General features: G+C 41.2%; 3 protein-coding genes and 2 long non-coding RNA genes across 7 annotated transcripts; 1 reads left to right on the top strand and 4 right to left on the bottom strand.

The window, feature by feature from the left end:
• Positions 1-11,424: 11,424 nt before the first annotated feature.
• Positions 11,425-13,718, bottom strand: LOC143132368 (uncharacterized). Its single transcript, XR_012988280.1, has 3 exons — positions 13,631-13,718; positions 13,205-13,301; positions 11,425-12,502 (listed from the first exon to the last, which is right to left on the bottom strand). It is a non-coding gene; the product is annotated as an uncharacterized LOC143132368 (long non-coding RNA).
• Positions 13,719-37,776: 24,058 nt separating this feature from the next.
• Positions 37,777-55,574, top strand: LOC143132861 (solute carrier family 22 member 4-like). Its single transcript, XM_076292684.1, has 11 exons — positions 37,777-37,817; positions 44,903-45,266; positions 45,726-45,829; positions 49,755-49,909; positions 51,164-51,335; positions 53,330-53,459; positions 53,595-53,695; positions 54,034-54,248; positions 54,913-55,095; positions 55,223-55,358; positions 55,448-55,574. Exons 1-11 carry the CDS (start codon positions 37,777-37,779, stop codon positions 55,572-55,574), a joined length of 1,728 nt encoding a protein of 575 aa, XP_076148799.1.
• A 4,442-nt stretch (positions 55,575-60,016) lies between these two features.
• On the bottom strand, positions 60,017-88,419 carry LOC143132365 (uncharacterized). Its single transcript, XM_076291827.1, has 11 exons — positions 88,401-88,419; positions 88,066-88,098; positions 76,216-76,352; positions 74,699-74,846; positions 74,285-74,533; positions 69,272-69,571; positions 67,465-67,619; positions 64,825-64,875; positions 64,425-64,532; positions 63,920-63,988; positions 60,017-63,378 (listed from the first exon to the last, which is right to left on the bottom strand). The coding sequence occupies exons 3-11, from the start codon at positions 76,237-76,239 to the stop codon at positions 63,193-63,195; spliced, it is 1,290 nt and encodes a 429-aa protein (XP_076147942.1). The 5' UTR covers positions 76,240-76,352; positions 88,066-88,098; positions 88,401-88,419; the 3' UTR covers positions 60,017-63,192.
• LOC143132370 (uncharacterized) lies at positions 81,469-82,624 on the bottom strand. Its single transcript, XR_012988283.1, has 3 exons — positions 82,197-82,624; positions 81,647-81,734; positions 81,469-81,559 (listed from the first exon to the last, which is right to left on the bottom strand). It is a non-coding gene; the product is annotated as an uncharacterized LOC143132370 (long non-coding RNA).
• A 7,524-nt stretch (positions 88,420-95,943) lies between the features above and the next one.
• Positions 95,944-121,366, bottom strand: LOC143132362 (uncharacterized). Of its 3 annotated transcripts, none has more exons than XM_076291822.1 (12): positions 121,145-121,366; positions 112,065-112,100; positions 108,053-108,189; positions 106,280-106,427; positions 105,866-106,114; positions 103,779-104,078; positions 103,078-103,260; positions 101,714-101,868; positions 99,426-99,528; positions 99,026-99,133; positions 98,480-98,548; positions 95,944-97,998 (listed from the first exon to the last, which is right to left on the bottom strand). In XM_076291822.1, exons 1-11 carry the CDS (start codon positions 121,179-121,181, stop codon positions 98,538-98,540), a joined length of 1,467 nt encoding a protein of 488 aa, XP_076147937.1. In that variant the 5' UTR covers positions 121,182-121,366; the 3' UTR covers positions 95,944-97,998; positions 98,480-98,537. The 3 variants fall into 3 exon arrangements, with proteins under 3 accessions (XP_076147937.1, XP_076147939.1, XP_076147938.1); XM_076291823.1 differs by lacking the exon at positions 95,944-97,998 and adding an exon at positions 98,006-98,381; XM_076291824.1 differs by lacking the exon at positions 103,078-103,260.
• Positions 121,367-126,740: the final 5,374 nt, after the last annotated feature.

A 126,740-nucleotide genomic window follows, 5' to 3' on the forward strand; every position in this document is an offset into this window, starting at 1 on the left:
AAACACCGGGCTGGGACATTTCTGACATTTTATTGGTCTCAAAAAGCATCTGAGTCAACGTTCATTCCCAAACACCCATATAGGCTACTTCAATCCTCTATTTTCAAAGGTGATTCAAGTAAGGAAGAGCATGGCTCAAAGTAAAGTAACTGAAACTACATAAATTCGTCAAAGAGAATAATTTGTGTCAACTCGCCGCAATGTAGATTTATTAACGCACCCGTGATGATCTACATCTCCATTTAAACCAGATGTTTTAGAGCGCACGTTGAGATGTATTCAGGGCAGGGCTGTACCTACACATATTTGTTGCACGTGCTACAAAAATCATTCTTTGCGATGGATGATTTAGTACCAACGTTACACCGGTCAGATACAGTTTTGCTTATGGCTATACCGTGAGACGCTTTTTGTTTGTTCAAAGTGCGTGTTTAGGGTGTGAGAGGGGAGTCGATGTGCTTTGATTCCAGCTTGGTAGTTGTAGTCTATGCGATTAAAAAACACGTGTGTGTGAAGTATCCAAACAATGATAACGCTTTCATTATGGCTGCTTTAGCCACAGACCTTGAGCTACTGTACAGTGGGTTGGGTTCCATTTAGAAGTGTCCACTTCATTCGCCCTTTCGGTGATTCAGCTACTTGAAATGTATTACTACTGATATGCAAAACGATTAACTTTTCGCAAAGAGGTGGCAGCTTGATACTGTAAGGTGTAAGCCATTGGTTTCAAAGGAGATTTTATTTGGGTCGCCAGCATAGCATAGTGACAATTTGTGTTGTGTAATAGGCTAGGCCTAGCATAGGGCCTACCTTATATAGCTTATAGTTTGTTAACAGTCACGGTTTTGTCATAACTCCCTCTATGCATTTTTGCATTTACAATAGCTCTGAAACCGGGGGGCGAACACGTCGCAGGGGGGGCGCCAGTGCGTGGATATCTCAATCGCAAAATTAAACAATATTTCTATCGGGCGCCTACCATGGACTAGGCTGGGTGAAAATCAAAAGATTGCGTCAAAAGATTGAGCTTGGTCTGGCGAAAGCCAGACTAACCATGGACCTCATAGTTGCAAAATGCAAGGGAACATTAATCAGCATATTATTTGCACAAACAACAGTAGCTCTTCAACTTTGCCTGTTAAAATGTGTATGAACAGTCTCGCAACGCATTTCATGAAGGCCCTTTTGGACATGTCAGTTATTTGCACCACTGGGTAAAACGGCATTTTGTTTTAGACTACTGGTATTTAATTTGTGCATTGACAATAAAGCTGAATATCATATGAACTAGATGACTAAACTTATGCATATGTAGAAGAAGAAACATTCACAAAAATCCGTGACATGACCTCTCTTCTTGATAGCTGTTGAAAACTGCATGGAACTGACAGGGATTGTTTTGTTTAATAATAAATAAATAAATACATTATGCTGCTACCTTCTGCTTTTCCCAAATACAATGTAGCCTACAGGTGTACCTTTCATCAGTCTAGTTGCAATGGATGGACTGTGATGAACTGCCCTACTTGTGATTGTTTAGAAATTTTAAAGGTTTTATAACAATGCTGCAAATTTTTTGGCCCAGAAACAAATCTCTTCACCTTTGCAGCGCCAGTAGGCTACTTTGTGTGCGGAATGTGTGCACACACACATTCCAAACAAGTATACACAAAAGTTTCAAGAGTGGGGGATGGAGTAGAAGATGGAGACAAATTCATTAATATGATTTATTTTTGCGGAATGGATGTACAGGACTGAGCGGCGGTCATATTTTGTACCGCTATGCGGTACATCTAGTTTTATTAGCACTAAACAAATTAAAGTGTATTGCATAGCCTATTGTTATAGGTCACTTTTAAAATCACGTCATATTGTATAATTATATCCTGGCCATGGATGCATTAATCATTGCATCTGTAGGCTATTCAAAAATGTCGGGTAAAAAGCAATTAAGCATCTTCTCATTCACCCTGAGAGGAAAGCCCCCTAAAAGGTCCAGGTTAGCGGATGCCCAGAGGTGGTGAAAAGGCCCATTATTGAATTGTCAGTGCCATGTGTCAAATCATTTCTTTTGCAAATCTGAGCAATTATAAATTATACTTTGCCCCATTTTGACTTAGGAGGGCATTGCTCCTATATACTTTAGCCAATAATCAAACGTCTGCTCTTTTGGAAAGCTGAGACACTGTTGGAAAACAATTAGAATAACTGTGTGATGTACTGTCACAAAGTTACAAAGGCTAGATTATTCTTTTATTTTTCTACCGGATAACAAGCATCTTTGAACTGACCACATTTCAGCCCTCTAGGTCTTGACTTGATATGACTTGAGTCCTAGCATTAGGTCTTGTCATGCTGTGTGCAAAAGTAGATCAATATAGAATGACAACATGAGTACTTTAGACCATTATTTTCCAAGGTATGCTCATGCATTTGGTAAAATGCCCTATGAAAACTCCCCATAGGACTTTGGGTTATCCAAAATGCATACTGGCAATCAAATGCTTACTGCATACTGAAGTTTCATGCTTGCATTTGGATTGTAGGCTACTTCAGGTTCGGGTATGACTAGACTAAATATGGAATAATTACAAAAAATACAAATCTTTACAATTTCTATTTCAATTCAATTGGTGTGTATAAGACGGACTATATTTCTGCACAATTAATATTGGATCAACTGGTAACTGACCTGGGGCTGGTGTATGCTAGCTGGTGATGCTAGTTGCGCGTGTAAATCCTCACACCCCTAACCTTAAGAACGCTTCTAACCGCTGAGTTGGAAGCCTGGGCTTTTAGCTAAGTGGTTAGAGCGCTCGACTCCCATGCCAGTGTGTGTTGACGTGGCATGGGGTTGGGGGGGGGGGTGTGATTGTCGACGGGAATGTCACTCTTGCCTGTCCTCAAAACTTGAGAGCCCTGGAAGTGCACACACACCCACTCAAAAAACCTGACTCCGACCCCACATCACTAATAAACTACCGCCCTATTAGTCCATGAGCCACAGGGGGTCGTCACTACCACTTGGGGGGGCAAATTCTCACTATATTTTTCTGAAAGCTACATATCTCTGGAGTATAAAATGGTATGATAGCAAGTTGGATCTTGTAGCTTTGTGGCTGTACAGGCCTTCAAAGTTGACCTCTGATTTGAAAAAAAAAGGAAATTCCGCCTATTGGCTTTTTTTGTTAAAACACTCATAAGAGCCCAGAAAATAATCCAAATCTTATTATTACTGATGCATATGTGGTGTTTGATGTTGGCATACATATTTTGACTCATGATTTTGCTCTTCATTTTGGTTGATAAAATTCAAGGTTTATGTGCAAAAAAAGCTACTTTGAGTTTTCAGAGCAACATGTTATGGCAATACCTGAATGCAGACCTTATTGATCATTACTATTCTACCTTCCTTACTTTCAATTGTTAGTTTAAATTAATGTTAAATGATGACATACAGGTCTGCAGTACAAATTTAAAAAGTTTTTTAAATTGTAGCTGAAACGAGTACAAAGGATCTTTAATCTATTCATTGAATTCATCGTCAGAACAGGAGCACAGAGGATGCCAGGATGTCACCCTACTGAACTCTAGCTCTGCATCCCGGTGACATCCAACAAACTAAAGCCCCCATCACCCCCTGCCCCGCCCCCGCCTGATGCCTCCTTGCCTGTGCCTGTTGAGGTGTCCACGACCATGGCAACCTTGACAGGGACAACAAGGAGGCGGACATCCCCTAGCCCCCCCCACAACTGCACTACCCTATCCCACCCATCTATCCCATCCCTCTATTTATTTACAAATGTACATACTGTAATTACACTTATACTGTACATAGCCATATTCTACTGCTTTTCATCCTGCACATACACTTATTATTAATACTATTGTAATGTTACTGTTTCTGCACTACAATGGTACTGTTACCACACTGAACAGTGCTGTACATACTGTACATATCTGTTTATATGGTTTATACTAAATATGTAATATTTCTGTAATATATTCTGTTAATACACTGCATATATCTATATTGTTCTTACTACTACTATAATGGTACCGCCAATACATTGCACATACCTGTACTGTACATGTTGTTCATACATTGTTCATATTACAGTACATAGCCATATTTATTCTGCTCTTATAAGGTAACTGCTAATACACTGCACATATTTATATTTCATTTATGCTACTCTAAACCACCTTCTGCAAAACAACTGTATACTACTGTCTACACTGCACTATATTTCTTGTTCTGTCTACGCACCACCTGCCTATACTGTGTATATCACATTGCACTTTTCTGCTTTTTTGCACTTCTGGTTAGACGCAAACTGCATTTCGTTGTCTCTGTACTTGTTCTCTGCACAATGACAATCAAGTTAAATCTAATCTAATTTAATCTAAAAAATTATCTGCCTCTGCTTTGCCTCTTTACGGATCATGCTATGAATAGCAGCAGCAATGTCTGCATAAGTTGAGACATTGTTATTGACCTTCTGGACCAGAGACATTCCATCAATAATTGTTGCTGTATTATATTCATCTGGAAGATTATCTGATAGTGATGCAAGTTTCTGCAAATGCTTTGCAAGTGCTGCTTTAGAGGTTTTCCTTGGGGTCCCCTCAGGTGTCGCCAATGACCATGGTTAAGGTCCAAGAGGGTGAGAAAAAAACTTCTCTCATGTCCAGTCTTTAACATAATGGTCTTGCCATGTGCCTGTGTTTTCTTCTCATGCTCGTAAATGTCTTTAATTTTTGCTTTGTCAATGTATCATGGAATTTGTGCTTAGGTGTATCTGACTCCAGCCTCTATGTCATGATCTTTGCCTGTAGTATGAGCCTGAATCAGATCATCCCTAACCTCTCGTGTTGCTTTGACTGCTGTAGATATGCAAATGAACTCATGTTCCTCTGAAAATGGATTGATCCAATTTCAGTTTCTGTCTTATCAGATCTAACTGTGTAGAATTTTTAAAACTGTTGTAAATGTATGTACTTGTAGATCAAGTCTTGGAAAATAGTTATTATTTATTTTCAATGGAAATGATTTTAACATCAGATGAAAGACAATTTTAAGTATGATGATAATAATAATAATAATAATAATAATAATTGTACATAATGATAACAATGTGTAAAGTATGAATATTTTCACCAACCAGTTCATCTACATCTCATTCCCACATTCTTACTAGTCAAAAGTACAACTGAAATGTATAATGTAGATAATTTTAGCACCTGTGATGCATTTACCATAATTTCCCAACTATTAGCTGCAGCTTATACATTGATTTTGCAAAATTTCTTCAGCTATGAGGTTAATACACGGGGGCAGTTAATATGGTATATGGTTTTGTTTCTTTTAACTTGCATAAAACACTGTCCTGTGGCTTATACACAATACGGTTAATACACAGGAAATTACTGTATGTATTTCATGTGCCCTGGACATTATAACATTATAATATTTATGTTAAGCTGGGTACATGTGGTAATGTGAACAATTTTCATATGGTATTCCTTGAATGTAAAGGTAATATGTGATTGGTAATCATGATGTTTTGATCTCTTGGAATATCTCTTATGGGTAGTTTCAATAAAATACTAATTTACGGAATTTTGGGGTGTTTCCGAATAGTACATTTACAAATAGTAAATAGCATAGCAATGCAGACCTATGTAATCATTTGTATTTCAAGTCTCTGCTGGGAGGTAGGAAGGTATAAATACATTGATTAATGAGGTAGTGGGCATTTCAATTAGTGCTGTAACACGTGTCTCTGAAAACGTAGATTTGCTCATTATTACACATAAATCTTGAATTTTTTCAATCAAAATGCAGGGCAAAATCACATAATGATTCAAAATATGTATGCCAACATCAAACACCACATATGCATCAGTAATAATGAGGTTTGGACTATTTTCTGGGCTCTTATGAGTGGTTTAACAAAAAAAGCCAATAGGCGGAATTTCCTTTTTTCAAATCAGAGGTCAACTTTGAAGGCCTGTACAGCCACAAAGCTACAAGATCCAACTTGCTATCATACCATTTTATACTCCAGAGATATGTAGCTTTCAGAAAAATATAGTGAGAATTTGCCCCCCCAAGTGGTAGTGACACGCCCCTTTTTGGGCCTGTGGCTCATGGACTATATCTACAACCTCCCCTTCCTGGCCAAGTTACTGGAAAGAGTGGTGGCTTCACAACTACACACCTTTCTTAACCACCACGACCTGTATGAGCCCTTTCAATCTGGCTTCCGCTCATGTCACAGTACAGACACTGCCCTTCTACGCATAGTTAACGACCTCCTGTCTGCTGACTCTGGTTCACTTAACATTCTCATTCTCCTTGACCTTAGTGCTGCTTTCGATACCATCAACCACAATGTTCTAATCTCCCGTCTGTCTGCTATTGGTGTTTCTGGCACAGCCCTCAATTTGTGTCAGTCATACCTCACCAACAGAAAGCAGTTTGTAACACTTGGTCCACATCAGTCCCCCAAGTCCCCTGTCACTCGTGGTGTCCCCCAGGGTTCTGTACTTGAGCCCCTCCTCTTTCTCATATACATCCTCCCTCTTGGCCAGATTATTCGCAGCCACGGTCTCAACTTCCACTGCTATGCAGATGACATCCAACTCTATCTTACCACTCCCTCTCCCTCTGACCCCCCACCAGGCTCCCTCACTGAATGCCTCTCTGACTTAAAATTATGGATGCAAAACAATTTTCTCAAGCTCAACACAGACAAAACTGAAATTCTGCTGATTGTCCCTAAAAGCATCCTCACCAAATCTCCCCATCTCACTCTCAACATTGATGGCTCATCTGTCCACTCCACCCCTGTTGTTAAAAACCTTGGCATTCAGCTTGACTCCACCCTTAGCTTTTTTTCACCTCCGTAACATTGCACGCCTCCGACCCTTCCTCTCTGCTAGCGATGCACAGACTTTGGTTCACTCTTTCATTATGTCCGGTTTAGATTACTGCAACTCACTTTTCCTTGGTCTCCCCACTAAAACCCTTCAAAGACTACAATATATTCAAAACTCTGCAGCTAGGCTCCTCACCCATACCAGACGATCAGCACACATCACCCCCATTCTCCATCAACTCCATTGGCTACCAGTTCCGTCCCGGATCAAATACAAAGTACTACTACTCACCTTCAAAGCCCTCCACAACCTTGCTCCCCCCTACATCTGCGACCTCCTGACCCCTTACACTCCTTCTCGCTCACTCAGATCCTCTGACCAAAACCTCTTAGCTATCCCCCGCTCCAGACTCTCCACCCTGGGTGGCAGGTCCTTCAGTGCCTTGGCCACCAAACTCTGGAATTCCCTCCCCCAACCCCTTCGTGCCTGTCCTTCTCTTCCTTTCTTCAAAGCACATCTCAAGACCTTTCTGTTTAATGATCACTTCTCCTCCACACCCAACACATAGTTCCTACAGATAACTTGTCTTTGTTGTATTGTTTTGTTTCTTTGTTATTGTATTTCCCTGCCTTTGTCTCTGTTGTATTGTTTGTTTGTTTGTTTGTTATTGTGTTTCCATGCCTTCCTACTACGTAAAGTGACCTTGGGTTTGAGAAAGGCGCTATATAAAATAAACGTATTATTATTATTATTATTATTATTGAGGTTGAGGAGCTAGGCGAGGGAAAAAGGATCGTCACATTGACAGACAGAGGACGTCAAACTCACTTGATTGAAGCCGCGGCTGCGGTATTCATAAGAAAATTGCACAACAACCATAATCTGAACATAAGAAAATTTTTGCAATTGTTGGAGGCTTATGCAGAAACCCCCCCTGAGTCCCCGGTTAGGACAGTAGCACCCAAGCTTAGAGTTGTTGTAGAGGATCAGCCAGGGCCCCTAGGAAGAGACCCCTATCGTTTTTAAATCTCTGACAACTCGAGTGAGGGAGAGTCTGGCACACACCCCCTAAAAGAGTTTACTCCAAACAGTAGCGTGAGAGAGACAGAAGCAGGCATTAGAGGGTAACGTTAGTGCCCCACCGGAGGTAAATTACAGCGACTTAGGGACTGAGGAAGAGGGGCGACAGGAGTCAGGTCTGTGGGACTCAGCAGGAGCTCCAACTCCCTACCCAAATCGTACCTCATCCTACCTGCCATTCCTTGACCCATCACCACCCTCTACAAGCTATAGTCCAACAAGGCCCCAATATAGCCCAAGTTACAGCCCAACAAGGCCCCAGTCAGAGCAGGAGTCAGAACTAGAGGAAGAACAAAGGGGAAGTCACGGCCCGACTGAGCCCCAGCCAGTACAGGACATAAGTCAGGGACTAAGAGAGATAATTGGCCGAGACAGAGGTAGACTGGCCAGTTTTATGAGAGTCTTTGTCAGTGTCAGTGTTCTGGAACAAGAGAGGGAACAGTAGGGATAAATATTCAGTTCACATTGACCATTTGGACAAGTACGGAGGAACCCACTTGAGACTAGGCACCCGCAACACGAGGCCAGTAGTTGACCAGCTTTTCGCCCCACCTGAAGGCAGAAAGCGCAAGTTTGAGAGAGGTTGCAGCTACAAGAAGAAGGATAGATAGAGGAGCTGAGAGAGATTAGGGATAATATAATAACTGCTTAGCTAAATTAAAAGAATTGTAATCTGCTGACTTTGCTTAAATGAAAGCTTGTACTTGCTTCAATAAAATAAAAGAGAAATAAAGCCAATAAATGTACTTTGTTAAAACAAGTGAAGAGGTATTATTGAAAAGAAAAGTAGGAACTCAAAGTCCCCACTGATAAAATAACGTTGGCAAAATAAGGACAATTATAATAATGAAATAAAGTAAGAATCTAGGGGGAACAAACAAGACAACGCCCACCAGTAGTGAATGAACTTAGAAAATAGGTGACATACAATTTTCACTCGACAACAAGATAATAAGTGGTATATATTGGCAAGAAACCGAGAGGGCCTGGTAAGCGGAGCATATCAGTGCCACAGTTACGCAGAACTGTTAGAGAAAGTAGAATACCTGATAGGGAAAACTTACCCGTTAGAGTTAGGGACGCCCATGGACACAAGGAGTGACGATAGCGACACATCAGACTAGGCAAAAGGCTCAGGAACCCATTAGGTAGGTCCAGAAGAGACTTTGAGAGTATATGGAACACCAACAACAAAACGTGATCTGGACCATAGATATCCACAAATACGACGAATACGATTGGGAAATAAGCGTAAGGGACCGAGAAAATCAGGAGTACACAGGGAACTTGGGTAGATATAGGTTCCCCTATAGGTGCCAGAACCGAAGCGATATAGACTTCGCAGCAGTCCACTTGGTAGCCGAGTGGAATCCCCACGCCTTACAGGAAGAGGTGCAGGAGGAACCACAGCCCCAAGCTGCGGGCAGCGAGGAGGGGGCGACACCAAACGATCCGGAAATAAAAGAAACGTGGACAATAAAGGTCGCTGAACACGAAAATAGTGGGTGGAGAGTAAGTGCTGCAAACGACAAAGGGGAGGTATTTGAAGAAGGAAGAGGCGAACTCCCTGCCGTCATTGAAGATTGGGGATACGTGAGAGACGCAGTGTTATATACGGTAAGCGACCTTCGCCAGGACTGGGAAGAGAAGGACCAGAACAGGTGCCAAAGAGAAAGAGATAGGCGCTACGAGGAGGACTGTCTTATGTTCTGCACTGACCGGGAGGACATAGCGGAAGAAGAAGAGAGAGACTACAGGTTCATATACGGCGATAAAGATTTCTATTTCACCAAAGACGACGACCTCTAAAGAGAATGGCGACCAGAGTAATGACACCCCTGGAGGAAGTAATAAAGGAAAATGCCATCGCTGAAAAGGACAAAAAAGGCATCAAGAAAACAAAAAAGGCATCAAGAAGCGGGAAGCTGAAGAAAAGATCGAGGAATGGAATGACAAAAGAGGACTGTGGTGGAACGGAGTGTTCAGAAGCTAAGGACTGCCAGACAATTTGGGTCGGAACAAAGGACCATGGCGGAAGAAACCTCAAAAGAGCTGGTAGAAATGGGGACATGGATAAGCAAGGGAGGAGGCAAAGGTAGCACCTCAAAGCACGCCGAGTACAGGGAGGAGTGCAGAAGATTCGTCAGGAGGATGCAGGACGAAATGATAGAGATCCTGAAACACCACGAGATGAGGGTGGCCCAGGAAGAACTAAGAAGAAATTTGGAGGAAGATGCTAAGAGGGAAGGAAGGCTAAAGAAGCAATGGGAAAGCAGAAAGAGGGAAGAAGCCAGTGAAAGGCCCTTTACGGAAAAGGCCCGACAGGAGGCAGAGAAGATGAGCCCCCACGGTAAGACCAAGGATATGTTGGATGAGGAGTGCAGGAGAATCCTGCAGGAAACCCTCATCAGGATAGAACAAAGGGGGAAAGTCATGCCTGTTATCGTTTGGAGTAAGCCCCAGCGCAGGGACCACACAAGAAGAGGTGGCAATCACAGATGACGAAGAGAGCCAGGGCAACTCAGAAGAAGAGGAGGAACAGTTGGACGGCCTCAGAGACATGAGCCCTGAGCGGCCGGTAACAGAAAAACTGCTGCAGGAGATGCTGCGGAGCCTTGAAGATGAACTCCAGAGGGAGCAGCAGGCCGCGGGAGATACGGACCCCTCGGTGTGCCCCCACTGTAAAAAAACATACAACGGGAAGAGGGGTGTGACCATAGATATATATAGAACACTAGATGTCTCGTCCGCGTCGCTGGCCAACGGAGTCGAACGTCCGCACACGGCGGCCATCTTGCTACAGGCAGCTCACTCCCCATAACATTGTGTTGGTAGGGGTAAGTGTACTTTTTAAATAACCGTAACTTGCTCAATTTTCAACCATTTTTTAAACGGATTGGTTCGTTATAAATGTCAGAGATGTAGTTATGACACTGTATACTTATGAATAATCATGTTATGTCCTAAAAAAAATAGAATAATGTTCTAAAATATGTAGATTACAATATTCACAAAATAAGGCTGCATGTTGAAATCCCCACCCTGTACACCATGCATTTATAACACTGCATACTTATGAATAATTGAGGCCTTGAGACAAATAACCATACATGTCCATATTTCCAATTTTGAATGAATATATTTTTAGTGGAGGCTAAACATAAGTGAAGTTTTACCCACCTCTGAAATTTCAGAAATAGTTTACCCACCTCTCAATAAATCTAATGCACCTCGTAATATAGCATAATCACAAAATGCACTGTATGAAGTACCACTAGTATTGGTGTAAACATTAAACAGTAACCTTCAGCATCATCAACTCTGTTCTGAATGTCTTTTTTAAACAAGCGCATTACACAGTCAACCTACTGCGATCACAGAATTAATAGTTTACCCACCTCTTATTTTACCACTAGACCCCTATTTACATGAAATGGTAGTAAACCAGTCTGAAACACATTGTTTACAAATATTTACTTCATTAGATATTATAAAGGTACTTTTCAAATATTTTTGAAGATTTCCTAAAATCAGAATGTTTGAACAAAGGTGTTACAGAAGCATGATGATCCTTTAAAAAATATGGTCCTCATCCAGCTGGGCCCACAGCCACTTCAGCCTCAGCAGCCATCGGAGTTCAGGTGACGCATCATCTCCACAAGCTCAGTGGAAATTAAACAATTCTTCTTTTTATGCCAGAGTGAGTGTATGTTTGCGAGAGTGTTAGACACAGATAGAGACATAGGCGCACACAGAAGCACACCCTTCAAATGACAAGCTAATTTTCAACAAAAACTCTCAACCATACACATCAATTCACAAACATAGATTTCAATTTTAAAAACTGTCTCGAAGGTAAATGTAAAATTTTACTCAGAGGGCGCCAAAACATTACACATGTACAACGGAGTATTAGGGCCACACATGAAGAAAAAAAATATTTTTGCCATGGCGAGATTCTCAGGTCTGAGTCCAGTGTAGGAGATAAATTGTCCATAGGATTAGGAATTGTCAAGTAGAGCCAGGTTGTGGGTCGCTAGGCTGTGCGGGCCAGGAAGTCCGGGCAAGGGGACAGCAACAAGAGATGGTAGGGTAGTTGTAGGGATGGGATTTCAGGTGCGATGAGAGTCAGTGGGACATCAAATACAAGGATGGCTGAGGACTGGTAAAGGTTGACCTCACAAGTGAGGTAAGAGGGGAAGAAAGAGAAATAGAGTGGATTAGTATTACTATAAGTCATGATGGTTAGTATTAATAAGTACACTACACAAACACAAGACAGGACCTGTTTAGTTGAGAAGCTCGCTCACCACTTAAATTATTGTTGGTCAAATATACACATACCCTTTGAAGATGAGCAGGGAAGTTAAAAATAGTTGGCACAACACCATTTTTAAGTCAGACAGTCTGCCCCGTCCTGTCGAAGTCGTCAGTCCGAAAGTGGTCACTGCAGAGCAGTGTTCTGTCAGTAGCGACAAAACCATCCCTCCGTAGGGCAACTTCCCACTTCCTTTTCCTTTCTCCGTTTGTGGGAAACCTTAAAAAAGTGAGAAATGTACCCAGATCAGGGAGGGATTGAAATTAGCACTAGCCACCAGCCAAATGCTGGTTAAAAATAATAGTGACTGATAGATTAATAACACATAAGATAAAATTTCTTGTTTCCAGCAGCCAATGCGGCGTATATTATGTATATGGTTGTTCTAGGCTTTCATTACAGTAGTTACATACTTCCAATGTTTCCCGCCGCAGTACTTTGTTGCAACTTTCAGCCTCTTCCTCTATCATTCGATTACCTCAGGCAGGCAGCCAGATCAAGAAAATGACGTCTCCGAAGAGACGCCACTTAATGTTTAGTTTGGAGGAGACGGGCTTTACACTGAATCGCAACCCAGTTTTCCGACTCCGATGTCAGTGACACTAGTCTTATAGCCTTTATTCTACTGTCCGTAATAATATAGCGATCATATTCTCCATCGCTCGCATGCAGGAAAAATTCAGACAGTAATTAAACAGTGGGCGAGCTGCTAGATACGTTAGCTAAATCCGCCCAACTTCCAATATCTCCTCAGTCGAGCTCATTTGGGTCATCTTTTTGTGTGAAGTAAAACAACAATATATTAATACTATTGTCATAGCCCCGCTGTTCCTGTGTAACATAACCTGTATAGAACATACTTCCACTAAGTAACTAACGATTATCCTAAAAATAAATCATAATAATGTGCTAATATCTTACCAGTGAAAGGTAATCCCACGGGTTCTCACTTCCAGACAACGTCGATTAGCGCATCCATAGGCTGCACAAAAGTCTGGCGTCTTATGTCAGCAATTTCCTGTAGAAATCATGATGTAAGATGTTTTTAACAAACCAACCCGAAAATAAAAACCATGAGCAGCTTCAGTTATATTGAAAATAAAGACCAATTCTGCCTCTCCCATCAATGTAAAATGATTGTGTGCTAGCTAGTAGCCTAGCCACGATACACAACTAAGCTGCACGATTAAGTCGTTTTTAGAAGAGAAAAGCTGCGATTTTAACATGTTCAAGCATCCAGGATTATAACCACGCTAATAACGTTTTTAAGAAACCAAACTGTTTGTAAATCCATCAAAATGTCAGCGAGATAAGAGTATTTATGTTTGTGCAGATCATGGACCTTACCTCAGTTTGCCTCAGGTTCCACAGATTCTGACAGAAAGCTTGACTGTAGTAAGATGGCCGACCTCTGCGGACGTTCTGGACGCCGCCGTAAGACATCTAGTGTTCTATATATATCTATGGGTGTGACCACCCACCTGCAGAAGAATCGGGTGTGTGGAGAACGGGCAAAAATGTGCCTGATAATGATCCCACCCAGTGTGCTTGCTACAGGACCGTTTGGAATCAGCAGAATGAAGAAAGGGGTTGAGAAGGGTCTGGACGAGATCAGGAAAGGAGTACGAAAGGGACTCAATGAAATTGAAGGAGGAGTAAAAAAAAGCCCTGAAAGAGAACAAGAAGGAGCTGGAGAAACTGGAAAAGGAGGGAAAAAAGGAGAGAGAGAGCACGGAAGGAAAAGGAAAGAAAGGAAGCCATCCCAGAAGAATCGGATGAGGAAGAGACTGTTGTGATGGCACCGCTGATAACTAAGAATGGAGGGGCCCACTATCAACCATGGGCCCACTCAGATGTGAGTGGCCTCATTGCACGACTTCCTGTCCTACACGAGGGTGCGGGCCGGTGGATAAACAAGCTAGAGTCAGAAACTCAAGGCCGAGACCTGGCAGTGGAGACATGAAGTGTTTGCTCAGCCTGATACTAGGGAAAGCGGACACGGAGGCCGTGCTGGACAAGGAAGGGCTAGGGTACTTGATGACGGACGCCTGGTGCTTCGACAGAATACGACCCCGTGTGTGGAAGGCCCTACGGGCGGCATACCCCAACCAGTACAGCCCCTCGGCCGTCTGGATAGAAAAACTCAAAGACAGTGATAATCCCGCAGCCTTCGTGGAAAAGGCAGCACAGGAATGGACGATAAGGATGGAACAAAGGCCAGAGGACTCAGGTCCAGCCACCATGCACCAAAAGGAGGCTACAAGGAAACTAACCCATGTGCAGCTCCAGGAGGCAAAGGGGGCAAAGAAGGCAGCCACCCAAGCTCCAGTGATGCCCACTACAGCCCCTGCCCCACAGTCACAGCAACCGGTGATGCAACAACCTATGGTGCAACAGCCAGTAATGATGCAGCCACAACCTGTGCAGCCCATGATGCAGACATGGCAACAAGCGCCGTATGGACCCCCACAACAACATCAGCAGAGACAACAATGGCACCAGCCAAGAGGAAGAGGAGGATTCCGCCAAGGAAGAGGAGGACAAGGCAGAGGAGGCTATGGAAGAGGACAATACCAAGGCCAGCAGAATCAAGGAAACAACATTCAATGTTGGATGTGTGGAGGAACGGGACACATCTCCAGGGATTGCCCGACAAAGGCCAGAGGGCAGAACAACCAAACGCCAAGCAAAGAAAGAGAGGAGAAATGGAATAAGGAAATGAGTAAGTGGGGACGCATCCCACTTGACATACGCGCACTAGTAGTGGCCAAAGAAGGAGTGGCCGCTGAGGTGAAATTTGTGGAAGGATGGGATCTGGGTGTAATCTTCGACATGCCTGGAACAATGCCACACATCACCCTGAGAGTGGCCAGGGGTCACAGGGCAAGGGAAATGGGCCTAGTGATGCTCGAGGCCAAGTGCATCAAATGGAAAGACACAGGGAATGACCGACTCCAAACGGCCATAAGCTGTGAAGGAGAGCCAATGTTCAGGATAAAGTTGGACAACCCGGTCACCGTGTGGGGGAATCAATATGGGAATCAATTCTGTCTCTATCGTTTGTTCCCAGGAGCGGGGCGCCGCTGCTGGGACAAAACGAGACATGTGCCGTTCAGCAAAGAAGACGCGGAATGGAGCACATGCATGCGACATCTGTCATGGTGCCCCAAGAAGAGGGCGGCACAACCAGCAATACATCCCCCGGAAGGGCATCAGGGCGGACAAATGGCCTCGGAGGAGGTCCATGACATACCCTACATCAAGGGATGCCCCTATGGCAACCCATACTGCATGCATGGCCTGCTGGGAGGGATAGGATATCGATGCTGGGATAAGAAGAACCATGTGCCCCTCAACAAATCTGACCCGGATTGGGAAGAATACAAGAGGTACTACATAGACAGCGACACAGGCGAGAAGACAGGGAGGCCGGGACCGGCCCCCTGGAGAATGATGATGCTGCAGGAGGCGATGGAGACAGACGCGGAACATGCAGAGAAGGCTTTAGGACAAGTGCCATCTGTGGTATGGTCACAGGGAGATGGAGACATAGGACTGGTCAAGTCAGCGAGCCCTGTGGAGTTCAGACTGAAACCAGGGGCGACGCTGCCTTTCCAAGCACAGTACCCGATCTCAGCAGAAGCAGCTGAAGGGATAAGAGGGACAATTGAAGATCTCCTGGGAGCAGGAGTCTTAGAGGAGGTCCCAAGTGCGAGGTGCAACACACCCATATTTCCTGTGCTGAAGGCAGACGGAGTGCGATGGAGAATGGTCCAGGACCTCAGACCCGTTAATGAACGCATTGAGGACTATCCAGCGGATGTCCACACATGCTAACGTACTGATGACCAACATCCCGGCGAGCGCAACGACGTTCTCCGCCATTGATCTGGTTCAAGCATTTTTTACAATACGAGTGGCCCCTGCAAGTAGGGAGTTCTTTGCATTCAAATATCATGGATTCTTTTTTGTACAGACACTGCAGGAGCCATACATATTTTCTTTATATTTTGCTTTTCATTATGATAAACTTTATGGGTATTGGTTTACTTTGATTTGTGTTTTTTGTTTATTGGTTATTATGGGACATGGGTGTGGCGCTGGGCGTGTGTGGTGCGCAATTGGAAGTCTTAATTAGTCCTACCTGACACCTGTGCTTCAGTTCAGTTTGACGTGGGGTGAGCACGGGGGAAGGCTATTCTTTTGTGTACCGCACTTCGCGCTTCACACATCGCATGGACTCGTTGAAAAGCCTTATATCTGAACGTTTTGCTCTGCCTTGCATTCGAAAGACTATTGGAGTCTAAAAAGACTATTGGAGTCTGGATTGATATCGAGAGCAATAAACTGAAGAAACGGGAGCAAGTGTGTGGACTAGGGTTGGGTATCGTTTCGGTTTTATCTGATACCGGTGCTAAATCGATACTTTTAAAACGGTGCCGGTGCCGAAACGGTGCCTGAACCGGTACTTCGTTTTTAAAATGTTTTAAATTAAAATGGTCTAAAGCATGAATTGCTTTTTTTTTTATTCATAAGACAAATTTGAACATGAATTTAAACTGTTATATTCAATTTACTATCAATATCTCATTGTTCCTACGAATAATACATTTAAATGTTAAAACAGCTTGCCATGCATGCACACACAATGGTAAGCTCTGCTTTCAAGTTTACCCAGTGTAGGCGGTTTGCCATAAGGTATGTTAAAACCGCTTGCTATAAAACTGCCAGGTCATGGACAACGGCATTTGCAAGCAAGCTAATCTAACAGGGACTCTACTTTCCATTTAATTCAGTGTGTTCCCAAATGCTTCAAGAAATTTCATGTCTTAACCCATAACACGCAGTAGTTTTGAACATGTTAGGCTACATGTCGGTGTTTAAGTGTTTAGATTCCCAGCGCTAGCCTATAGGCATTTTAACAGCAACTATGGCTATGCGCTAACACCAGTCAGCTGAGTTTAATTAGCGATAACGTACGGAGATGGTTTCATAGCCTCTTTGACAGCTCAGTGACATCAGGTATGTAACCTACATATTTATGTTTTTGCCAGCAAACTTTTAACATGATCTTCATATTCATTGTGATGCTATATGGGCCTCGTGCACATGAAAGATTAATATCATGCCATAATACACCTTGAAAGTTACTACCGTTTGCGCTGGCACCGGTGCCATATTAGAACCGTGTTTCGGTGCCCAACCCTAGTGTGGACATTGGATTATTCAGTGCGTGTAAGACAATTTGATTTCCCCCTGCTTAGCCCACCGCGGCTTCTGAACAAGTTGGTTAGTTGGATCTGGTAGCCGCAATAGACACACTTTCATGTATAGTATGTCCCAGTGTAACCCAGTTATGGTCTTTACAGGGTAAGAATCTGCTGCTTTGTTCTTTGATCAGACTGATAAACTATAGTCAATTTAGAAGAAGAAAACTTGGTAATGTCTGTGCATCAGTTATCTGGCAGAAAGTCACCATAAAGTTGCAGAAAAGGTAAGTGACATGGAAAAAAGTAAACAGCAGTGGCTTTTTTTGCATTCTCTGAATTTCTGTAGAGTATCTGCATGAGTTGAAACATTTGACTGTTGCCATTCTAGGCATGCATTACACCAGTCTTTGCATTTAACCCTAGAAAGCTGTTGTGAAAACATTTCAGCTCGAACTAGCTCTGGTTCCAGTTCCCTGTTATCAATTAACTGGCTTGTTTAAATGATAATACAAGCTAAATAATGCCATGTAATCATTAAGTACAGAATATTAAAACACTGACATGTAATCAGTTAAAACATTAATACATGCTAGACAGTTGTTTTTTTTCGTTACTTAATATTTAATCTGCACATTGCTTTGGGGACACTCATATTCCGGTGATGAACTGGGCTACTTATCGAGTTGTGCCACCACACAACCGCAGTGGAAAAGAAAACACACAATCCACTTTAGAAGCAGAGCCGGACAGTAACGGAGTACATTTACTTGAGTACAGTACTTGAGTACAATTTTGAGGGATCTGTACTTTACTCAAGTATCATTTTTGGGGAGTACTCATGACTTTACTCAAGTACATTTGAGAGGCAAATATTGTACTCTTTACTCCACTACATTTCTATCCATAACCGTGAGTACCCGTTACTTCTAAAAAAAAAAGGAAAAAAGAAAAATCTCGGAAACCCTCAATTTGTTGTTTCCCTCTCAAACGTGATTGGATTGTGCAGGCACCACTGATTGGGACAGCCTATCAGCAATCACCTTCAGCTTGCCGCCAAAGTCAACTCCATGGTCAGATTTAGATAAGAGACGAAACCATAGACGAAACAATGGATGAAGACGCAGCAGGTCCATCCCGGGAATGTGCCCACCTCGCCAGACTATTTCAATTTTCTAAACAAGTTAATGATAGTTTTCGCTTCAAGTGTTTCAATTACAAAATAGTAATGACTTTTAATTCCTTTTACATTCTTCAAGGTATTACAGTTTTTTTCAGTCGCTAACAAGCATTTGTCCAACCAGTTGTCACATTTTCAAAACTCTAAATACAGTTAGCACAGCATCGGTCTTTTGTCGTTTCATGTCGTTTTCACACGATATGCAGTCAGTGAACACATTTCCACAATGCTTACATTTTCTTAACAGACAAGCTATACCTCCCAACAAAATTATGGATTGTTTTTGCAGTATTTACGAATGTTAACACACAACATCCCACAATAGCAAAAACAATATTCCAAACCTTAGATACAGTATAAAAACCTCTGCTTCTGCAATGATATCAGTTCAAAAACAATATCTCAGCTGATAATAAACAAACAATTGAATAATTGACACACAATTCATTTATGTTGGGTAAATTGGGCCAACCACAGCTGATTCCAGTCTGGCTTAGACTCAGTGGCAGGGGTTATTTTTTTCTATTACATTGACACGTATACAGTAAAAGGAGGACTTTGAGGAGTGATGTTTTTAGAAACAGAAACAGAAAAAGACAAACACTGTAATGTCTGGATGAGGAAGAGTAAGAACAAGGGGCCCAGGGAGAAGAGCAGGCCCAGTGAGAGATGCAGTGAGATAGATAGATAGATAGATAGATAGATAGATAGATACTTTATTGATCCCCAGGGGAAATTCAAGGTCTCAGTAGCATACAGACACACATTCAACACACACACATTCACTAACAGCAGAAAAAGTAATTAAAAGTATATAATATAAGAACACAACTAAGCAGTAAGGACAGTAGAAGATAAAGAATATACTAAATATACTAAAATACAAATTATACTAACTAACACTTAATCTAAATCAATTCTAAAAGCAGTATCCACATAGTGGTGATTAATCAATCAAGAGGCACTTGCAATGACTGAGGCAGGGACTGAGCCTGTGATTCTCTGTGCATAGTAAGGTAAGGTAAGGTGCTCTGTGTGAGTGAGTGAGTGAGTGAGTGTCACGGTGATAGTGCAATGGTGATAGTGTTCATGGTGATAGTGCAAATGAGTAAGTCCAACAGTGCAACAGTGCAAGAATAAGTCTATATATCTATATATATATAACTATTTTATAACTATTTTAAGAAAAGGCAGGAGCAGTGAGAGGAGCAGGGCCAGGGAAAAGAGCAGGCCCAAAGAGAGGGCAAGGTAGAGGTGTAAGAATGCGTAGTGGTGGCATTCCAAAGGTTGCAAGAATTGTTGTCAGTTATGAAATTCGTGCCACTATCATTGACCATGTAATCAATGCGATGTTGATGAAAACATGTGGCCTAACCCTGAACATCCTGAAGATCGCAGAGATTAGATACAGTAATTATGTGCTTTTTTTAGTCCCCCCCCCCCTTTTTATCTGGGCTTTTTGCTGTTGTTTTTTTGTTCAGAATGCTCTTGTGTGTTTCATGGATATTTTGTTGTTCACTGTAAGCAATACTGTAAAACTTTTTCTGTTCTATCATACTGTAAACAGTATTTCTACTGTACCTCCTGTAGTAAACAGTAAAGGAAAAAATAAACTGATTAGCTTTTTACTGGAATGCTTTTGAATGTGAACATAACATGTGGACATACAGTTCCCAACCAAGACATTCAGTGTAAAAATTGCATGCAAATACCCGTAAAACTGAAACATAAAAGTCTATGCAGTTTTTGTAATGTAAACAAGAGCCAGTATTTTTTTTGGTGTACTTTGATTGAATGCATGTACCTTGTGAAGTGAAAACAAGTGTCATTCTTTGACAGAATAATTTCATTTTGAGTCAGATTTCTAGTGTTTTGGTAAAGTTAGTGTGTGCAGAGAAATATGTGTTAGTAATATATGTGTTTTTGAGAAGAAAATTATCCATTTGGCCAATTGTGTTTTCTAGGTGTGAGTCTGTGTTAAGAGTTTAGAAAAAGTATGTGAAGTATGGGTAAGCGCTTTTTAGCGATTGAAAAAATCTATAACATTAACATTAAACTTTTTTATAACTCCATGTAGGACATTTCTGTACATAAATGTAAGCACTGTGGCAGTAGTAATGCAATATTTAGAAAATTTAGGCTACTCTTGTACTCTTGATACTCAAGTACTTTTAGAAACAAGTACTTCAGTACTTTTACTTAAGTAGACATCTGACTGTTGTACTTTTACTCGTACTTGAGTAAAATTTAGCAAAGGGTATCTGTACTTTTACTCAAGTAATGATGCAACACCCCCAGTTTTGAAGAGACGGCAATCGCCCCCCTCACTTTTGATAAGGAAAAATAGCCTTACACACTACATAATTGCCTTCACACTAGGCTAAATAAAACTTCCACTAGGCCATCTAGACCACACAATCTCACGTTCACTCCACTGGTAACAGTTGGATATCTGAAATGTTTGATCAGTTTGTCTAATAACAACCATCATGAACTAAACCAGGCTACTTGCTTCTGTAGACTGTCTCCTATAACCAACTCAACTATAGCGTCTAATCAACTTGTTTTCAGATGAGCAACTCTTACACCACATTTAAGTTCTAAAACATTTATTTCAGATTTCCTTTCTAATAAGCCTATTTCATGCAGCCATTTTGAACATCAACTATGTGTAAACGCACTTCCGGTTACTTCTGGTTAACAATGGCTACCACCAGAGCTGTGTTAATATTTTCCAAAAGTTTGAGCAATCTGCCAAAATTCAGGCTGTCACAGGTGGTGGAAATTGTTGACCTGGACAGCAGAACAAACCGATCAAAATTGGATCGTGGATATAAATTGTTTCATGAACCGTTAATTATGAAGGTAATGTTGATGTAAGATAGCATGATGGCTAACACTGTCTGGATGGCTGGCTGTAGCCTACAGCAAAGAGAGAAACGTGTCCACCATTGTAACTGAGGTAAAGTAGATATGATTATCAATGACTTTTTAGTGGTGATCTGTGCAAGAAAGGCCAAACAGTAGCAGCTCGTTGGCTGAAAATCTTGTAGGGCAGATAGTCTAATGATAGAGTTTAACTGAATTCAAGTTTTACATTGTGCACGCACAGCGAGATGCCACTGGACCACTGAGGGTACCGGTGTTCTACAGGCAGTCGGCACTTTTTGCGTTTTAATTTATTCATTAGGCCTATAAGGGAATTCAATAGCATACGATAGGCTATTTCCTTGATAACCACATCAAAGATAAAACAAAATAAATAAATAATTGAAGATTTATGCTAAAATTATTTTGGTGTTGGTGCTGCATGAACACAAACTTATCATTCTCAAAACTTGAAACTTCCCGTCATACAGAGAATATAAATTAACCTAGGGTCCAAGAGGAATAGAAATGTGGATCTGAAATTATTTAAGTTAACACTTTCCTCTCTGTGACTGAACATTCGAAGGTTATGGAAAAAACGGGTCTGTTTTAATGACAGCAGAGCCGACATCACAGTTTAAATGCATCTGCGCTAACGCATAGCCGTGTCCAGACTGGGAATCTGCACGCTATCAATATTGAGTTAAAAGCTCTGTGTAGTTGTTTGCTGGTCCATGATGAACTCACCAACAACTCATAACTCACTTACACGCGGTCAGAGGCTGCCAAAACTGGCCAGAATAGCAAACATAAGCCTACAGTTGACCATAGCTGTCGCAATTCATAACTTGCTAGTTCTCAGACTGCAATTAATCATGCCACAGCGGGCTAGAATAGCAAACATAACCTACCTTATCTTCTATATTCTTGTAAATCCTCTAGGTTTGTAAATTAAGATGACATACAGTAATCCAACATGTTATAATCTATAGAGTAGGCCTAGCATAGCCTATCATACCTGGCCACTTCGTGTCACAATTAAGATGAGACCTGTTGGCCTTATTTCTTTGCCTTCTCTGAGACATTTAGCCATGACATTATTAAATAAGAAATTACCTAATCTAATTTCAAACTTTTTGGATAAATTCTGTAATACAGAATAGGCCTACACTGCTCACTGGCCATTTTTGAAAATCGTCACCCTAGGGCCTAGGCTATTAACCACCAAACTTTGTGCAGAGTAATATGTTACAAGCCCTATCTCAAGCCCAAAATGGGCAGAGATATTTCTGACCCCAAGCCTAATAAGAGCCAAGCGCTTGCTGCAGTTCCATTTCTGGCCGACAGATTTACAGGAAAAAACCCTGTGTGGAGCTGTGGAATTTCTGGGCAGAGACGTCCGCTGTCCCACATACAATGTAATGTTACTGTACATCAGTTGCAGTGGAGGTGAGCAAAGAGAGCTCTGCAAGCAAGGGGAAATCTTTTAAAATGTTGTTTACAACCTAGAAACATAAAGGAATACATTTATGGATCTAGCCTGGAAATCCAGACCCTGATAATCTAAAAAGATTAAGGGTCTGGCCACGAATAATGAAAATGGCCCAACTCGAGGGGCGGCACCAAGCATGCATTTGAAAATCTCTGTGCATGCAATTGGATACACCACGACCATGGTTTACTGACTGATTCCGGACTTCGACGCTATTGGATAACACTACGACCAATGTTTACTGACTGATTCGTTGCAGCGCTGTCGTCATCTGTTTAGCTCGCCTCATGGCCCGCCTATATCAGATACACTGATGTGATTGGTTCCTCCTGATGCAAGGGTTAAAAGTAACGTGCATCATTACTCATTGCCAGAGTGTCTCGTAGAGACAATTCAAATTGTGCTTTCGCGAGAACTCTGGATTTCCAGGGTAGGATCTATCTTTTCTAGTGGAGGAATTTGGTAGGGCTCTGCCCCACCCGCTCTAATGGACACCAGCCACGCCTGGGGTCAAATGTTTTTAAGATTTCTGATTGATGATTGATAAATGGCATTATGTGATGAGCATGATTGTGCATGTTGTACGTACTTGTCAAAACAACATTTAAATTAAACATTGCGGTGATTTAACTAAGTAAGTAAGTATAAGTATACTCTTTTGATCCTGTGAGGGAAATTTGGTCTCTGCATTTATCCCAATCCGTGAATTAGTGAAACACATTCAGCACACATTACATTACTGTCAGACTGGAAATAAGAGCACAGTTGCAGATGTGGTTCAAAGTTTTTACTTCAGCAGAATCTTCAATGTAACAACAAAGGAATTGGTTTAGAACACTAAACGCACAAAAGCAATAACAAAAGTCAGACTTGGAAAGGGCAAACTTAGAAGGTCTTCAAGATTCAGTTCTCATCATAAACACAGTCCAAAGAATAAGGTATAAAGGCAGTCCATGATCCAAGTACACAAATTAGACGACGTGACAGCGAATTCCACAAAAGGTAGAAGTAGAGTACAAAGAGTTGGGCAGACACAGTACCGTGACCAAGTGAGAAGTTAACGAAGGCAGTTCACAGAAAGAGTCCTAAAGTCCCGACAGTCCAGATCGACCAAAGTACAATTCCCAAGCGAGGACAAAGGCACAGAGATTCCAGCAGACATGAGCACATGCATGAACAGTGACAAACAATTCTCAGCCCCTTTTAAAGATGGCAGTCACTTCTTCTGGGCTGAGCGTGTCACTCGTTGACTCGTCTGCGCCCTCCTCTGTTCCGGAGGACGTGTGCGTGGAGGGGTTGTGACAGGAGCCCCGCCATGAGGGCCGGCACCCGACGGGCCGGGAAGATCACGCGTGTCATAGAACTCAGTGATGAGGGATTTGTCAAGGATGTCCTTCTTGGCCACCCAGGAACGCTCGTCAGGCCCATAGCCCTGCCAGTCCACCAGAAACTCCAACGATCGCCCCCTTCGCCGGACGTCCAGGAGGCGCCGGACTGTGTACGAGGGAGCACCATCAATGATCCTCGGGGCAGGCGGTGTCTGGGGTACTGGAGACAAGGGAGAGAAAAGAGCCTTGCGAAGCAGGGAAACATGAAAAACCGGGCTGACCCTCATTGACCGGGGAATGTTCAACAGGTATGATACAGGGTTCACCCTCCGTGAAACTCTGAACGGCCCAACATACCTTGGAGAGAGTTTTCTGGACTCTGTTTGCACTGGCAGGCCCCTTGTGGAAACCCAGACTCTGTCACCTGGGTGATAGACCACTGCCACCCGTCTTCTCCGGTCAGCCTGGCGTTTGTGTTGCTTGGATGCCCTCTGGAGGTTCTGGCGAGCCCTCTTCCAAAGACGGCGGAGGCGCTGGATGGAGGTATTAGCAGAAGGCACTGGGCCCTCTGTTGGCGACGCTGGGAGGAAAGCAGGAGGGTAACCTGAAACAATTTCAAATGGAGACAATCCAGTGGATGAGGAGGTTAGTTGGTTATGGGATATCTCGGCCCACATCAAATGGCTGGCCCATGTGGTGGGATTAGCGGAGCAGTAGCAGCGGAGGTATTTCTCTAATTCCTGGTTGACTCGCTCAGTTTGACCATTACTCTGAGGGTGGTAACCCGATGTGAGGCGAATAGTCACCCCCATAAGCTGCCAGAAAGATTTCCAGAATCGCGCAATGAATTGTGGGCCTCTGTCTGAGAGGATCTCCTCCGGCACCCCATAGTAGCGGACAATCTCCTTCATGACAGTGTCAGCTGTCTGCCGGGCAGTTGGGAGTTTCTGTAGGGGCAAAAAGCGAGACATCTTAGAAAAGCGATCAACGACCACCAACACAGTATTGAAACCATTTGAGACAGGCAGCCCTGTTACAAAATCAAGGGAAACATGGGACCAGGGGCGCCGGGCAATAGGTAGGGGGTGTAGGAGACCTTGAGGGCGTTGATTGTCAACCTTGTGGGCGGCACAGACAGGGCAGGCAGACACATATAGATTTATATCATCTTTCATGGCGGGCCACCAGAATGTACGGCCAATAAGCTCCGTGGTTCGTTGGCGTCCTGGGTGGCCTGCTACACGTGAATTATGCCCCCACTCCAGCACCAGGGGTCTTTGAGCAGATGGGACAAATGTCTTTGAGACTGGCGTGTTGGGTGGTGGTTGTTCCAGGTGGTAGCCATCTCTCACCTTTTCCATCAGGACCCAGCGAACAGGGGCTATCACACATGCTTCAGGGAGAATAGAGTCATGGGCTGCTGGAGCATTGTCAGGTGAAAACTGGCGAGAGAGGGCATCGGACTTTACATTTTTTGATCCAGGTCTATAAGAAAGAGTGAAATGGAATCTTGTAAAGAAAAGTGCCCACCTTGCTTGACGAGGGTTGAGTCTGCGAGCTCCACGGATGTATTCAAGATTTTTATGATCCGTCCAGACCATGAATGGGTGTATTGCCCCCTCTAACCAATGACGCCATTCTTCGAGAGCCAGTTTGACTGCCAGCAATTCTCGGTCACCCACATCATACCGACTCTCAGCTGGGGTGAGTCGTCTTGAGAAGAAGGCACAAGGGTGCATCTTCTGGTCTTGGGGCCTTCTCTGGGATAGGACCGCTCCCACTCCAATTTCCGAGGCATCTACCTCCACAATAAATGGTTGCTGCGGGTCTGGGTGGGTTAGCACTGGCGCGGAAGTAAATCTTTGCTTCAGATCACTGAAGGCTTGTTGTGCCTCAGGTGTCCACCGTAGTCTGGTGGGGTGTCCTCTGAGAAGCCCAGTGAGAGGGGCTGCTATCGTACTGTAATTTCTGATGAAACGCCTGTAGAAATTAGCAAACCCTAAAAACTGTTGAAGCTTCTTCACCGTATTAGGGGCTGGCCAGTCTAGCACTGCCTTCAGTTTGGACTGGTCCATAAGCAGACCCTGAGGGGAGATTACAAAGCCTAGAAAGGTAGTGCTAGTAGTGTGAAACTCACTTTTCTCCAATTTGACAAACAGCCTGTTGTGGAGTAGTTTTTGCAAGACCTGCCGAACATGCTGGACATGGGTGTCTAGATCAGGGGAAAAGATCAAAATGTCATCCAAAAAAACATAAACAAATTGGCCAAGAAATTCTCTTAACACATCATTCACAAATGATTGAAAACCTGCGGGACAATTAGTTAGGCCAAAAGGCATTACCAAGTATTCATAATGGCCGCTTGGTGTTATGAAGCCCGTTTTCCATTCATCTCCACGTCGAACCTGGATCAGAGGCATGGGGTATCGGTTCTTGACAGTTATTTTGTTCAACTCCCTGTAATCAATACATGGTCTAAGGCCTCCATCCTTTTTGCCCACAAAAAAGAATCCTGCTGCAGCCGGGGAGGTAGAGGGGCGAATCAAGCCATTCTTGAGACATTCTTGAATGTAGGACTCCATTGCATGGGTTTCTGGGATGGACAGGGGGTATAACCTGCCCCGGGGTGGCATGGCACCAGGAAGGAGGTCAATGGCCAAATCATAACTGCGGTGGGGTGGCAGAGAGGTGGCCTTGTCTTTACTGAATACTGCGCTGAGGTCATGGTACATAGCAGGAACTTTGGTCAGGTCAGTCGGTACCAGAGACGTGTCTGCCACAATTACAGAGCGAGTAGGTTGAGGATCAGGAGAGAGATGGTCCTTGCACGCTGGGCCCCACTGAGTGAGTGTGCTGTTGGCCCAGTTGAATGAGGGCTGATGGTTAACAAGCCAGGGGTATCCCAAGACAAGAGGGTCTTGGGGAGAGTTGATTAGAAAAAATACACAGATTTCTTGGTGTTTCTCAAGGGTGATCATCTGAAGCGGTTGGGTACAGAATTCCAGTCGGTCAGAACCTAGTGGTCGTCCATCAAGAGCTTGTACCGCTCTTGGAAATTCACATGGGAGGATAGGGATCTGCAGCTGACGAGCCAGGGTTTGGTCCAACAAGTTGACTGCTGCCCCAGAGTCCACTAAGGCTTGTAATTTCACTTGAGATTCCCCACCAGTGCCCCAGGAGAGACACACAGGTAAGGTGCAGCGAGAGAGGGGGCCAGAAGTGACCGCTCCGCTCACCAGGAAGCCCCCTTTCCCTGGTGGGCATTGGCTTTTCCCTGCAGCTCTGGACACTGAAGCCGCTGGTGACCCTGGACCCCACAGTACAGACAAAGGCCTTGATGGAATCGACGCCGTCTCTCTTCTAGGCTCAGACGAGATCTTCCCAGTTGCATTGGCTCCTCTCCATGGTCGCTGGTGGAAGTTTGGGCAGGCAGTGGGAGCTGTGACGGCCGCCATGAAGGAGAGGTGGCTGGGTTGGGCTGGAGAAGTCGAAGATCTCGTCGCTCCCTCCGTCTTTCTTGCATGCGCTTGTCCAGGGCTGTTGCCAGTGTAATGATGTCATCTAAGTCCTCCCCCAATCTCTGTTCACCATCTCATCTTTCATGGACTCCCTAAGACCTTGGTAGAAGGCACTCACCAACGCTTCACCTTCCCATCCGGTCTCGGCCGCCAGGGTGCGGAATTCGATAGCGTAGTCAATCACTGACCTTTGGCCTTGGGTAAGTGTGAAAAGCCGAGAAGATGCCTGCCGCTGAGTGAGTCCTTCATCAAACACTCGTTGGAGGGCATCCATGAACCTCTCGCTGGTCTGGCAGTCTGGGTGGCGATGAGACCACAAAGCTGTAGCCCAGTCCAGGGCCTTCCCCTTCAGTCGAGTGATGATATAGGCGACTTTGGCTCGTTCAGTGGGGAAGTGTGCAGGTTGTAACTCAAAAATCAAAGAGCATTGAGTGAGAAACCCTCGGCAGGCTGAAGGCTCCCCAGAGAAAGGAGGCGGAGGAGAGAGGCTTGTGTTAGGGAGAGAGGGTGAAGCATTACCCAGACCCCTCACTCGGGTGCCAAGCTGGTTAAGGGCATCTTCCATTTGCAACAGGCCATCTTGTTGTGCGTGCACGGTTACACTGAGTCTCTGGACATGGTTGCGAAGTTCATCGACATCTGCTGTGCTACTCTGATCTGGTTCATGCATGATGTCAGACTGGAAATAAGAGCACAGTTGCAGATGTGGTTCAAAGTTTTTACTTCAGCAGAATCTTCAATGTAACAACAAAGGAATTGGTTTAGAACACTAAACGCACAAAAGCAATAACAAAAGTCAGACTTGGAAAGGGCAAACTTAGAAGGTCTTCAAGATTCAGTTCTCATCATAAACACAGTCCAAAGAATAAGGTATAAAGGCAGTCCATGATCCAAGTACACAAATTAAACGACGTGACAGCGAATTCCACAAAAGGTAGAAGTAGAGTACAAAGAGTTGGGCAGACACAGTACCGTGACCAAGTGAGAAGTTAACGAAGGCACGACAATTTGATGCGGGCCGCCATAGGTAGCCAGTGTAGCTGGATGAGCAGCGAGGTAACGTGTGCCCTTTTGGGTTGGTTGTAGACCAGGCGCTCCGCCGCGTTCTGGATCATCTGAAGGGGTTTCACTGCGCAGGCTGGGAGACCTGTCAGGAGGGCGTTGCAGTAGTCAAGTCGTGAGATGACTATTGCCTGAACCAGAAGTTGGGTAGCATCTTGAGTCAAGTAGTTCCTGATTTTCCTTATGTTGTACGAAACGGAAGTGCAAAACGGCATGACCGGGCGACTGAGGCAACATGATCTGAGAAGGTTAATTGGTTGTCGAGAACAACTCCTAGATTTCTTGCAGTCCTGGTAGGTGAAACAAACAGGGAGTCAAATTTGATGTTGATGTCGTGGTGTATGGTAGGTTTAGCTGGGAGGACCAGCAGTTCAGTCTTTGAGAGGTTCAGCTGGAGGTGGTGTGCCTTCATCCATGTAGCTATGTCTGAGAGGCAATCCGAGATCCGTGCTGAAACCAAGGGGTCATCAGGTGGAAAGGACAGATAGAGCTGTGTGTCGTCTGCATAGCAGTGGTATGAGAAGCCATGCGAACAGACAATCTGTCCCAAGGAGGTGGTGTAGATAGCAAAGAGAAGGGGGCCCAGCACTGAGCCCTGGGGGACCCCTGTGGTGAGATGGTGAAGTGATAGCTGACTAAGCCATGATACGTTAAACGAGCGTCCTGTGAGGTAGGATTCAAACCAGAAGAGAGCAGAACCAGAGATTCCCATGTTAGAGAATATAGAGAGAAGGAAGCGGTGATCAACCGTGTCAAAGGCAGCCGATAAGTGAAGCAGAATGAGTACTGATGACCGAGTGGTCGCCCTGGCTTCTTTTAAGGCTTCTGTTACAGACAGCAGAGCCGTTTCGGTAGAGTGGCCGCTTTTGAACCCAGACTGATTTGGATCCAGAAGGTTGTTCTGTGAAAGGAAGTCAGAGACCTGTTTGGAGACTGCTCGTTCAATGCCTTTGGATAGGGAAGGCAGGAGTGAGACAGGGCGGTAGTTCTCGACCTGAGCAGGGTTGAGAGAAGTTTTCTTAAGTAACGGTGTTACCCAGGCCATTTTGAACACTGCTGGAAATGTGCCGGAGGTTAGCGAGTCATTGATCACATGTGTGATAGCTGGTGCGATGGTCGGGCTGATGGACTGAAGTAGGCTCGTAGGTATAGGGTCCAGCGAGCATGTGGTAGGACGGCTACATGTCAGGAGTCTAGATACTTCACTCTCGGAGAGAGGCGTGAATGCTGAAAGAGATGTTCCAGCAGCCCCTAGAGGTTGTAGGAGTGCGGTATCTGAGTCTGATACGTTGTGTGGGCATGTAGAGAATTGGCTGCTGATTGCCGCCACTTTGTAAAAAATGAGGCAAGGGTATCCGCAGTAAGGCTGGATGGAGGAGGAGGCAGCTGAGGGTTGAGTAGCGATTTGAAGGTTGAGAAAAGTTTTCGAGTGTCTGTAGCGCTGTTGATTTTATCATTGTAGAAAGTCGTCTTAGCAGCAGTGATGATGGCTGAGAAGGAGGTTGGGAGTGTCTGGTAGTTTTTGAGGTCATCAGTTAGTTTGGATTTGTGCCATTTCCTCTCCGCAGCTCTGAGTTTAGTGCGCTGCGATCGAGAGTGTTTGGATCGAGCTGGCCTTGTGGTAAGAGGGCACAGCTCGTCTAGACACGTGTGGAGCAGAGCGAGTCTGTGGCCTCATTAACCTCCAGAGAGGAGAAGGTGTTGAGTGGAGGTAGACAGGAGGCAACCACAGAGGAAAAGTGGGTTGGAGACAGGTTCTGGATGTTGCGGCGGAACGTGACCATCGGCTGAGGAGCTGGAGGCTGTCAGGCTGACGTTGAACTGGATGAAGAAGTGGTCAGAAACATGGAGAGGCGTCACCATGAGGGTGTCTGTGCTGCAGTTCCGAGTGAGGATCCAGTCAAGCTATTTGCCAGCTTTGTGAGTAGGTGGGCTTTGAACCAGTTTGAAGTCAAAACAGTGGATCAGGGCCAAAAAGTCAGCTGAGCCTGGGGCGTCTAAGTGGATGTTTATATCGCTGAGGACGATAAGCGGACAGTCATGCTCAGGAATGGAGGATAGCAGAGTGTCAAGTTCGTCCATACAGTCGCCTAGTTGGCCTGGAGGGCGGTAGATGACCAGCACATAGAGTTTTGCTGGGGCGATCACTGTGATGGCATGGTATTCAAATGAGACATAATTGTCAGTAGCGGGGTGAATTTCCATTTGTTGGAGATCAGCAGGCCCGTCCCACCTCCTTGTCCAGATAATCGAGGGGTGTGGGAGAGGGTAAAGTTAGTGGAGGGTGCATTAGGGTGGCAGTGTTCTCTGGTTTGATCCAAGTCTTAGTGAGAGCGAGGAGTTGCAAAGAAAGGTGATTGGCATAGCCAGCTATCCGTTTTGTTGACTGCGGATTGGCAGCACACAGTGAACACACAGTGAGGTGAAGCACACACTAATCCCGGCACAGTGAGCTGCCTGCAACAACAGTGGCGCTCAGGGAGCAGTGAGGGGTTAGGTGCCTTGCTCAAGGGCACTTCGGCCATGCCTACTGGTCGGGGTTCGAACCGGCAACCCTCCGGTTACAGGTCCGAAGCGCTAACCAGTAGCAAACTAGCAAAATGTATATAATTTCACATTTCATTCTGAGAAGTCTGCTATATGCTATATTTCCAGTTTCATAATCACTTTAACCTTTTACAAAATTAGGCTATACTTAGGCAAAAACGTGAGAAAAATGGCATATGATTACCTGTATAACTAATGGCTTGTAGCTTTTAAAATAGCCTATTCAACCATTGGGCCAAGCAGTGTTAAATAACTCAAAAATAATCAAAGTAAAATTGCATAAGCGTAAAAGATGAGACCTCCCACATAGTAAGAAGCTGGGAAGACAGGCCTGGGTTATGGCCTCTGAGCTAAAAACATTACAATTGCATAAGATGAGGATGACATTAAAGTGGTAGGGTTGTTCTCATTAGCTTATGAATAGAAAGTTTGTCTGTATACGAGCTGCTTGTTGGAAAGAATGGGATCTTCTGGATATCTTAGTGTTAAGTTTCTGTCAATCTAGCATTTCTGGCTTTGTCAAAGTCCACCCCTCCCCTCTAACCTCCCCATATTTAAATGGCTGGAGTCTGATTAGACTCACTCAAAATGCTGCTGAAGTTGGTATAGGCAGGAAATAACATTTTATTTTCTTTGATAAGATACAAATAATTTTACCCATGCCACAAGTCATTACAAGTTAGAGGCAAAGTCCGGGTCGGTCAATTCTCGAGTCAATAGCATTAAAGTCCAAGTCGAGTTGCAAGTCATTTCTAAATTTGTCTAGTTCAGTCTGAATCGATCATCAAAATCGTGACTTAAGTCCATGTCATGTGACTCGAGTCCGCACGTGGTAACCTGCTGATGTGCTGATAACCTCAAACCAAGTCTAACTCCACCCCTCTACCCTCCCCATATTTAAATGTATGGAGTCTGAAATGGGCATATTGTTTTTTAGGTTGACATAGCATTAGACTCACTCTGAATTTCACCCTCACTGAAATCACATGATGAGTGATTATGAAGAAATAATTGCATTCTTAGGGCAGTGGGGGCCTTTTCATAAGCTCATTTATATATTCCTCAGTCTCAGTGCTATACCTAGTGGGTTTACGTCATTATCCATGGTTTTTCTGGCAGATATTCCTCCTCACCACTGCAGGCTTCCATTCTTGAACAGCAGCAGCTATGGGGGACCGGGCTACAATCTGTCCCTCCCGACCGAGGAGGTGAAAGGAGAGGTCATCCTGAGTCGCTGCAGACGCTATGCGGAACAGGGGGCTTTGGATGCCGGTTCTAACCAAAGCACAGAGCGCTGTCTGGATGGCTGGGTGTTCAGCAAGGAGAGATACGTGTCCACCATTGTGACTGAGGTGAGGCTGATATGATTATCAATTACTTTTTAGTGGTGATCTGAGCAAGAAAGGCCATATGTTTTTAAGATTCCTAATTGATAAATGGCATTATGTACTTGTGAAAACCACATTTAAATGAAACATTGTGGTTGATTTAACTTGCAAAATGTATATCATTTTACATTTCACTCTGAGAAGTCTGCTATGGTATATTTCCAGTTTCATAATCACTTGAACCTTTACAAACAAAATTGGGCTACACTTAGGCAAAACATGCTAAGTGTGAAAATGCTATTTAAAAGATGTTCTATCTTGATAATTACAATATTTACCATACAGCGGTTATCGTCAATTGTCATTATAAACAATGCTTTAGATAATATTTATGCAATGTGCAGACAGTGGTCTACCCTGTCCTAAAGCCATTTGTGCCCTTTGTCACCCTCTCCTGCAACTGATCGCTTCTCACTGTCACAGTGGAATCTGGTGTGTGATGATGCTTGGAGAGCTCCATTTACTCTCACCATGTTTTTCTTGGGAGTTCTGGTTGGATCATTTTGTTCAGGCATCATATCAGACAGGTGTGTGCCTGATCCAGGGACCCGTCCCATTCATCACCTTTGAGCCTGTCAGTACTCGCATGCCAATAAGATCAGCCATTAATGTCATAGAGTATTTACCTCTCAGATATACATGTGGAAAGCTTGCATACACATGAAATACCAATAGATGTCTTGGTCTCTTGGACACCCACTGTGCACACACACACACACACGCTTGAATTTCCCCTTGGGGATCAAAAAAGTATCTATCTATCTATCTATCTATCTATCTATCTATCTACCTACACACACGTGGACGAAGTACACAATTCCTTTACTTAAGTGAACGTATAGATACACCTTGTCAATTATTACTACAAGTGAACGTTGCTCAGTCAAAGTACTTGCTTTTAAAAATGCAGCTAGGACGTGAGGAGTTCTTTGAAGCTCAGGGGCTCAACAAGGAAAATCAAAATGAATCTAGCAGAAAAAAACATAAAATATTTTTTTCAGAGGGCAAACAGTTTAAGTTGACATATATTTTATACATTCCCAGCCAATGTGCAATGTCATTGAATTCCCCCATATGTCAGATGGCATGTTGCATGCATATGTCAGATAGCATGACAGCATGGCTATAGCCTATTCTTTAATGGGGAAATTATTTAGTCTAAATCAAAGAGATAGTTTTGCCTGAAGTGATGTAGTCTAGATGTTTCAATATTTGACAGACGTTAAATATTTTTTTATATATATATTAATTAATTGAATGTATTTAGATATTGTCAAAATGTTGTTAATACTAATAATTAATAACAAGGGCAAGTTGCAAATCATTGTAATTATCTGTTAATTTCTTTGGCCATTACAAGAGTTCCCTAACATTATCTAACATTACATCAATAAATGTTAACTAAAATATAGTGGAAAGCAGAGGTGGGAGAAAGTCACTGTTTGGCAAGTCACAAGAAAGTCTCAAGTCTTAACGCTGAAGTCCGAGTCAAGTCCCAAGTCAAGACAGAGATTTCCCAAGCAAGTCCAAGTTGAGTCCAAGTCCTTATTTTTTTCAAGTCCTAAACAAGTCACTGTCGTATTATGCAACCGCATATTATGTGTCATCAATCCTGCTTTCTATATATCATTCTTATCAATATATCATACTTTACATATTGAAGAGTTTTAAAACACTTATAATCACAGGCCCAATTCCATATTTTTTTATTTATTTTTTTGAGATGACTATAATTTTAACAAACTTTTTGTTTTTGTTTATTTGTGAGGTGACCTTGGGTGACATGAAAGGCGCTCTAAATAAAATGTATTATTATTATTATATTGAATTTTACGCACATATTTAATTTGCGGGAGTGCAGTGAATCATCGGTTTGTCCCGCACCCGCAAACGCACCGGGTCCCGCGGGTCTACCGCAGGAGTGCAGACCTCTACCCCAGAATTCGATAAGTCGATACATACCCTTCTCATCTTCGTGCATGCGTTACTAGGTCTGACGCGCCCACAGCTAGCCTTAGATTAGTACAAGTGCTTCGTAGTGGCCGGCTTCATTAGCCTACACCTCCCAATAGTGACAAAAGAATTCCAACATTTTCCTATTTACATGGTGTGATTTGTATAGTTACAATGTGTACAAATAACAATGTCAAATGAGACACAGCCCTTTTCTAATCATACACTTGGTTGGAACTATGTTTTCATTCAGGGAAATCAATGCTCCTTGGGGTTTGAAGAAGTAGGCCTAACACCGGAGCTTTTCAGGTGCTGCCTGCAAATCACTTTGCCCAAGTAGCTGTGAATCGCCAGAATGTGAATAGTAGCCTACCAAGTAGGTAGTAGCCTACCAAGTATGTGGTATGAAATTGGGTTATTCCCTGTCTCCCCTAGAGTAAGATGAGCAAAAGCATTTTGGTCTCCTTGCATGCATTGTCTTAGCTTAGCTTAGTGAATGGAATCTCTCATCGCTGGATAGCATTGTTAGTAAAAGTGAGCCAATATTCACAACGAGTACAAATGGCAATGCAGATTAAGGCGAGGCGATTTAGGCAGATATATTGACTTGAGACTACAGCATATTGGGGCGAAGCACTGCTACTTAGGTGTAGAGATATCACGCAACACATGAGTACGGTACCTTGTCTCACTCGCCACAGCCCCTACAAGATGCTTGGCGATTCTGACCTTTTGACGATCAAAACTATATCTCAGCAACAGAGACATGAAACTGCCACAACTGGTCCCTGACAAGTCAAGAACTAGGCCTACAGTGCATTCTCCTCTAAGCACTTTGGGATGCCTGGAGCCATGTGCTCAATGTCCCCAAATATGTTGCTGGCTACACTGCATTCTAAGCCATTCTAAGCTGTTACACACCCCAAAGCTGTTTTGTCATTCAAAATGTTATTTTGGGTGGGCAACATAGCAAAGACATACACACAAAAAAAAATTCCTAGCTCGAGTTGCTGCAGCTAGTATTTCTGATAGCCTACATGTATTTAAAATATTTCAAATACAAAATAGTATTTTGTCATTGTATTTTATTTTGTTGAAGAAAGTGGCTTTGTATTTTGTATCAAAATACTTTAAAGGTGTGTATTTTTGTAGTTTATGAAATAAAAAATAAAACACTGCCAAATATTTGTGGTAAAACCAATAGCAGAGGTGGACGAAGTAGCCTGCACAATTCCTTTACTTACAGGCTCATAAGTTTATGAACCCATGCTAAAGGTGACTAAAAACAGGAATACAATTTCATCTTTTAGATATTGATCTTAATGCCTTAAGTAAAAAAATGAGGAAATATCCAACCTTTAAGGACACCAATGTTTGTGAATGAATAATGTATCGTAAATAAATAAATGTTCTTCCTTAAAATACAGGGGTCATAAATTCACACCCCTTTGTTAAATTCCCATAGAGGCAGGCAGATTTTTATTTTTAAAGGCCTGTTATTTCATGGATCCAGGGTACAAGCTGTCCTGTTATACGGAATTAATGGACGAGGGCGAGGGGCAAAGAACTCCCCGACACGCAGCGGAGGGGAGTTGCCTCCGCCCGTTATCCCGCTTATCACCCGGTTGCCACTGTAAAGCCATGCCTTTATAGCATGCAAAGGAAACACGCGGTTCTGTTTAAAAAGAGGCCCACTAGTTCAGCTTGATGTACAACTTTCGTTGGCCCTATAACAGCAATAGCATGGACAGGAGGCAACCACAGAGGAAAAGTGGGTTGGAGACAGGTTCTGGATGTTGCGGCGGAACGTGACCATCGGCTGAGGAGCCGGAGGCTGTCAGGCTGATGTTGAACTGGATGAAGAAGTGGTCAGAAACATGGAGAGGCGTCACCATGAGGGTGTCTGTGCTGCAGTTCCGAGTGAGGATCCAGTCAAGCTCTTTGCCAGCTTTGTGAGTAGGTGGGCTTTGAACCAGTTTGAGGTCAAAACAGTGGATCAGGGCCAAAAAGTCAGCTGAGCCTGGGGTGTCTAAGTGGATGTTCATATCGCCAAGGACGAGAACGGGACAGTCATGCTCAGGGATGGAGGATAGCAGAGTGTCAAGTTCGTCCATAAAGTCGCCTAGTTGGCCTGGAGGGCGGTAGATGACCAGCACGTAGAGTTTTGCTGGGGCGATCACTGTGATGGCATGGTATTCAAATGAGACATAATTGTTTGAAGGCAGTTGCGGGGTGAATTTCCATTTGTTGGAGATCAGCAGGCCCGTCCCACCTCCTTGTCCAGATGGTCGAGGGGTGTGGGAGAGGGTAAAGTTAGTGGAGAGTGCATTAGGGTGGCAGTGTTCTCTGGTTTGATCCAAGTCTTAGTGAGAGCAAGGAGTTGCAAAGAAAGGTGATTGGCATAGCCAGCTATCCGTTTTGTTGACTGCGGATTGGCAGCACACAGTGAACACACAGTGAGGTGAAGCACACACTAATCCCGGCGCAGTGAGCTGCCTGCAACAACAGTGGCGCTCAGGGAGCAGTGAGGGGTTAGGTGCCTTGCTCAAGGGCACTTCGGCCATGCCTACTGGTCGGGGTTCAAACCAGCAACCCTCCGGTTACAGGTCCGAAGCGCTAACCAGTAGCAAACTAGCAAAATGTATATAATTTCACATTTCATTCTGAGAAGTCTGCTATATGCTATATTTCCAGTTTCATAATCACTTTAACCTTTTACAAAATTAGGCTATACTTAGGCAAAAACGTGAGAAAAATGGCATATGATTACCTGTATAACTAATGGCTTGTAGCTTTTAAAGTAGCCTATTCAACCATTGGCCCAAGCAGTGTTAAATAACTCAAAAATAATCAAAATAGAATTGCATAAGCGTAAAAGATGAGACCTCCCACATAGTAAGAAGCTGGGAAGACAGGCCTGGGTTATGGCCTCTGAGTAACACTAAACAGAATGTGTGCATCACATGTCCAGCTTTCAGTGTCATATGGCAATGTATAATCTGTGTGTATAGTTGTACAGCTATAGGATTTTTGTCACTAGTAAGCACACCTCACAACAAAGTGAGGGTCAAATCAAGTTGAACTGCAGGATGCCTGTGAACATTTCTTAAAAGGCAGCGGTTAACATCAAGTATTACCTAATAACGCTTAGGGGTTGGTTTAATGGTTTGTACATGTTAACTAATGCTGTGATTTTGGATATCGAGCGGGGATGCATTAGTGAGCTAAAAACATTACAATTGCATAAGATGAGGATGACATTAAAGTGGTAGGGTTGTTCTCATTAGCTTATGAATAGAAAGTTTGTCTGTATACGAGCTGCTTGTTGGAAAGAATGGGATCTTCTGGATATCTTAGTGTTAAGTTTCTGTCAATCTAGCATTTCTGGCTTTGTCAAAGTCCACCCCTCCCCTCTAACCTCCCCATATTTAAATGGCTGGAGTCTGATTAGACTCACTCAAAATGCTGCTGAAGTTGGTATAGGCAGGAAATAACATTTTATTTTCTTTGATAAGATACAAATAATTTTACCCATGCCACAAGTCATTACAAGTTAGAGGCAAAGTCCGGGTCAATTCTCGAGTCAATAGCATTAAAGTCCAAGTCGAGTTGCAAGTCATTTCTAATTTTGTCTAGTTCAGTCTGAATCGATCATCAAAATCGTGACTTAAGTCCATGTCATGTGACTCGAGTCCGCACGTGGTAACCTGCTGATGTGCTGATAACCTCAAACCAAGTCTAACTCCACCCCTCTACCCTCCCCATATTTAAATGTATGGAGTCTGAAATGGGCATATTGTTTTTTAGGTTGACATAGCATTAGACTCACTCTGAATTTCACCCTCACTGAAATCACATGATGAGTGATTATGAAGAAATAATTGCATTCTTAGGGCAGTGGGGGCCTTTTCATAAGCTCATTTATATACTCCTCAGTCTCAGTGCTATACCTAGTGGGTTTACGTCATTATCCATGACCACTGCAGGCTTCCATTCTTGAACAGCAGCAGCTATGGGGGACCGGGCTACAATCTGTCCCTCCCGACCGAGGAGGTGAAAGGAGAGGTCATCCTGAGTCGTTGCAGACGCTATGCGGAACAGGGGGCTTTGGATGCCGGTTCTAACCAAAGCACAGAGCGCTGTCTGGATGGCTGGGTGTTCAGCAAGGAGAGATACGTGTCCACCATTGTGACTGAGGTGAGGCTGATATGATTATCAATTACTTTTTAGTGGTGATTTGTGCAAGAAAGGCCATATGTTTTTAAGATTCCTAATTGATAAATGGCATTATGTACTTGTGAAAACCACATTTAAATGAAACATTGTGGTTGATTTAACTTGCAAAATGTATATCATTTTACATTTCATTCTGAGAAGTCTGCTATGGTATATTTCCAGTTTCGTAATCACTTGAACCTTTACAAACAAAATTGGGCTACACTTAGGCAAAACATGCTAAGTGTGAAAATGCTATTTAAAAGATGTTCTATCTTGATAATTACAATATTTACCATACAGCGGTTATCGTCAATTGTCATTATAAACAATGCTTTAGATAATATTTATGCAATGTGCAGACAGTGGTCTACCCTGTCCTAAAGCCATTTGTGCCCTTTGTCACCCTCTCCTGCAACTGATCGCTTCTCACTGTCACAGTGGAATCTGGTGTGTGATGATGCTTGGAGAGCTCCATTTACTCTCACCATGTTTTTCTTGGGAGTTCTGGTTGGATCATTTTGTTCAGGCATCATATCAGACAGGTGTGTGCCTGATCCAGGGACCCGTCCCATTCATCACCTTTGAGCCTGTCAGTACTCGCATGCCAATAAGATCAGCCATTAATGTCATAGAGTATTTACCTCTCAGATATACATGTGGAAAGCTTGCATACACATGAAATACCAATAGATGTCTTGGTCTCTTGGACACCCACTGTCCACACACACACACATACGCTTGAATTTCCCCTTGGGGATCAAAAAAGTATCTATCTATCTATCTATCTATCTATCTATCTAACTACACACACGTGGACGAAGTACACAATTCCTTTACTTAAGTGAACGTATAGATACACCTTGTCAATTATTACTACAAGTGAACGTTGCTCAGTCAAAGTACTTGCTTTTAAAAATGCAGCTAGGACGTGAGGAGTTCTTTGAAGCTCAGGGGCTCAACAAGGAAAATCAAAATGAATCTAGCAGAAAAAAACATAAAATATTTTTTTCAGAGGGCAAACAATTTAAGTTGACATATATTTTATACATTCCCAGCCAATGTGCAATGTCATTGAATTCCCCCATATGTCAGATGGCATGTTGCATGCATATGTCAGATAGCATGACAGCATGGCTATAGCCTATTCTTTAATGGGGAAATTATTTAGTCTAAATCAAAGAGATAGTTTTGCCTGAAGTGATGTAGTCTAGATGTTTCAATATTTGACAGACGTTAAATATTTTTTTATATATATATTAATTAATTGAATGTATTTAGATATTGTCAAAATGTTGTTAATACTAATAATTAATAACAAGGGCAAGTTGCAAATCATTGTAATTATCTGTTAATTTCTTTGGCCATTACAAGAGTTCCCTAACATTTTCTAACATTACATCAATAAACGTTAACTAAAATATAGTGGAAAGCAGAGGTGGGAGAAAGTCACTGTTTGGCAAGTCACAAGAAAGTCTCAAGTCTTAACGCTGAAGTCCGAGTCAAGTCCCAAGTCAAGACAGAGATTTCACAAGCAAGTCCAAGTTGAGTCCAAGTCCTTATTTTTTTCAAGTCCTAAACAAGTCACTGTCGTATTATGCAACCGCATATTATGTGTCATCAATCCTGCTTTTTATATATCATTCTTATCAATATATCATACTTTACATATTGAAGAGTTTTAAAACACTTATAATCACAGGCCCAATTCCATATTTTTTTATTTATTTTGTTGAGATGACTATAATTTTAACAAACTTTTTGTTTTTGTTTATTTGTGAGGTGACCTTGGGTGACATGAAAGGCGCTCTAAATAAAATGTATTATTATTATTATATTTAATTTTACACACATATTTAATTTGCGGGAGTGCAGTGAATCATCGGTTTGTCCCGCACCCGCAAACGCACCGGGTCCCGCGGGTCTACCGCAGGAGTGCAGACCTCTACCCCAGAATTCGATAAGTCGATACATACCCTTCTCATCTTCGTGCATGCGTTACTAGGTCTGACGCGCCCACCGCTAGCCTTAGATTAGTACAAGTGCTTCGTAGTGGCCGGCTTCATTAGCCTACACCTCCCAATAGTGACAAAATAATTCCAACATTTTCCTATTTACATGGTGTGATTTGTATAGTTACAATGTGTACAAATAACAATGTCAAATGAGACACAGCCCTTTTCTAATCATACACATGGTTGGAACTATGTTTTCATTCAGGGAAATCAATGCTCCTTGGGGTTTGAAGAAGTAGGCCTAACACCGGAGCTTTTCAGGTGCTGCCTGCAAATCACTTCGCCCAAGTAGCTGTGAATCGCCAGAATGTGACTAGTAGCCTACCAAGTAGGATGTAGCCTACCAAGTATGTGGTATGAAATTGGGTTATTCCCTGTCTCCCCTAGAGTAAGATGAGCAAAAGCATTTTGGTCTCCTTGCATGCATTGTCTTAGCTTAGCTTAGTGAATGGAATCTCTCATCGCTGGATAGCATTGTTAGTAAAAGTGAGCCAATAAAAAAAAATCCTAATTACTTGTGGCCTGGTATTCACAACGAGTACAAATGGCAATGCAGATTAAGGCAAGGCGATTTAGGCAGATATATTGACTTGAGACTACAGCATATTGGGGCGAAGCACTGCTACTTAGGTGTAGAGATATCACGCAACACATGAGTACGGTACCTTGTCTCACTCGCCACAGCCCCTACAAGATGCTTGGCGATTCTGACCTTTTGACGATCAAAACTATATCTCAGCAACAGAGACATGAAACTGCCACAACTGGTCCCTGACAAGTCAAGAACTAGGCCTACAGTGCATTCTCCTCTAAGCACTTTGGGATGCCTGGAGCCATGTGCTCAATGTCCCCAAATATGTTGCTGGCTACACTGCATTCTAAGCCATTCTAAGCTGTTACACACCCCAAAGCTGTTTTGTCATTCAAAATGTTATTTTGGGTGGGCAACATAGCAAAGACATACACACAAAAAAAAATTCCTAGCTCGAGTTGCTGCAGCCAGTATTTCTGATAGCCTACATGTATTTAAAATATTTCAAATACAAAATAGTATTTTGTCATTGTATTTTATTTTGTTGAAGAAAATGGCTTTGTATTTTGTATCAAAATACTTTAAAGGTGTGTATTTTTGTAGTTTATGAAATAAAAAATAAAACACTGCCAAATATTTGTGGTAAAACCAATAGCAGAGGTGGACGAAGTAGCCTGCACAATTCCTTTACTTACAGGCTCATAAGTTTATGAACCTATGCTAAAGGTGACTAAAAACAGGAATAAAATTTCATCTTTTAGATATTGATCTTAATGCCTTAAGTAAAAAAATGAGGAAATATCCAACCTTTAAGGACACCAATGTTTTTGAATGAATAATGTATCGTAAATAAATAAATGTTCTTCCTTAAAATACAGGGGTCATAAATTCACACCCCTTTGTTAAATTCCCATAGAGGCAGGCAGATTTTTATTTTTAAAGGCCTGTTATTTCATGGATCCAGGGTACGAGCTGTCCTGTTATACGGAATTAATGGACGAGGGCGAGGGGCAAAGAACTCCACGACACGCAGCGGAGGGGAGTTGCCTCCGCCCGTTATCCCGCTTATCACCCGGTTGCCACTGTAAAGCCATGCTTTTATAGCACGCAAATGAAAGACGCGGTTCCGTTTAAAAATAGGCCCACTAGTTCAGCTTGATGTACAACTTTCGTTGGCCCTATAACAGCAATAGCATGGACAGGAGGCAACCACAGAGGAAAAGTGGGTTGGAGACAGGTTCTGGATGTTGCGGCGGAACGTGACCATCGGCTGAGGAGCCGGAGGCTGTCAGGCTGATGTTGAACTGGATGAAGAAGTGGTCAGAAACATGGAGAGGCGTCACCATGAGGGTGTCTGTGCTGCAGTTCCGAGTGAGGATCCAGTCAAGCTCTTTGCCAGCTTTGTGAGTAGGTGGGCTTTGAACCAGTTTGAGGTCAAAACAGTGGATCAGGGCCAAAAAGTCAGCTGAGCCTGGGGTGTCTAAGTGGATGTTCATATCGCCAAGGACGAGAACGGGACAGTCATGCTCAGGGATGGAGGATAGCAGAGTGTCAAGTTCGTCCATAAAGTCGCCTAGTTGGCCTGGAGGGCGGTAGATGACCAGCACGTAGAGTTTTGCTGGGGCGATCACTGTGATGGCATGGTATTCAAATGAGACATAATTGTTTGAAGGCAGTTGCGGGGTGAATTTCCATTTGTTGGAGATCAGCAGGCCCGTCCCACCTCCTTGTCCAGATGGGTGAGGGGTGTGAGAGAGGGTAAAGTTAGTGGAGAGTGCATTAGGGTGGCAGTGTTCTCTGGTTTGATCCAAGTCTCAGTGAGAGCAAGGAGTTGCAAAGAAAGGTGATTGGCATAGCCAGCTATCCGTTTTGTTGACTGCGGATTGGCAGCACACAGTGAACACACAGTGAGGTGAAGCACACACTAATCCCGGCGCAGTGAGCTGCCTGCAACAACAGTGGCGCTCAGGGAGCAGTGAGGGGTTAGGTGCCTTGCTCAAGGGCACTTCGGCCATGCCTACTGGTCGGGGTTCGAACCGGCAACCCTCCGGTTACAGGTCCAAAGCGCTAACCAGTAGCAAACTAGCAAAATGTATATAATTTCACATTTCATTCTGAGAAGTCTGCTATATGCTATATTTCCAGTTTCATAATCACTTTAACCTTTTACAAAATTAGGCTATACTTAGGCAAAAACGTGAGAAAAATGGCATATGATTACCTGTATAACTAATGGCTTGTAGCTTTTAAAGTAGCCTATTCAACCATTGGCCCAAGCAGTGTTAAATAACTCAAAAATAATCAAAGTAGAATTGCATAAGCGTAAAAGATGAGACCTCCCACATAGTAAGAAGCTGGGAAGACAGGCCTGGGTTATGGCCTCTGAGTAACACTAAACAGAATGTGTGTTGTTGAGCATCACATGTCCAGCTTTCAGTGTCATATGGCAATTTATAATCTGTGTGTATAGTTGTACAGCTATAGGATTTTTGTCACTAGTAAGCACACCTCACAACAAAGTGAGGGTCAAATCAAGTTGAACTGCAGGATGCCTGTGAACATTTCTTAAAAGGCAGCGGTTAACATCAAGTATTACCTAATAACGCTTAGGGGTTGGTTTAATGGTTTGTACATGTTAACTAATGCTGTGATTTTGGATGTCGAGCGGGGATGCATTAGTGAGCTAAAAACATTACAATTGCATAAGATGAGGATGACATTAAAGTGGTAGGGTTGTTCTCATTAGCTTATGAATAGAAAGTTTGTCTGTATACGAGCTGCTTGTTGGAAAGAATGGGATCTTCTGGATATCTTAGTGTTAAGTTTCTGTCAATCTAGCGTTTCTGGCTTTGTCAAAGTCCACCCCTCCCCTCTAACCTCCCCATATTTAAATGGCTGGAGTCTGATTAGACTCACTCAAAATGCTGCTGAAGTTGGTATAGGCAGGAAATAACATTTTATTTTCTTTGATAAGATACAAATAATTTTACCCATGCCACAAGTCATTACAAGTTAGAGGCGAAGTCCGGGTCAATTCTCGAGTCAATAGCATTAAAGTCCAAGTCGAGTTGCAAGTCATTTCTAATTTTGTCTAGTTCAGTCTGAAGTCATCAAAATCGTGACTCAAGTCCATGTCATGTGACTCGAGTCCGCACGTGGTAACCTGCTGATGTGCTGATAAGCTCAAACCAAGTCCAACTCCACCCCTCTACCCTCCCCATATTTAAATGTATGGAGTCTGAAATGGGCATATTGTTTTTTAGGTTGACATAGCATTAGACTCACTCTGAATTTCACCCTCACTGAAATCACATGATGAGTGATTATGAAGAAATAATTGCATTCTTAGGGCAGTGGGGGCCTTTTCATAAGCTCATTTATATACTCCTCAGTCTCAGTGCTATACCTAGTGGGTTTACGTCATTATCCATGGTTTTTCTGGCAGATATTCCTCCTCACCACTGCAGGCTTCCATTCTTGAACAGCAGCAGCTATGGGGGACCGGGCTACAATCTGTCCCTCCCGACCGAGGAGGTGAAAGGAGAGGTCATCCTGAGTCGCTGCAGACGCTATGCGGAACAGGGGGCTTTGGATGCCGGTTCTAACCAAAGCACAGAGCGCTGTCTGGATGGCTGGGTGTTCAGCAAGGAGAGATACGTGTCCACCATTGTGACTGAGGTGAAGCTGATATGATTATCAATTACTTTTTAGTGGTGATCTGTGCAAGAAAGGCCATATGTTTTTAAGATTCCTAATTGATAAATGGCATTATGTACTTGTGAAAACCACATTTAAATGAAACATTGTGGTTGATTTAACTTGCAAAATGTATATCATTTTACATTTCATTCTGAGAAGTCTGCTATGGTATATTTCCAGTTTCATAATCACTTGAACCTTTACAAACAAAATTGGGCTACACTTAGGCAAAACATGCTAAGTGTGAAAATGCTATTTAAAAGATGTTCTATCTTGATAATTACAATATTTACCATACAGCGGTTATCGTCAATTGTCATTATAAACAATGCTTTAGATAATATTTATGCAATGTGCAGACAGTGGTCTACCCTGTCCTAAAGCCATTTGTGCCCTTTGTCACCCTCTCCTGCAACTGATCGCTTCTCACTGTCACAGTGGAATCTGGTGTGTGATGATGCTTGGAGAGCTCCATTTACTCTCACCATGTTTTTCTTGGGAGTTCTGGTTGGATCATTTTGTTCAGGCATCATATCAGACAGGTGTGTGCCTGATCCAGGGACCCGTCCCATTCATCACCTTTGAGTCTGTCAGTACTCGCATGCCAATGAGATCAGCCATTAATGTCATAGAGTATTTACCTCTCAGATATACATGTGGAAAGCTTGCATACACATGAAATACCAATAGATGTCTTGGTCTCTTGGACACCCACTGTGCACACACACACACACACGCTTGAATTTCCCCTTGGGGATCAATAAAGTATCTATCTATCTATCTATCTATCTATCTACCTACACACACGTGGACGAAGTACACAATTCCTTTACTTAAGTGAACGTATAGATACACCTTGTCAATTATTACTACAAGTGAACGTTGCTCAGTCAAAGTACTTGCTTTTAAAAATGCAGCTAGGACGTGAGTTCTTTGAAGCTCAGGGGCTCAACAAGGAAAATCAAAATGAATCTAGCAGAAAAAAACATAAAATATTTTTTTCAGAGGGCAAACAATTTAAGTTGACATATATTTTATACATTCCCAGCCAATGTGCAATGTCATTGAATTCCCCCATATGTCAGATGGCATGTTGCATGCATATGTCAGATAGCATGACAGCATGGCTATAGCCTATTCTTTAATGGGGAAATTATTTAGTCTAAATCAAAGAGATAGTTTTGCCTGAAGTGATGTAGTCTAGATGTTTCAATATTTGACAGACGTTAAATATTTTTTTATATATATATTAATTAATTGAATGTATTTAGATATTGTCAAAATGTTGTTAATACTAATAATTAATAACAAGGGCAAGTTGCAAATCATTGTAATTATCTGTTAATTTCTTTGGCCATTACAAGAGTTCCCTAACATTTTCTAACATTACATCAATAAATGTTAACTAAAATATAGTGGAAAGCAGAGGTGGGAGAAAGTCACTGTTTGGCAAGTCACAAGAAAGTCTCAAGTCTTAACGCTAAAGTCCGAGTCAAGTCCCAAGTCAAGACAGAGATTTCACAAGCAAGTCCAAGTTGAGTCCAAGTCCTTTTTTTTTTAAGTCCTAAACAAGTCACTGTCGTATTATGCAACCGCATATTATGTGTCATCAATCCTGCTTTTTATATATCTTATCAATATATCATACTTTACATATTGAAGAGTTTTAAAACACTTATAATCACAGGCCCAATTCCATATTTTTTTATTTATTTTTTTGAGATGACTATAATTTTAACAAACTTTTTGTTTTTGTTTATTTGTGAGGTGACCTTGGGTGACATGAAAGGCGCTCTAAATAAAATGTATTATTATTATTATATTTAATTTTACGCACATATTTAATTTGCGGGAGTGCAGTGAATCATCGGTTTGTCCCGCACCCGCAAACGCACCGGGTCCCGCGGGTCTACCGCAGGAGTGCAGACCTCTACCCCAGAATTCGATAAGTCGATACATACCCTTCTCATCTTCGTGCATGCGTTACTAGGTCTGACGCGCCCACCGCTAGCCTTAGATTAGTACAAGTGCTTCGTAGTGGCCGGCTTCATTAGCCTACACCTCCCAATAGTGACAAAATAATTCCAACATTTTCCTATTTACATGGTGTGATTTGTATAGTTACAATGTGTACAAATAACAATGTCAAATGAGACACAGCCCTTTTCTAATCATACACTTGGTTGGAACTATGTTTTCATTCAGGGAAATCAATGCTCCTTGGGGTTTGAAGAAGTAGGCCTAACACTGGAGCTTTTCAGGTACTGCCTGCAAATCACTTCGCCCAAGTAGCTGTGAATCGCCAGAATGTGAATAGTAGCCTACCAAGTAGGTAGTAGCCTACCAAGTATGTGGTATGAAACTGGGTTATTCCCTGTCTCCCCTAGAGTAAGATGAGCAAAAGCATTTTGGTCTCCTTGCATGCATTGTCTTAGCTTAGCTTAGTGAATGGAATCTCTCATCGCTGGATAGCATTGTTAGTAAAAGTGAGCCAATAAAAAAATGCCTAATTACTTGTGGCCTGGTATTCACAACGAGTACAAATGGCAATGCAGATTAAGGCGAGGCGATTTAGGCAATATTGACTTGAGACTACAGCAAATTGGGGCGAAGCACTGCTACTTAGGTGTAGAGATATCACGCAACACATGAGTACGGTACCTTGTCTCACTCGCCACAGCACAGACAATCTCTACTCTTTAAAAACAGCCCCTACAAGATGCTTGGCGATTCTGACCTTTTGACGATCAAAACTATATCTCAGCAACAGAGACATGAAACTGCCACAACTGGTCCCTGACAAGTCAAGAACTAGGCCTACAGTGCATTCTCCTCTAAGCACTTTGGGATGCCTGGAGCCATGTGCTCAATGTCCCCAAATATGTGGCTGGCTACACTGCATTCTAAGCCATTCTAAGCTGTTACACACCCCAAAGCTGTTTTGTCATTCAAAATGTTATTTTGGGTGGGCAACATAGCAAAGACATAAACACAAAACACAAACACAAAAAAAAAAATCCTAGCTCGAGTTGCTGCAGCCAGTATTTCTGATAGCCTACATGTATTTAAAATATTTCAAATACAAAATAGTATTTTGTCATTGTATTTTATTTTGTTGAAGAAAATGGCTTTGTATTTTGTATCAACATACTTTAAAGGTGTGTATTTTTGTAGTTTATGAAATAAAAAATAAAACACTGCCAAATATTTGTGGTAAAACCAATAGCAGAGGTGGACGAAGTAGCCTGCACAATTCCTTTACTTACAGGCTCATAAGTTTATGAACCCATGCTAAAGGTGACTAAAAACAGGAATAAAAATTCATCTTTTAGAAATTGATCTTAATGCCTTAAGTAAAAAAATGAGGAAATATCCAACCTTTAAGGACACCAATGTTTGTGAATGAATAATGTATCGTAAATAAATAAATGTTCTTCCTTAAAATACAGGGGTCATAAATTCAGACCCCTTTGTTAAATTCCCATAGAGGCAGGCAGGCAGATTTTTATTTTTAAAGGCCTGTTATTTCATGGATCCAGGGTACGAGCTGTCCTGTTATACGGAATTAATGGACGAGGGCAAGGGGCAAAGAACTCCCCGACACGCAGCGGAGGGGAGTTGCCTCCGCCCGTTATCCCGCTTATCACCTGGTTGCCACTGTAAAGCCATGCTTTTATAGCACGCAAAGGAAACACGCGGTTCTGTTTAAAAATAGGCCCACTAGTTCAGCTTGATGTACAACTTTCGTTGGCCCTATAACAGCAATAGCATGGACAGTTAGCTTGTGTACAGTTGATTCCATTGTTGCGAATCCTGCCTCCAGGCTCATCCGTCGTCCTACTATGGTTGTTATAGTTACCATTCATAAGCATTGATATGGAACGACAATTAAACTTTTTTTACCAGATCTACTTCATAGGTGTCCCGTTATTTAGAATTAAAAAACACCCCGCCAGCCAATCAGAACAGAGTATTTCTTCTCTCCGGGTGATAAATCCTGATAACGTTCCCTTGGCCTCACATACCCTTCACCATACCTAGATACATACTGTATCATAACCCATATTATTTGATTGAGCTTGAGTTCAGATTCAGATTCAGATATCCGAGATGGAGAATAGCGACTCCACGCAAAGGCTTGGGCTTCAGGGCCTCCTATAAGCCCTTCAGCCCCAGTTTAATAGCCTAATCCATCCCTGTGTGTACACCACCACAAACAATTAGAAGCATAAAACATTCTGGACAAAAGTATATAGTATAGTATATAGTATAATGGACAAAAGCTGTGCCATCGTTTTGCATCCAGTTTTTGTTCACCTGTTCTCAGATTTAGACATGTAGAATTATACAATATGACACAACAAACAAAAAAATAAATAAAGTTTGTACAAATAAGTACTACAGTTTCTTGCAAGTTGGATGTATCGGAATGTTGTCAGTGTTTTAAGACAATCCCTCCCTATTCAGGTATGGCAGGAAGATCACCTACTTTTCTGCCAAGGCATTGCAGACGCTCTTCACTTTACTCCTGTCCACCTCCAACAGCTGGGAAATGTTCTGTGTTCTTTACTTTGTTGTGGGAATGATGGACATTTCCAGTTACTGTACTGCCTTTATTCTTGGTAGGTCATGCCCATGTTTTTTACACTTTGACTAGTAATTATATTATAATGTCTACACTCTTATCCCCCAGTAATAGTATTGACTGATGCAGTAGTAACAAAGTCCTTTTAGGCAAGTCCCTACACTTGGCAGCCTTGTAACGCTTTTTGGGCACTTATCAGGCATCTATTTCGGGTAGAAATGCGTGTGCGCAATGCTACATGAATCATGACACACCAACCTCGCTCCAGCTGCAAGATCACAACACATGATTGGCACGATGTGTTCACATGTCAACTTTTGGCAGTGGAAGAGGCGGAATATGTGTAGACCTCGACATGTTTGTGTTACGAACTAACCTCATACATTTCTATGGGAGATTGAGTGCTGTGTCTCCTCATTAGAAAGTCTCTGGTAGTACCGTAATTGCTGTTTTTCCTTGACGAAAGTGAAACTTAAGTTTTCCCACATATCCACTTCGGCCTGAGTTTTCAGAAATAACCATTTTAAGTGATAAAACTTCTGTTTTCATGTAAATGAAAGGCCAAACCGCATGGAAATGAATACTTTTTCCTATGTTTATAAACGGGGTCGTAGAAGCCATCTGGCTAGCTTCAAGAGACAGCGTTGATGTAGCCAGTGCTTGAAGTGGAGAAAAAGGTGCCGGTACTCATCATTCACTTGTATCGTATGTGTATGTATCGATATCAGTGAATGTATCAGCTGGTATCGAGACATCAAATATTATATTCTTATTTTTCATCAAATATTATATTCTTAATTTTTACAATGAATAAAATATACTAAGAGATATTGGTGATGAATAACAGTGTGCTTACTGCTTAGGCCTATCATCATTCACATCATACCTTACCATGGCTGGCCCTATATTTAATTGGTATCGGAGCGCACATTTTTTGCAGTATCGCACACCACTAGTGATAATGTGCGGTGATGATTCTGTAGCCTCTTTGCTGCCTTGTAACGATAGAAAGCTGCACAAGTAGAGGCTACTGTTTGGGGGAACAGGTGAGTGTCACATAGAGCCACGCTCCTGGGAAATGTAGTGTACTTAATTAGCCCCAGAGGGCACACAGAACCTGATTTGGAGATGGCAGAAAAGAGTACCGGCAACTTAGATCTGCCGGTACGCTGGAAAAAGTGCAAGTACGCTAAAATGTAGAAGAGTAAAATGTAGAAGAGGCAACCTTGACTGGTGAAATCAATTGATGAAAAACTGCATTCATACATTCCTGTCACTTCCTCACCATTAGGTGCAGAGCTCCTCAGTAAGTCAGCCCGCATGAGCTTTGGGATTCTGGGAGTCTGCTCATGTTTTGCTGCTGGCTATGCCATTCTGCCACTCTTCGCTTACTTCATCCGAAGCTGGAGGATGCTACAGTTAGGGTTGTCTATGGTGGGAATTATTTACATTCCTCTCTGGTGGTAAGTTCACACACACACACAGTAGGGTGGTCCTTATTTTTCAACTTTTGAAAGTTCATGCTCTCACCCCACAAATATGTTTGAATAAATAAAAAAAATAATTGGGCAAAATTGTATCAATATTAATCAATATTTAGAGGTTGCTCAAGACCTTTGAAGTTTAACACATACTGTGCAGTGTGCATATTCCGGATTATTTGCATATTATGTGATGCATTGTGCTAGGATGTATAATTGTTTAATAATATATGCTTATGGCAGCAATGGACTTATTTGACCATGCAGTCAATGTGTATTGATTATTGGTGACCACATTAAAATGGGAATTCCATATTGTCCACGCACATTTGCAATGCGTATTTGCTGATCTCATCTGCTGATTCCGGTATTTCCCAATAATATGCTGTTGTGAGCAATTCATAGCAACTCCTGTTTTAGTTGTGATATGTCTTTCAAGGCATCAATGTGAATGAAGCACAATAGACAATATACACTGAGACAAAGGCTGAAGCAACACGAAGCAAATCCGCTATATCGCTATATGGTTACTTGGATCAGAAGAGACTGAAATAACTGGAACAAAGTTACCCTTCAAGAAGCAGGTTTTATGTTTGTTGTAATATCACCATAAAACATTGAAAAAAAAACTTGCGGTGATCAAAGAAGTCTTGGTATTCTAGGACAAGGCTAGGATTCCCATTCGTCCCCAACATGCCATAAAACAACTGGAAACTCTTCACGACAAGTGGCAGAAGCTGAAGAAAAATGCCAAGAGAACTTCTGAGACTCAGCAGTGCAATGTATAGGCTTTCATAGACCAGTTGGGAGACCTGTTTGATATTGCACATCAAGATGCACTCATTCTTCTCAAGAATCCAGAAGATGGAGACTTTCTCCTGGCCCAAAGAGAAAGAGGACGTCCCGGGTGTACAACTGTACAATATGATGATACAACTTAAATCTGTCACTTTGGCTTTTGGCCTTGGACACTGACTGGATCTGCTCCTTGTTATTTTAATTCAATGATCAAGATATACTTTCCCAACTGCCCATTGCGGTCTTCTGATGAGCGTCTGTTATGTCGACCAGTCATAAACACTAGGTCAAATTCAAGACTATTTTCCTGAGTGGTTCCATGTTGGTGGAATGAGTTGCCCAGTGGTCTCCGTTCCTGTGATAGTTTTGGGTCATTTAAAAGGGGTCTAAAGGCATATCTGTTCAACATGCACTTAGTTCATTAAGCGCTTCTTATGCATTATAGTTTGTAAAATATTGTTTTATTTCCATTAGGCTGTTGATTAATTTGACATTGTTGTTTACTATTGATATTCTCTTTAATGTAGTCTTACCATGCTATTGTTTTTATATTATTGATTGAATGGACATTATTGTTTATTATTGCTTTTTTTCCCCCTCATTTTCATTGTTTATTTCATTAGGCTATTGATTTAATTGACATTGTTTATTATTGCTATTCTCCTTTATATTATTATAGTCTGACCAACAAATAATATTGCATTTTATTTTGTTGTGCGTTCTTAAATGGTACAATGTCTGCAAAAATGAGCGATTCCGGAAATATTCAAAGGCCTTGAGCTACCTCTAGATATTGTAGGAACAATTCAAAATTTTGCACAGTGTGTTTTTATTGATATCCTAACACATTTAGGGGGTGAGAGTTGAACATTTCCAAAAAAAATTTTTTTACCCCATATAAGGACCACCCTAACACACAGGCTGAAGTGCAGTTACTTAGAGAGTCATTTCATAGTACACACAAAGTGTACAGCTACCTTTAACACTTGTTCACCCACTGTGTCGATGAGCATGTAGAAATTATACACTGTTGAACTTTGCATCAAACCTTGCCACCCACCTTTACTATGCACCTGAACCCTGTATCCTAGATAATTAATGGTGCCTTTGAGAGAACCCTTTCTTTCTTTTTTAAAGCAAATCTTCAGTCCTCTCTGTTCTTTTATTGCTCACCTCAGGTTTATACCGGAGTCTCCTCGCTGGCTGATCACTCAGGGTAGGTTTCAGGAGGCTGAGGCCGTCATTAGAGCTGCTGCCAAGAAGAACGGCATCACTCCTCCAGTGGACATCTTCCAGCTGGAGCACAATGTTGATGCAAAGGTGATTCCTTAATCCAGAAACAGTCATCTTAGTGTCATCATGTTGTGGTTTGGATTGCTGTGAACCAATGGTGGCCAATATAGTAATGTATCTGCCTTTCTTTACTGTTTTTTTTCCTCTCAGATAATTGAGCCTAAATTAAGTGATCAGAATAAATACACCTGGCTGGATCTCCTGAAAACTAAAAATATAAGGAACATCACACTTCTGAACATCCTTATTTGGTGAATAAACATAAAGAAACATGCAGTAGAAATGTAGGCTATGTTGTATGCTGTTGTATGACCGTTTCAAGTTAGCAACGTGATGATTCAACAAGTTTCAATAAGACTTTTATGTACTTGCACTTAGTCCCTAGTCCTTTCTCGGGAGTCTAGATAGGAATGAACAGTTAGTGCCTAATATTATTGATATTGACTGTTATTTCACCCTTCCAAACTGATACAGTGCATCAAATGTGATGAATTATAATTCTTGAGACTGACACTTAAAACAAAATACAGAGAATGGTGGATAATCACATCAACAGAAAGTATAAACATCATCATATACATTTCTATAGGATAGCCATATCCCTGACATATTATGGACTGTCCTTTAACACTTCCAATTTGGATGGAGATCCTTACCTCAACTGCCTGATCGCTGCTGGCACTGAGTTTGCTGGCTACATCTTTGTGTGGTTCACCACGCGCTACGCTCCTCGTCGTTTCACTCTGCCATTCACTCTCCTTGTTGGGGGGGCAGTGTTGTTGCTCATCAAGTTTGTTCCGGAAGGTGTGTAGGATGTTTTTTATTTTATTTTATTTTTTTTAACTACAATCACGTACATTATGGAACGCAGGCCAGAATATTATGGCGCTCTAGTCTAGACAAAGTCTCATCTTGCAGATTGAATTGATGCAATATCTCAGTGTGACATTGATTATGGTACTGTGCAGTGTGTATGATATTGCACGCCCACACACCTCAAAGCATGAGAAAGCAGGTTTTTGCTAGGGCTTCTATATTTGCAGAGAATGTTTTGATGGTCGATGGTCATGTTCATCTCACTTTGTGACTGTAGATGTTTGATCTGGACCTGAGACCCCACCCACAATGTAAAGATATTGTTGTTGTTGGAGTTTTCAAGGCAAGTCTGTTGACTGTTTAGGTATAGCTAGACAAAAACTCACTGTTGCTTTTAGAGAGATGTCATTGGTGACTCTTGCAGCCTTGCAAGCAGGTTTGTAAGCATCACAAACACATGGACAAAAAGAGCAATAAGGTATGCCTATATCTATATGCCTTTTGCCAATGTGCTTGTGTATTTTGTAGTAAACATTATTTCCGCATTCCTCATCTTACTGTGCAAAGCACTTTGTTCAACCACAGGTTGTTTTAAACTGTGCTGTGATAAATGAAATGACTTGACTGAACCTGATTTTCTTCCCTACCCCAGATCTCGATGCCTTGACGGTCACCCTAGCGATGATCGGGAAGCTGGGCGTGACCGGGGCATTCGCCTTTGTTTATTTCTATTCCACGGAGCTCTTCCCCACGGTTGTGCGTAACATGGGGTTAGGCATCACCTCCATGGCCTCTAGAATTGGCAGTACACTCTCCCCATATATAGCCTATATTGGTACGTATCCTCTAAAGCAGTGGGCTGGAACACAAATGGGTCTTTATATTATTTGTCAACCCTGTAATTTAATTTATTTTATATTAGTATTTGCATTTAAATGTTGTATTTTTGTTTTTTGTTTTAGGGACTTATAACAAGGTGCTGCCCTATATTCTAATGGGTGGTATCTCAGTAGTCTGTGGTCTTTTAAGCCTGCTGTTACCAGAGACCAAAGGGGAAGAACTGCCAGAACTCATTAGTCAAGTTAAGCCACTTCAGTGGTGGGTAATGTTGCTGAATATTGTATGCTTTGATCCTTCCAATTTCAAGGATTGGTGTTACAACAAAGTTTTGTTTGCTTATTTTACAGGTTTTGCCAGAAAAAAAGGTCAGTGGATCTGGAACAAAACAATCAAAACAGAAATGGGCAACTGAGGAATGAAGTGGAGATGGCACTTACTGAGAGAGGACCACAAGCAACTCTCCAAAATTGTTGACAGGTTTTTGTTTGTACAATCATAGGACTTATGTTTTTAACACAGTTGTCGTTGATATGAGAGTTTTGTATCTTTGTGTTTCTTTTGTGACTTTAGAAAACATACAGATGGTTGTTTGTCTGTAAATTGCTCCATTTATTAAAATATCATATTTTAATTTTGTGTGGGAAGCCTAAATGTTAAAGGGACACCAGGCAAGCCTGATGCTTTTTCTCTACGAAACTCCTTCTAGCGTCTGTACGTGTCGATACTTGTGCGAGCCCTCGCTCGGTCTGAAGCTCTTTTCCTTTTTGTTTGCATCTTCCGTCAAGGGTTTTCGCTGCTTCTTCGCCGGCTCTGCCATTATACACACGTTTGCAACAATCACGTTTCGTTAGCCTGCCTCTGTGCTGTGGATGCAGGATGTAAACTGATCCTGCTTCGGTCGGCGGGTACGATACACTGAACTTGCAAGCGGGATATTCTTCCTTCTGGCAGTAGGGGCGGGCGAGTAATGAGCCTGTAATGAGTCATTTAACCATATACCGACTTACGAAGATGAGTAATTAACACAAAAACGTTGCCTGGTGTCCCTTTAAGTTGACCATTACCAGGTAAACATTTATTGCTTGTATTATTCTATCATACTATGCTACTGAACATGAGTCACATGTATGAAAGAGTGAAAGTGTCACATGTATGACGGCCTCTACACACAGTTGTGTTCCGTCAACGCATGCCAGTGGGTGTTCCCGACGGTAGCTATGCAAATGACTTGAAGTATAACCGCAATTTGATTGGTTGGTGCCGTCCGTCGATTTGCTTGATTGGCCAGTGCCGTCTGTCGGTGCAGCAACAACTGAACTTCTCAACGTGAGCGACGGGAGAAACGCGACGCAACGGACCCACAATTCAGTTCGTCAACGGATGACGTGAGCCCATGTAAAGTGAATGGGATGCGTCTCCAGCACTGAAACGCATGCAACTGTCGGTACTGATCCTGAAAGAGTGAAAGTCACATGTATGAAAGAGTGAAAGAGTCACATGTATGAAAGAGTCTTTCTATTCTGAAGTTTGTTGGTTTGTCAGGTTAGGTATATTTAGGAATAAAATGGAAATGTATTTATTTGAAACAGGGACAAGGAACAGGCATACACAAATGACTAATCAAATCAAAAACGTTGTGACATTTATCTCTTTTAAGTAATAAATATTAAACACTGGCATGTAGCTGGCCTACTCTTATCATACAAGCTTGAGGTAGCAAAACATCAGCCAATCAGGTGTGACTGTGATAAGACATTTTTATTGATGTTTTCTGCCATCCTGGGGTTTGTTTCTATCGAAAGGGTCTTTTGTGATTTTGGTGTTTCTAAAAAAGGTAGTTCAAACGCTCAATCGCAAACATGATCACAAAGTGTGGTTTGGAAACAGGATCTGAACGTTTGGCTCCTTGGATGGCATTTTGCAGGCGGATGGGTGAGTGTGAGTACAAAGGGGAAAAAAGACAGAAAACAGTGACTGTCAGGGCTTGGGAGCATGTCAGAGAGAGAAAAGAAAAAGGCCCAATCTGTGAGAGAAGCAGCAGCTTTATTGCAGAAAAACAAACAGATTAGGTTAGAGACATCACCGACAGACTGCACATCTACATAAAGGTCCCTCCCACTTAGTATTTCATTGACAAGCCACTGATGAATACAATATAGTAAAATGAAGTACAATAAAGTAAAGTATGTCTCATCCTTATGAAAAACAGATAAAATGGCATGCACATCTTGAATTCAATGTACACATAAGTATAAGTAAGTATAAGTATATATACTCTTTTGATCCCGTGAGGGAAATTTGGTCTCTGCATTTATCCCAATCCATGAATAAGTGAAACACACTCTGTGAACACACAGTGTGGTGAAGCACACACTAATCCCGTCGCAGTGAGCTGCCTGCTACAGCGGCGCTCGGGGAGCAGTGAGGGGTTAGGTGCCTTGCTCAAGGGCACTTCAGCCGTTCCTACTGGTCGGGGTTCGAACCGGCAACCCTCTGGTTACAAGTCCGAAGCTAACCAGGGCGGTGGTAGTGTAGTGGTTAAGGAGCTGGGCTAGCGTGCAGTAGCCTGAAAGTTGTCGGTTCAATTCCCAGCTTCCACCGGGATGCAAGGCACTTAACCCCAAGTTGCTCCGGGGACAATGTGAGCCCTTGTAATATAGCTGACATATGTAAGTCACTTTGGTCAAGAAGTGTCTGCTAAATGTAATTTAATGTAACTAGTAGGCCACGGCTGCCCCACATATAAGTTGCATACATCAAATTCAGGTCTAATGAACAACTATTTGTCATTGATTAATGGTGGTTAACTAATATGTGCATTACAAGTAATACATGTAACTGGTATAAATGTATGTGGATTAAAATGAATCTAAATAGTAAGGCAGCATAGCATTATGATTGGCACAACACGCTGGTCTGACAGCTCCACTCCCCTGTTGTGCCATTCACGAATGCCTCGTCACAAAGATGTGTGGCATCACATCTTTTACTTAACATTTACTAAAACACAAAAATCTTTATTTAAAAAAAAAAAACATAAATGTAGTTCAAAGATAACCACAGAATCAAACTTTTATCCATATTTGCACACACAGAAAAAGTGTGCAGTATAAAGCTGTAACAGTCATATGTCAGAAAAATAGAAAACATCTGAAAGAATAAAAGGATGCCAAAGTTGGCTAAATAAGGCATTGACTGGATGTATTTACAGTTGAGCTCATACGTTTAACATAACCTGGCCAACATATGACTGATTGTGCATAAAACCTTTAATAATAACGATAACTGAAATTACACAAATGGTTCTGATCAAAAGTTGACATACCCTTGAATGTTTGGCCTGATAACATACACACACACAAGTTGACAAACCCTGGTATAAGTGTGTAATAAAAATGTTTGGGTTGATACTAAGCCAAGTCAGTATCGAGTTATGAGTCATGTGTTAATGGCATTAAAGCAACAGCAAAGAACTTTCCCTCTGTCGCATGCACGCTATTTGTTTATCCAGCAACTTTGCAGATAACGATGTCCACAGACAAGGAGAATATGATTTATGAAAGAACGATGTATTCATCGTACTTTCATAAATCATATTCACATCAGATGCAAGTCAAATTTGTAGTTTCTTATGTCTCATTCCATCGAACTACAGATCCGCTACCCGATCTGGCAAACTTACATAGTGCGGTTATAGCCGATAGAGGGCCGCGAAGCGAATGCAGAAGTGCCGTTCACCCTGTTACAAGTTGATGAACCACTGAAACGATTTTGGAAACATTATTTTAAGGTACAAAAAAACTCTTTGGTGTTGCTTTAAATTGACTCTAAGTCAGACAGACCAACAAAGATTTCTACTCAACTGCCAGGAAAATTGGTTGGGATGCATACAGTAGGAAAACCCTCACGCTACTTCAGCTGAAATACGGGCTTCACGGCATGAAAGTGGTGCGACTGTTTCAAAATCCCAAAATAAGAAGACACTTATTTATACCGATAAAATGGGCTCTAGGGCTCCACCTTGAAAGCATTTTTCCCCAAATACATAAAGGTTAAGTTGAGCCTCTTTTTACCTGAGTTGTCCTATGGCTAAAGAGAATAATGTACAGTATACACTGGAACAAAAGTCAGGCATGTAACTTGTGCAATGTGCATTATCTATGTGCCTGACTCATTTAACAGAACTTCAGCATATTTGTTAAATTACAATATTTGTTAAAGTACAATTACAAATAAGATCACTACAATTAAAAATAATTAAATTATTAACATTAATACTTAAAATACTTAAAGGAATTATCCGGAGTAAAATGCACTTTAGATCAATTTACGGATGATTGGGAGTACATACGTTGAGTTGACATCCAAATCATGTCATTCGGATGTGTTTTGAGAAAGTTCGATGTTACCGTTTTTAGTCAAAACTCGTTAGCGTGGAAGTGAGAAGGGCATATTATTTCGCCGCTACAAAACGCTATTTTTATACCTCTTCTACAGTTCCAAACTCACAATTCACAATTCACAAAAAAAAAAACATAGTCCAGTCCATACAACTTCATTTCAATTTCAAAAGAAATACTGGACTATGTTTTTTTTTTTTTTTTAAACGGCGACGAAATTGTGAATTTCCAGAGCACGACTACTACGGACTTTCCCCTAAAGATGGCAGCAAAGATGGCAACATTTCCGGAAAGGTACTGGCTTGATGAAATTCATTCTGGACTCTCTATCCAACCACATAAAGATCTGGGATACTTCGGTTTGGCTTTAGGGACCCTCTACTCACTACCATGTAAGTGTAATGTTGTTTGGAACTGTAGAAGAGGTATAAAAATAGCGTTTTGTAGCGGCGAAATAATATGCCCTTCTCACTTCCACGCTAACGAGTTTTGACTAAAAACGGTAACATCGAACTTTCTTTTTTTTTTTTTTTTTTTTTTTTTATCTGATGTATTTTATTGAGCATTTATAATACAGATACATTCATTAATACATTTCAGGCTCTTTTTTGTTTACAAGTGTGTTCATAAAATGTAAAAGGATATTGTATTTTGACAAAACGAAACAGAAAAAAAATAAAATAAAAAAAAAAAACAAACAGACAAAACAGACAATGTACCACAAAGAACATACTAGGTTGACTAAGACCCTTCTCCCTCTTCCCCACCCCTGAAGACCCTACTCTTAACTATATCAGTGCTGCTTACTACATATTAAGAGACGGGATGTTGCATTGAGTTTGTATTTGCAAGATATGATGTAAATGGTTGCCAGGTATTATCAAAATGCTGAAGTCTGTCTTTTAGAATGTGCCTTATTCTTTCAAGATGGAGTGTATTAGTAAGACTGTCAAGCCACATCTTAGATGTTGGTGAGTTTACACTCTTCCATAATGTGAGGATAAATTTTTTTGCTATTATGAGGCTGTATGAAATGAAACGCTGTTGTGCTTTGGAGAATGTCTTGAAGGTTTCAGATACACCAAGAATGATGAGTACAGGATCTGGGTCGATCACTGTTCCCATGACCTCAGACATTATGCCAAAAACATTGCACCAAAAAGAATAAATTTTTGGGCACAAGGCATAACTATGAAGATGAGTTGCCACAGAGGAGTTGCATTTATCACACATGGGCGATACTTCAGGATAAATGTTATGTAATTTTTCCTTTGAGAAGTGCAGCATATAGATAACTTTAAATTGAATAAGACAGTGTCTTGCACTGAAAGAACAGGTATTAATCTTTTCCAGGGCACTGTCCCATAACTCATTTGTGATTGATTCACCAAGTTCTTTTTCCCATTTGCACCTATGTATGTTGGGAGATGGAGAGCTTAATGATAAGAGAGTGTGATAAATGTGTGTAATCAATTTTGGTAGTCTTGATGGTAGTTTCAGACAATCATCTATAGATGTACTTGATTCAGTCTCAAACTCCTTCACATGTTTTCGTATGTAATCCCTGATTTGCAAATACTGAAAAAAATTATTATTTCCTAACTCAAATTTATGCTGTAATTGCAAAAATGAGGCAAAAATACCTTGTATATATAAATCCCCAACACATTTAATACCTTTCTGACTCCAGACAGAGAATGCTCCGCCCATTCTGGAAGGGGTAAAAGTGGGATTCTTATCTATAGATAATGCAGGAGAAATAAGTTTCAGCTTAAAATGGGAACGAATTTGTTTCCAGATACAGATCATGTTGTGAATAATAGGATTGTTATTATATAATAATTTACTTATTTTAGTTGGGGCAAGCAGGACTGCAGACATTGAATAAGGATGACAGTCCTCCTGTTCCATCAGTAGCCATTTAGGTGGATGTGTTGTGGTATTAAAACAAAAAGTGAAAGTCTTAATTGCTGAGGCCCAGTAGTAAAACAAGAAATTTGGGAGTGCTAATCCTCCTACATGTTTAGGCTTGCAAAGATATTTCTTGCCTATTCTAGGGGTTTTGTGCTCCCACAGAAAAGGACTGATTAAAGAATCCAGACGTTTAAAAAATGACTTCTTAAGAAAGGTTGGAATATTTTGGAGAAGATATAACAATTGAGGGAGAAACACCATCTTTATAGCATTGATTCTTCCTATCAGAGAGATTGGAAGAGAATTCCAGAAAAGTAATTTGGACCGTAGTTTTTCTATGAGAGGGAGAAAATTTTCTTGAAAGAGAGAGGTATATTGTTTAGTTACTTCTATCCCCAGGTAAGTGAATTTTTCTGAGGCGATTTTATAGGGGAAATTGCTTAGGGGTGTCGGATCATTCATGCTGACTGGCATTAAAACACTCTTAGTCCAGTTAATTCGGTAGCCCGAAAAGGTTCCGAAGAAACTGATTTTGTCCAGAAGTAGGGGTATAGTGATTTGTGGACGTGTTATGTGGAGCAGAATATCATCTGCATACAGGGATATTTTACTAGTTGTTCCTCTAGTTGTGTAACCATGTATCTGGGGGTCTAGTCTAATACTTTGAGCCAACGGCTCAATAGCAAGGGCAAAAATTAAAGGTGAAAGGGGGCATCCTTGCCTTGTCCCCCTGTCCAATTTAAGTGGGGAAGATAAAGTTCGATTGGTTAGGATTCTGGCAGTGGGGTTTTTTATAAAGGAGTTTAATTAATGACAGGAATTTTGTCCCAAGATTGAATCTTCTAAGGACTTCAAATAAGTAATGCCATTCTATCTGGTCAAATGCTTTTTCAGCATCAAGTGCAAGTATAACAAGATCAGAGGTCAATCCTAACATCGAACTTTCTCAAAACACATCCAAATGACATGATTTGGATGTCAACTCAACGTATGTACTCCCAATCATCCGTAAATTGATCTAAAGTGCATTTTACTTTAATAAAAAGTAAATAATTCCTTTAATACTTAGTAATTAAATCCCCATTCTATTGATTTTATCTGTTCCTGATGGGTTAGGATTAAAGTTAGCTGTAACTGTAGTATACTGTAGGTGTTCACCAGTATTCTCATCAAATGTCCTAACTTGGCATTTAAAGTCAATGTTAAGTCTCATGACTGAAGATGTCTAGAAGAGAACCTGATGACTACAGCAGCAGGAGAACAAACCGTGGGCCCTGACATGTCCGTGAGTCTTTGCAGATTGTGTCATGATTTGTGAGGTAGGAAATTACTTCATCAAGTCCTCACAAGGGATCACATTAGCCAGCGGCAAGCGGCAGGTTTCCTATTGTCCTCTATGGATCACATTAGCCAGCGACAAGCTGCAGGTTTCCTGTTGTTCTCTGTGGTTCGGCAACGGAACGGTGGCAACGCTGGCGTAACGCTAGCGTTGAACAAGCTGAGCCTTGAACTTGGTTCAACTTTCATAGCGCAACACGCGCTTATTCAATTTTCAGTTAAGGCAAACCGTTTGTGTTACCATAGGAATGAGACAGAACTTATTATGGTCTGAGCATTGTGTTATGCTTGCCGCTGGCCAATGCTAGACATGCCTGTAGGCTACTACATGTCCTTATGCATCTCTACTGCACTGTAAGTAGTTCTGGAAAAGAAAGTGTAAAATAAAGTGTAAAGTATAAAATATAAACTTTTCTTGAACTTTTTCTTGAATGCTTTTTTCAAAAGTTGAGTTTGTCTGAATTGTAGGTACTGGTGGCGGTGTTGGTGTCCATGTTCAGAGGAGAACTGGTGAGGAAGTCTCCCATACTTCCACCCCACCCTTGGGGCTGGTACTGAATCCCAGGGTCTGGTGGGGCACTAGGGTCAGGGTCGGCCCTTCCTCCTCCCACTCCTCCAGCTGAGGCCTGACAGGGATGGATTGATATTGTGCCATCACGGTTACTACGGTTACACAACGGTCACTGTTGTGCTATCACTGTTTTGGATTGATATTGGGCCATCACGGTTACTACGGTTACACAACGGTTACTGTTGTGTCATCACCGTTTTGGATTGATATTGGGCCATCACGGTTACTATGGTTACACAACGGTTACTGTTGTGTTATCACTGTTTTGGATTGATATTGTGCCATCACGGTTACTACGGTTACACAACGGTCACTGTTTTGCTGCTATCACTGTTTGTCTGTTTGCAGTGTCTGTTATGCAGTCAATGCTGTCCTTGTCAAGACACACAATCAAGTACGGCCATTAAGATTCACAAACATGGCATATGTAAAGGTAGTATGTTATAAGGTATAATAAGGTATAAGCAAAAAGACACTTACATTTCCCCTGCCTAGTTTCTGTAAAAATCATAAAATGGCTAAAAGTCTTCATAACATTTTATCTCAAGCAATGCTCTTGAGCCAATGTACATGCATTAGGAATGTATATTACGTACCCCAGAAGGAGCAGCAGAAGGGTATGTATAGAGAGGCTCAGGACCGCTGCCAATAACTTCATTGTAAGACTGTAGTAGAGATGATAATGAAAACACCTTTTTTAAGTATAGAATTAAACAATTTAAAATGCATTGCTTGAAATGAATTAATAAATAAATAAAAATCTACTCATAGCAGATCAGAGTAACAAAAACACAACAGCCTCGAAAGGAAGTGACAACAGCCTTGAAAGGAAGTGACAACAGCCTCAAAAGGAAGTGACACAACAGCCTTCAAAGGAAGTGATTAATGGTGGGGGAGAGAAATCAACAACATATTTGACTAAAAAGGCAAGTTAAAAATTAAAACTTAAGAAAATACAATTCTGAGGTGACGAGTGAAGGTAACATTTAAGACCACGTCTACACAACAAACGGGAGTATTTTTTTTTTTATCGCTTTCACACCTTTAACGATATGATATGATACGATAGAAGATGTAGAGTTTGTTGATGGCTGAACTTACAAGTGGGACATTGTTGTCCACGGGTTGAGATGAAGGGAGAGACTGCTGCCCCGATTGCCCATCTGCACTCTCTACAGGGGCAGCAGAACCTTCCTCTACAACTGGTGCCTGTGGAGGAATACACAGAAAAACATGGGCTCGTTTTCACCATTGCAATCTGGTATGATTCCAACAGCAGTTTACTTTGTTCATGATAGGTAGTTGTTAAGTATATTGTGGCTCTAGCATAATATAAAGCAGTCTAAACTAAATCCACAGAAAACAACATGAACACGTTGCTCCTTGATGGGCCTTGTGAAATAGTGATAAGGAGACAAGGAGGGATAAAAGGGAAGACTGAGGGAGACAGTAAGAGGATGATATGTTATTTAATAGTGTGTGCGTAGGGCTAGTCTCTCACCGTAGGCCGAGGTTGAAGGGGGTGGCCTGGTGAATATATTACAACAGGATCCTGCAACAGAAACGGATGGATAGATGTAATCAAACCAAGGTCCACACACACAGCCTGGTTAGGAGCAGGTCAATTGCAGGAACATATTTAAATAGCAATAATAAGATCGCTCTACCGCACACTGTTGACTTTACTCATTTACTTATTTTATTCAGAGCGAACAGTAACTTTAAGAACAACTGATCACTGATGGTGACTAGAATATGTTTGTTCTGACTGAAAATGACAATGTCACATGACAAAAGTTTGTAAAACAATGTGAGAGCAACATGGAACATTTTTAACATTTTTATGAAAAATGGCAAGTCCAAAATGATTCATACCCTTTTTAAATAATCAATGGAAACATCTTTATTTGCATTCACAAATACATTTTCAAAATGGTTCTTATAAGATCTACCAAGCCTCTCCATGTCTCCACAATGAATCTAGACCACACCTTTTTAATAGAAATCCGGGTTTTCAGTCTGGAACAATTATTTGCCATCACTCTGGCCTTGTGCGCACTTTTTTGACGGATTGAGGTCTGGACTCTGGCTCTGCCACTCTAAAATGTTGGGTAACACTTTACTTGACAGTATCAACATAAGAGTGACATGACACTGTCATGAACACATGACACATGAACCCTAACCCTAAATTATTATGACAAAAACTGAATGTCAATAACAGAAGCGTTATGTCATAAAGTTTATGACTTGTTTATGACACATTCATGACAGTGTCATGTCACTCTTATGACAATACTGTCAAGTAAAGTGTAACCAAATGTTGATATTGTTCCCAGTTCTTGCCCAAACTATTTCTTGCCTTGTTTGGCTGTATGTTTTGGATCATTGTGTGGTTTAATGGTCCAATGAAGCCCATTGGGGCAGGTCTCTCGGCAGACTGCCTGATCTTTTCCACCAAAAATCTCAATGTAGCCCCTTGTTTTAGTGTTACCGTTTACTTTGAAAAGTTCACCAGGTCCCATTGTCTGAGTGTAACACTCATTAGTGTTACAAGGTCTCAGTTGTGAATGGGGAGCAGGTGTGTTAAATTTGGTGTTATTTGTGCTCTCACACTGGAAGTTCAACATGGAACCACATGGCAAAAAAGTCTCTGAGGATCTGAAAAAAAGAATTGTTTCTCTACATAAAGATGGCCTACAGTATATTAACTTTCAGTGTGGCACAATCTCTTTGTAAATTACGTTTTATTAAAACATGTTTCATCCATCCTGGTTCTCCCCGCTATTTGGATCGTTATCTCTAACACTCAATGAACAACATCTCAACGCTAATGCTGCGTTCTATTATCTATCCGTGTCGTAGTTCCGACGAGAAAGACAGGACATTGCCTAACAACATGCACCAAGATGCCTCCTTTACTCAGACGGCGAACTTTCTCGCTCAGTCAAACTCACAGGACAGAAGAAGAGTTTCGATACGAAATCCAAGATGGCTGCGCCCTGTGCGACCTCTAAGTATGACCGCTTTGGTTGTTTAAATCCAAGATGGCTGCACCCTGTGTGACCTGGAAGTATGACCGCTTTGGTTGTTTAAATCCATGATGGCTGCGACCTGTAAGTATGACCGCTTTGGTTGTTTAAATCCAAGATGGCTGCGCCCTGTGCGACCTGGAAGTATGACCGCTTTGGTTGTTTAAATCCAAGATGGCTGCGCCCTGTGCGACCTGGAAGTATGACCGCTGTGGTTGTTTAAATCCAAGATGGCTGTGTGCGCCCTGTGTGACCTGGAAGTATGACCGCTTTCGTTGTTTAAATGACGATTTCAATCACTCGTATTACTGTAATACCTTACTGTGTCCATATCACTGCCTAAGAAGATTTTTTTTTTTAAATAAACCCTTAAATTAATTATGACCTGGTGAATTTTGTTAATTGATACATTGACATAAATACAGTATATTTCATACATTATGGCATAAATCACACTTACAGTACAGCCTATTAGGCATGAGGCTCATTTAGCAAAGTAGCCTATATAGGCCTACGGAAGACTAAACCATAGAGAGGGCTGAAATATAAAGGGTATCATGATCATTTTGCCAACAACGTAGAATCATACCTAGGGATATCATGGTTTTATTTCAGTAAGCCTAATAGTTTAATGCAAAATCAAACCAGCTATTAGGCTAACTGAAATAAAACCATGATATCTCTAGGTAAAGTGAAGGGTATGTGATGATGTGGGGCTATTTTAATTCCAAAAGTTAAGGGAACTTTATCAGGATGCATAGTATCCTGGATCCATGAAATAACTGGCCTTTAAAAATAAAAATCTGCCTGCCTCTATGGGAATTTAACATAGGGGTTCCTACTGTATACTTATGCACCCTGTATTTTAATGAAGAACATTTATTTATTTACGATACATTACTCATTCACAAATAAAATTGGTGTCCTTAAAGGTTGGATTTTTCCTCATGGCATTTTTTTCAATTAAGACATTAAGATCAAACCAAAAGATGATTTTTTTTTTAATTCCTCTTTTTAGTCAACTTTAGCATGGGTGCCTAAACTTAAGCACACCACTGTATGTACTGAGATGATAGATGGATCAATCCTGTAGATGGCGCTCCACTTACATGCACATGGATGGGCGCGTGGTACTCTGGTGATGGTGAAGAAACAGGGGCTGTATCCCTCTTCTTGCGAGACCTCCACACACAGCAACAGGTGATCATTAAAACAATCAATATACTGATCACACAACCAGTGGCAATGGGTCCAGTCGTGTCATCTTGAAAATGCAGGTGGGAAGCAGGTGTACAGGGCAGAGAGAGGAGAGAGAGAGAGAGAGAAACAGATAAATATAACACACCAAAAATAAATATATATATATATAAATGTCTGTCTTTAGACTTAATAACAATAATGGGCAATTCCATGTAAAACTCACATCCATAACGCCAACGCAATGCCATGGTAACGTATGATGTGAATGATGATTACTTGAACTGTCACATCCATAACGCCAACACAATGCCATGGTATGGTATGATGTGAATGATTACTTGAAATTTGAGCATTCACTCTTCTTGGTTGTAGAACTTACATGAAAAACGAACAACAATTGTGACTGCAAGGTCCCCTGCAAGGACTGCAATTCTACACACAGCCAGCTACAGGGAATGTGTGGCAGACAAAGCGTGATGTCACAACCAGAGGCTGTACTTGAGTTACATATTGTTGCAAATTTCATATGATGATGCATCATTCCACAAAATCGTTTGTCTTCTATATCCAGTTATGCAATTGGCTAAACATAAGCTGTAGCCTCAACTCAAAGCTTTAGGCTTATGTCCTTTAGATCAGCTACAGACAATGAGTGGAAGACAGAGCGTGATGTCACTTATAGGCTACCAGAGATTGTTTTTGATTATTGCAAATTTCAGATGCATCATTCCACAAAATAATTAGTCTTCTCTAATCAGGTTATTCAATAGGCAAAACATATAGCGTGCCCTTAACTCAAAACAGCTGTTTGGCTTATGTCATTTTGATCTGTAAAAAATGTCACATGCAGCCATGCTTAAATTCTGATCACTGCACATTTATTATAATGTGTTATAATATAATATTCAGTATTCATTATTGAATGCTTAGCGGGTTTTCTACGGGACTAGCATGTTTGAACAGGCACTGCACTAGTTATATATACAACCAACGAGCAACATAATCTTCATATTCAACATGTACATACTTGACGCACTGCATACTTAGTTCTACAGACATACACATCTAACAAAAGGATTTGATTATTGAAAAAGAGAAAATAGTATATATATTGCAGAGATTGCCCCAGAGATTATGTACACTATTGTGCATAGAGTTCCAGAGATGCAATGCAGGGAAAGAGAATGCAGTGACAGGTAGCGGCCCCCAGGGGGCAGTGAGTGAGAATGTTGGGGACTGCGTGAGGAATCCTTGATGGTGTGACTGCTTTTTTGAGAAAATGTGATGTGTTCATGGAACACCACTAAATATACATCATGATTTTCACCATGCTGAATTTACAGCAGGTGCATGATTTCACTCTTCATTCAATAAATCTGTCTAAACACTCAACTTTCCACATGCATTCTGCATGCCTGACAGTCTGATAATGGGCAATTCCACGGAAAATTTACTTTTTGTCACATCCATAACGGCAGTAAAATGCCTTGGCATTTGTATGATGTGAATGATAACATTCATTTTTTGTGCATTTTTTCTCATGTACATTCTTCAGCCAAAAAGAGTAAATGATCACATTTCATGTAATCATTCACATCATACCATACCATCACATTTTATTGGCATTATGGATGTTACAAAAAACATAATTTTCCATGGAATTGCCCTAATACAGAAACATAGAAAAAAAAAAAAACACAAAAAATAACACCTTACCAGTCTCAGAAAGCCATATGACAGAGACGAGGCCTTCTTCCTTGTCTTTGACTTCATATCGTCCCACATCCCTTGATTTCAGGCCCATAATACGGAGTTCCAGTTCTCCACTTTGCGAGGGCTGTAGCTGCAACCGATCCTGAAACATCTGGAACGCTTCCTCGGTCTTTGTGCCATGTACAAAGAGCAGATACTCATTCTGCGATGGATCGATAAACATAACCACAGCCTCGTTTATAGGAACTGGGAACTTGCTTTCCAGGAAGGACTTCTTACTCACATCGTAATATTCCAGGTTTTCTTGGAGGGGGAGAGAGCAAGACAAATGTAAAAACAAAAATGGAGGATGGAAAATCCCTCTCTAGTTTGCAATTGGCAGAACACACTGCCTCCATCACAGTTGTGGAACGGCTGCGTTACATTGCTGCCACGGTGCACTTTTGGTGTGTGCTAACACTGGGAGTGTGTCTGAAGCACTGCGGCTACTCTGTCTTTGCTACTCTCGGTCTATAGAGGTCGTCTTTGCTACTCTCTGTCTATAGAGGTCGTCTTTGCTACTCTCTGTCTATAGAGGTCAGGTCGTCTTTGCTACTCTCGGTCTATAGAGGTCGTCTTTGCTACTCTCTGTCTATAGAGGTCGTCTTTGCTACTCTCGGTCTATAAAGGTCGTCTTTGCTACCCTCGGTCTATAGCAGGCCTGGGGTGGGTAATCGGGAGAATTCCCGGTGGGCCGCTTCACTTTTGGGCCGGTCGAGGAAAAAAATATTGACATTTGTCACGTTAGTCTAACTTCTCTTAAAGTAGGCTACACGTTCCGCATTCTGTGCATGACACCGTTGCCTCTGTATGGGTTGTAGCCTACCGTGTGAGGGAGTTCTCCCCTCCCAAAAAGAGTTGGTTGGGTCCATATAGCCCGTCTTTTCCAAAAAGTTTTCTCAGATACGGATAGCCGGGCCGGCCCTACAGTAGCCATAAGCGTCAGGAAGGATGGATGGTATAAAGAGGCCAGGAGGGACTGAAACGGCCAGGTAGAATGCTGCTAAATGTGCCAAGCTTCTAGATTAGGCCTACAGACAAAAGTGGCAACTGGTAAAGAGAGATAGCCTATAGGCAATGATTATTAGCAGTTATTGGACTAATATTGGACGTTTGTAGCGTTGTCAAGCTATTTGCAAGCACATTTCTTAAAATATTAGCCTTTTGTATCCGATTCATAGACTTTGCAGTATGCAAATATTAATAACAAAACTGAAGTTTGATCTGTGTAGGCCTATGCGGTAAAAATTGTAGCCTCTGAGCAGCAGATCAACCAGTCGACCACTGAAAATGATGAGCCCGAAATTAGTGATGAGGAGGCCATGACTACAGGGACAAGTAGAGAGGATAAATTGAAGTTATTTAATGTAAGAAAGAGGAATTACCCTACATGATAAACCTATATGCCTTGTTTGCTCAGAAGAGGGTGTAGTAGGCTAAAGGAGTAGGCTAAATCACCAAACAACAATAGCCTACCCATGCAAAAAACATGTAGCCTAAACATTAGTTCAATATGCCTCTTTGTGGAAGCGTGGGATAGGCTACATTTCAAAGGCTTTCTTTCTTTCTGTCTTTCTTTCTTTCTGTTTTTGTTAACTTGTGGAATAGTGGAATATTTTTTTGTTAACTTCTCAGTTGAAGTGAATTATTATATAACCTTTACACATTTGTTGAACCATGGTACTAATAAAACTACAGGATAGTAAGAGCTGAAATGTTGCTTCATTTATCCAATTTCCACCACTATGGAAAACGTGGGCCGGTCTTGGGCCTGAAACTCCCGGGCTGAAAAGTGGCCCCACTCCTGCCCTGGTCTATAGAGGTCGTCTTTGCTACTCTCTGTCTATAGAGGTTGTCCTTGATAATGGCTAGAAATCCACAACCAACATCAGCACGCAAAACTAGGTCTACTGTTTTTCAACTAATGTTGACTTAGACAGAATGTAATACTATCCTTCATTTAAAAAAAATATTCGATATTCTATCCTCTACCTGGGTCGCTGTTGCAGTGCGGTTTTGGGGCAGTGTGGCAGCTCTAAGCTGTTTAACATGGTGCCAAAATGTAAATCAACACACAAATTTTAAGAGCCGTTCCACAGATAGAAGCTATGTAGCCTGACTTAGCCAGACTCAATTCTACTTAGAATTTGAGTCTGGTACTGCAACACTGGGACATGATTATAGGGCGTGTTTCAAATGAAAAAAAAGGAAATAAAACAATTGGGAAAAAATGCCTCTGCACACAACTGGATAGACCTAACCAATCAGAACAACAAACTATGTGAATCCTGCAAGGAGAACAGCCAAAACATCCTTCTTCTCAATAAATGCCTTAATTACTGTTTTCTGTTTGTTTATACACTGTCAATATCTTATACACAATCTAGCTTCTCTAGCAACAGCCTTTCTGTTGTAAACAAAATCAAGCGAAGTCCGCTCAGGTGACATGAATGACTAGGCACCGTTGCTCATCGGTCTAGCATTGTATAAAGCCCGTCCAGATAATGAAATGGGCTAATTTTCTATGGCCTTAGGATTGGATATGCTGTTCATTGCCACTTGCGGCTAAACTTATCGTCATTATTATTATAGTGGATGGAATCCACTATCTTGAAATCTCTTGGAGCTTCTTCTTCTTCTTATTATAACCTTTTCTTTTTACCTTTTCAAGAATGAATGCGACTCTAACCACTTAATGTACAGACATGTTGATATAACCGTTCTGAAGGTCTGGAGTGGGGCAAGAGAGTTATTATTTCAGATTTTTAAAAAAGTTTATACTTTTTGAGAAATAGGGTATTAAAAATGTTAAAAAGCTAATTTTCCCCCCATAGACTAGAATGGAGGCTGTGATGTCATAATGGCCTAAAGCCAACTGCGCCAGAGAGGGTTAAAGCGGAGCGAGAGGCGCAAACGTTCGACAACTTCCGCGTTCGATTATTGCAAGGGGCGGGGGGGAAATCCCCCTTTATGCAGACCAGAGTAAGCCCTCGATGCACTAATGTCAATAGAGACTTTATGTCTTTCTGGATTTGTTGAGGGTTATTTGGAAAATTGTGTCATAATCTGTAAGTGTTTGTGATCATTTCAAGCCTAATAGTGTACTTTTTTAGTGTTCGGATTTGTAATAAAATAACTTAATATCAGACCATGCTGCTGCCAGTTACTGTCTGGTTGTTAGCATGCTAGCTAGCCTCTTAGCTAAGGTAACATTTTAAACGGAGAAGTGTAATTTTTTTGAAATGACAACTAGCTGAATAACATTACTGACATTAGTTAAAGTGAACTTGCAACAGTATATTAAGTTTAAGCAAAGTCCTTCAACTACTAGTCACTTGTTAGCGCATAGCTGTATTGCCATAGCTACTCCCATTCACTTGTATAGCGTTTTAAGCTAGCGTTTTAAGCTAGCGTTAGCTAGCTAGCTAGCTCGCTCGGTTCACAGACTAATTAAATTATTCATTCCATGTCCTAAAAACGATTCATTGGTATCATACATGATTAGTAAGGGATAATGGACGACACCGTGGTCTGTTCACAGAAGTTAATGCACTGTCGAGGTTGTAAAATGGCCCGACGCGAAGCGGAGGGCCGTTTAAACCTCGTAGTGCATTAACTTCTGTGAACAGACCACCGTGGAGTCCATTATCCCGCTTATTCCACTGTTGCCACTTGCGTTGTGTTCATTTCCTGTTACAATTTAAACGTTTTAATCGCTAAAACTGTCTTGTTTGTAGAACTAATTTCTTCCGACACATATCAACTAATTTCTCAACTCACAGGACAAACTGCCGTTACTAGTTCTAAATGGATGGTTGCTACGGCCAAAGGCCAGTCGTTAGTTCTATCTCTCCCGTTGTCAAGCGGGCGTATCCCAAGATTCTGATGAACTTTAGCTTTGAAACATCGCTATTTTACTTAGCCTGCTGTCATCCATCTAGCTAAAAGCCACCTCCGTCATATGCTACAATGTTGCAATGTTCTGAACGTCTGCATTTTACAGCTCGGATGCAACGTGACAGTTCATTTAAACTTCACAACGAGTTTGGCGAATTAATATACAAGTGTGATACGGCCAAAAAATGGATCTACTACATAGGTGTGCAGATAACATACGGTTAATGGTCGTTCTAAATTACGTAGGACAATGGGAAATTCAACCAAGCAGTGGAATAATAGACAATAATACTGTGAACACAATTATGTTTATCTGCTCTTATTGCTTGTTAAGAGAGAAAGTTTATTTAGTGACGTAAGGTGACACTCCCACTTATGCAGACCGGAACTGTCCCGTTTTGCTTCCATAGTAACGAATTACGTTGCTCTATCTTGCTAGTAATCAGGGATCTTTGGCTGCGCTAGTTAAGCTCCCAGAGTAGTTCCCGGGCTAATCAGAACACTGGCACAGGTGTCACCTGTGAATCCAACTGTCAGCTTCTAATGCATACAATGTGGCGCTCCCTAAAACTACACATCCTGTTTAAGTGTTACCCGTGTGTCAAAATAAAAGTCACAGCCATCTCATGCTTTGCGCATTATATCTCCAGAATGGCTTGACGCATATGCTTCAAATTTGGTTCAAGTATTTGTATGGACTCAAAGATGAAGTGAGTTGATGTTAGAGGTCAAAGGTCAAGTCCATGAATATTCTGAGCGCGATATCTCAAGAATGCCTTGACATACATGCCTTAAATTTGGTATGAGTGTTTGTATGGACTCAGATGAAGTGAATTGATGTTGGAGGTCAAAGGTCAAATGTCAAGGTCAAAAACACCTCAAGTGTTATATCTCAAGAACGCTTTGACACACAAGGTTTTTTGGTACGAGGGTTTGTATGAACTCAAAGATTAAGTGATTCAATGTTTTTTCCCCACAAATCTCCCCACCAACATTAAGCCAGCAGCTTTCCATCCACTATTGTAATTCCTCTGGCATTACATTTCTAGTTATTATTATTATTATTATTATTCTTATTACCTCGAACATAGAGAGAAGTGCTGGAGATCTCGACCCCGTTCTCCTTCAGGAAAGCATAGCGGCCCGCATCGGCGTACTTGATATTGAAGGCATTCCAGCTGGCTCCCAGACTGTTATCTGTGTTGTTCCGACTCCACAGGATCTTACGGTCAGTTGACCCCTCTCTGGTGAACTCCAATACGGACGCCGCCTGTGGCACCTCCAGACTGAACTTATTTCCATAATATACTTCCTCCGCACTGCCGCAATCTGTGAGAGAGCAAAACATGTCTCAGGAAAAAGATGGACAATATGCAGCCCAAACCGCCCAACTCCGAGATGATGAGCGGAGGTAGAGGCAAGCATCAAGAAATCAATAATGGTAACTGATAGCAAAAAGTGAATGGAAAGTAATGACTATTAACATTATCTCACCTTTGAGAAATAATTTGATCGTTCCCAACCTCAACAGAAATGTAGCAGCAGTGCTGGCATGTGTCCAGATATAATCGCCCTCATGTCGTCTAGTGACCTCAGGAATAAACACGTCTCTGTTTCGGAACTCATAAGAGGGGAGCAAGATCTGGAGGGGGGGGGGGGGGGGGTGTGTATTTTTCAGTTAAATTGTACAATTTATTTTATTTATTGTGGTTGTCTTTCAAAGAACTAGCTAACATTTGGCATTATGAAAGGGGACTGTTTGGTCCATGCATTTCACACCTGGCCTAAGATTTTTACCATCTTTCAAAATAGGCCCTGGCTTGATCCTGATAGCCTGGGGCCGTATTCACAAAGCATTTTATCTTACCACTAGGAGTACTCCTAAATCGCACTAAAATATTTTAGCTAGGAGTTTTCTCTAAAAAGTTATTCACAAAGCCTTTCAGACCTACTCTTAGGAAAAGGAAAAATGACAACTCCTAAACTAAGAGTGAGTCTTCGTTGCTATGGTTGACGTCATTACTCATGCACAAGCTTGATTGAAGTGACCACCTTGATTGGCTGATGATTATAATGCGGGAATTATGCCAAAAACCTCCCCTACGACGATGAGTGACAGGTGACAGGTCTGTGCTGGTGAGAATGCGTGCGCTACACAAGTACCGCGAAGGATGGAAGATGATGAATAAATAGCCTAAATGAATAAAGAGTAAGACGAAGCAAATAGCCTAGTAGCGTAATAAAATACACTACGGATTGATGCAGTGTCTTTGAAACATGTTTTAGGATTGTTTATGAATAGGTCTTAGTGAGTTAGGAGTCCTCTCGACTTCTTATAAGCTGTCCCAGACTTAGGTGCTACTTTCAGGTCTAAAATGCTTCGTGAAATACTTTTAGTGAAAATAATTCGGAGTCCTAAAGTTAGGAGTGACAAGCCCATTATTTTTAGGAGTTGCTCTTCTTAAAATTCTTTGTGAATACGGCCCCTGATCTATTCTAATAATCTATTAATTGACCATAATGCACTACTCTGGCCATGCTTAGCTCAAAGGCTTATCATGCCAATGCCCTATTCACCCCTCTTCCTTCAGGGAAAAGGTTTAAATGAATCACAGCCAGAACTTTACGATTCACCAACAGTACATATCCCCAGACAGCAAGAGCCCTCAAAACCCATCATCCCTGAGTATCTGATCTGCACAGTACCTCTTCCTCCTCAGAGTCAGTTTTAAGGCACTGACACTACTGCTTTGTTTTATTTATCTTGATTTTATTTGTGTAAGTGATTTATTGAACTATAGGACTCCAGACTCTGTATGTTTGTAAGACAATCCTGTATTTTATCCATTTGCATTTTGTTCTGTCCTCTGTGTAGATGTCTTGTGCTGTGTATGCTGTTCTGTCTGTCTGTCCTGTATGAGCCTAAGCACTAAACCAAATTCCAGGCGATGTTCCATCACACTGGCAATAAAGCATTGACTTGACTTGAAAGGCTTAGGCAAATATCTTACATGAGTCCGGTTTGCCACCTGCATTGCAGAGTCCGACCCACTCGGTTGAAAAAACAAATCATCATAATATTTGGCTTTTGATAAGGTGACAAACTGACCAGGGCATACATACTGACGTCTCACATAAAATTCTTCCTCTAGTAGAGAGGGAGGGAGGGAGGGAGGGAGGGAGGGGAGAGAGAGAGAGAGAGAGAGATTGTTATTATTTTTTAATAGTTGTCTTACTTTATTTCAAAGTCTCACTTAATTTCCCAATTTTGTTAGGCATGTTTGTCCTATGTATACATGTTATTGAGCTTTGGCAATAATGTTACTGAAACATTCATCCCAATAAAACTTTCTTGAACTTAATTGAATTGGAGTGAGTGAGTGAGTCAATGCTGTTACAAGTTCATGTGATGGAAAGATCATCACGCCCAGGTTATCTTGGGCTCCAGAGCCACCTATTAATTGAATTAAAAGTGTAACATTCTCTTGTGGTATTCCTGATGTATATCCTTTACCCCTGAGCTGTGCTCACCAATAGCCTACCCGTACCAGTATACAAATCTGCATCAGTGTGTTTGTATGCTTGAGCATAGTGTGACATGTCAATACACAGCAGCAAAAGCGAAGAAGACAGTGTGGAGTCTGCCTCATCCGTGAACGCTGCAACAAAATCCCGCATTCAAACCCGTGTTGTGTGCCTTCTGGTTTCTCCACCTACTGGTTTCCTTGCGCGCACTTGCGTTGCTCACCACAGCTGCAGGAGTTGTCAAACATCCACAAACAAGTTTTAGATGGATTTGAAGTCGCATTTCAGATCTACGCCATGAGCACTACACGACAGCCACTCGGACGAAAGTGTAAAATAAATATATTTTTCACACAAACAAATGTAGGCTACTTATAAGCTACCTATCAAACTCTATCTAGCTGAGCAACTCCCACGTCCAGATGTTCCAATCAGTTATTAATTAATCACGTGAGCAACACCATGGCAACGTGGCTGTGTCTGAAACCGCATACTTCGCTCAGTACACTACTAATGTGCACTGAGCGCTTACATCTGTAGTGTCCACTTTTCGATGGTTAGTATTGCCCCAATATCTGCACTATATCCTTAAACTAAGTATTTGAAGTGTGGAAGTAGGTGGTTTGAGACACACCCATTGTGTTACATTAGGTGACAAATGGTTACTTTACCCTTATCTCATAACTCCGCCCTAGCAACTATTATATGGAATAAAATTCTCGCCAAAAGTTTTCTGTACCTGTACCAAAGTTTTGTGCTTGTAAGAATATTTTGTGCTCGTAAAAATGATTTGTGTACATGTAAAAACTAGATGTACCGCGTAGCGGTACAAAATATGACCGCCGCTCAGTCCTGCACATCCATTCCGCGAAAATAAATCATATTAATGAATTTGTCTCCATCTTCTACTCCATCCCCCACTCTTGAAACTTTTGTGTATGCTTGTTTGGAATGTGTGTTTGCACACATTCCGCACACAAAGTAGCCTACTGGCGCTGCAAAGGTGAATAGATTTGTTTCTGGGCCAAAAAATCTGTAACATTGTTATAAAACCTTTAAAATCTCTAAACAATCACAAGTAGGGCAGTTCATCATAGTCCATCCATTGCAACTGGACTGATGAAAGGTACACCTGTAGGCTACATTGTATTTGGGAAAAGCAGAAGGTAGCAGCATAATGTATTTATTTATTTATTATTAAACTAAAACAATCCCTGTCAGTTCCATGCAGTTTTCAACAGCTATCAAGAAGAGAGGTCATGTCATGGATTTTTGTGAATGTTTCTTCTTCTACATATGCATAGGTTTAGTCATCTAGTTCAAATTATATTCAGCTTTATTGTCAATGCACAAATTAAATACCAGTAGTCTAAAACAAAATGCCGTTTTACCCAGTGGTGCAAATAACTGACATGTCCAAAAGGGCCTTCATGAAATGCGTTGCGAGACTGTTCATACACATTTTAACGGGCAAAGTTGAAGAGCTACTCTCCGTTATTGTTTGTGCAAATAATATGCTGATTCATGTTCCCTTGCATTTTGCAACCATGAGGTCCATGGTTAAGCTCAATCTTTTGACGCAATCTTTTGATTTTCACCCAGCCTAGTCCATGGTAGGCGCCCGATAGAAATATTGTTTAATTTTGCGATTGAGATATCCACGCACTGGCGCCCCCCCTGCGACGTGTTCGCCCCCCGGTTTTAGAGCTATTCTAAATGCAAAAATGCATAGACATTGCATGACAAAACCGTGACTGTTAACAAACTATAAGCTATATAAGGTAGGCCCTATGCTAGGCCTATTACACAACACAAATTGTCACCAGGCTATGCTGGCGACCCAAATAAAATATCCGTTGGAACCAATGGCTTACACCTTACAGTATCAAGCTGCCACCTCTTGGCGAAAAGTTAATAGTTTTGCATATCAGTAGTAATACATTTCACGTAGCTGTGAATCACGGAAAGGGCGAATGAAGTGGACACTTCTAAATGGAACCCAACCCACTGTACAGTAACTCAAGGTCTGTGGCTAAAGCAGCCATAATGAAAGCGTTATCATTGTTTGGATACTTCACACACACGTGTTTTTTAATCGCATAGACTACAACTACCAAGCTGGAATCAAAGCACATCGACTCCCCTCTCACACCCTAAACACGCACTTCGAACAAACAAAAAGCGCCTCAGTCTCACGGAATAGCCATAGGCAAAACTGTATCTGACCGGTGTAACGTTGGTATTAAATCATCCATCGCAAAGAATGATTTTTGTAGCACGTGCAACAAATATGTGTAGGTACAGCCCTGCCCTGAATACATCTCAACGTGCGCTCTAAAACATCTGGTTTAAATGGAGATGTAGATCATCACGGGATCATAGACAGGTTATCTTTCAGGTAGCCTAGGCCTATATATTTCCCATTAAAAAACCATCACGTAGCGAACGTGTTGTGGCTAACTCACTTAGCTCCTGTTAGTAGCCTAGGTTATGGTCATAAGCAAATGAGATGACAGTCGAAAGATACAATTAGTGCTGTTATCGATTTGCTTGGTAGCCTATAAACGCATTTATGGTTTTCTACAAATACATCAATAATCAAATTGGCCTCCATCACTCAACCATGCTAACGGTAACATTATTTTACCTACGTTCTGCTATTGATAGGATTAACGTAGCCTACCTGCAGTAAAAAACAAGCATGTCCGATAAACATTCTCAGATTTATTTCGGCTTCAAGAGGAAATGGGAATTACATTTCATGCAGAAATCATCCTACCCTTAGACGTTCTCTGCGGTAAACTACTGTAGCCTACAGTCTTGTCCTTATAGGAAGCATAGTGTCTTTCTAACCCACTTTAGATTAACTTCCAACAAAATTACGTCTCACTGCAACGATGCGCCATCTAGTGGACAAACGACTACTTATCGCCAATACTGGAAATGCAGCCATGATGATGATGATGAATATTTATTTTGGCTTTCTTTTAATCCTACTGAATTTGTAATTATGTATTAGCCGTTCTAATACCGATAGTATGTGGGTGCCTGTGTGTGTGTGTGCATGTGTATATGTGTGCACCACCATCTACAGGCCAATGAGTGTAGAGTCACTAAATGTACACATAACTTAATTTTTTAGACCCCCCCATGGATGAAATTCTACGAAACTTGGCATACCCCCAGAGAATGTCAGGTTAATCATACACATACAATTTGGTGCAGTTCTGAACGTCTTTACTGAAGAGGGGCGATTAAAGCAGAATGATATTGCATTTTCATTTTTTACCGGGGGGGTGCAAATCACAAATGAGTGATTATGGGCTAAGTTGATGTGGGCCCTTGAGACCAACATACCATAAAAATTTCTTCATCCTCGGTGCCACGGTTCAGGTAGTTATTTAGGAAAAACTGAATTTTTTGGGTTTCGGGGGGCCCAGCGCGGAGGGGGAGTGGCCCCCGGGGACCAAACGAAATTTTTCCGTAAAAGTCTAGTGGGGCTACATACCCACCAAATTTCATGTGCCCCGGTGTTTCGGTGCCCCAGGTATCGTTGACCAAAATTTCAGGAAGTAGATGACGGAAAAAAAAAAAGAAAAAAAAAAACTTTGACAATCCCTATATGACCGCTTCGCTAGCTTCGCTAGCGGCGGTCATAATAATTTGTATCTGTAAAAATATTTTGTGCATGTAAAAATGGTTTGTACATCTTCAAATCCGTTTTCTCACTGTGTAGAATTTTTTTTTTTGTGAATTTAGGAACGATATTTGCACGCACGGATTTTCCATTTGCAAGTGCGCATCTGTTTTCTACAGACATGAAACAGATCTACGGGTACGAAACGAATGTACAAGTACAAAACTTTTTTACAAATTTTCCCAAAACAGCCAATCGCGGCACTGCTTACTGAACGGCCAGTCAGCCGATCAGCTCGCTTCTTTAATTCTGAAACGCTGGACATAGAAAATACAGCTCTTGGTAGCAGCTACATCCATGTAAACACCACAGTTCAGAAGAGGTGAAACACTTAAAAAAGAAGAGCTATCTTAGCTAACAAGCAAACAGCTCAACTTAACTCTATTCCTTCCCTACTATGAATCTCATTAACTAGAACTAATAAAATTCGGATCATTAGTATTATTATTATTAATGATATAATTGTTCTGTATAGTTATTGTGTTAGGGCTCTTACAGAGTTAACGCGAGCAACGCGAGCAAGCAACGTTAGCGACGCGAGCGACGTGCTCCCTTTCATAGTTTACACGGTGGACGCAAGCAACGCGGCCGATAAGTGAAATGCAATACGTCGCTCACGCAACAGGGGGTAGCAGTCACTGGTGGTGAATGACATTCTGAGTGATATTCAAGCTCCCAGCAAACACACTAACGTGGCCATCACGTGGCCGCAACGTGATTTTCCAACCAATGTTTACGTTGCCGCCACGTTAATTTCCAACGTGGCGGCAACCGGAAAAGTGAAAGACGCCTTGATGTTGCCGCCACGTTATTTGACAACATTACCGCGACATATCGGCGACATGCAGGCAACCTTCCTGCAACTTAATGGCCACGTAACCGCAACTTTATAGCAACATTGAAACCCATGTTGGAGGTCGCCAGAATGTTGTCAGGATGTTAAAAAAACAGCTCTGGGCGGATCTGCAGATGCAGTCCTCATTTGCCCACTCACTTGGTTTAAGAAGAACAGAGCGACATTTCACATTTGATTACACCATTTATTTAAATTCATTTAATTTGGGACTTCCTGCCGATGACTTGATGTGCTGCTGCTGCTGCTTCTCCTCCTCCTCCTACTGCTGCTGCCGGGCCTGCAAGCAAAGAAGAAAACCTTTAGCTTTCAGGTAAGAGCTGCACTTTTTTTGAATTTGTGCAGACTGTCCCGAAGTTTTACTTACGTTTTATTGTGCTGCATACTCCGGGTTCCGAGCAGTGGCAGCTTCTCCTTCCCCTTCAGGTTGCTGCCTCCAAATTTAGTAGTGTGGGCTACAGAAAACAACATTTCATTTCAATTAAGAGAGGCACAACATAGCCAACGTTTTCGGTCACCAACCATGAGAGAAAGGGTTCCACTTTCATCTCACACACACAGGCTACTAGCTCGTGTCTTAGAACATGCCAAACTAACGTCTTCTCTGGGGAGTCCGTTAGCAGCTACTGCATATATCTCATATAAAATCATAGCACACCATCTACTAATTACACTTGTCATATTCAATAACATTCACATATCATATTAATATTAAAACACTAACATTACAGTACAGTAAAGTACAGTAACAAAGCAGTACAGTAAACGTAAATCTCCGATTGTTTTTTTATATCATTCTATTAGCTCAAAGTTTTCCTAGCATGCTACATGCTAGCCCCATTCTAATGCAATTGCTGCTACGCGATGCTAATCACTCGCTAGCCTTAACAATCTTTGCTAGCTGATAAATTACTCACCGGCGTTCAAAAGAAGTGGATAAATACGTAAAACAATGAGGGAAGATTAAGGACAAAGTAGAAATAGTAAAACGACTTAAGAGGTATTAAAAATGATTCACGATAGAAAGGTGTCAAGGAGTAAACGGTTTTGATTCAAAGTCTATTTATTCAAGTGTAACGTTATCGAGTAGAACGTAAAATAAACGAATTCTGGTATCCAAGCAACACGCTTGTCAAAATAAAAGCATTTCCCGTTGACTAGAAAATCGTATGTCCTTCTGGATTTTGAATTATTTTGTTATTTATTCAATTTATGTACATATTTATTTTACATTGGCAACTAATTTTGGGTTTAGTAACCAATGCTTAGGTGGGTTACACCTTCACCCCTTCTCCATCGACTTTGTTTGTGCATGCACATAAAAATGTCAAAGCAAAATAAGATTTAGGTAAGCATAGACTCAACCTAATGTTACATCTTAAAGGCAAGCTCGAATTAACAATGTTTGGTCTCCTCATTGCCAATGCAAAGGCTGCAGAGGGCAGCATGGTGGTACTCCTCACATCTGGTGTAGAGTAGAGTTACAGGCATAAAAACAAGATCAGTCAGAGACTTTCAAATGAGGAGACAGCACTCAAAAAATCCTCCATAGAAATGCATGGGGTTAGTTTGTAACGCCAATGGCGTTGTCTACACATATCCCACCCCTTCTTCGCCAATGTGTATACATTGAGCCAATCATGTGGTGTGATGTGACTACATTGAGCCAATTATGTGCTGTGTTGTGCAGACATCATGCCAATCATGTGTTGTGATCTCGCCACTGGAGCACACTGGTGTCGTGAAGCCTTGTGCATGCGTATTTCTGCCGAATAGGATGCCCGATGAGTACCCAAAAAGCGTTGCAATATGACTGCCGAGTGGAGGGACTTGCCTAAAAGGACTTTGGAGCAGTCAAACTCAGCTAGCTAGACACAATTGTTCTTGTATAGCTGTCTATGCACACTTTTTCATTTCGCTTGATATTTTATTAAACTGTGAGTGTGTGAACAGAAATTATTAAGACATTCTTACCTTTTTTTTCTTTTCCAGGGACCGAACTGAATAGGGATCGATCCACCATTTTGGAGACAACCGGAGGCAACATTGATAACCCTGACTCAGTTGTGACAGCAGAACCAGCATCTCTACGGCTTAAGGACAACTTCAGCTTGATAGAAAAACTTGCAACACTTAATTGACATATGAACTGATGTTGGATTGGCACCACTTAGCCTACTTGCTGATCGAATAATTTGGTGAATACAATAATAATTGAATTATAATTAAGCTGGTGTTGTAATGTAGAATTATTTTCTCATGCTATGATTTCATACAACATTTGGGTTCTATGGAATTATTTGTTTTCTTATTGGACAGGAGACAGCTATTCCCAAAAGTGGGAATATCCCAGGTCAATAGAATAATCTGGTGTTTTAAGGTTAATTAGTCGGCAGCAGAATTAATGTATTGAATCAACACAGCATTTGTGATCGCAGGGTTGTTACCTTCGCCACTCGGCCTCAGAACCTCGAGGTTACAGCCAAACAAAACACCTGTGATTATATCATTACCCAACACTCCTACTCACACAATTTCAAATTGCTTAACCTCTTTTCAGCCTTGGTAACTGAATACTAAAATTAAACTTAGGTTTATTGTCAGTTATCAGTCTTATCCTGTGGGTCATGTGCACTGCTGTTATTTTCTTATAACTTAATATAAAGCATAGTTTGGATTGGATTCTGATTAGCAGTCAGTGGTTTAGCTACTCTCCACCTCAGCCTCTCCAAGGTCTTTATGCTCTCTCCTGGTTGACCAATGCCTACCCTGCAACGTGGTTTGTTTGTACACATCACTTGAATTCATGAAACACATGAATTTTACTTCAAATGTTAATAGAAATAATTGTCAGTGTGATTTATTAATGTGTTCCCTACATGCATTTAAAATAAATGATTCATCAATTCAGTATCTGAATATATTTGATTGCTATTTTTCAACTGGGTCAGAGTTTGTGGAAATTAGAAAATTGTAGTTCTGGATGGTAAACATTAATCTCAGTTTAGCATTATTTTTGTGGGGATGAGTCATCAGGTAGTAAATAAACAGTACAAACCAGTGGTCCATTTTTCTGGCTGGAAGATAGTTTGACTTTAAAAAAAAAAAAAATTATAATATCTCTGATTATTATTGCATTTGATATAACCTCAGCTAACAACTGGTGTTGGGAAACGGCAACATTGCTAAATGACCATAGGGACATGTTATGGCCACGTTGCACAAGTCACCAAATGGCAACGTTACCAAATGACCATAGCGCCACGTTGCGGCCACGTTATTTAGACCACTAAATGGCAACGTAGCCAAATGACCATAGGGCCACGTTATGGCCACGTTGCTCAAGTCACCAAATGGCAACGTTACCAAATGACCATAGCGCCACGTTGCGGCCACGTTATTTACACCACCAAATGGCAACGTTACCAAATGACCGTAGGGCCACGTTATGGCCACGTTGCTCAAGTCACCAAATGGCAACGTTACCAAATGACCAAAGCGCCACGTTGTGGCCACATTATTTACACCACCAAATGGCAACGTTACCAAATTACCATAGGGCCACGTTATGGCCACGTTGCTCAAGTCACCAAATGGCAACGTTACCAAATTACCATAGGGCCACGTTATGGCCACGTTATTTACACCACCAAACGGCAACATTACCAAATGACCTTAGCGCCACGTTGTGGCAACGTTGCTCAAGTCACCAAATGGCCACTTCATAGTGGCAACGTTGTGGCCACGTTGCAGGAAGGTTGCCAGAATGTTAGTTGGCCGTGACCAACTGGCAACTTATAGGCAACGTGGCTGTTTAGTTGTGTGTTAGCTGGGCTGTCTGTAAAAGTTACATCCCAAGAGGCTCTTTTGGAGAGCCACGGATCAAATTTAATTTAGAATTCTCAAAAAGACTCCAGTATGACATGGAGACACGTATAAAAAGTAATATCTAGCTTTGTTGGGTGACAAACTATAGACGGGAGGTGAGTGTGATTCGCTGTGCTAGATTGACTGCATGTTACAAGGACACTGGGTCATGTCATGTAAGGAACATGGTACTGTAAATAAACGGAAACATAGCCTACATTGCAGAGCCACTTCAACTTTATTAATATATGGTGAATAAATGTACACTAACACATGTGCACAGCCCCATGGTTTTCTGACGTGACGATGCTAGCACGTCAGCAGCGGTTAGCTAACTATACTAACGTAAGTTATCTACAAGTCTGAAGTCTCCTCCAAGTGACAATCATGTTATACACAATGAATAGCATGTAACCTACAATGCGGAGCTCCATAGACCGTAAAAGAAAGATAAGCTTGCATAATTTTTCCTCTTCTCTGGCCATTGTATTCAAACCTTCTTCTGTAAATATAACATATACTTGACATAATGTACAATACTTGCAGTGTCGCCCCCACCGACAACGCATAGTATTGCATGCGTCAGTGCGTCGCGTATCAAAAAAAGGGATGACACATTTTGCTACGCATCGACGCATAATGGCGGCCGAAGCGTTGCGATGCGTAGCCTTGCGGGCGCGTATGCGTAGCGATGCGTTGACTCTGTAAGAGCCCTTAGTGTTTTCCGACTAGTCATTCCTCCCTTTGTATTTCCCACGTTATATGTGCGGTGCTTTCACGTAACGTTAGCAGAGACGGTTGATAGTATCTTTGACGTTAGCTTAGCCCAGCCAATACTAGCCCAGTTAGCTGCCATTACCTATTGTAACCTACTAATTACCTATCCAGTGCTCGCGTTTTAAACTATACTGTTTATTAGTTCTAGTTAATGATATTAGATTCATAGTAGGGAAGGAATAGAGTTAAGTTGAGCTGTTTGCTTGTTAGCTAAGTTAGCTTGTTACCTAAGCTAGCTAGAACATAACAGTTACTGCTACATGACCAAAAAAGTTCAGGGTGGCTTTAGGCTGACTCCCTTCCCTCCCTCCCTTTGTATTTCCCATGTTATATGTGCGGTGCTTTCACGTAACGTTAGCAGAGACAGTTGATAAAAGCAGTATCTTTGACGTTAGCTTAGCCCAGCCAATACTTGTTTCACCTCTTCTGACTGTAGTGTTTACATGGATGTACCCAGAGATGTCCAGCGTTTCAGAATTAAAGAAGTGAGCTGATCGGCTGACTGTCCGTTCAGTAAGCAGTGCTGTGATTGGCTGTTTTGGGAAAATTTGTAAAAAAGTTTTGTACTTGTAAATTCGTTTCGTACCCGTAGATCTGTTTCATGTCTGTAGAAAACAGATGCGCACTTGCAAATGGAAAATCCGTGCGTGCAAAAATCGTTCGCAAATTCACAAACATTTTTTCTACACAGTGACAAAACGGATTTGAAGATGTACAAACCATTTTTGCATGCACAAAATATTTTTACAGATACAAATGATTTTTACATGTACACAAATATTTTTTACGAGCACAAAATATTCTTACAAGCACAAAACTTTGGTACAGGTACAGAAAACTTTTGGCGAGAATTTTATACCATACTATTAGGCCTATGGTTTTCAAAAGTTTAATGCTCCCAGACACAGACATTTGAAAATTAAGAATGCCTCGACTTGAAAATAGGCTACATATTTTTGTAAACTCAATTAATTCGATCCTTGAAGACATCTCGGGCTAAAATGTAAACAATGCCTTCTGTTACCATTGAATTTCTCAGAATTGACTACAGTAAAATAACGTCAGCACCAAAGACATCTTTCATTTTAGTTGATCAATATTAGGGAATGCAACCCCCAATACATAACAATCAACCACAAAAGATACAATAGTAACTAACGCTGTGCACTGATGACAGCCCAAGGTAACAGCTGTTTTAGATCTAGGGCAACCACTTGTTCGTTAAAAAAATAAACTGGTTTTGCTTGGTCCTTAAAAAATAACTGGTTATGCTTGGTCCTTAATCGCATTGCGATTAACGCGTTAATGTTGACAGCCCTAAAAATAACCTAACGAGAAGAAATATGCGATAAAGTCGTAGCTAGACGTTACTAGCTTCCGTAGCTGGTAAATCGTGCTTGAAGAAATTACACACTGTAGCTTTGAATATTTCATGGGCTATATGCGCTGCCATTTCACTATTTGGTCACATCCAAATAAGGCCCGCAGTGTAGTGGCATGCTGCCATCTAGTGGCCTGAAATATATAATGTAGCCCATTATATTTATTAGAAAAGAAGCGGCCGTCAAATAATCATGTACTTACCAATTATTCTTCTAATCCATTTGATACATCGTGTTTTTCTTTTTTAACATCGTTCCTTTATAAATTGTAGTGTATCATTAAGGTACGTTTTTGAATGCAATTTTTCTGACATTCAACATTAGTTTACCATAAAGCTTGGTGACCATACACCCATGAGAAATTGGCAGTTTTAGGGGCTGACATTTTTCATAAGATTGCTTGAGCCAATTTCTGTTATTCTTGCTGAATATATCTTGCACCAAAATGTAGTTTATTATCAAAGTGAAATGGTTGGTGGTCAGCAGCGTTAACTTGAGCACATTTTCGAAGTATTGTTTTGATGTGTTGAATATTCTCCGCTGCGCTTCGGCCCGTATTACAACCTCGATCGTGCATTAATTTCTATTAACAGACCACCATGTCGTATCCCTTACATATTTCTCCGGATAGCGTGACAGCGGTTCTTATATAGCTTATATTTTGTCGGATGACGCGACACCGGTTGTCTGTGTTCCCCACATTTTCTTAGTCGTTTGTGGACATCTAGGCTACCCAATTCCCTTTAAGGAAGTGACTCACCACTGTATCCTTTCACAGACGTGGTGACATGCCCTAGAAAACATAAAAATAATAATGAACAAAAAAACTGTTAGGCAGCAACAAATAAAAAAAAACAGTTTTTATAGCCATACATCGTGTTCACTTCTGGCTCCTTGGCTATCAATTTGGTAACGATAACAGGCTATTTGACGTCTTTAGAACACTAAACATCGGAGGTGTCAAATGTTGAGTTACTCCAGTCTAGATTTTTTGACGTTAATCACTCCTATGATGTATTGCTATTGTCTATCCAAAGTAAAATGTCTGTTTAACTGATGGTTAAATAACCAAAAATCCGATTGTTTTGCACGCACCTCCATCAGACACACTCGTCCAGTCATCTTAAACCAAAATAGGGTTCAACGTTGAACAAATTTCAACAGAAGAAAACTTAACTGATTCTGTATCCTCAATATGTCCTGAGTAAGGTGAAAAAAAACCCGAAGAATCCCAATAGGAGAAAGTCTAGAAAAAGACTTAATACCTTATTCATGTGCCTATATAGGCCTACAGTATTTTTCTCACGCAAATAGGGGGGGGGGGGGGGGGAATAACCTTCACATATCACCATTAAAATTACTGAGTTGATTACTAACATCAAGACAAACAAAAATGTATTATAAGTTTTTTGAAATTGTTTCATGGGCAAACAGGGCATAATGTAATTACTGTATGTAGGCCTAGAGCTAATTTGCATAAATACCACAACGAACTAGTCCAGGCAAAGTAAGGTCTGACCCAAAACTAATAGTATAAGTATAAGTATATAAACTCTTTTGATCACACAGACAGCTAGCGGTTGGTTAGGTGATTTTGCAGTAAGTGACCTAAAATGTTTTAGCTTAAAAAAAAACGCGCAAGCTTGGCATTAGAGCACCTTTAAGAGACTAAAACTCTAGGCCTACTCACCTACAAATAGCAGAGAAAGAATAATAAACAAATCCATTATCCGTCAGCGATCCTTCATCTACATTCTAAGCGGATAATCCTAAAGTAAGCCTACACCACGTCGATCAGTAGAAATCCTCGGGGCAATATTTACAATCGATGGAAATAACATAAATCGCACTCTCGTTTCAGAAGGAAGGAACATCGTCTTCTTCTTTTCCCTCTTACAGCAGTTTACAGGAAAAGTGTATTACCGCCATCTAATGGACTGAGATGCAATCAAATGGATTAGGCCGGGGAGCCAGGTCCACTCCTGAGGATGTTTTTGCTACCTTTTTTCCACATAGAGTGGTGAAGTCCCGCCCCTTCTACTTCCGCTCCATGGGACCTATCTTTCAAAAAATTATGAACGGGAGTTAATGGAGAGATAACAATTATTTTTTGGTCCAGTTTGAATTGTGCCACGAATTTCACATATGATGTGTGTGAATTTAAAAGATAATTTTTCACGTTAAGAAAGTACTGTTGTTCGATAGACTTCAAAAGTTATGTTGGTTTTGTGCGAATCCACTCAGTGGACTACATCTCTCGTCTCGAACGATGTACGTCACCAACGTAATGAAACGATAAGAGCTGTTATGCTAGTTAACGGTTGCATCTTGCTGCCTGCTATGTCACTTAACAGTATGTAATGTACAGTCTATGGACGAATACAACTTACCTGATGTGTTTAATCCTCTGACTCATGGTATTTTCTTCGGCAAGGAAAGCCCAATTAAGACCTGTTGCTGGTATGCTTGTACAATCTAGTGTGGCTGTGAATGAGCTAACGTCACTAGCGCGACTGATGGGTTTGTAGTCGTTGGAATTACGATCTTTCACAATGTTGTAATTCAAAAGTTACGAAACAAACTGCAAATGTCTTTACATGAAAAATTGTCTTTAAAATTGACAAACATCATATGGGTAATTCAAGGCACAAGTCAACCGGGACCAGAAAATAATTTATTTTTCGCCTTAGACTGCCGTTCAAATTTATTTGAAAGATAGGTCCCATGGAGGCAAACGGAAGGGGCGGGACTTCACCACTCTATAGACCTCTGTTCGCCTACAAAAAAGCAGCCATGTTTGACATCCGGTTTCTGGCGATTTTTCCTATGGGAAAATAACATGGGGATTTTGAATTATCGCATCTTTTAAACTCTCGCAGGGATGAAAAAGTCTAAAATGCAGACGTTTTCCTGAACATTCTTTTGTCCTCTACCTTCGAGTGGATACTGTGATCTCCGTTACGTGAAGGCGGCACACTTAGATTTGTGCTATCCCAGAGCTAACTTGCAATGCAAACTTGCCATAGGTAGTTAGCTTCAATTAACAACCGGATCTCCTTATATGGGCAAAGATGGCTGTTTTGGTTCTTTTTTGTAGGCGAACTTCAGAGGTCTATAGAGCCGGGACGGCCTTGCGCACCGAGAGGTGCGAAGCCCTATTGTTTTTGGAAAGATTATTAGGGCCCGAGCAAGGCCCTATTGTTTTTGAAAGGAAAGGATTATTATTATTATTTGTTCACCTTTTTGCTATTTTTGAGGTGGTTAACATGGATGAAAAGTCTTGGAATTTGGCACACACATCTGGTATCACAATGGCTACACAGCCATAAAGGCTTTGGTGATTGATACAGTGGTTGGCACATACTTTCAGCTAGACACACCAAATTTGGTAGGTGTGTGTATCTCCCCAAGATGAACAACTTTCGTATGTACAATGCATTAGCCACGCCCAACAGGAAGTGAGGTATTTGGGATTTTGTGCGGACTAAAATGTGATGAATTGTAATGCCAGATTTTGATTGATTGATTCAGATTTTGTGCGTTGTGGACATGATCAATTTTAACATACTCCTCCTAGACGGTTGATCCGATTCATGTCAAAGTTGGTATACATGACGCCAAGATGTTTCTGATTCTAAATTGTGAAGCTTTTTTTGATATGTTGTAATTTGACGAAATGTTCCCTGGAACATTTTCTAGTTATTCTTCTTCCGACCAAATTCGACGTTTAATGACACTAAAACCACTGAACCGTTTGACGTCATTCAAACACTCCTACAAAGGTCTTGTAACGGACAATTGTACAATGTATTTTTTACATTTGTGAACTTTATACTTTTTGAGATATTTACGATAAAAGAGCAATAAATTCCCATTGACTTAACATTGACCGCCTTGGCGGCAACTTTTAGCATTATGACGTGACCTGCAGCTGAAAGCAATTATCAACAGCTGAACGCGAGCTGCCACTGGAGCTGTGAATCTTCTGAAAGTCTTCGCCTGCTGTACCGTGGTCACTTTATTTGGTCGAGGCACATTTCTCTAATTACAGACAAGGTAAGTGTTTCGGTTTTTGGTATTTGAGTCATTTATGTCGTCAAACATTATGTACCGTTAGCGTTATATGTATGAAATGATGGGTCACAAATAACTAAACTAACATTATAACGTTAGGTAACGTTAACGTTAGTGAAATAGTAATAGTTGACGTTAGCACCTTGCTACGTTGATATGTATTATGTAAGGAAACCCACTGTTAATCAACGTTAATATGTCGTCAACTTTACAGTGACCTATTAGCTGTAGGTTTCGATAGCTAACGACAAGGCCTACAGATACTAGGCTCTGGTTCTGTTCAACATCAGGTCACTTTCCACGGGTGTATAGAATCAAGCACCTAGAATAGATTATGAATGCAGATTGCGTGCTTGATTATAGCCTAGGGCTAGGCTGTGTGACGGGTCCTGATGAAACCCACCCAAGTTAGCTACTTGTTGATGGTCATAACGTTATAGCTTCTACCGTTCACATTTTAGTTAAAGTTAACAAATATATCCTCCTGTTTTTATTTTAACAAATGTTTAACGTTGTACACAGCTTGTTTGTGTATCAAATAGTGCAGGCTACGTGTCATTCTACGCTCCTGATTCTTACGTAGAAGCTAGCCTAAGTAAAGTAAACACCATCACGGTATACTATAGTTCGTCTGTTGATGGGTTTCATCAGGTCCCTTTCCACAGGTGTATACAATCAAGCACCTAGATTATGAATGCATTGGTGCTTTATTAATACTCCTGTGGAAAGGGACCTTATGAAAGCCATGAATAGGCTACTGTTAGGAAATGGACAATATGACTAAAGTCTTGTTAAAACACACAACAGAAGTTGAGCTAACATAGGCTACAATGTTTACTTGGCCTACTAATTTCTGCATTGTTCTGGTCTATAAATTAAAGTGTAGCCTGGCACGTGAATCAAACTTTTCAGTTGTAGTACATTGTAATCTGTAGGAAAAAATGTGGCTGACAGACCTAGCAAGCTGTTTAAGTTATAGCAGTTGGTTATCAAGATACTTAGTATCAGAATGATCTGTCCTTACTCTGATTATCAACAGCAACAACAGACCCTTTGCCTGCAAAGTTTTCTAAGCTGTTTACATTTGATATTTAAAAAAATATAATTAGCTATCACCTATACTAAAACTGAAAACAAAACACATAATTCTGCTTTGTTTGCAATTTTTGACGATAACTGACAGTTGGAATGGCTCTAATGTTTGCTAGCAGTTATGCTAACTATGTTAACAAGGATAATAATGCTAACCAAGTTACTTAACTTAGTTAACTTAGCTAATGTTTTCTTGCAGTTTTTAAAAAAATGATAATAATGTTAATGCTGTTAACTATGTTAACAATGCTAACCATGTGACTTAGCTAACTTAGCTATTCATTTTTAGCATGTATGCTAACAATGTTAACTATGCTAACATGCTAACTATGTTAACCATGTTACTTGGCTAACTTAACTAATGTTTTCTAGTAGTTTTGTCAAAAATGATAACTATGCTAACAATGCTAACTAACATGCTAACTATGCTAACTATGCTAACCATGAAATTTAGCTGACTTAGCTTATCATTTTTAATAGTTATGCTAACTAGCATGCTAACAATGTTAAAATGTTAACCATGTTACTTAGCTAACTTAGCTAATCATTTTTAGTAGTTATGCTAACTATATTAACTAGCATGCTAACAATGCTAACATGCTAACTATGCTAACTAGCTACAGTGGGTAGGAGTCATAGTTGATGACAAGTAACAGTTACAATGGCTGAACAGTTAAAAAGTTCAGTAGTTTAAAGGGTTAAATTGTTTAACAGTGAAATATTGTAGTGAGGACTTTTATTTTGAAACGGTTTTTGGCAGAGGAAGCAGTTGAACAGGATGTGTAGTCTTAATAGAGCCAGTTTGTATGCTTAAAGCCTGAGACTGTCAGTTGCTCCAGGTGGCTTGACCACCTGGCATAGGATTCTAATAGAGCTGCACAGTCCCGCCCACAGCCAAAATGCGGTTAGGTGCCGGATGTAAGATTCCCATTCATTTGTCCCATTGATGTTTGGAAAAATTCGTATCTAAAGAGTTTTACAGCATGTCTTAGGCTAACCAGCTACGGCATAACTCATAAGCATACAACATATCATTTCGAGTGAAAAAACGAAGAGAAAATCCAAAAAAAGTCAAAGGTACAAGACTGTGTACATATTTTTATTTCCGAGCGAAGGAACTACTCATCCCATAAACCACTGCGCCTCACTGAATAATATAGGCAAAATCGGCGCGATTTATTTTGCCATTTAAACCATTTCCAACCGGCGACAGCACGCGAACCCTTTCCTCCAAACAGTGATTTTTATATAGTGAATGTGCAGTTAATAGCAGTTATTTCAGGAGTAATCATGTAAATAATAGTGTTTTGATATTGAATTTTATATTTATCATTGTGTATTTTTCATTTTGTGTGTGTGAAAGCGGTTAACGTTAACGGCAGTGCTTCGTAACATTACCTGACTCATCCTATGCTGTCATCACTGCTCAGTCGGGCTGATGCATGGACTGGTGCATGGTCTGCTCTTGGACCACCATATTCAGTTTATTAATTTGCCGTGAATTATTACACAAAATGTTCATTAAATGCACGAAGAAGTATTCCTAGGTTAATGATTGATATGAATCATACAGTATGAAGGCTACAGTAGCCTAGCTAATGTTAACTAGCACTGCTAGCAGCATTAACGTTACCAACCTCCCTGCTTAACCACAACTTTGTAGAGTGCGAAACGGCATGACCGGGCAACTGAGGCAACATGATCTGAGAAGTTTAGTTGGTTGTCGAGAACAACACCTAGATTTCTTGCAGTCCTGGTAGGTGAAACAGACAGGGAGTCAAATTTGATGTTGATGTCGTGGTGTATGGTAGGTTTAGCTGGGAGGACCAGCAGTTCAGTCTTTGAGAGGTTCAGCTGGAGGTGGTGTGCCTTCATCCATGTAGCTATGTCTGAGAGGCAATCCGAGATCCGTGCTGAAACCAAGGGGTCATCAGGTGGAAAGGACAGATAGAGCTGTGTGTCGTCTGCATAGCAGTGGTATGAGAAGCCATGCGAACGGATAATCTGTCCCAAGGAGGTGGTGTAGATAGCAAAGAGAAGGGGGCCCAGCACTGAGCCCTGGGGGACCCCTGTGGTGAGATGGTGAGGTGCAGATAGCTGACCAAGCCATGATACGTTAAACGAGCGTCCTGTGAGGTAGGATTCAAACCAGGAGAGAGCAGAACCGGAGATTCCCATGTTAGCGAGTATAGAGAGAAGGATGCGGTGATTAACCATGTCAAAGGCAGCCGATAAGTCAAGCAGAATGAGTACTGATGACCGAGCGGTCGCCCTGGCTTCTTCTAGGGCTTCTGTTACAGACAGCAGAGCCGTTTCGGTAGAGTGGCCGCTTTTCAACCCAGACTGATTAGGATCCAGAAGGTTGTTCTGTGAAAGGAAGTCAGAGACCTGTTTGGAGACTGCTCGTTCAATGCCTTTGGATAGGAAAGGCAGGAGTGAGACAGGGCGGTAGTTCTCGACTTGAGCAGGGTTGAGAGAAGCTTTCTTAAGTAACGGTGTTACCCGGGCTATTTTGAACGCTGTTGGAAATGTGCCGGAGGTTAGCAAGGCATTGATCACATGTGTGATAGCTGGTGCGATGGTCGGGCTGATGGACTGAAGTAGGCTCGTAGGTATAGGGTCCAGCGAGCATGTGGTAGGACGGCTGCATGTCAGGAGTCTAGATACTTCATTCTCGGAGAGAGGCGTGAATGCTGAAAAAGATGATCCAGCAGTCCCTAGAGGTTGTAGGAGTGCGGTATCTGAGTCAGATGCGTTGAGTGGGCATGTGGAGAATTGACTGCTGATTGCTGCCACTTTGTTTGTAAAAAATGAGGCGAGGGTATCTGCAGTAAGGCTGGATGGAGGAGGAGGCAGCTGAGGGTTGAGTAGCGATTTGAAGGTTGAGAAAAGTTTTCGAGTGTCTGTAGCGCTGTTGATTTTGTCATTGTAGAAAGCCGTCTTAGCAGCAGTGATGCTGGCTGAGAAGGAGGTCAGGAGTGTCTGGTAGTTTTTGAGGTCATCAGTTAGTTTGGATTTGTGCCATTTCCTCTCCGCGGCTCTGAGTTTGGTGCGCTGCGATCGGAGGGTATCATTTAGCCATGTATGAGAGTGTTTGGATCGAGCTGGCCTTGTGGTAAGATGGCACAGCTCGTCTAGACACACTAGACGAGCCGTGTGAACACACAGTGAGGTGAAGCACACACTAATCCCGTCGCAGTGAGCTGCCTGCTACAGCGGCGCTCGGGGAGCAATGAGGGGTTAGGTGCCTTGCTCAAGGTCACTTCAGCCATTCCTACTGGTCGGGGTTCAAACCGGCAACCCTCCGGTTACAAGTCCGAAGCTAACCAGTAGGCCACGGCTGCCCCACATATAAGGTGCATACATCAAATTCAGGTCTAATGAACAACTATTTGTCATTGATTAATGGTGGTTAACTAATATGTGCATTACATGTGCATTACAAGTAATACATGTCACTGGTACAAATGTATGTGGATTAAAATGAAGCTCTTTAATTAACCCGTTCTTAATAGTAAAGGCAGTACAGCATAGTATTATGATTGGCACTTGGAGTAAAGTGGCACAACACACAGGTTCGACAGCTCCACTCCCCTTTTGTCCCATTCACAAATGCCTCATCACAAAGATGTGTGGCATCACATCTTTTACTTAACATTTACTAAAACACAAAAATCTTAAAAAACATAAATGTAGTTCAAAGATAACCACAGAATCAAACTTTTAAAACCATGTATCCATATTTGCACACACAGAAAAAGTGTGCAGTATAAAGCTGTAACAGTCATAAGTCAGAAAAATAGAAAACATCTGAAAGAATAGAAGGATGCCAAAGTTGGCTAAATAAGGCATTGACTGGATGTATTTACAGTTGAGCTCATATGTTTAACATAACCTGGCCAACATATGACTGATTGTGCATAAAACCTTTAATAATAACGATAACTGAAATTACACAAATGGTTCTGATCAAAAGTTGACATACCCTTGAATGTTTGGCCTGATAACATACACACACACAAGTTGACAAACCCTAAACACGAAGATGTAGCTTGCATACTAAGCCAAGTCAGTATCGAGTTATGAGTCATGTGTTAATGGCATTAAAGCAACACCAAAGAACTTTCCCACCGGCTTTGCAAATAACGATGTCCACAGACAAGGTAGAATATGTTTTATGTGATTTATGAAAGTACGATGTATTGCGACATCAGATGCAAGTCAAATTTGTAGTTTCTTATGTCTCATTCCATCGAACTACAGATCCGCTACCCGATCTGGCAAACTTACATAGTGCGGTTATAGCCGATAGAGGGCCGCGAAGCGAATGCAGAAGTGCCGTTCACCCTGTTACAAGTTGATGAACCACTGAAACGATTTTGGAAACATTATTTTAAGGTACAAAAAAACTCTTTGGTGTTGCTTTAAATTGACTCTAAGTCAGACAGACCAACAAAGATTTCTACTCAACTGCCAGGAAAATTGGTTGGGATGCATACAGTAGGAAAACCCTCACGCTACTTCAGCTGAAATACAGGCTTCACGGCATGAAAGTGGTGCGACTGTTTCAAAATCCCAAAATAAGAAGACACTTATTTATACCGATAAAATGGGCTCTAGGGCTCCACCTTGAAAGCATTTTTCCCCAAATACATAAAGGTTAAGTTGAGCCTCTTTTTACCTGAGTTGTCCTATGGCTAAAGAGAATACTGTACAGTATACACTGGAACAAAAGTAAGGCATGTAACTTGCATGTTGCAAGGCATGTTTGTTATCTTTGAGCCTGAATAGACGACAAAATATTGGGTCAAAAAGAGTTTTGGTGGTTTAACCTGCCCGACATTAGGGGTAAGTCGAGCTATCTGAGAAAACCGTTTTTAACTATTATATTAATCAGATTTTAAAGCCTCACAAGGGATCACATTAGCCAGCGGCAGGTTTCCTATTGTTCTCTATGGATCACATTAGCCAGCGGCAAGCGGCAGGTTTCCTATTGTTCTATATGGATCACATTAGCCAGCGGCAAGCTGCAGGTTTCCTGTTGTTCTCTGTGGTTTGGCAACGGAACGGTAGCAACGCTGGCGTAACGCTATCGTTGAACAAGCTGAGCTTTGAACTTGGTTCAACTTCCATAGCGCAACGCATAGGAATGAGACAGAACTTATTATGGTCTGAGCATTGTGTTATGCTTGCCGCTGGCCAATGCTAGACATGCCTGTAGGCTACTACATGTCCTTATGCATCTCTACTGCACTGTAAGTAGTTCTGGAAAAGAAAGTGTAAAATAAAGTGTAAAGTATAAAATATAAACTTTTCTTGAACTTTTTCTTGAATGCTTTTTTCAAAAGTTGAGTTTGTCTGAATTGTAGGTACTGGTGGCGGTGTTGGTGTCCATATTCAGAGGAGAACTGGTGAGGAAGTCTCCCATACTTCCACCCCACCCCTGGGGCTGGTACTGAATCCCAGGGTCTGGTGGGGCACTAGGGTCAGGGTCGGCCCCTCCTCCTCCCGCTCCTCCAGCTGAGGCCTGACAGGGATGGATTGATATTGTGCCATCACGGTTACTACGGTTACACAACGGTCACTGTTGTGCTATCACTGTTTTGGATTGATATTGGGCCATCACGGTTACTACGGTTACACAACGGTTACTGTTGTGTTATCACTGTTTTGGATTGATATTGTGCCATCACGGTTACTACGGTTACACAACGGTTACTGTTGTGTTATCACTGTTTTGCTGCTATCACTGTTTGTCTGTGTCTGTTATGCAGTCAATGCTGTCCTTGTCAAGACACACAATCAAGTACGCTCATTAAGATTCACAAACATGGCATATGTAAAGGTAGTATGTTATAAGGTATAATAAGGTATAAGCAAAAATACACTTACATTTCCCCTGCCTAGTTTCTGAAAAAATCATAAAATGGCTAAAAGTCTTCATAACATTTTATCTCAAGCAATGCTCTTGAGCCAATGTACATGCATTAGGAATGTATATTACGTACCCCAGAAAGAGCAGCAGAAGGGTATGTATAGAGAGGCTCAGGACCGCTGCCAATAACTTCATTGTAAGACTGTAGTAGAGATGATAATGAAAACACCTTTTTTAAGTATAGAATTAAACAATTTAAAATACATTGCTTGAAATGAATTATTAAATAAATAAAAATCTACTCATAGCAGATCAGAGTAACAAAAACACAACAGCCTCAAAAGGAAGTGACAACAGCCTCAAAAGGAAGTGACACAACAGCCTTCAAAGGAAGTGATTAATGGTGGGGGAGAGAAATCAACAACATATTTGACTAAAAAGGCAAGTTAAAAATTAAAACTTAAAAAGAAGCAATGAAGGGACTGACACCCCCCCCCCCCCCGAAACAGAAATGCAGACAGACTGAGATTAGAGATGAGAAAATACAATTCTGAGGTGACGAGTGAAGGTAACATTTAAGACCACGTCTACACAACATTTTTTTCTTGTCGCTTTCACACCTTTAACGATATGATATGATACAATAGAAGATGTAGAGTTTGTTGATGGCTGAACTTACAAGTGGGACATTGTTGTCCACGGGTTGAGATGAAGGGAGAGACTGCTGCCCCGATTGCCCATCTGCACTCTCCACAGGGGCAGCAGAACCTTCCTCTACAACTGGTGCCTGTGGAGGAATACACAGAAAAACATGGGCTCGTTTTCACCATTGCAATCTGGTATGATTCCAACAGCAGTTTACTTTGTTCATGATAGGTAGTTGTTAAGTATATTGTGGCTCTAGCATAATATAAAGCAGTCTAAACTAAATCCACAGAAAACAACATGAACACGTTGCTCCTTGATGGGCCTTGTGAAATAGTGATAAGGAGACAAGGAGGGATAAAAGGGAAGACTGAGGGAGACAGTAAGAGGATGAGATGTTATTTAATAGTGTGTGCGTAGGGCTAGTCTCTCACCGTAGGCCGAGGTTGAAGGGGGTGGCCTGGTGAATATATTACAACAGGATCCAGCAACAGAAACGGATGGATAGATGTAATCAAACCAAGGTCCACACACAGCCTGGTTAGGAGCAGGTCAATTGCAGGAACATATTTAAATAGCAATAATAAGATCGCTCTACCGCACACTGTTGACTTTACTCTATTTTATTCAGAGCGAACAGTAACTTTAAGAACAACTGATCACTGATGGTGACTAGAATATGTTTGTTCTGACTGAAAATGACAATTTCAATGACAAAAGTTTGTAAGACAATGTGAGAGCAACATGGAATTTAAAAAAGAAGCGTTTTCATCTTTTTTTTAACATTTTTATGGTTCTTATAAGATCTACCAAGCCTCTCCATGTCTCCACAATGAATCTAGACCACACCTTTTTAATAGAAATCCAGGTTTTCAGTCTAGAACAATTATTTGCCATCACTCTGGCCTTGTGCTCACTTTTTTTGGACGGATTGAGGTCTGGACTCTGGCTCTGCCACTCTAAAATGTTGATATTGTTCTCAGTTAACCATTTCTTGCCTTGTTTGGCTATATGTTTTGGATCGTTGTGTGGTTTATTGGTCCAATGATGCCCATTGGGGCAGGTCTCTCAGCAGACTGCCTGATCTTTTCCAACAAAAATCTCAATGTAGCCCCTTGTTTTAGTGTTACCGTTTACTTTGAAAAGTTCACCAGGTCCCATTGTCTGAGTGTAACACTCATTAGTGTTATAAGGTCTCAGGTGTGAATGGGGAGCAGGTGTGTTAAATTTGGTGTTATTTGTGCTCTCACACTGGAAGTTCAACATGGAACCACATGGCAAAAAAGTCTCTGAGGATCTGAAAAAAAGAATTGTTTCTCTACATAAAGATGGCCTACAGTATATTAGCTTTCAGTGTGGCACAATCTCTTTGTAAATTACGTTTTATTAAAACATGTTTCATCCATCCTGGTTCTCCCCGCTATTTGGATCGTTATCTCTAACACTCAATGAACAACATCTCAACGCTAATGCTGCGTTCTATTATCTATCCGTGTCGTAGTTCCGACGAGAAAGACAGGACATTGCCTAACAACATGCACCAAGACGCCTCCTTTACTCAGACGGCGAACTTTCTCGCTCAGTCAAACTCAAAGGACAGAGGAAGAGTTTCGATACGAAATCCAAGATGGCTGCGCCCTGTGCAACCTGTAAGTATGACCGCTTTGGTTGTTTAAATCCAAGATGGCTGCGCCCTGTGTGACCTGGAAGTATGACCGCTTTGGTTGTTTAAATCCAAGATGGCTGTGTGCGCCCTGTGTGACCTGGAAGTATGACCGCTTTGGTTGTTTAAATCCAAGATGGCTGCGCTCTGTGTGACCTGTAAGTATGACCGCTTTGGTTGTTTAAATCCAAGATGGCTGCGCTCTGTGTGACCTGTAAGTATGACCGCTTTGGTTGTTTAAATGACGATTTCAATCACTCGCCTTACTGTAATACCTTACTGCGTCCATATCACTGCCTAAGAAGATTTTTTTTTTAAATAAACCCTTAAATTATGACCTGGTGAATTTTGTTAATTGATAAATTGACATAAATACAGTATATTTCATACATTATGGCATAAATCACACTTACAGTACAGCCTATTGGGCATGAGGCTCATTTAGCAAAGTAGCCTATATAGGCCTACGCAAGACTAAACCATAGAGAGGGCTGAAATATAAAGGGTATCATGATCATTTTGCCAACGACGTAGAATCATACCTAGGGATATCATGGTTTTATTTCAGTTAGCCTAATAGCTCAATGCAAAATCAAACCAGCTATTAGGCTAACTGAAATAAAACCATATCTCTATGTATAGTGAAGGGTATGTGATGATGTGGGGTTATTTTAATTCCAAAAGTTAAGGGAACTTTATCAGGATGCATAGTATCCTGGATCCATGAAATATCTGGCCTTTAAAAATAAAAATCTGCCTGCCTCTATGGGAATTTAACATAGGGGTTCCTACTGTATAATTATGCACCCTGTATTTTAATGAAGAACATTTATTTATTTACGATACATTACTCATTCACAAATAAAATTGGTGTCCTTAAAGGTTGGATTTTTCCTCATGGCATTTTTTTCAATTAAGACATTAAGATCAAACCAAAAGATGATTTTTTTTTAAATTCCTCTTTTTAGTCAACTTTAGCATGGGTGCCTAAACTTAAGCACACCACTGTATGTACTGAGATGATAGATGGATCAATCCTGTAGATGGCGCTCCACTTACATGCACATGGATGGGCGCGTGGTACTCTGGTGATGGTGAAGAAACTGGGGCTGTATCCCTCTTCTTGCGAGACCTCCACACACAGCAACAGGTGATCATTAAAACAATCAATATACTGATCACACAACCAGCGGCAATGGGTCCAGTCGTGTCATCTTGAAAATGCAGGTGGGAAGCAGGTGTACAGGGCAGAGAGAGGAGAGAGAGAGAAACAGATAAATATAACAGACCATAAATAAATAAATATATATATATATATATATATATATATATATAAATGTCTGTCTTTAGACTTTATAACAATAATGGGCAATTCCATGTAAAACTGTCACATCCATAACGCCAACACAATGCTATGGTAACGTATGATGTGAATGATGATGATTACTTGAAATTTGAGCATTCACTCTTCTTGTTTGTAGAACTTACATGAAAAACAAACAACAATTGTGACTGCAAGGTCCCCTGCAAGGACTGCAATTCTACACACAGCCAGCTACAGGCAATGCGTGGCAGACAAAGCGTGATGTCACAACCCGAGGCTGTGCTTGAGTTACATATTGTTGCAAATTTCATATGATGATGCATCATTCCACAAAATCGTTTGTCTTCTATATCCAGTTATGCAATTGGCTAAACATAGGCTGTAGCCTCAACTCAAAGCTTTAGGCTTATGTCCTTTAGATCAGCTACAGACAATGAGTGGAAGACAGAGCGTGATGTTACTTATAGGCTACCAGAGATTGTTTTTGATTATTGCAAATTTCAGATGCATCATTCCACAAAATAATTAGTCTTCTCTAATCAGGTTATTCAATAGGCAAAACATATAGCGTGCCCTTAACTCAAAACAGCTGTTAGGCTTATGTCATTTTGATCTGTAAAAAATGTCACATGCAGCCATGCTTAAATTCTGCTCACTACACATTTATTATAATGTATTATAACATTCAGTATTCATTATTGAATGCTTAGCAGGTTTTCTACGGGACTAGCATGTTTGAACAGGCACTGCACTAGTTATATATACAACCAACGAGCAACATAATCTTCAGATTCAACATGTACATACTTGACGCACTGCAGTGCATACTTAGTTCTACAGACTTACACATCTAACAAAAGTATTTGATTATTGAAAAAGTGAAAATAGTATTGTTTGTTTCATTCTGACATATATTGCAGAGATTGCCCCAGAGATTATGTACACTATTGTGCATAGAGTTCCAGAGATGTAATGCAGGGAAAGAGAATGCAGTGACAGGTAGCGGCCCCCAGGGGGCAGTGAGTGAGAATGTTGGGGACTGCGTGAGGAATCCTTGATGGTGTGACTGCTTTTTTGAGAAAATGTGATGTGTTCATACCCTGGAAATCCTCGCGAAATCCTCGCGAGAGCACAATTTGAATTGTGCCCGCAAGATACTCTGGCCACGAGCAATGATCCAAATTTCTTCTACCTCTCGAGCGAGAGGGACCAATCAAATCGGTGTAGGCGGGACAAAGGCGAGCTGCACTGATGACGACAGTGCTGCGACGTCCGGAATCATCTAGAAAACATTGCAAGATAGCTACCGATGAACACCAGTTGTTTGAAACGGCTTTGACCGCTACAATAAAGGATTTAGATTTGGCTTTTCAACTAAAAGAGGAGCAGAAAATCGCCCTCAAATCGTTCCTTTGCAAGAACTGGATACGTCACACCGTGAATTGTTGTGATTGGTCGTAGCGTTATCCAACTGCGTGCAGTGAGAGTTTCAAATGCATGCTTGGTGCCGCCCCTCGAATTGGGCCATTTTCATTACTCGTGGCCAGACCCTTAATCTGAAAGATTCCAGGGTCTGGTTTACCAGGCTAATGTGTTCATGGAACACCACTAAATATACATCATGATTTTCACCATGCTGAATTTACAGCAGGTGCATGATTTCACTCTTCACTCAATAAATCTGTCTAAACACTCAACTTTCCACACATCATCCTGCTGCATTCTGCATGCCTGACAGTCTGATAATACAGAAACATTCAGAAAAATAGAAAAAAAAACCCACAAAAAATAACACCTTACCAGTCTCAGAAAGCCATATGACAGAGACGAGGCCTTCTTCCTTGTCTTTGACTTCATATCGTCCCACATCCCTTGATTTCAGGCCCATAATACGGAGTTCCAGTTCTCCACTTTGCGAGGGCTGTAGCTGCAACCGATCCTGAAACATCTGGAACGCTTCCTCGGTCTTTGTGCCATGTACAAAGAGCAGATACTCATTCTGCGATGGATCGATAAAAATAACCACAGCCTCGTTTATAGGAACTGGGAACTTGCTTTCCAGGAAGGACTTCTTACTCACATCGTAATATTCCAGGTTTTCTTGGAGGGGGAGAGAGCAAGACAAATGTAAAAACAAAAATGGAGGATGGAAAATCCCTCTCTAGTTTGCAATTGGCAGAACACACTGCCTCCGTCACAGTTGTGGAACAGCTGCGTTACATTGCTGCCGCGGTGCACTTTTGGTGTGTGCTCACACTGGGAGTGTGTCTGAAGCACTGTGACTACTCTGTCTTTGCTACTCTCGGTCTATAGAGGTCGTCTTTGCTACTCTCTGTCTATAGAGGTCGTCTTTGCTACTCTCTGTCTATAGAGGTCAGGTCGTCTTTGCTACTCTCTGTCTATAGAGGTCGTCTTTGCTACTCTCTGTCTATAGAGGTCGTCTTTGCTACTCTCTGTCTATAGAGGTCGTCATTGCTACTCTCTGTCTATAGAGGTCGTCTTTGCTACTCTCTGTCTATAGAGGTCAGGTCGTCTTTGCTACTCTCTGTCTATAGAGGTCGTCTTTGCTACTTTCTGTCTATAGAGGTCAGGTCGTCTTTGCTACTCTCTGTCTATAGAGGTCGTCTTTGCTACTCTCTATCTATAGAGGTTGTCCTTGATAATGGCTAGAAATCCACAACCAACATCAGCACGCAAAACTAGGTCTACAGTTTTTCAACTAATGTTGACTTAGACAGAATGTAATAATATCCTTCATTTAAAAAAATATTCGATATTCTATCCTCTACCTGGGTCGCTGTTGCAGTGCGGTTTTGGGACAGTGTGGCAGCTCTAAGCTGTTTAACATGGTGCCAAAATGTAAATCAACACACACATTTTAAGAGCCGTTCCACAGATAGAAGCTATGTAGCCTGACTTAGCCGGACTCAATTCTACTCAGAATTTGAGTCTGGTACTGCAACACTGGGACATGATTATAGGGTGTGTTTCAAATGAAAAAAAAAAATAGGAAATAAAACAATTGGGAAAAAATGCCTCTGCACACAACTGGATAGACCTAACCAATCAGAACAACAAACTATGTGAATCCTGTTAGGAGAACAGCCAAAACATCCTACTTCTCAACAAATGCCTTAATTACTGTTTTCTGTTTGTTTATACACTGTCAATATCTTATACACAATCTAGCTTCTCTAGCAACAGCCTTTCTGTTGTAAACAAAATCAAGCGAAGTCCGCTCAGGTGACATGAATGACTAGGCACCGTTGCTTACTGGTCTATCATCGTATAAAGCCCGCCCAGATAATGAAATGGGATTATTTTCTAGGGCCTTAGGATTGGATATGCTGTTCATTGCCACTTGCGGCTATACTTATCGTAATTATTATTATAGTGGATGGAATCCACTATCTTGAAATTTCCTGGCTTCTTCTTATTATAGTGGATGGAATGTGAATTCAACCGTCTCAGCTTCTAATGCATACATGTGGCGCTCCCTAAAACTACACATCCTGTTTAAGTGTTACCCGTATGTCAAAATAAAAGTCACAGCCATCTCATGCTTTGCGCATTATATCTCAAGAATGCCTTGACATACATGCCTGAAATTTGGTATGAGTGTTTGTATGGACTCAAAAATGAAGTGAATTGATGTTGGAGGTCAAATGTCAAGGTCAAAAACACCTTGAGTGTTATATCTCAAGAACGCCTTGACGCACAAGGTTTTTTGGTACGAGGGTTTGTATGAACTCAAAGATTAAGTGATTCAATGTTTTTTCCCCACAAATCTCCCCACCAACATTAAGCCAGCAGCTTTCCATCCACTATTGTAATTCCTCTGGCATTACATTTCTAGTTATTATTATTATTATTATTATTCTTATTACCTCGAACATAGAGAGAAGTGCTGGAGATCTCGACCCCGTTCTCCTTCAGGAAAGCATAGCGGCCCGCATCGGCGTACTTGATATTGAAGGCATTCCAGCTGGCTCCCTGACTGTTATCTGTGTTGTTCCGACTCCACAGGATCTTGCGGTCAGTCGACCCCTCTCTGGTGAACTTCAATACGGACGCCGCCTGTGGCACCTCCAGACTGAACTTATTTCCATAATATACTTCCTTCTCACTGCCGCAATCTGTGAGAGAGCAAAACATGTCTCAGGAAAAAGATGGACAATATGCAGCCCAAACCGCCCAACTCCGAGATGATGAGCGGAGGCGGAGGCAAGCATCAAGAAATCAATAATGGTAACTGATAGCAAAAAGTGAATGGAAAGTAATGACTATTAACATTATCTCACCTTTGAGAAATAATTCAGTCGTTCCCAACCTCAACAGAAATGTAGCAGCAGTGCTGGCATGTGTCCAGAAATAATCGCCCTCATGTTGTCTAGTGACCTCAGGAATAAACACGTCTCTGTTTCGGAACTCATAAGAAGGGAGCAAGATCTGGGGGGGGGGGTGGTATTTTTCAGTTACATTGTACAATTTATTTTATTTAATGTGGTTGTCTTTCAAAGAACTAGCTCACATTTGGCATTATGAAAGGGGACTGTTTGGTCCATGCATTTCACACCTGGCCTAAGACTTAAGATTTTTACCATCTTTCAAAATAGACCCTGGCTTGATCCTGATAGCCTGGGGCCGTATTCACAAAGCATTTTATCTTACCACTAGGAGTACTCCTAAATCGCACTAAAATATTTTAGCTAGGAGTTTTGTCTAAAAAGTTATTCACAAAGCCTTTCAGACCTACTCTAAGTAAGGAAAAATGCCAACTCCTAAACTAAGAGTGAGTCTTCGTTGCTATGGTTGACGTCATTACTCATGCCAAGCTTGATTGAAGTGACCACCTTGATTGGCTGATGATTATAATGCGGGAATTATGCCAAAAACCTCCCCTACGACGATGAGTGACAGGTGACAGGTCTGTGCTGGTGAGAATGCGTGCGCTACACAAGTACCGCGAAGGATGGAAGAAGATGAATAAATAGCCTAAATGAATAAAGAGTAAGACGAAGCAAATAGCCTAGTAGCGTAATAAAATACACTACGGATTGATGCAGTGTCTTTGCAACATGTTTTAAATTAATCTGCATGCAGACACGTAGGCCTATACATTCGCAAAGAGGAGAAACAATTTAATTTGATTAAAGGCTACAATGAGACGTTACATCTATGCAACATGCAATTATAGTTTTGGTTGTTGGCGGCGTTATTGCATCCCTTAATTACTGTAGGCTACAATGCACAATTATTCCCTCTCAATTGAGTGCTCCAGCAACCGCGTTCATTTCAAAACATCGCGACGTGAAATGCCACTAAAAGCGGCTTAGGATTGTTTGTGAATACGTCTTAGTGAGTTAGGAGTCCTCTCGACTTCTTATAAGCTGTCCCAAACTTAGGTGCTACTTTTAGGTCTAAAATGCTTCGTGAATTACTTTTAGTGAAAATAATTAGGAGTCCTAAAGTTAGGAGTGACACGCCCATTATTTTTAGGAGTTGCTCTTCTTAAAATTCGTTGTGAATACGGCCCCTGATCTATTCTAATAATCTATTAATTGACCATAATGCACTACTCTGGCCATGCTTAGCTCAAAGGCTTATCATGCCAATGCCCTATTCACCCCTCTTCCTTCAGGGAAAAGGTTTAAATGAATCACAGCCAGAACTTTACGATTCACCAACAGTACATATCCCCAGACAGCAAGAGCCCTCAAAACCCATCATCCCTGAGTATCTGATCTGCACAGTACCTCTTCCTCCTCAGAGTCGGTTTTAAGGCACTGACACTACTGCTTTGTTTTATTTATCTTTATTTTATTTGTGTAAGTGATTTCTTGAACTATAGGACTCCAGACTCTGTATGTTTGTAAAACATTCCTGTATTTTATCCATTTGCATTTTGTTCTGTCCTCTGTGTAGATGTCTTGTGCTGTGTATGCTGTTCTGTCTTACTGTTCTGTCTGTCTGTCCTGTATGAGCCTAAGCACTAAACCAAATTCCAGGCGATGTTCCATCACACTGGCAATAAAGCATTGACTTGACTTGAAAGGCTTAGGCAAATATCTTACATGAGTCCGGTTTGCCACCTGCATCACAGAGTCCGACCCACTCGGTTGAAAAAACAAATCATCATAATATTTGGCTTTTGAGAAGGTGACAAACTGACCAGGGCATACATACTGATGTCTCACATAAATTTCTTCCTCTAGTAGATAGGGAGGGAGGGAGTGAGGGAGAGAGAGAGAGATTGTTATTATTTTTAATAGTTGTCTTACTTTATTTCAAAGTCTCACTTCATTTCTCAATTTTGTTAGGCATGTTTGTCCTATGTATACATGTTATTGAGCTTTGGCAATAATGTTACTGAAACATTCATGCCAATAAAACTTTCTTGAACCTAATTGAATTGGAGTGAGTGAGTGAGTGAGTCAATGCTGTTACAAGTTCATGTGATGGCAAGATCATCACGCCCAGGTTATCTTGGGCTCCAGAGCCACCTATTAATTGAATTAAAAGTGTAACATTCTCTTGTGGTATTCCTGATGTATATCCTTTACCCCTGAGCTGTGCTCACCAATAGCCTACCCGTACCAGTATACAAATCTGCATCAGTGTGTTTGTATGCTTGAGCATAGTGTGACATGTCAATACACAGCAGCAAAAGCGAAGAAGACAGTGTGGAGTCTGCCTCATCCGTGAACGCTGCAACAAAATCCCGCATTCAAACCCGTGTTGTGTGCCTTCTGGTTTCTCCACCTACTGGTTTCCTTGCGCGCACTTGCGTTGCTCACCACAGCTGCAGGAGTTGTCAAACATCCACAAACAAGTTGTTTTAGATGGATTTGAAGTCGCATTTCAGATCTACGCCATGAGCACTAAACGACAGCCACTCGGACGAAAGTGTAAAATAAATATATTTTTCACACAAACAAATGTAGGCTACTTATAAGCTACCTATCAAACTCTATCTCGCTGAGCTACTCCCACGTCCAGATGTTCCAATCAGTTATTAATTAATCACGTGAGCAACACCATGGCAACGTACATTAGGTGACAAATGGTTACTTTACCCTTATCTCATAACTCCGCCCTAGCAACTACTAGGCCTACGGTTTTCAAAAGTTTAATGCTCCCAGACACAGACATTTGAAAATTAAGAATGCCTTGACTTGAAAATAGGCTACATATTTTTGTAAACTCAATTAATTCGATCCTTGAAGACATCTCGGGCTAAAATGTAAACAATGCCTTCTCTTACCATTGAATTTCTCAGAATTGACTACAGTAAAATAACGTCAGCACCAAAGACATCGTTCATTTTAGTTGATCAATATTAAGGAATGCCACCCCCAATACATAACAATCAACCACAAAAGATACAATAGTAGCCAACTAACGCTGTGCACTGATGACAGCCCAAGGTAACAGCTGTTTTAGATCTAGGGCAACCACTTGTTGGTTAAAAAAATAAATAACTGGTTATGCTTGGTCCTTAATCGCATTGCGATTAACGTGTTAATGTTGACAGCCCTAAAAATAACCTAATTACGAGAAGAAATATGCGATAAAGTCGTAGCTAGACGTTACTAGCTTCCGTAGCTAGTAAATCGTGCTTGAAGAAATTACACACTGTACCTTTGAATATTTCATGGCGCTATACGCGCTGCCATTTCACTGTTTGCTCACATGCAAATAAGGCCCACAGTGTAGTGGCATGCTGTCATCTAGTGGCCTGAAATATATAATGTAGCCCATTATATTTATTAGAAAAGAAGCAGCTGTCAAATAATGATGTACTTACCAATTATTCTTCTAATCCATTTGATATATCGTGTTTTTCTTTTTAAACTTCGTTCCTTTATAAATTGTAGTGTATCATTAAGGTACGTTTTTGAATGCAATTTTTCTGACATTCAACATTAGTTTACCATAAAGCTTGGTGACCATACACCCATGAGAAATTGGCAGTTTTAGGGGCTGACATTTTTCATAAGATTGCTTGAGCCAATTTCTGTATCTTGCACCAAAATGTAGTTTATTATCAAAGTGCAGGGTTGCCAACTTTGGGTGTTTGGCTGGAGTGAGATTTTGTGAAGTCATAGTGCGTGTGCGTTCAATTTTTCTCTAAACCTAATTTTAAAAATGTCTGTCCCCTTGCTATGTACAGTATAATCCCTGATTTATGTTTTAAAAAAAAAAAAAAAAAAAACCTAATAGAATGGAAAAGTTTCTTAAAAATGTACAATTAAATTATTGATTGCACTTGAGAACAAGACCAGTGTTTTAACCCCGTAGCATGGAAGGATTATGAGCCACTGGGCCCCTGGGCACAGACATGAAAAGGGCCCCCCTGCCCACCTGAAAAAGGTAGTAGTAAAAAATTGAAAAATAACCCCTTAAATGATGACTTTGGTGAGTTTTGTGGAAAGAAATGGACAGATTGAGACTTATGAATGTGTGTATGAGTGTACATATGTATCAGGGATGGAAATAGCCTAAAATATTTTTTTCCACCTACCATTGTGGCTGGTGGATTCCAAAGTCTACCAGCCACTAGAGATACAGTATGAACATTTGATGAAAAATCATGACCAAAATGATGATGTTATTGGTATTATTGCAATATGATTCAAATGTGCTGACTTTTTTTCTAAACCTACCATCAATGTTGGACAGAACTCATAATTGGCTTGCCCTTCATGCCCAGTAGCAACAAATCTAAAGGTCAACAGACTATAGTGTCATAAAAGTGGTGTGGCTCCTTTAAGACCCAATCCACTGGTGTGAGTTCTGGAGCCATCCAACTTTATCCAACTCTATACTATCCTACATCATCTGATTTTAATATTATGTCTAGGCTATTTTTAACATTTAACATTTATTTTCTATTTGGCCTGTTATGAAATTATGCATTGACCAATATAAGCACACTTTTTTAATTTAAGACACTTAAATACATGCATGCTTAGCATTTTGTGAAAACAAATCATTATGGCTACATCGACAAACTCTTAGCCATGACCTGTATATCCTCTGATTTTAATATTTACACATATGTAGGTATTTAAGCACAGCTCAGTTTTAAGACACTTAAAGCCCAAAATTGGAGACCATATAGAAATGTGCTACCATTTCAAAACCGCATTACTCTGGAACGGCTTATTGTACAGGGGATTGCATTACACCTTTGTGTTCGGTAAGGTCTGCTGTTTATTCTGGTTTACGGTTTGTCATGTGGAACGAAAACTTTGTGAAATATTCCTCCTATATGAATTGAAATGAGCGCAGAGCTATAGTAGCCTAATATGATTATTTCTTGAAAGTTAATTTTCTCGCGAACCGTTTATCGCAGCAAATAGCGGCTATACCTTATAAAAGATGAGAAAAATGTATTTCATGTGATGTCTGTGAGGCTACTTCGCGAGTAGTTCCTAGAGAAGAATGGGCGGCCACACTTTATGTCGGTCTGCCTCATGTCTAAATAGCAGCGTGTTCCGTGAAGGTGTCGCGGACCGGATTAAACAGTCAGCGAATCAACAATCAGAGAAAACTGCGCTGAGAACGTTGTAGGCTGATATTAGAACTATCTGCTGTTGGTCTAGACATATGTATGCCTTAATCTCGTATCCTGTCATTTAGAAACAATCTAGTCATAGTCTAGTCATCAACAAAAAATGAACGGATTGCAAAAAAAAGAATGGATTTGGCGTGACATTTCTTGAGTGTGCGTGAGATTGGTGCTGAAAGCGTGAGTGTCACGCCAGATGCGTGAGAGTTGGCAACCCTGCTTAAAGTGAAATGGTTGGTGGTCAGCAGCGTTAACTTGAGCACATTTTCGAAGTATTGTTTTGATGTGTTGAATATTCTCCGCTGCGCTTCGGGCCGTATTACAACCTCGATCGTGCATTAATTTCTGTTAACAGACCACCATGTCGTATCCCTTACATATTTCTCCGGATAGCGTGACAGCGAGCTTATATTTTGTCGGATGACGCGACACCGGTTGTCTGTGTTCCCCACGTTTTCTTAGTCGTTTGTGGACATCTAGGCTACCCAATTCCCTTTAAGGAAGTGACTCACCGACACTGTATCCTTTCACAGACGTGGTGACATGCCCTAGAAAACATAAAAATAATAATGAACAAAAAAACTGTTAGGCAGCAAGAAATAAATAAAAAAAAAAACCTAGTAATTCTTTCACACAAACATACAGGTATTTGTGGGCGTTTAAGAGATTTTGGGAGGTACCCAGGACCTGGCTCAAGGGATATAAAAGTATTTTCTCTGTTTAGTTGTAAAATGAAGACACAGTTTTTATAGCCATAGGCTACATGCGTGTTCACTTCTGGCTCCTTGGCTATCAATTTGGTAACGATAACAGGCTATTTGACGTCTTTTGAACGCTAAACATATCGGAGGTGTCAAATGTTGAGTTACTCCAGTCTAGATTTTTTGACGTTAATCACTCCTATGATGTATTGCTATTGTCTATCCAAAGTAAAATGTCTATTTTGTAGTTAACTGATGGTTAAATAACCAAAAATCCGAGTTTGTGTGAAAGAATAGTAGTAATTTTAGACTAATTTTTAGACTAATTAACCTATTCATCACCATTTGGATCATATCCCAACATTAAAGGTACTCTAAGCGATGCTGGGTAACGTCACTTCTGTTGACTTTCAAACAAAACAGAGAGCTAGCTCGCTACTTCCTCCCCCTCCCTCCTGTGCTGGTAGGCTACTGCTCCTGTGCAATTGAAACTCTGCTAAACGCGCATCAGACACACTAGTCCAGTCATCTTAAGCCAAAATAGGGGTCAACGTTGAACAAATTTCAACAGAAGAAAACTTAACTGATTTTGTATCCTCAATAGGTCCTGAGTAAGGGAAAAAAAGCCCTGAAGAATCCCAATAGGAGAAAGTTTAGAAAAATACCTAAATATACCCTATTCAAGCGCCTATTCAGAATTTTTCTCACGCAAATAGGGAAAAAAAATTAACCTTCACACCATGAAAATTACTGAGTTGATTACTAACATCAAGACAAACAAAAAATGTATTATAAGTTTTTTGAAATTGTTTGTTAACATGGGCAAACAGGGCATAATGTAATTATGTATAGCTAATTTGCATAAATACCACAACGGATCTAATAGTCCAGGCAAAGTAAGGTCTGACCCAAAACTAATAAGTAAGTATAAGTATATATACTCTTTTGATTCCGTGAGGGAAATTTGGTCTCTGCATTTATCCCAATCCATGAATTAGTGAAACACACACAGCACACAGTGTACACACAGTGAGGTGAAGCACACACTAACCCGGAGCAGTGAGCTGCCTGCTACAGCGGCGCTCGGGGAGCAGTGAGGGGTTAGGTGCCTTGCTCAAGGGCACTTCAACCTGGATGTGGGCATGGGAAAGCAGTGCTCAACCACCTCCCCTGCCCACATTTTTTTAGTGAGTCGGGGATCAAACCGGCAACCCTTCGGTAACAAGCCCGAAGCCCTAACCAGTAGGCCACGGCTGCCCCAATTGCAACATTTGACAAACAAATTGTCCAAGGCATGGAGGAAGCTAATACATGTCTTAACTGGTATTATATCTCATCTAGAGGGTATATGCTTTTAGAAAATATATAGTTTAGGGTGTTTAATCTGTTTTCCCTGGACAGTATAGGCCAAAATGTATCCACTTTACACTAGATTCACCTTTACAGAATAGAGGGCAATGTATTGTGCATGGCATAGAGGAAGATTGGAAATGTCTTAAATTGTGTTATATCTCCTCTAGAGGGTATATGCTTTTAGAAAATATATAGTTTATGGTGTTTAATTTCTTTAGTGCAGGCCAAAATGTATCAGCTGTTCACTTGATTTGCCTATACAGAATAGAGGATGTGTTATGCATGGTATGGAGGAAGATGGGACATACGTTGATTGATGCTATATTTCATGTACAGGGCATATGCTTTTAGAATATGTATAGTTTTCTATGACTTTGGCAAAAACATGACCCATGCATAGGCATGCATTGTTAATTATTGATCTTAAACTATATTTATTAGTATAGCATGCACCTTTTTGCCAGATGTCACAACAACAGAGTCACCTTTTTGGAGGCTAGCTGCAGTTATCCCATCTGCACACTTCTGTCGAATTTGGACATTATCATGTCCATCTTCAACTTTGCTTTCACAATTTTCCTGCATTCGCTTACAGTACATAAACATACTGTGCTGTCTGATTACTGTTTTAGACAAAATTGTGCAAAGTAAAGGGGCATCATACAGGCCCCTCTGATTGGACAGACAGTAGGGCTGGGCGATAAAACGATAGCGATATGTATCGCAATAAACATGTAATCGATATCAATAAAAAATACGTTGTACCAGTTTCAAAAGGATACTTATAGAATCCCCTTCCTACACCAATCCCGCCCTCAAAGTCATAATTATCATCCCCCTCTTCACCCCCAACAGAAAATGTCACACCCTCTGCCATAGTTCCAACAATCAGCAAACACAGAAAAAACTGCTAAATGCAAATTTCACTTAAGGTATTGAGTGCACAAAACAAGAAATTCAATTGAAAAAAAAACAGAAACTACAAATTCACATACAAGTTAAATCAGTTGTGCACTAAATTGTCCATTGAAAATTCACTCTTCTCTTAGAAATATTTTTCACTCAGTTCAAAAATATTCAAATATTGCGTGCATGCACCAAAGTCAGTCCATAAGGCAATGCACAGAGCTCAGAGAAGTATGCTGGATACACAGGATATAACGTCATTCAGTCCAAGAAAATACCTGAATACCATGCAAGTTCAGCCTCTTAAAGGGGCAGTACAGGTTCACATGCTCTAAAACTAATATAGGGAAACTAAAATAAATCAGGATTTGGTGAAGGTTGACGAACCTATTTCAAATAAAATATGAAATATTTATTTATTTATTAACTCCATTACAGAGGGAAGACATGTTCCTTTATGACCAAATTTCACAGCTTCTAAGAAAGTCTATCGTCTTCGTGTAAACCGAGTTTTGAACAGAGAAAAAAAGTTAGGCTACCATTAGGCTACATGCAGGTTCTCCCATAACGTTATCGATACAGATCAATGCACCAAATCAGGGCGATTTTAGCAAAATAACGTTCCTGTGACAGGCTATCAAATATTGAACAATGGGATAACGTTTCATCATCACCTTTATTGATGCCTGAAATGTTGACATTGCTGAAATACAGTGATGTAGCCTACTGAGAGACAGCTGCAGACAACGATGTTCAATGGGTTCAACTTGTCCCTTGCCTACCAGGTGGATGTAAACAAAGCTATAGAACCTAGAATACGTCACATGAAAAACGTTAAAGGGACACCAGGCAAGCCTGATGTTTTTTCTCTACGAAACTCCCCCTCGCTCGGTCTGAAGCTCTTTTCCTTTTTTTTGCATCTTTCGTCAAGGGTTTTCGCTGCTTCTTCGCCGGCTCTGCCATTATACACACGTTTGCAACAATCGCTAGCGTTTCGTTAGCCTCCCTCTGTGCTGTGGATGCAGGATGGAAACAAACTGCTTCGGTCGCCGGGTACGATACACTGAACTTGCAAGCGGGATATTCTTCCTACAGGCAGTAGGGGCGGGCGAGAGAGTCTTCATTCGCCCTGTAATGAGTCATTTAACCATATACCGACCGACTCCCTTTAATATGGCTCTGCCACTGATCTATAAAGAACACTTTAGTTCTTTATAGATCAGTGGGCTCTGCCTACACCATACATTTACAGGCATGTTCCGTAGCAAAGATTCTAGAGTAGAGCACTCTAGAATCTTTGTTCCGTAGTAAGAATTATTCAAGCGGAGCTTCTATAAGGGGGAGTATTTCTTGGTATTGGTATTAACATGCGTAACCAGAGCCATATAAAGGTACCTTTATATGGCTCTGTGCGTAACGCTTGCCTGTGATGTTGTTCCTACTGCATGTTGTGGTCCTGTGTAAGTTCATCGCTGCCTGGTTCATCCCCAACAGCCCCATGAGGGTGAAGAACCGCAGAGGACAAATTCAAGAGACTGAAAGAGGAGCTCAGGTCAGTACACAGTCACACTACAGGACAAACTCAAGAGACTGAAAGAGGAGCAGTACAGTCAAACTGGGAGAACATGAGTTTATACTCAATCATGAGTACATACTTATACAGGGAGAAAAAGAGTTCACACTCGGTCACCAGTACATACAGAGATAAAAAAAGTGTTCACACTCGGTCACCAGTACATACTTATACAGGCAAACCTGGAGAACCTACTCAGACTGGTAGGATGGAACAGATTGAGAAAGATCTAAACAGACCAGACAGCACACAGTACAGACAGTATGCCCCATCCATCATCAGTACTGACAGCACACAGTACAGACAGTATGCCCCATCCATCATCAGTACTGACAGCACACAGTATGCCCCATCCATCATCAGTACTGACAGCACACAGTACAGACAGTATGCCCCATCCATCATCAGTACTGACAGCACACAGTACAGACAGTATGCCCCATCCATCATCAGTACTGACACCACACAGTACAGACAGTATGCCCCATCCATCATCAGTACTGACAGCACACTTACAATATAGACAGTATACTCCATCCATCATCAGTACTGTGGGCCAGAGGGGGGGTTAACCGACTGATTCTGATGCTGATTCTGCACACAGTACAGACAGTATGCCCCATCCATCATCAGTACTGACAGCACACTTACAGTATAGCCAATATGCCCCATCAATCATCAGTACTGTGGACCAGAGGGGGGGTTAACCGACTGATTCTGATGCTGATTCTGCACACAGTACAGACAGTATGCCCCATCCATCATCAGTACTGACAGCACACTTACAGTATAGCCAGTATGCCCCATCCATCATCAGTACTGTGGACCAGAGGGGGGGTTAACCGACTGATTCTGATGCTGATTCTGATGCTGATTCTGCGCACAGTACAGACAGTATGCCCCATACATCATCAGTACTGACAGCACACTTACAGTATAGCCAGTATGCCCCATCCATCATCAGTACTGACAGCACACTTACAATATAGACAGTATACTCCATCCATCATCAGTACTGTGGGCCAGAGGGGGGGTTAACCGACTGATTCTGATGCTGATTCTGCACACAGTACAGACAGTATGCCCCATCCATCATCAGTACTGACAGCACACTTACAGTATAGCCAATATGCCCCATCAATCATCAGTACTGTGGACCAGAGGGGGGGTTAACCGACTGATTCTGATGCTGATTCTGCACACAGTACAGACAGTATGCCCCATCCATCATCAGTACTGACAGCACACTTACAGTATAGCCAGTATGCCCCATCCATCATCAGTACTGTGGACCAGAGGGGGGGTTAACCGACTGATTCTGATGCTGATTCTGATGCTGATTCTGCGCACAGTACAGACAGTATGCCCCATCCATCATCAGTACTGACAGCACACTTACAGTATAGCCAGTATGCCCCATCCATCATCAGTACTGACAGCACACTTACAGTATAGCCAGTATGCCCCATCCATCATCAGTACTGACAGCACACTTACAATATAGACAGTATACTCCATCCATCATCAGTACTGTGGGCCAGAGGGGGGGTTAACCGACTGATTCTGATGCTGATTCTGCACACAGTACAGACAGTATGCCCCATCCATCATCAGTACTGACAGCACACTTACAGTATAGCCAATATGCCCCATCAATCATCAGTACTGTGGACCAGAGGGGGGGTTAACCGACTGATTCTGATGCTGATTCTGCACACAGTACAGACAGTATGCCCCATCCATCATCAGTACTGACAGCACACTTACAGTATAGCCAGTATGCCCCATCCATCATCAGTACTGTGGACCAGAGGGGGGGTTAACCGACTGATTCTGATGCGGATTCTGCGCACAGTACAGACAGTATGCCCCATCCATCATCAGTACTGACAGCACACTTACAGTATAGCCAGTATGCCCCATCCATCATCAGTACTGACAGCACACTTACAATACAGCCCATATGCCCCATCCATCATCAGTACTGTGGGCCAGAGGGGGGGTTAACCGACTGATTCTGATGCTGATGCTGATTCTGGTGCTGGTGCTGATGGCTGATGTGTCTACAACAGGTTTATGAACTACGACACTCAGGTATGACCATACGGACATCCTTCAGAGGCCACAACCCCATACTGGACCTCAGCCAATCAGACGAGAGAAGCTGACAAATACTCGCTCCCACACCTGAGATGTAATTTGCACAGTGAAAGAAGGCTCTCTGCTGAAGGTGGACTTTAAGGACTGATCTCAAATCAGAGAGTACCATCACAGCTTCGGCTGAAATGTTAATACAACACTGTCATCACTGTACCCAGATGAGAACACATAGAAGCAATAAAAGCGTGATTGCAACGGGACAAGACCTCACCGACATGCCTAAGTTACACACCCTCTTACATATACAAGTGTGTGTGTGTGTGTGTGTGTGTGTGGGGGGGGGGGGGGGGGTATGTCAAAATAATGTAAAAATAGACACCAATTTTGCAACTAACCAGTCTGAAATAAGCCAAAGAAATTAACTCCTCAACAATGCAAAATTCTAAAATTCCATGTTAAGTTAGATGGGGTCAGAGCCTTATAAGACTATATAGATATCTTTATCACCCGGAGAGAAGAAATACTCTTTTCTGATTGGCTGGTGGGTGGCTATTAATTCTGAATAACAGGACATCATTCCATATCAATGCTTATGAATGGTAACTATAACAACCGTAGTCCTACGTAGGCTTCGCAACAATGGAATCAACTGTAAACAAGTTAACTGTCCATGCTATCGGAAGTTGTACAACAAGCTGAACTTGAGCAGAGCCCGTCTACGGAGAGCCTGGCCAAAGATTCTATAGTTAACTAAGATGAATCATAAGACGATTCACCAATGGAACGAAATGGCACTAGTTCCGGACTCCTAAATAGGCGTGTCAAAACATAAACTTTTCTCTGAATAAGCAATAATAACATATACATATAATTTTGTATACTATTTTACAGTCATTGTTTGTGTGTGATGCCAATGAAACACTCTTTCGGACACGAAATGAATAATTTCATTTTGCCCCGTTAACCGAGCTAGCTAACGTTAGCACAGTAAACGGAAAGTGAATGGGAATGTTCGCTAGCTAGCTAGCAGTTAATAACTTTGGTTAAACTTATATATTGTTGCAAACAAACCTGAAATAACATATGTTCAGCAACTTTGTGGTAGTCTACTAGTTCTAGCAAAAAATATGTTAGGTTAGTTTATCAACCATCTCTGAGTCTAGAGCCTCTGAGAACAGGTGGCTGTGCACCAGAGCTTTGAGGAGACAGTGACAGATCACGAACAAAGCTATTTTTGTCTTTATTTGTTTCGTTGGAAAATACAATTTCAATGTCGGAATGTTAGGGAGACATATGTCTTCTAGAGAATGGGTTCAAAACTTACATCGCTGAATGTAGGGCTAAGGGATTGGTCATATTCCGTGAAAATGTTAATTTCTCCATAGAATACATAGACACTGGACCTCCCGCTAGACTCCTAAATGGGCGTGACCGCTTCGAACCCCACGTCACAACGTGCCAGAATTTACCCTCTTATGAATCGTCTCGCTTTATCAACCGTCTCTGGCCTGGCCACTCCCTATTAAGTCCCATTGTACCGAATTTTGGTTGCAGTTCCACCAGAGTTCCACTGGGGGCGATCGCCATGAGTGCAGAATGAATGGGAGTCAATCGAGCTAGACGGCTAAATTTGTCTCTTTCACCTGATTGTCGTTGACAAATCTCAGATTTGATTGTAGTTTGTATAACTTCAACATGGGTTAAAGGTCAAAAGTTGAATGAACGAGTACTTATGTCCTTTTGATTTCTTACAGGTTGGGTCGTTGTTGCCCATAACACGCTAGCATTGTGCTAATGAATGATGTCATTGACACGTTTGAAAGGCTTTTTAGAACAATTAAGTGACTTTAAAAAATATAATACTCCACCAAGTGTATTTTCTTTGCCTCCCCTTTCGAATACAATATTCAAATTACTTGAAAAAAAATTATAACCCGAGAAAAGTGGATTTTGAGGGGTACAGCTCCATAGACCTCCATGCATTCTGCACTCGTGAACGAGCGCCCTCATGTGGAACCACCAAAGGAACTGCAACCAGTTCAGAAACCGGAAGTTTTCTGAGAGTGGCAGTTCTCCCCTTATTAGACATTCTCTGACTTGAGCTTATTTTTAAACGAAACTGCGTGTTTCCTTTGCTTTACAGTGGCCGGGTGATAAGCGGAATAACGGCCTTCGAGGTGTGTCCAGTTATACAGGACACCTCGGCGGCCGTTATCCCTTACATAAGCCTCTGGATGGGGTCAGATATTCTTTAGAATGTTTATTCTACAACATTCTAATTACAGTTTTGTCAGTATTTGCTGAAGAATAATGCATAAATAACCCTCATTTTAACATATTTCCACCAACTGGATTTCCATGGACTTTTATTATGGTGTTTAGATCACCAATTGAAATATAAAAATGTAAAAATAAATTCTGTTGCAATTAGGTCAGACATAACTTTGCCTGTTGTATTAGCTCCGTTGTGGTATTTATGCAAATTAGTTATTATTACATTATGCCCTGTTTGCCCATGTTAACAAACAAGTTAAAAAAACTTGTAATACATTTTTTTGTTTGTCTTGATACACGTAAGTAATCAACTCAGTCATTTTCATGGTGATATGTGAAGATTTTCTCCCCCCATTTCGCGTGAGAGAAATACTGAATAGGCGCAAGAATAGGGTATAGGCTATAATTGGGTCTTTTTCGAAACTTTCCCCTATTGGGATTCTTCGGGGATTTTTTCCCCTTACTCAGGACATATTGAGGATACAACATCAGTTAAGTTTTCTTCTGTTGCAATTTGTTCAACCTTTTTTCATAAAATGACTGGACTACACAGACAGTTACGTTGGTTAGGTGATGTTTGCAGTAGGCCTAAGTGACATCAAATGTTTTAGCCTAAAAAAAACGCGCAAGCTTGGCAACTTAGGGCACCTTTAAGAGACTAAAACTTTAGGCTAGGCCTACTCACCTACAAATAGCAGAGAAAGAATAATAAACAAATCCATTTCACGTCAGCGATCTGCATCTGCATTCTAAGCGGACAATCCTAAAGCAAGCCTACACCACGTCGATCAGTAGAAATCCTCGCGGGCAATATTTAAAATGGATGGAAATAAGATAAATCGCACTCTTGTTTCTATAATTGGTTGGAGAAGAGAGCAGAAGGAAAAGTAGTGTGCAACTAGCGACAGTAAAGAAAATTCCAATATGGCCGCCATTCGCGAATCCTTCAAAATAAAAGTCAGAACATATTCATTACTTTTTCAATGAAAAAGTAATGAATATGTTTAAAAAATATTAATTTAAAACTGTATTGTGTTACCAAAGGGAAAGTAAAGTTAGAAAATAATTAAATAAGACATTTAAGACATTTAAACCTTAGAATGCTATATTTTTTCTACACCAATATAATTAAACTGTGTGGCTGATAAAAAAAATAAAGTTGTGCATATTTAAAGGGGGAATGAAATTGAATCCTTATAACATGTACTTTCAGAATATATATAGATGTTTATACCAAATTCGCCTTTGTAGGTACCAGGCCATACTAACAATGTACCGAGTCATATACTATGTCTGCCATTGACATACACTGTTGAACTTCAAATTGTGTGGCTGTGAAAACAATAAGTTGTGCATATGTAAAAGTGGGGTGAAATGAAATCCTTATAACATGTACTTTCAGAATATATATAGATATTTATACCAAGTTCGCCTTTGTAGGTACCAGGCCATACTAAGTGTGTACCAAGTCATATACTATGTCTGCCATTGACATACACTGTTGAACTTCAAATTGTGTGGCTGTGAAAACAATAACTTGTGCATATGTAAAAGTGGGGTGAAATGAAATCCTTATAACAAGTACTTTCAGAATATATATAGATGTTTATACCAAATTCGCCTTTGTAGGTACCAGGCCATACTAACTCTGTACCGAGTCATATACTATAGGCCTGTCATTGGCACAATGCTAAACTTCAAATTGTGTGGCTGTGAAAACAATAAGTTGTGCATATGTAAAAGTGGGGTGAAATGAAATCCTTATAACATGTACTTTCAGAATATATATAGATATTTATACCAAGTTCGCCTTTGTAGGTACCAGGCCATACTAAGTGTGTACCGAGTCATATACTATGTCTGCCATTGACATACACTGTTGAACTTCAAATTGTGTGGCTGTGAAAACAATAAGTTGTGCATATGTAAAAGTGGGGTGAAATGAAATCCTTATAACAAGTACTTTCAGAATATATATAGATGTTTATACCAAATTCGCCTTTGTAGGTACCAGGCCATACTAACTCTGTACCGAGTCATATACTATAGGCCTGTCATTGGCCATCTGGGAACTTTTCATTGAAGAACTTTTGGGAAGGGGCGGACATACTGGTTAGCTGATTGGATAAACCATCTGTCTATCACCACCTTTGTTGGTTATCGACGGGCCAAATCAACCAATTAGATGAACAAAGTATTCTTCTAATGCCGTTTAACATACAATTAAGTTAGGTAACGTGACAAACGTTAAGATGTTTTAACTTACCATTTATGAACCTAATCAACGACAATTCCCATCAAATTTTCACGGTAGGCCCTACACTTCTGAAGATAGTATATTCCTCCATTATGAACTGGAATAAGCCGTGGAGGATGTCTGTGTCATTCATTCCTCTCAGCTGCATGGCTGAGACTCATAGCTTCACAGTTTACCCAGGAATACTTTTTTGTAATTTGAATAAAACTTGCGCGATAGCTATGCTCATCTCTGTGGATGCCGTCATGTTGTTCGTTGCGTCACACCTCAACCCGCCTCAAAGCCAACGCTGATTGGACGTTCGTTTGGTGAACTGCTCCAAATTTTCTTTAACGGAAAGTATCCAGACTGATCTGCGAGTGAAACCCTGAAGCTCGCGAGATCAGGATGGTCTCACGAGGCTAGTAGGCTACGGCCCGGTTAGGAATGTCCTGCGGCCCGGGACCGGGCACGGCCCGGTGGTTTGGGACCGCTGATCTAGAGGATTACAGCTGGTATAGGCCTAACCAAAGTTCTTCACTGTAGGCCTATCTCAAATCGGAGAAAACAGAACTTCCAAGCATTACCATTCCATATTAGCCTGGAAAATCCAGACCCTGGTAATCTAGAAAGATTAAAGGAACACGCCACCCAATGTCAGTAGTAATATATGTTCTTACCTTAACTTTCACGAGTTGAGTCATACCTCTCCCGTGTCGGTACGTGCACTCAAACGCTCTGGTGCGCGGCTGGACTGTGTTAGCATGTTGCTATGCTAGCGGGCTTTGCCGTAACTAAGCGTAGAAGTAATAAAAAACATCCACGTTTTCCCGACTTAAATACAGTTGCACGAGTAGTTGATAGAAATGCTACGGCCACGCAACATAAAACGTGGCGATTTTCCAAGCGAATAAACAGGAGAACTACAATGTGTGGCGCAATAGCACTTGGGAGTACTTCGACCTAGCGTAGTAGTATTGTTAACACCTAATTGTAGATCCTATCCACCACAGAGTTTAGAATCCATGCTGGATCGACCCTCAGCCTCTCCCTCCCCTCTGAGCGAGAGAGAGGCACCAGTGTTGCACGGTCTGCCCGAAATTAAGCGGTCACCCGCGGATGACCGCGGTCACCCGCGGTTATGAGTCATAAACAAAATATTTTAATGATATTCGGGTCATTTGCGGGCGGGTCATAGCCTGACGAGCCAAAATATCACGAGAAGGCATCAATACAGTAAAGCATCAATACAGTAAAGTCAACAGTAAAGAAGCAAGACGCGAGTTAAAATAATATAGACACCCCTTCAGGAAAGGCGATATAGGCTATGGGAAATATTGGGAAAAGTTGTTAAAGAAGATGACAGTCAGGGGCGCAGGAGGCACGGGGGACGTGGGGGATATGTCCCACGCAGTGCTGAAGAGACAGCCGTTGTCCCCCGCACTTTTGATAAGGAAAAAAAGCCTTAATAATAAATAAATAAAAACATATAGGATTTGCGCTAACTGTAAAACTCCCCATTAACAGCATCACATCACTAACCACAGCCATCTACAGTACTGTAAGACTGCACAATCTCATATTCACTCTGTTGGATATCTGAAGCCAGTTTGTCTACTAACAATCATAAAATAATCCAGGCTACTTGCTTAGCATAAATCATTTATCATCATCTTTATTTGAGGCAGGCTGGTATTCGAGGCAGGCTTTTTTAAATATGTCTAACCTGCATTTTAGACATGCATTTCGTTTGGAGCGGCATGCATACCGGTAGGCTATCAAAAGCATTTTCGGTTTGGTTTGGGATTTAATTTACTTTTGGACTGTTTGATTATATTGCTAAATGTTGGGACTGATGGGCACTGAAATCTGGGAGATATTTGATGGTTCACTGTTCACTGTTTCATGCAGTTAAAAAAGTGTCGGGATTTCCACTGCTGTTTATTGCGAGACAAGGCAGCCCTTCATTGAATAGGGGTTGTGCTGTAATGGAAACCTTTTTGCGTAGACAAGTAGCCTAAATTGAGTTATTGTTTAATTATGCATGATTTAGTATTTTTTTTTAAATAAAATTCATAGGCTGGAATGCCTTGAGTCGCAACAATTGTAATAGGCTTCAGCCTCTGGCAATTAGCTCGAAAGGGGCGGCAAGAGAATGAGCTTGAGAACGTGTGTTGGAGACCCATGGTAGGAAAACAACTTTTCTTTGCCAACCGTAGGCTATTAATCCAACCAACATAATACAATACAATACAACATATAATAAAATATTAAGAAGAGGTTATTTCATTGACTTAAATCGAACAATGTCTTCTAGTGGACTAATGGCAATTGTTGGTATGGTAGGCAATTGTTACCCCGTCTTGTATGGGAACCTGCCTTTATTTGTCCTGTTATAAATAGAATCAATCCCGGGCATAATTTGAGGATTTATTGTAGCCTAGTGCTCAACTTCTCCTGCTCAACATGACGTCAGCTGTTATGTTTATGATAACAAACTCAACTAGCCTATACTTATCAACTCGTTTTCACTAGCCTAAAATACAAGTATATCAACGTTTTTGTTCTAAGACATTTATTTCGAACATAATTTCAAGACACAAATTGAATACTTCAGTTACCTTGGTGCATAAATCCCAGAGAGTAGGCTACCACACCCCAGAGTGATAGGCGTTCTTAGGCGTTCAGTGTGGGGTATAAACAAGCTGAGAATTTAGCGGTGTCACGTCTGCCTGTCACAGACGTGGGGAGCTCTTTGAAGCTTGGGATAATGTGATACAGTCACTACAGTAACAGTATTTTATTTTACTTCTTATGTAATTTTTTTTTCAATTTTATAAATGCTTTGTTTAAATGCTGTTGGAACAAATAGTTGATTATAAAGGCAACTTTCTGTGTGTTCTGGACTGGTAACTTGTTAAACCAACACTTGTTAAGTTCTAACGTTGCATAAATATTAACTGCAAACACACAGTGGAGAGTTGATTTGGTTTATACCAGACAATTTAAGTAGGCCTAACTAGGCTATTTGATCATGTCTATGTTTGGATCATAGGCATGATGATTCATTCATGGCTTCATAAAATATCAACATCCCATGTTGCTTTTTTCTACCATTGGCCCACGTAGTGACCAGTATTCTACCATTGGCCCAAGTAGTGAAAACAATTGTTTGAAAACAATCAATGGTATTATCTTAATATTCTGGCAAGTTTAAAATATGATGGTCGAAAGTGGGCCAGAGGTGGCGATCCAATATCTGGAAATCTGATCTCACTATGGGTTTGTGTTCACAATTTGGTCCCCCTCACTTTCAAAATATCTCCTGCGCCCCTGATGACAGTAGTACAAGATATGGTCTAGGCCTACTTCTTGCGAAGCCATTTAAAATGACAGCCAAAACGGGCAGCCTGCAGGAAAAAATGTTTTGGCACAGACTACACAGCCATATCTACCGGTATGTATAGGTTCGCGCATGCATAAAAGTTACCTTAGTTCGTTGTGTTTGTGACTTTAAACAGTGGATGTGCTTTAGTAAAGCTTTGTGCTTCATTCCGTATTATAAACCAGATAGGGCTACGCTAACGTTTTGACCAGCAATGTATCTGTCTTGCCTACCTTGCCTCACCATTTCTGTTTTCGAAAGAAAGATATGTCCATGGCCTTCAAATCTTATCCTAGTGTTCTAATCCTTGGTGGTTGCATGCGTGCTTGCGCTCTTATTCTCATTGTCTCTCCTGCGCAAACATTATGTCCTGCATGCCTATTGCGTGTAGTTTTACTGCATAAAGTTTCGCAAATAAATTAGTTTGTTTTACAGAAATGGCCTACTGTCACACTGCATGCAGGCTATAACCAAAAGCACACATTTTGTAAATAAGCGGGTCGGATCGCGGGTCGGGTATAATTTTGTCCTAATTAATATTCGCGGTCGAGTTGCGGTCGGGTTCATTAAAATATCGGGCGACCGCGGGCCGCTTGTGACCAAACCCGCGCAACACTGAGAGGCACACACACTAGAGATGCGCTGATGGGCTATTATTTC

Source organism: Alosa pseudoharengus, unplaced genomic scaffold, assembly GCF_046254945.1.
Source record: "Alosa pseudoharengus isolate Yale_2024_CS ecotype anadromous, Long Island Sound unplaced genomic scaffold, YU_APseudo_1.1 YU_APseudo_1.1_scf_19, whole genome shotgun sequence".
Classification (NCBI taxonomy): Eukaryota; Metazoa; Chordata; class Actinopteri; order Clupeiformes; family Clupeidae; genus Alosa; species Alosa pseudoharengus.

Excerpts from the sequence above, each read along its gene's own strand:
- LOC143132861 (XM_076292684.1), top strand. The coding sequence starts at position 37,777 with ATGTGTGCATCACATGTCCAGCTTTCAGTGTCATATGGCAA. Across the intron at positions 45,267-45,725 it reads TGTCCACCATTGTGACTGAG|TGGAATCTGGTGTGTGATGA; the intron begins GTGAAGCTGATA and ends TCACTGTCACAG. Across the intron at positions 49,910-51,163 it reads CTGTACTGCCTTTATTCTTG|GTGCAGAGCTCCTCAGTAAG; the intron begins GTAGGTCATGCC and ends CCTCACCATTAG.
- LOC143132365 (XM_076291827.1), bottom strand. The coding sequence starts at position 76,239 with ATGCAGGTGGCAAACCGGACTCAT. Across the intron at positions 69,572-74,284 it reads CACTTCTCTCTATGTTCGAG|AAAACCTGGAATATTACGAT; the intron begins GTAATAAGAATA and ends TCCCCCTCCAAG. Across the intron at positions 63,379-63,919 it reads CTTCTGCTGCTCCTTCTGGG|GCCTCAGCTGGAGGAGTGGG; the intron begins GTACGTAATATA and ends CATCCCTGTCAG.
- LOC143132362 (XM_076291822.1), bottom strand. The coding sequence starts at position 121,181 with ATGGATTTGTTTATTATTCTTTCTCTGCTATTTGTAG. Across the intron at positions 112,101-121,144 it reads TCTTTCTCTGCTATTTGTAG|GGCATGTCACCACGTCTGTG; the intron begins GTGAGTAGGCCT and ends TATGTTTTCTAG. Across the intron at positions 101,869-103,077 it reads ATTTCGCGAGGATTTCCAGG|ATGACACGACTGGACCCATT; the intron begins GTATGAACACAT and ends TGCATTTTCAAG.